Source organism: Lutra lutra, chromosome 10, assembly GCF_902655055.1.
Source record: "Lutra lutra chromosome 10, mLutLut1.2, whole genome shotgun sequence".
In the NCBI taxonomy this organism is placed as follows: domain Eukaryota; kingdom Metazoa; phylum Chordata; class Mammalia; order Carnivora; family Mustelidae; genus Lutra; species Lutra lutra.
The window spans coordinates 77,464,566-77,608,744 of NC_062287.1; the positions used below are offsets into that span (position 1 = coordinate 77,464,566).

General features: G+C 36.0%; 1 long non-coding RNA gene across 2 annotated transcripts; it reads left to right on the top strand.

The window, feature by feature from the left end:
• The first annotated feature begins 22,675 nt into the window (after positions 1 to 22,675).
• On the top strand, positions 22,676 to 98,813 carry LOC125078162 (uncharacterized). Of its 2 annotated transcripts, none has more exons than XR_007120809.1 (3): positions 22,676 to 22,741; positions 79,286 to 79,362; positions 98,479 to 98,813. It is a non-coding gene; the product is annotated as an uncharacterized LOC125078162 (long non-coding RNA). The 2 variants fall into 2 exon arrangements; XR_007120808.1 differs by lacking the exon at positions 22,676 to 22,741 and adding an exon at positions 54,625 to 54,734.
• The last annotated feature ends 45,366 nt before the right edge of the window (positions 98,814 to 144,179 follow it).

The following is a 144,179-nucleotide window of genomic DNA, read 5'->3' on the forward strand; positions in this document are numbered from 1 at the left end:
CATCTTGGATCACCACTGCCGGTACATCAGAGAGCTGTTTAAACAGGAAGAAATAGTATTGACTCATTTGTTGCCTGGCTAAAAACATTCACCAAGTGCCTATTCTGTCTTGCAGGGACAGGAGTATTGGGCAAGATCCTGAGAACAAAATGAGAAAAGCTAGCAGCAGTCTTGTAGGAGATGAGTAAACTGATGATTTCAGTAATTATAGTAAGGGATTATTATTCCCAGAGTTTTTAAGAACGTAGAGGAGGGATAGCAAGAAGTAAAGGAGAAACACAGTTATGCTGTCATTGACTTCTAGAGATGATGCTTGAGTGCCATATTTAAGTAGGCTTTGAAATCATTCAGATGAAGAAGGTATGTATGTGGGTAGGGTTGGGGAGAGGTGAGGATGGGTAGAGACTAGGAGTTGGAAGTACACATCTCTCATTTGTTGGTGAATGAAAAATAAGTTCTGCCACATTGTTCCTGAAAATGAGCTACATTACTTAAGGCCAATGAGTATATATTTTTGAAGATAACTCTCAGGCTGGTTGCTATTCATCTTTAGAAAAAGAGCTTTGCAAAAGTAAAACAAAAACAAAAACAAAAACAACCTAGTTGTGTCCATCTAAAATGATACTTGATGGGATATGGGAAGGCTGCAGCTGTTGATAACACAGTGGGATATTTTTGCCTCCAGAGAAACAATCCCAAAGATAGATTTGTTGCCAAAACAAAAGGGTCAGGAAGAAATAAGAATTTGGTGTAGGAATCATAGTGAAAACACTGATTCTGTACAAATGGTCAAATGATTGTTTTTCTGTTATCTAAGCCAGACTGTGGTTTTTGGAATTTTTCTCTTAAGTAGGCTGTTTAGAAATTTTATGAACAAAGATTTTTTTTTCTTGTTTAGTTTTATACTATCTGGGTTAATAACTAAGATTTATCAGCCTCCATCCAAGACAGAAAAAAAATTTTTTTTTAATCCATCAACAAAGCAATGAGAATATTAAGATAGTCATCCCTTTGTCTTTGAGACAGTCAGGTGGAAAGAAAGGCACTAACATGTAGACACCAAAGGAGTTAGCTTTACTAAAGTTGAACCAGGAAAAAAATACCACAGTTATAGATTCACATCTCATATTACTATTGTCACCCCAACTCTGAATTTATCAGTGAATCTCTACCAGGTCTTCACGGGCAGCAAGTCAGCTGACCTCTCCAGTTATTTCCCTCATAGGAGAAAGCCTGTTTCATCTCTAGGACACTTGAATTATTAGGAAATCCTTCTGAAGTTTGTTTGCAATTATCTATTGAACCTACCTTTAGTATATTGCCTATTGTCTAATTGTTCTGCCTGCTGACCCTTCCAATGCCCACATATAGCAAACATATTTCACAATGTTTTACTACCCAGGCTAACCAACAGCCCATTCCTCAAATGTTTCTCATGTGCAATCAAATGTGTTCTCCTCATCCTTCTCTTTTGGAATATGCTACATTCCTTTTACATCCTTCTCAAAAGGCAAGATCATTTGTGAATCTCACTAGTATGAGATCTGTGTCACAATTCCCTTAGAGTTTTAGAGACCTCGATGAATTTGGGAAGTAATGAAAAGATGAAGACTTCTTTTCTTTTATTTCACTTATATTGTTTTCCTGCAGTTGTAATCTGCAATAGGCCAAATCTTACACACTCAAGTGTGGTTTTCTATTTATAGACAGGGGAAGGGATATTCAAATTATAATACTCTCGCCTCTTTTTTCTTCAGAGTTTTAGGGTTCCCACATTAGGAAATGTTTCCCTGATGTTTGAGAATTGGTATAATGTAACAGAAAAGGCAGTCCTCAGAAAGATCTATGTGTAAATCCCTGTTCTGTCACATTTAGCTATTACTGTCTCTGATTCTCAATGTTTACATCCTTTACTTGAAGACCACATTCAAGAAGTTATGTTGGGGCACCTGGGTGGCTCAGTGGGTTAAAGCCTCTGGCTTCAGCTCAGGTCATGATCCCAGGGTCCTGGGATCAAGCCCCACATAGGGCTCTCTGCTCAGCAGGGAGCCTGCTTCCCCCCCCCATGCCTGCCTCTCTGCCTACTTGTGATCTCTCTCTCTGTCAAATAAATAAATAAAATCTTTTAAAAAATAAAAAATAAAAATTTAAAGAAGAAGTTAAGATTTAATGATAGTTTATTTGGAAAGTATTAAGAGTAGAGAGTGCCTTGTCAATGGGAAATGCTCTATGAATGTTAGCAATGTTGGGGGAAGGACATCTAATTCACCTCTAATTTAATAATAAAGCCATATTTTCTAGACATGACAAAGAATGAGACCTTCAAAACCAAAATGTTTTGCCCAAGTTTATAGATCTACTTAAAATAATACTAAAGACCCTAATCCTTCATGGTGTTTTCTTTCCATGATACCAGAACTATTGCAGATTATGACCTTGCTTCTGTTGTTATATATAAATGTAAATCTAAGGAAGTAGATATTGACTAAAAGAACAGATATTTTATCAGACTAACTTCAAAGTACCTCTGTGCAATAAAGATCTAAGGCACTATTATACTGAAAGTGAAAATGGTGTTTTAAAGATTAACATGGGCATAACACTAAACTACAACTGTATTAATATAGCAAATATCAGATGTAAAGATATCACTTCAGGGTTGTAATTTGTTTCCCTGTGTCTTAGCTGGATTTGTCAGTCCTTGATCATGACAGTAATGCTGAAATGTAAGATATGGATAAACATAAATAAACTCAGGTAAGTATGCATCTCTACAGTAGTAGAAAAAAAATTAAGATACTATGGGCCATTACTTATTGGAACATTCCAGAATTGTGATGATTATATTTTTAAAATATAATATATACACATTTTTTTTTAAAGATTTTATTTATTTATTTGACAGAGAGAAATCACAAGTAAGCAGAGAGGCAGGCAGAGAGAGAGGAGGAAGCAGGCTCCCTGCTGAGCAGAAAGCCCGACGTGGGGCTCAAACCCAGGACCTGGGATCATGACCTGAGCCGAAGGCAGCAGCTTAACCCACTGAGCCACCCAGGCGCCCCCGCTATATACACACATTTTTAAATGGACTTTATTAATGATTTTGTGGTCAAAGTTTGAGGGTGATAAATTAAATTTTCCCCAAGTTCCAAACTTGAAATCAATAAAAAAATATGGAGCAGGAAATAGACACTTAACCTCATTTTTCGTTTACGAAATAACCTGATCACAGGTTCTCTTTTCCCCAGATGCCATTTGGTTTCCCAGAGCCAAATAACAGACTTTCTCCTGTCATGACTAAAGAAGAAGTGTCCTTCTTAGGATTGGTCTAAGAGATAAATCCATCACTTATTTTTTTTTCTTTTCTTCAAATAAAAATTTTAGATGGTGGTCTAATATAATAACAACATGAATAATAAAAAATTTATTAGATAATTATTATGTAAACACTTTATATAGGTTAACTAGTTATTCCTACGTATTTTATTTCTAGTAGTAGTACTGTGGTGGCAAAAAAAAAAGAAAGAAAAAAGTGAATTAACCAGAACACCCTGTCATTCAGCCATACACATATAAACAAAAACAAAACAAGCAACTGAATCTCACAGAAAGTATTGTTTCCCTAAATGTTGCATTGAAAGTTCCTTTTTTACCTGACACATTGACATTAGTTCTCATAAGGCATAATCTTTTTTCTTTCTTCCTGATGCTAGAACTGAAACCATGTGTAGACTGATAAAAGGAGATGCTTAAGCACCAGTCCAGTATACTTGGGGAAAACCCTTGAGAAGGAGGGAGGGGCACAGATTTCAGTTCTCTCCTTGCCACTGACTTGCCATATGACACTAAATTGCTAAGTTGCAAAGATGGAGCTCTATCTCTCACTCTAAGTGTATCTCCTTCTGTGTAAAACATTGATAACACCCTCCCTGAACACTACATTAGATTATAAAAATGCTCAACTATAGTAGAAAGAAAATGGAGCTCTAGAGAACTTTAAGGTGACAGTTATGCCTATTAGGTGAATAAATACAAATTACTTAACTTGAGCTTCATTTTTTTCTTCTGCCAAATAAGTAGTTGAACTAAATCTCTAAGTAGCTCTTATGCCTAATGCAAAGTATATAACCCTCCCCTCAGCACACACAGATTTATTTCCATAGGCTCTGTCTAATAATGAGAGATATACTTGGGTTTTTCATAAAATTTATAGGTTAACATATGTTGTACTTTAGAAATATGCAGATAACAGATGCAGTGAAAAGAAGGGCCATATGAACCCAATGTTCACAGCAGCAATGTCCACAAAAGCCAAGCTGTGGAAGGAGCCAACACGTCCTTCAGCAGATGAATGGATAAAGAAGTGGTTCATATATTCCATTACAATGGAATATTCCTCAGCCATCAGAAAGGATGAATACCCACCTTTTGCATCAACATGGATGGAACTGGAGGTGATTATGCTAAGTGAAATAAATCAAGCCGAGAAAGACAATTATCATATGGTTTCATTCATATATGGACCATAAGAATAGCACGGAGGACCATAGGGAAAGGAAGGGAAAACTGAATGGGAAGAAATCAGAGAGGGAGACAAACCATGAGAGACCCTGGACTCCAGAAAACAGAGTTACAGGAGGGAGGGGGTGGGGGATGGGGTAGCCAGGTGATGGGTATTAAGGAGGGCACGTGTTGTGGCGAGTACTGGGTGTTACATGCAACTGATGAATCATCAAACAGTACATCAAAAGCTAATGACATACTATATGTTGGCTAACTAAACATACTAATAAAAAAGAAATAACACATATCAACATCAGTATTAGACCTTATTGCTTAGGAAAAAATGTGAACTCTTCCAAACTTCAATTATGGCTAAGTGTATGATATGGTACAAAGAACATGAGATATGGAATAAAGCCCAAATTTAAATACTGTTTCTGTATTCACTTAACCTCCTCAAGGGTTTTCTTCCTCTTAAAATGGGCCCAAATGTGTACTTGATGTTTTCAGGGGGATTTGATGGAGTCACATTTGCAACACCTTTCTCAGGTAAAAGTACTTGGCTATTTAAGGTAACAGCTAGCTAATCTTATTTAATGTTTGACATGGATGGATGCCAGAAACCTATTTCTTTTTTTTTTAAATTAATTAATTTATTTATTTATTTATTTATTTATTTATTTATTTATTTGACAGACGGAGATCACAAGTAGGCAGAGAGGCAGGCAGAGAGAGAGGAAGGAAAGCAGGATCCCCGCTGAGCAGAGAGCCCTATGCGGGGCCCGATCCAAGGACCCTGGGATCTGACCTGAGCCGAAAGCAGAGGCTTTAACCCACTGAGCCACCCAGGTGCCCCCAGAAACCTATTTCTTACCTCCCTTTTCCTAGAATGAAATCCAGAGGAGCCATGTGAACACAGAAGACTAGGAAATTCAAGCTGGATCAGGTTAAAACTTCTGAGACTGGGATAAGCCGGAGTGACTATAAGCAATCTCCCAGAGGGTAAAATACAGAAAAGTGGTAAACATTGTGCTCAAATTGCGTCATCTGTGAGGGCTGCTCACCCAATATATGGCTTTGTTTTTTGCTTTTCTGTCTTAGTGTTGTTTTAAAACTCTACAGGGACTTTTCCTCTCCATCTGGTGGGTGATGTGTGCTGTAACATTTTAACAGTGGTCTTCAATAAATCCAAAGCAGAGGGAATTTTAATGAGCTACGGGACAGATGCATTCACACAGAAGATGGTAACCACTTCCTTTTCTAAATTCAGGGTTGAATCTGGTGCTGTGATCAGCTCTGGTGAGCAGTAAGTGTATGTTAGGGGACTCTTCTATCTTGCCTGTGAAGATGGTTTCTCCAGTACTTTCTGTGTACCATGTTAAAGCTTGACAGGCAGGTAAACTGAGATCATTTAAGATGCTGTGACTGGCTCTCATGTATCCATTTTAGGAACATTGAATTCTTGAGAACCCACATTCTTTCTCAGCTGTGAGAGACTTCCCATGGACAAGTTAAGTACCACGAGTAAAGGAAAGCCCTCTCTGAAGCAGTGCTCTTATGCATTATCTGGAAACGGAAAACTGGGAAATGCAGGGTGAGTCCTGTAAGACTGCAGACAGTGACTTGAGTTTATTGAATGCTGTATTTTTACAGTGACAAGTTAGGTAAAGGCCATTGGTTAACCTATCGTGTTTGAAGGTCATTTTAAAATCTGTCCTGTTGCTCTCAATTCACTAAGAGGTTGTCAAAAACTTAACATACCAACGGCATCACTAAAGCATCTAACAGTCCATTTTCAGGAACTACAGGACATCTTAGAATGCTATTTGTGTAGCTTTCTGATGAAAATTCTGTACTTGGCTAAATGGAATTGGAAGGAAATATAAAATGGGGAAGCAACCAAAAGATAATAAAGGACAGATGGTAACGTACTTTCTATGAATATCTAGCTTTTTAATGTTTTGGTTTAAGAAATAGAAGTTAAAAAACAAAACAAAACAACACGACAAACAAAACCCCAAACAAAGAAACAGTTGTAGAAGTAAGAGCTACTCTTACTTAATGTTTCTCTTGCTATAGACTCAGATCTCCTTGTGAGGAAAGATCACGTTCAATTTTCATTAGCCAGAGTACCAATGTCTAGCACAGTGCTCTGCATGGAGTTGACTCACAATAAATATTTGTGTAGTGAAAGAATGCTGCTAGGCCTCCTTTTTTTTGGATGGAGACATTTTTTGGTGTTGTCAATAAAGATTATTCAGAAGGTCACAGAGGCGGTTACTGTTAATTTAGCATACTGAAATTCAGAGTCTTTACATATCTAGAATTTATAGTATTTTGAAGAACTACACCAGAAGATGAACTTATCATTGTGACATTGGACTGTGGACTAATGAACACTTTTTTGGGTACTATTTTGTATTGAGTCATGGTCTATGATTTAGAAGTATTACTTACCTAAACTACAACATCTCTAATGTTTCTAAATCCTGTTTTAGGGAGCTAAAAATGCAGTAAAAAGTCTTACTTTGTTTTAATTTAAATTTTGGTAATTTGGAACATTAATTCATAAGTTAACGAATGTTTTTTCTCCAGCTTGAAATATGGCTGCCATACAAAAATTGTATATTTCTAAGATGTACCAGATGATGTTTTGAATTATGTATTCATTGGGAGATGATTACCACAATCAAGCTAATTAACATACCCATCACCACACATAGTTGCATTTCGTGTGTATGCATGTGTGTGTGTGGAGAGAACACTTGGCACCTACTCTCTTAGAAACTAGCCAATTTCACATATAAGGTATATTAGTGGTTATGGGCACAATGCAGTTAGGTCTCCAGGACTTACTCATCTCACAATGGAGAGCCTGCACACTTTGGCCAACATCTCCCCATTTCATCTACCCTCAGGGCCTGGTAACTACACTCTACTCTGTTTCTCAGTTTGGCTTTTTTTTACATTCTATAGATGAGTGAAATCGTGTTTAGTAAGTGTCATATGTGGTGGATACAGGAGATGTGATAATAAATAAAACAGTCTCCTCTACAAGGAACCCAAAGGTTATAAAATTAAAAATATATATAGCAACCACAAATTAACACTTGGATCTTCCTCATGATGTGTCAGGCACTTCAGGAAGAACTTTACATAAATATATCACTTAGCAGTCATAAAATCTTATGATGTAGGAAGTATTATTCTGATTACTTTACAGAGACATAAATGTACTTATACCACATAAATATTATATGCAATAACATAGCAGTAAATACACACAGTATTCTAGGATATGCTCTATCACAGATACTTGTGAACTCAGGCAAGACTTGTTTTATAATGTGAGATGTTGCCTCTGTCAGGAAAGAGGATCAGAGTTTGCCAAGCCCAGAACTAGAGTGGAAAAGATGGTGTTTCTGTAAAAGAAAACACACATTACAAATAACTGATGTTTGCATCTGCATCAGCATCAGTACCATTATCATCATTGTACCAGAACTAATATTTATGGAGCTATTACTCTATTCCAGGTGAGTCCCTAAATTTTTAATTAACCCTTTTAAAAGCCGTTTACGATGTAAATACCGTGTTTATCTCTATTTTACAGATAAAGAATTGAAGATGCTAAACATCCAACATCACATAGCGATAGATGGCAAAGCAAAATTTAATCAAGATATCCTCTCCCTAGAGGTAAGCCCACACTCTCAACCATTAAATATGCCCATTTTCATAAGGAATGTGATATTGTTGCTAATTTAGCCCATTGTATTTAGAGCCTGCACATATCTAGAATTGTATAGTATTTTGAAGAACTACACCAGAAGATGAATTTATCATAGTGATTGGATTGTTGACTAATGAACACTTTTTGGGGTACTGTTTTGTATTAAGTCCTGGTCTATGATTTAGAAGTATTACTTATCTAAACCACAATGCCTCTATATATGAAATAGCAAATCATTAATATGGTTGTAATGCTTAGGTAATTATAGGAGATAAAGGATATAAAAGTCTTAGATAATACTATCTATGTAATGCCAATATATATAGATTTGTGGAAGTACTGAGTTACTGATAATTGCGTGAAAGGACTGGTTTTCAAATAATCAACTTTTGTAGATTTCACTCAGGTAATGAAGATATTTTGAGGAAGAGAAACCAACTTTCAGGAAAGTATGAGAGTCTAAGCCAAGCAGGATGAGAGTTTAAACCAAGGGAATGGGAATGAGAATAGAAAAAGAAGAAGTAATTCAAAACAATAAATTAAAGATAGAGTACGGCAAATGTGATCATCAGTTCGTGTCAAGGAGTTACGGAAACAAACATTGTGCTGAAACAAATATTCTAATGAGATGAGTATAACTTTTATCAACTAATCCATTTTTCTTCAGAAGTGTATTACAATGTTCAATTTCTTGTGTGTAAACAGCTTATTATGACAAACTCATTTTTAAATTTAAAGCTTATAATATAGTTGAAACATTCTTTTAAGGATGAAAATTGCATGTAGTGTTGCTCTAATTTCCTTCATTGGGTTTGATCCTCTTGTGTTTAATCTGTAGAGGTACTATGTGTGTGTATATATATATATATAATTTGTATTTATTTATTTGACAGAGAGAGAGAGAAAGCACATAAGCAGGGGGAGCTGCACGCAGAGGGAGAGGGAGAAGCAGGCTCCCCGCTTAGGAGGGAGTCCAGTGTAGGTCTTGATCCCAGGACCCTGAGATCATGACCTAAGCCGAAGGCAGACACTTAACTGACTGAGCCTCCCAGGTGCCCCAGAAATACTATACTAAATGATTCACTCTAAAGTTGTCTCTTTTCCCCATCTTTGGTATGTTAACATCAATCACATCATCAGTTTATTTTTGTTTCTGTTATCTTTGTAAATCTGAAAAGGGACTTATATTTACCATATAAGATTATTGTGTATTTTCCTTTCTTAGTTTGTCATATCCCTTTGTCTCTTCTGCCACAGTATGATTTTATTTGCATTGATAACCTTGATTCCTTTGAAGTATACTGATTAGTTACTTTGCACAATGTCTAACTATCTGGGTTAGTCTGATGTTTCCTTGTGCTTAAATTCAGGTAATGAATTTTGGGCTAAATTGCCATAGGGGTGATGCGATACCCTTTTTAATGCATAACATCAGGGGGTACATGATGTTGAAATTGCTTTTTTATGATGTTAACTTTGATCACTTATTGAAGCTGAGTAGTAAAAGTCAGGTTTCTCCACTATAAAGTGACAATTTCTCCTTTTATAGTTAACAAGTTTATTGGAGAAAAACTTTAAAGCTCTACACGTACATTTTTTTCTCATCGCGTTTGCTTACTAATTTTGGTATTCATTGATGAACTTGGTGTTTGCCACACAACTTCCTATGTTCCTTGGACATGTGTTAACTCCAATTGTAATGTAAATTATGCTGTCCTTTTAACCTCATTTATTAATTAAGTCATTTAATCACTACAGACTTATTTATTTTATTCAGTGGGTTTTAATCTATTACTGTACTTTTTTATTTTGATTATATTGCTCCAGACCTGACTGACCACTGGCTTTTGTTTAATCTCAACATAGCTCCATCATTTTTTAAGTACCTCTTTACTTTCCGGCACAGGATATTTAGACTCATATTGTACTTTTTGTCTGCCCAACTCTGGAATCTGTCCATCTTCCCAAGGAGTTCTCCCATCTTTTATGTAACAAACCAAACTGAGTGTGCTTTTTACCACTGGGATGCCATTGTTTCTACACCCTTCCAAAGGACATAGCTAGAAAATACATGTATTATCCATGTACAAATACACATATTTATGCTATTAGTACACATATATTTACTATTTCAATGCCTGTATCTAGATCTATGTTATTCTCACAATTCTGATTCTATTCCAACACCAAAAGTTTCATTCTAGTCTTTTCCCTTTCCCTATTTTTAAATTCTTTCTTGGAAATAGTAAGTTTTACACAATTTATGTTTTTGTCCAAACCTAAAATACACGTAGTTTCAGAATTGTTAACGCCTAGTCCTGTGAAAAACAAATTTACCAACTAGAGTACAGTGTTTGTGTATAGTTATTTTGCATTTCTGTCAAAATCTTGTTTCTAGAATTAACTTTATTCCACACCACCTAGTGAGGTTTTGCTAGACATGCAAATATATGCATCTGTAATAATTTAAGATTATTTATTGCCATTAGTATTCTAATTTATCTTCCACCCCCTCCCTGGTTGAATTTAAATTATTTATTTTAGGGGTATGCAAAGTTTTTCTATGGTTTGAAAAGTAAAAATATACAGAAATTTCTCATCACAGAAGCAGCACTCCTTCCATAGCGTGAAACCTGTTTCCCTTCCCCTGTTCCTTCTATCCCATTCTATCCTATGCCCTGTAATTAACATACCTCTTTAGTCTCTTAATTTTTGTACTTTTTCCTCATATATTTATTTTTCTTTCTTTCTTTTTTCCACACATGTATATTATCATACAGGTACTTCTTTCTGACTTGAAAGTAAACCTTATAGATGCACATTGATTTTTTTCATTTAACAATATATGCTAAAAATGACTCATGGGAGGTCATAATCTTTCTTCTTCATTTTTTAAAAAGATTTTACTTATTGATTTAGAGAGAGAGCACACACAAACAGGGGGAGGGGCAGAGGGAGAGGGAAAGAGAGAAATCTCAAGCAGACTCTGCACTGAGCATGGAGGCTGACACGGGACTAGATCCCATAACCCTGAGATCATGACCTGTGCCAAAATCAAGAGTCAACCAACTTAACAACCAACTGAGCCACCCAGGCATCTCCTTCATTTTTTTATAACTACACAATATTCCATCATGTAAATATAACATAGTTTACTCAATCACTTTCCTATGTATGACATTCAGGCTATTTCAAATGTTTTGCAATTACAGACTTTAGTACACTGTTAGAGGAAGTTAATGAGAGGGTGTGACTACTGGTTGATCCTGGAACTGCATCTGAGAATTAGATGCTCCTCATCCCCTCCCTTGTCCTTGTAATGTGCTTTCTACCCAACATATGCAAAGTAGGAGCTGTTTCAAGCCTTGAGAAGGTAACGTCTTGTTGAGACCACCTGGGGTGTGTATATGGCTAAACCCCATTAAGGTCTATATGTAAACTATTAAGATTCTGGCAGGTAGTTGCAGAGATTTACTCATTTTGAGACCACCAGAGGCAAGCCTAATATTTAAGTTCCCTTGCATATTAAATCTGCCACCTATCAGTCTGGAGTGGCCTGCCTCTCTCTTGGTCTTTTCTAGCCCTCTATGTACAGGAGCTGGTTTGCAAATCAACATGCGTATATATGAGCTTGTATCATTGAATCTTCAGGATTTGCTTCTAGAAGTGGGATTGCTGGGCCAAATGGCAAGCATCTGCATACAGTTTCCAAATTTTCCACCTGAAGGATTGCAAGAGGATGTATTCTACCAGCAATGTGTAAGAATGCCTGTTTCCCCATAGCATTCACCCGAATATGTGGTCACTTTTAATTTTTGCCCATCTGATATGTAAAAAAAAAAAAAATTGGTGTTTCAATAACTATCTGGTTTGCATTCTTTAACTGTGAGTTCGAATGATTTTTCATCAGCTTCAGGACCATTTTATTTCCTTTTTTATGTGAATTGTCTATTCATGAGTTTTCTCATGTTTTAATCATGCTTTTGTCCTTTATTCCCCATTTTGTTTTTGTGGAATATTTTGCAAGAATTTTCTCATTTTGCCAACTGTCTTTTGACTTAGTTTATAGCTATTTATCCGGCCATGGAATTTAAAAATTATATATTTATATGTATCAAAATTTTATTGCCTCTAGATTTTAAATCAAGTTTAGAAAGACTTTTTCTCCTCACATATTTTTCTAGGATTTTTATTATTTCAATTTCTAATATTGAATCTCTGACATATTTTAGTTTTATTCTTATATATGATATACTAAAGGCAACATTTCAGATTACAGGAACAAGTATTGAAATAAACAATGCCTAGACAATTGGGTAACTTTTTATAAAAAGATAAAATTAGATACATGCCACATACAATTGAAACTAGTTCATGGATCAGTACAACACTATTTTAATTATATAGATTCTTTGTGATATGTCTTAATACCTGGTTTATGTGTTTTAACATCCTCATTTTTATTTTTTGATCTTCAGTATTTTGTTGGCTATTTTTGCCCATGTGTTTACCTATATGAACTTTTGAACCACATAAAATCTTTATTTTAAAAAAATATTGGATTAAAATTATAAATCAACATAGGGAAAAGTGATATTGTCTTAATAAGATTCATTCAAACTAAAATGGAGGGATGTTTTACCACTTGTTAAGGTCTACTTTTGGTTCCATCAGGAATACCTTCAGATTTTTCACATTTAGGTTTTGCTTGTAATTCATCTACTTCATGGAACCAATCAATATTTCCTTTGTGACCAATTATACGACCATTTTCTGTAAGTGCTGCATGAATAGACAAGAAGAGGTTATGTTCTCTCTCACTGGGGCATAAAGTTTGACATTCCATAATATCTGTTCAACTTATATTTTTCAGGCTACTTACTACTTTATCTTATATCAAAATTGTTAGTGAAGAATGCTTTCATATTTTTTCCACTCATCTTGTCCATTTCTTAAATATTAACATTTCTAACTCACTTTGCTTTAGATTTATCTCTTAAGTACATAGTTTGACCTTGCTTTGTAAGTCAAATGGAAAAATATGTTTTTCAATGGTATATTATGCCCTTTCACATTTATTTGTGTGACTGATATGTTTCATCTCAACTCTACCATAATATTTTGCAATTTTGTGCACTGTGTTATATTTTCTCTGTTTCTCTAGCAAATGCATATTCCTTACTCTTTAGTTCACAGATATTTGGGGATATCTTTAGGGAGTTTAATATTTGTATTCTAGTGCCAACCTTTGTATTTATACCTTTTAAAAAAAATAATGTCCTTAGTTCCTTGCTATCTTATTGAATGTTATACAAGCTGCTTGGCCAATTTTTCATGTAGTCATTTAATTTTCACTTATTAACTAATCACTGAGTTTATTCTCCTTTCCCCTTCTTCTCTCCCCCTCCTTTTATTTTTCCTTTTATGACTTCTATTTTATCTCAACATATCATATATTTTACATACAACAAATTGTAGGCATGAACTCCTCCAAGGAAACTTGCCAAAGGTACTCTACTGGCAGGTGTACTTACTGTATCTGAAATTTCTTATCATTTTTTCACTTTAAAGATGTTTTTATCTAACTGAAATCCAATCTTTCCATAAAACCTTGTATTCTTTATATAATACTTCTTTATTTTTTTATTTTTATTTTTTTTTAAAGATTTTATTTATTTATTTGACAGAGAGAGATCACAAGCAGGCAGAGAGGCAGGTAGAGAGAGAGGAGGAAGCAGGCTCCCTGCCGAGCAGAGAGCCCGATGCGGGGCTCGATCCCAGGACCCCGAGATCATGACCTGAGCCGAAGGCAGTGGCTTAACCCACTGAGCCACCCAGGCGCCCCAATACTTCTTTATATATATCATAATAGACTGATACTACTGTTTGTACACAGGCCATATCATCTGTATCCTCAGATCACTTTAGTAATTGTTTCGTACAATCAATATTAGTAGTAGCTTTTACAGAGACTTTAAGAGTGTTCTGAAACACTTTTACTAAAAGTGAGGATAGTTTTACCCATCCTGTATGGTTGTTTTCATTTTTAATCCTTGTTGTTGCCTCTTATCCTACCAATAACATTTTGTGAATTCCAGTTTCAAGGTTTCACTAAATAAGACATATTTTAGTTACTGGTTCTAAAACCAAATTATAATTTTGTTAACTAACTCTTTATAAAAATGGCATTCTGGGGATGCCTGGGTGGCTCAGTTGGTTAAGCAGCTGCCTTCGGCTCAGGTCATGATCCCAGCGTCCTGGGATCGAGTCCCACATCGGGCTCCTTGCTTGGCAGGGAGCCTGCTTCTCCCTCTGCCTCTGCCTGCCACTCTGTCTGCCTGTGCTCACTCTCGCTTCTCTCTCTATGACAAATAAATAAATAAAATCTAAAAAAAAAAAAATGGCATTCTGAAAAGAAGCTTTTGAGATGAGAATCTGCTTCTAAAATTTATATGTTTTAGAGACTTTGGAGTAAAGTAATTTCTAGGCTTTTTTTTTTTAAACCATAAAGACTGAAATGAGAACACTTGTGATAGTTCTTTAATTTTACATTTTTACGCCCCTACATATTTCTTTGGATATTTCAGTCCACAGATTCGAAACTCATTTTCGCTGTCAAGATACATTTTATCTCTCTTGTCTCAAATTCCTCATTTACAAAGTAGAGATGATGGGAATACTTGCTCACTTTCGCTCCCAATGGTATTGCAGCAATGAAAGTTAACTTGAAGAATGTTTGTAAATTATTGAATAGCTGCTGCATATCCTTAGCCATATTGTTGTAAGAATTACATTTGATGATATGAAAGTACTTTGAAAATGGCAAGGTTCTATACAAATGAGATTGTCTGTGATTTGTAGGTCAATTTAGCCGGAAGATACTATATGTGGGGCCTGAATCATCAACTTAATACTACAAATTTAATTTAAAGTTGTAAGTAATGTGGTATTGTTGTTGTTGTTTGAAACCTGGATTATTTATTGATTACTAGACTGTATGTCCTGTGGAACTTACACACACACACACACACAAACACACACGCACACGGAATAGGAGCAGAATATTAAATTATAATAAAGTAAGTTCAAAGTAAAGATGAATTTAAGCTATGATTTAATTTGTCTTTTAACCTAAATCTAGACTGATGTTTAGCTGTTACAGAAAAGGATAAATGCTGAAATTTTTCCACAGTATTTTGAAATAGCTACGATGCTGAGCATGACACTGCCCTGACCCTCCCTAGAACTTTCCATGATCCAACTCCTAAGGGTTAATCCTTTATCCAACAGGGTCTTTCTGGGCTCTGCACCAGTGCTGGAGCAGCTAGTGTTCTCAATCATTGGAACCTTAATCTCCACTCTTTCCCAACCTTATGTGAAGTAAACTATGAACGGCTGAAGATTCTGGGTTGGTTCTCATCTTGATTAACTTGACCTTTGCTTTCTCCCCGGCCTCAGAATCTGTCATCTACCAGGATCTATTGTTAGAGGCTGGAAGTGGCATACTCCAGTATGCCCTGACTCCGGACCACCTTCAGTTCACCTAGTTTGAGGAAGCTTTCCTGCCTCCTCTTTCACCTGACTAAAGGCATCCTTCATCCAACTGAGATGCTGCCTCTTCTGGGAGTTTTTAACTCATTCTCCAGTCTGTCTGGGTGACATTCCTGGGTGTTATTCTAGCACCATGTACTTTTTCTATCACGCTACCCTGCAATGCCTAATATCTTGCATATCTGTACTTCTAAATTCACGTTCCTTGGGCCAGGATGTTTGCGGTCCAGTACTTAGTATATAGCATCACAAACAAATACAGCTAATATGTGGAAGCAAAGAATATATCATCAGACCCTCTTCTGATAGATTCCCTACACATTTTATCTTTTAAACTCATTCTTTTGAAAACCAGATAAAAACTCAGGGGGATTGGAGCGCCTGGGTGGCTCAGTGGGTTAAGCCGCTGCCTTCGGCTCAGGTCATGATCCCAGGTCCTGGGTTCGAGCCCCACATCGGGCTTTCTGCTCAGCAGGGAGCCTGCTTCCTCCTCTCTCTGCCTGCCTCTCTGCTTACTTGTGATTTCTCTCTGTCAAATAAATAAATAAAATCTTTAAAAAAAAAAAAACTCAGGGGGATAAACTAACTAACCTTTTCGAGTGTACAATACCTAGACTAGAACTGGAAGCTTTCGGACTCCAATGTCCTTGCCTTTTCAGGCACATCACACTGCAAATATGTCCTTTCCTATTTATCTCATAAAGTTACTGAGTATTTCTGTATGTCTCAATACCCGATTTGCTCTTCTCCATTGAAATCTGAAAACAAAACAAAACAAAACAAAAACCCACCTTTTTAAACCATTTCTAAAGGAGTTTATCCTAGATTTGTCACAGAACTTCAACCAGTCTCAAAAGTTAACTCAATTCAAGTTCACAGACTTGCTGACCTAAGTCCCTTGACCCACAGCAGGCAGACCATTGGCCTCTAGAGAAGGACAAAAATTTCCTGTGCCACAGAGGCCAGCAAGCCTGTTTGAGCTATCTCAGCTTTTAGATTAGTCTAGCAAATTTTTGGCAAAATCTTTTTCTTTTTTAGGTCACACAGATGATTTTATTAACCTCCCTTTGTGTATCTGTGGACCTTGTCCCTCTTTGTAGATAGAACAGAAGACTCCTCCACATTATGAACAGGGACGGGACCCCCTTGTCACCCCAAGAACCAAAATAATGTCTGTCGCTGGCATGATGGAGCCTGCCCATAATCAAGAAATGTTAGAGGTGTCTGGGTAGCTCAGTCAGTTAAGCATCTGACTTCAGCTCAGGTCATGATCTCAGAGGCCTGGGATCAAGCCCCATGTTGTGCTTTATGCTCAGCAGATAGGCTGCTTGTCCTTCTACCCCTCCCCACCCTTCATGCTCTCTCTCTCTTTCTCTCTCTCTCAAAAAAAAAAAAAAAAGAAAAGAAAAGAAAAGAAAGAAAAGAAGAGAAAAGAAAAGAAAAAGAAAGAAGGAAATATTACCGATCCCTGTACTCCCTTTACTGATTAACTATCCTAAACACCTTTAAAAACCCCTGGGTACAGGCAGAAGCCATGGCTGGGTTTTGGACAAGAGCCTGCCTTCTCTCAAAGTGGCTGGCCTTCTGAATAAAACTCAAATTCTTTTCCAGTCAAAATTTATCTCTTTAGTATTGGCCTTTTGAGCAATGAGCAGTGTAACTTGGGGTTTGGTAACACTGAATTCTTGAAACACACATGGCATACTGGATTTAGCAATCAAAACAATGACTAGCTTAAAATTCCCTCTGTCAAAAGTTAAAATTCTGAGACTCTTAATTTTAAAATCTTTGTGCTTCTATATTCTATTTTTTCTGGATTGATGGAATACTCTTCTTTAAACATTTAACTTTTTAAAAGAATTTTACAATTTCCATTGCTCACAAGGAAGAGAGTTACATAATAGAGTGGAATGCTGTCTCTGTACTCTCCACCTTAATAGAATACTGTCTTTATAATTTGTCTCTTTAACTTGTTTTAACCAACCTAAAATCTGGGAGAAGAAATAGTCAATTAACTCATAAGGTGACTTGTGATCTTGTTAATTATTTATTATTTATCCTGCTTTTTCTAAAGAAGGAGCATTTTGTGAACATAATAAAGCCTCACACATTAGGCAGGGAGGTGTGCCAGCTGGGGGAACAACTGGGTTCATTCCAAGAGCTACCAATTACATGTCAAATTTAGGCAAGTTATTTTAATATTGTTAATTCATTTTCCTCCTTATTAAGAAATATAAGAATAATGCATATATAAATATAAATATAGCAAATATATAAATATAAAATACATAGAAATTTTATATAAAAGTATAAAATTGGGGCACCTGGGTGGCTCAGTGGGTTAAAGCCTCTGCCTTTGGCTCAGGTCATGATCCCAGAGTCCTGGGATGAGCCCTCTATCGGGTTCTCTGCTCAGCAGGGTTCCTGCTTACTCCTCTCTCTGCCTGCCTCTCTGCCTACTGTGATCTCTGTCTGTCAAATAATTTAAAAAAAAAATCTTAAAAAAATAAATGTATAAAATATAATATCTATTCTTCCAAAACTATTCCAAAAAAATAGAAGGGAAAGAAAACTTACAAATTCATTCTATGAAGCCAACATTATTCTGATGCCAAAACCAGACAAAGACACTATGAAAAAAGAAGACCACAAGCCAATATCTCTGATGAAGATTGATGCAAAAATCCTCAGCAAAGTATCAGCACACTCAATCCAACAATACATTAAGAAAAAAAAATCGTTCACCATGATCAAGTGTGATTTAATCCAGTGATGCAGGGCTGGTTCAATAGTCTCAAATCAACCAATGTGAGACATCACATTAACAAGAGAAAGGATAAAAACTATATGATCAAATAAACAGATGCAGAAAAAACACCTGACAAAGTACAACATCAATTCATGATAAAAACTTTCAACAAAGTAGGTTTAGAGGGAACACACCTTGACAAAATAAAGCTCATATATAAAAAACCCACAGTGAATATCATACCAAGTGGGGAAAAAAATGAGAGCTTTCCCTCTAAAATCAGGAATAAGACAAGGATATGTCCAGTCTCACACTTCTAGTCAACAAAATATTGGAAGTCCTAGCCACAGCAATCAAACATGAACAAGAAAAAAAGAAGGCATCCAAATAGGTAAAGAAAAAGTAAAACATTCACTATTTGCTGATGACATGATACTATATATAGAAAACCCTAATGCCTCCACCAAAAACCTACTAGAACTGATAAATGATTTCAGTGAAGTCACAGGATATAAAATCAATATTCAGAAATCTGTTGCATTTCCATACACTAATAATGAAGTAGGTGAAAGACAAATTAAGAAAACAATCCCATTTACAGATGGACCAAAAATAATAAAATGCCTAGGGATAAATTTAACCAGAGGTGAAAGACTTGCACTCTGAAAACTCTAAGACACTGTAAGAAATTGTAGATGATGGGGCGCCTGGGTGGCTCAGTGGGTTAAAGCCTGTGCCTTCAGCTCAGGGCATGGTCTCAGGATCCTGGGATCGAGCCCATGTAGGGCTCTCAGCTCAACGGGGAGCCTGCTTCCTCTTCTCTCTCTGCCTGCCTCTCTGCCTACTTGTGATCTCTGTCTATGAAATAAATAAATAAATAAAAATCTTAAAAAAAAAAAAGAAATTGTAGATGACACAAGTGGGAAGACACTCCATGTTCATGGGTTGGAAAAACTAATATCGTTATAATTCTCGACTTACTTCTTCTGTTCTGCCTCCATTCTGAGGATTGAAAAAATAAATATTCACCCTTCCAGCCTCTAAAGCTGCATGAGTAGTCACATGAAATAAACCAGGTCAATACATTCAACCCAATATGACCAAAGTGGAAGTCTATAGGAAATTCCTAAAAAGATGTGATGCACAAAGCATATTGACACCATGAGGCAAAAGCAAAATAATGAGATGCAGCCCTTGATCTTGTTAAGTTGACAAACCAATGACAGCAACTGCTTACTTTCAGATTTTCTGTTATGTGGAAAACAAAAAACGCCAAAGCCCTCTATATGTTCCAGTCACTGATAGTTGTGTTTTCTGTTTCTTGCAGACAAAGCATAAATAATAAGTAACTACAGGCACATTGAATTAGTGCAGACGGAAAGGGGAAAAATATACAATTAATAGAAAAATAGGTTGATGGAGCAAGATACTGAGATGTTGAACTCCAGGATATAAGTAGGAAGAGATACATTTTCTACCAGAAAAGGAAGAATGCTGTGAATATAAGTACAGGTTCATGTAAGAGGATGACAAGTAAGGGGGGGCAGACTATTGAGAAATCTCTCACCTGAAACTTCAATTTTCTCCATGAGGTATGAGGTAAGATCATTTGCTTCGTGTGCATTCATGTGTACATGTTTACACATAGTTCTTTGCCAAGAGTTTTGAGGAGGCTAAGGAATAATAAAGTTTGAAGTGAGAGTTTAAATAAAGGAGACTAAGATTTGACTGGAATAATACAGAGAGATTAGACAATGTTGAGGACACAGCTGTAGTTTGAAAATGTGACTTGGTGGCATTGCTTTTCCACATCTCTTCTCCCCCTAAGTATCCTTTTTAGAGAATTCTTTTTCCTGACTGCCCTCCCTATACAATTTAATATTATGATATACTTTTCATGTACATATGCCTTTTGAAGGACAGAAAACCATTATAATACTTAATTTTTTTTTTCAATCCCCTCTCCAACTCAAGAACCAATTTTTATTGGAGTGAATAATGATTTAGAGGTTGCTCTGAGCAGGACAGATGAGAACCGATGTGACCAAAAAATATATAGTGAGAGATAATTAAAGGATTGTATCCTCGTTTTTCTAGCAGCATGGTGTAGTGGAAAAAAAAAAAAAAAAAACAAAAAACATGACCTTGGAATCACACAGAAAGGAATGTTTCCTTATCTTAATTACATCATTTATGTCCTGTGTGAATTTGGATGCTTTGCTTCAGCTCTATAATCCTCAGTTGTGAGAACATATAAAGTGCCTAACACATAGTTGTTTAAAAACAGATGGCATGAGTTATTTTTGATGCTGTTATCATTTTGCTCTATTGAGATAGTAATTGAAAAAAATAAAGGAGTTAAGAGATTGAGATAAAAATAAAAAAGTTAAGACATGAAAGAGTAATGATGAGGTAAAGAAAAAAAGCAGTTAAAGTAATAATGATGGAACCACTTGTGTTATCAGTGAAATGTTGACGTTTTAGTATTTCACACATCAAGTGTTTGGAGTTAATGACAACGTCTAGGCACATCCCTGGGTATAGTTTGCTGGACTGGATCTGCAGAGACTTGGAGAAGCTAACAATAGATGCTAGTATTAAGGTATAAAGTAGATTGTCAACAGGAACATTGAAATCATCCAAAGTCAGGGAAAAGGCTTAGTATAAATAATGGGATTAACCAGGAGTTTCAGAGATGATTCAATAATATAATGGAAGCATAGCAGGATGACATGAGATTAAAAAAACAACAACAACATTCTTATGCAGGAAGGTGGAGGTATAGTAAATAGGAAGTGGTAATAATGATCTGGAGAATCCTGAAGTTCCGTCCACTTGAAGGCATTATGCTATACGGGGAGAGAGAAACTCAGGGCTAAGAGCAAGTATTACAACTCAAGTGATCTGATGTGCTATGTTACAACATCAGACAACTAATCAAGTGTTTTGAGTCTCAGATTCTACAAAATTGGGGTAAAATGTCAAAAATTGGGAACTGTTGTTTGATAGAAAAGGCAATGTCTATGAAATGCTTAACAGAGGTCTGGACACTAGTAATCCCTCAACAAATGGCCGCTACCTCCATTCCTACCTTCCACTGGGGGGGAAATAAAGATGGACATGCATGTGGTCCAAGGGAAAGGCTGGTTCCAGTTAAGAGTAGAAGAAAAGAGTCTATATTCCTTCAATTGTGCCTGTGAGAAAGAAATTTGGGAACTGTCATTGGTGCAGCCTTGCAGTGATTACCTATGGTTTAAGACACTGGTTTATAAGCAGGAGAAAACAAATGAAATTACTTCTCAAGTGTGAAGTTTTAAAACAGATTCCCAAGTGGAATTTCAGACTAAATCACAATTGCATTTTCCCCCTTTAGACATCTCATCGATAGTTTATATCGTCATGCCTCCTGGTAGACTTCTCGTCAGTGAGAAGGCAAGTTTTAGCCAGCTATAGAATGAGTCAGGGAAGCGGCAATCAATGAAACTTATGGGTTCTGTAAATGACACAGCCAATTTCGTAATTTCTAACCTGCTGCTCTTCTCCCAATTATTTGAAAAGAAAAGACTACCGAGAAAAAGAAACTATTGTTATTAAAATAATGACAGTAGGAAATATTGTAATAGAGATAGAAAATATGGTTTTTATTAGGTCTTATAATCATTCAATGAAATAGAAGTTGTTATAATGTTGGGTAGGTTCTTCAATTTGTCATCCTAACACACTCAAGCCTTGATTCAATATCCATGTTGGTGTATGGCAAAACACCATGGGAAGTACTGATCACGTTATTTCATGAGTTATATGAAATGTTGTTATAAGACCTTAATTTTTACTGGTCTGTGAAGATAGTCATTTACTTTTATATCTGTGGTATTGTGGCTTATGGTAAGAAATACATATTTATTTTTTGTTCCCATTCCTTTAAATTTCCTAAATGGTAACAGTGTTAAAGATGTCCTGATACTTACAACAAACCCCATTCAACTACACCTGAGTTTATGTTAATGAGGTGTCTTTTGAAAGGCACCTAAAGTGTGAGGGTTTGTTGCCAAGGGAACCAATTATGTGATTCGAGATTTGGAACTTTTTTGTAATAAAGCAGTAATCTAGTAAGTAAACTGCTTTCCTGATTTTTGTGAGCTGCTCTAGCAGCTTAATCAAACCTAAGAAGGAAGTCATCAGAACCTCCAATCCATAACCCGGAGGTCAGAATCACCTAGATTTGTGATTGGTGTAGGGCGTGTGTGTGTGTGTGTGTGTGTGTGTGTGTGTGTGTAGTCTTGTAAGACTAAGCCCTTAATATGTGAGATCTGATGATATCTCCAGGTAGGTAATGTCAGAATAGAGATCAATCGTTAAGACTCTAAGCTGGTGTTAGACGAGTGCCTGGTGGTATGGAGGGAAAAAATACATTGGAACTGGGGTAAGAATCATAATATCCAAACTTAGGATGCATCAATTTCTATCACATGATTATTAAAATGACACATTATACACACTACATCTTATAAATATGAGTTTTGTTTTACCTCAGAGCCAAATAATCACTTTTTAGAAAAAATCAAATTTGTACTTATTAGTTTATATGCAGTTGATCAATTTTATTATTACATGTTGACACTAAAATTTCCCAAAGCAATCTGGTCTCTGAGAAGCAGAGAAGCACAGAAACTCATAGACTCGAATTAAATAGCAGTTAGAGACTTTGGAATATTTGTGTTGTTTAATAAACATAAAGGGAAAAAGAAGATAAATCACCTTTGTACACAAGAATGCCAAAGTAAGACAGCCGTTTTAAAACACCCTTAGTGCAAATTTTTAGTATACAGAAACTACAGACAAGTGTTTCAAAATAGAAGAAAAATGTGAAGTTTTATTATCGGGGAATATGATTTTTCAAAATTATATTTAATGCCTTAGAGCAGACATTAGCAAAGGCAAATGGCTGTTATGCTGGCAAGATGTGACCATGATCAGTTGATAAGATATTAGAGAAGCCTCTGTAGAAATAAAGGAAGTTTTAAGACAGGTAATAGTACAACAGGGAGCTTTTGTATAGCCAGAACTGGTAGTGTCCATTAAGGCACTCACCAACGGTGAAAGGGCTCAAAGGGTTCTTTTTCTTCCCTATTACTAGACCTTTCTACTCTGGCGGGATAGAATGCTTGGACTGACAGCTGGAGATATTACTCTATTTTTTTCTGATGCAATTAAATCCGTGTTTCTCAAAGTCAGTACTATTAGCATTTTGGGTCCAATACTTCTTTGTTATGAGAGGCAGCCCTGTGCATCAGAAGATGCATTCTTGGCCTCTACCCACTTATGACTATCCAAAAGTCTCCAGACATTGCTAAATGTCCGGGGGAGGGGGAGAAGGGGCAAAATGACCCTTACTTGAAACCACTGTAATTACATACTTGTTATAACTGCTGTGATAATCTACTATTTTTAAGATCAGCTTGTCAATTTCTATAAAGTAGCCATTATGAATTTCATAGGGTTTGCGATGAGTTTATACATCAAATTGGAAGAATTGCCATTCAATAATGAGTCTTAACAATCTATGAACATGGAGTATCTCACCATTTATTTAAATCTTGTTTAATTTTTCTCAGCAATGTTTTGTAATTTCTCAGATAAGATTCTTATACTTCATTTACTAAATTATCATTTATGCATATTTTATATATATTTATAGTTTAATATATAGTATACATGTATATATTGATTTTTATGTGTTTATACATTGTATTTTTTTCATGGAAGAGCCTTGCCCTTCCTTTGCTAAATTTATTCGTAAGAATTGCATTAGTTTTGTTGCTATTGCATCTTAATTTCATTTTTAGAATGCATTTTTCTAGTAAAATAGCAATATGAAGATTTTTTCATATTGATCTCTTATGCTGCACAATCACTAAACTCATGTATTAATATTTTTTTCAAAGATTTTATTTATTTATTTGGCAGACAGAGATCACATGTAGGCAGAGAGGCAGGCAGAGAGGAAGAAGCAGGCTCCCCACTGAGCAGAGAGCCTGATGCAGGGCTCGATCCCAGGACTCTGGGATCATGACCTGAGCCGAAGGCAGAGGCTTTAACCCACTGAGCCACCCAGGCGCCCCATGGATTAGTATTTTTGTAAATTCCTTGCGATTATTTGCTTATAAGATCATGTTTCCCTTGAGTAAAGACTATTTAACCTCTTCCTTTCTAATCTTTATGCCTTTTATTTTACTTGATGGCCTTATTTCGTTGGATAGAACATGCAGTACAAATATTGAACAGGAGTTGTGAAAGAAGAAATTTTTATCTTAGCTCTGAACTTAGAAAAGTTTTTCACTATAAAATATTATTTTGGCTGTAGCTTTTCTATAGATGTTTCTTTTGAGTTTAAAAAGTTCCTTTTTATTCCTGTTATGTGTATAGTATTTATCATAAAATAGATGTTGAGATTTTTCAAATTTCTTTCTGAGTCAATTGAGATTTTCATGTAGTTTATATCATATGTCCCATGAATACAGTAGATAATATCCTTGACATTCAAACATACTTTGCATTCCTAGGATATACTATACTTAGTCATAGTATATAATTCTTTTTATGTGTTGCTGGATTTAATCTGTTAATGTTCTATTAAGGATTTTTGTGCCTATTTCATGAAGTATATAGGTCATGTTTTGTGAAATTTTGTCATTTAATATAAACGAAGAAATGGTTCTTTCTGCATTTTCTGATACATTTTATGTAGTGTTGGTATCATTGCATCCATAAATATTTGTTAGAATTTACCAAAGACACAATTTGGGCTGGAACTTTTCTTTGTGGGAAGATAGTTAATTATAAATTCACTTTCTTTACATGTATTATTCAGGTTTTCTATTTCTTCTTGAGATAGCTTTTATGTTTTCGTTGGAATTTCTTCATTATATCTTAGTAGTGTCATATGTTGGGTTAAAGCTTTTCATAATATTCCCTTATAACCTTCTTAATTTTGATAAGAATTTTAGTAAGGCCCTCTCTTCATTACTCATTTTGTTGACTTGCATATTCTTCCTTCTTATCTTACTCATTCTAGCTAAAAGTTTATCACTGTAGTTTATGTTTTCAAAGAACTGGGCTTTAGTTTCATTGATTTTCTATATTACTCCTCTATTTTCTATAATTTTGATTTCTGCCCTGATACTTATTATTTTCCTACTTACTTCAGGTTTTATTTGCCTTTTTTTTTCCTTTCTGACAATTTCCCTTAAATTTTTGACAGTAAATATTTCTTGTTTTTTAATACAGGCATTTATAGCAATGAATTTCCCAGCTTCCTCTTTTACTTGATGTGTGATTAGAAACAAATTACTAAATACTTAACATGTCAGTTATCTTTTTTGTATGCTATAAGGATTACTTCAATTATTGAAGAGTTAAAAATGTTAACTGCTGTTTGGAGAGTGTCCTATATTTGTTGGTTTTTTAATATTACTGTTACTTGGATGGATCTTAGGTAACATGATAAACACAAATTGTTTGGTTGGCATGATAGAAGGGTTTCAAAACTAAAGTTACTGTTGACACACTAAAAATACTACAGATTTAAATCTTGAGAAAACACAGTATCTTCACTCAATCTTCTGAGTTCATTGATTAAAGCCAGATCTTACTTCTTACATTATCCAAATGACGTTCTTCAATTTAGTCAACATCTATAGCTGGGGACTTAATTCAATAATATGGGAGGCATTCCTAGAGCTCCTCAGCATGATATGCCACAGGAACCTAGAACAGATTACTTTAAACAAACTCAGTAAATGAAATTTTTCATTTTTTTTAAAATTCATTTATTTGACAGAGAGAGATCACAAGCAGGCAGAGAGGCAGGCAGAGAGAGAGAGGAGGAAGCAGGCTCCCCGCTGAGCAGAGAGCCCGATGCGGGGCTCGATCCCAGGACCCTGAGATCGTGACCTGAGCCAAAGGCAGAGGCTTAACCCACTGAGCCACCCAGGCGCCCCTGAAATTTTTCATTCTTTATGGAGAGATGTTTATTTTTGAAAAACAGCTAATTGTTTTAGTTGCTAAATATGTCCGGTAATGAAGTTCAGCAATGCAATTTATGGTTTTAAATGAAATGAGATAGAAACAAAAACAATTATCGGTTTTTCTTTTTTTTTTTTTTTTCGGTTTTTCTTTTTACATGACTGAATGACTATACATTATAAAATGGAGTTTTAAAAAAAGTCTTGGAGATGTGTAAAGTCTTGGGAGGTGACTAATTGATTTTATCTGGGTTTAGTGATTTGTTTAAACCAAAATCAAGAAAATAAACTAAAAATATCTAACACTACAGTGAAATTGCTAGATGTGAACATCATGGATTTATGGGCTAATCCTTTAGAAATACACATTATACTGTTTGCGTTCTGTTTGATTGAAATACCATTTGAATTCTATCCACAATCAGATATTATTGAGCTATTTTGTCCAGGCATCCTAAAGCTAACTAAAATCACGCTGGGTTTATTGAAGTCTGATCTAAAATAAAAAGAGCAATCTACACTATAGAGGTTGATGTTTTTTTCTGGGTCCAAGGCAATCAGAGGCATCTCAACAGTGGTAGCTATGTGGAGTTTCTGTTCAGGATTTGCCACATGTGGTAATAAGTAACTCTAAATCTGCTTCTTACTCTCTTTCCTGATCAATCCTCTTCATCTACTAGTCTACACATATGTTCTCTCTGTGTATCTTGATTCAATGTTTCTGCCACTTATCTTCGTTTTTTATTTTTCCCCCTTGTCTTTCTTTCTTATGCTCCTTCTGTTTCCATTCTTACTTGCTGCTAAATTTCATGATTTCTTTGGCATTTCTTAGTAAAAATATTTGAGAAATAGCATCTGATTAGATAAATCATGTTTTTATGCCAGGTTTGTAATCAATAGGTCGTTGGCTAACCTAAGGTTTGGCTATGACTGAGCTCTGTGTCCTCAGTTTACCTACTCTACTATGGCTAGAAGTGGAAGTGGGATGAAACCATGGCCCTTGGGAAGCTTTCTAACAGTGGAGATGGTGGGAGGTTCAGGCACTCTGACCAGAATCTGCTACATTAAGTAGGCTTGATACTATTTATCTAGCTGAATGCGAGGAGCCTTAGAACTTTTGTATGTGAGAAATCCCTAGCCTAGTGGGTCTACTGATTTCTTCAAGTGCTACCTATTGCCCCAAACAATGACAGAAACATTAGCTTATAAATGTTTTGACACCTCCTTCCCCATCCCCCAACCAGCTTTAGCACAGGACCATCTCTGACTTGGTTAAAATAAAGACTTCCTCTTGAGCCAGTTCAAGGCAGCCACCAGAAAGGCCAGATACATGGCAAAATAACTGCAATTTTTGACAACAGAGGTTGGTTCAGAATCCTCTAGTATTGGGAATGAGGGCCATTATCTTCATGGCTAGTGAAGTTGGTGAGTGGATGTGGGTGAGTGGAAGTGGGTTCTGGGGTGACTTATAATAATACAAAATTCGCTGTTCTTAGAGAAAAATCAGACTTTTTTTTTTGGTAAGTGCTCTTGGATTGCTATAAAATTGTTTAATTTCCAGAATTCCAAAAAAGTTGATTCTGATAGTTAATACAAGTTCTTTGTTGTTTTTATGGAGAAGAAGAATTTCTTACTCCTTCACCTTCGGTGACATTACCAGAATATTAGAACAATTATCAAACTATAAAATGAGTGTAAATAAATCTGATACCTTTCTGACATTTCTATCGTAGCCTACTATGCAGACACTAAAATAGTTTACCCAATCTCTGTTCGCTCTCATCTTTCCTATGAACAAAAGCTTTATTTTGTTGGTGGTAACTGTTAGGTCCCCCCAAAAATGAGTACCCCAATAATGGGTCCGTGATTAAAGGAGCGAGACTGATAGAAAGCAAAGGTCAAGCAAAGCTTTATTTCACTCCAAGCATCAAGAATCAGATTGACTGGTGACAGTTGGGGCCTCCCCTTACAGAGGATGACCCCTCCCTGCTTTTCAGACTAACTTTTATAGAGCAAAGTCCACATGGTTGGGCCTGGCCACACACAGGTGGCTAATTGAATTACAATTCATCCCACAGTAGCCATGGAAACTAGCCCATCACCTTGGTAGCTAGGGACAGTATGTGCCCCCACTGATAGGGTGTCCCCACCTGGCCTGACCCACCCTTGTATTTGAGCTTTGTTACCTGAGGCTGGTTTCTGGGACTTGTTTTTAAGTCCCTGGGGGAAGGGGAGCAGGGACTGTTTAAGGGTTAAACAACAAAGTTATTGTTTAACCTCAATGGAAGCCTCTGGCTAAAATAAAAATATAAAATAGGTCCTTACAGTAACCATTTGCCCAGCTAAACACTTGCTATCCTTTGCAGCTAGAGCTAATAGTTGGACTCAGATACAGACAATAAGATATAAGCAAAACTCTTCTGGAGATGTGGGAAATAATCTTTTCTGAAGAAAAGGAGCAGAATTAGTTGTTTCTCACATATGGCACACATCCTCACTTCTTCCTATATTGAATATGGATCTGGTGGGTCCAGCAGAAACAGTCATGGTACAAATATGAGACTAACGACAGGAGAACAAAGTTAAAGCCAAAAATAGCAAAACTTTACAATAGAAAATCTTGAGTCTCTGGTATTATCCCTGAGCAAATGAGCCACCAATGCTGGTAGTAACACACTTCACTGCCTCCCCTTGCCTGAGAAAATGAAACCCTTATAGGTAAAGACACTAGTGGTTGGGCTTTTTGTCATTTATAAATAAGCACTTTTTGTATTTGATACTTATTTGAAAGCCAAATGTAAACCATTCGGTTTCATTTTCTCTTCTTTGGCCTTTGGTGACCCTGTGCTCTCACTACACAACACTCACGCTGAATCCACTTAGTCTGAGCTTAATGGAGGTGAACAGGAAGGTGTTTGCAGTCACTGAGCTCCTACTGTGGGCCGAAGAACTGAAAGCCAGTTCTTATTCCTTATCGTAGGAACTTTATTAATACAGTGTTATTGTTGTTCACAGTTTATAGATAGAATCTGAGGTTCTAAATGATGAGATAGTTAGTCCAGGGTTATGCCCGTAATGAATGCAAAATGTAGATTTGAACTCAGGTTTGTCTTCCTCTTACTTTTATTAGTCACTGTGCAATATTGCTTCTAGAATTAATGATACATTTTATCATATAAGGTGAAAGGGACCCAAATGTAACTTAATGTGCAAGCCCCGATTTGCTCAGGATTGATGGAGAAAAGAAGAAAGTAGGAAAGAACCTTTCTAAAAGGACATCTAGGTTTATTGTATATAGTCAAGTTTATTGTAGATGCATACTTCTATAATATTCTTTAGAATTATTTCTTTATCCTCTCTCAAGAAATAGTTACAACCAAAGGGCCAAAAGGTGTCCTTAATGGAAGTGAATATGGCCAAGTAATGCATGTTTTAAATTTTTTGGAAGACTACCTCAGGGAAAATACTAGCAAGTGGTTAGGAGGCCAATTACTGGGCACTTTGCTAATTAGTTTTATGGAACATAGGGTGTTTCTGTTTGTTTTGAAAACTTATATTTGTGGAAACATTTGAACAGAGCTACTGCAGCAGTCAAATGTTCTTGGATTAGAGCTCTCAGTACCCATACCTTCCCCACCCGGAGGGCTGTGGCCTAATTTCAGGGTTTTGGGGACTACAGAATCCAAGGCCCATCTGCATTTCAAAGAAACATGAATGGCTGCAGTCCTGCCAGTTCCACTCTTACAATTATGCAAATGACAATTTGATAATAAGAGGCCTTTATAAAAACGAGTTAATTGGCTTTCAGTACATTCAAGTGAATGAATTCATATTTTTCATCTTTAATGAAAAGAGGAAATTCTTGAAAACCTCCCAATACTTGTCTGTGCTTCTCATCACCCCTCTCACCCCCACACACTCCTCCTCCTTTGAAAACATGTTTTCTTCTTTCCTTATGAAATTGGCCATAGGCAGGCAAATAGTGAGCCGGGTATCCACATCATTATTGTACACAACGAGCAGGCTTCAGAATGGCTTGTATTATACTCAGAGTAGAATGAAACATGAAAACACTTTTGTAAGCATTGTTACACCAATAGAACACTCAGGGAAGGGAAAGAAAGAGAAAAATAATTAGAATTCAGGGCATGAAAATGGATTTTTCTTAAATATTTATCACCCCTAAATCTCTCGCCCGCTAAAAATAGATATATGCTGAATTTTGTTTTTTGAGAACTGTTCTTGATTAGAAACTCTTTGACAACAGCTATAGTTTTTATTCCTGGAGGGAATCATACTCCTTAGTTCTGATAAGAATGAACGAAATGGGTCCTCACGTGTTATTACATTTGTCTTCAACTGCATGATATAGAGACACTCTACTTACACATGATTGTATATGAATATATTTTTAGAATAAGAGTCTATGAATATGAATATATTTTTAGAACAAGAGTATACATTTAAATGTTTTCTAAATATTATTCAACCAGAAAATTTTAACACCAGAATTCAACTTAGGTCCGACTGACCTCAGCACTGCTTCTCTTTCAACAAGGACAACACAGAATGTCCTACAATATATGAATATTGCAAGGTGCATTTTTATGAACATTAAGAAACAAGATAACCTACTAGAAATTGGATTATTTGCTCCTTGATCAGATAAATGTTGTTTGTTTGATCAGATATTCAAGAGGAAGACCTGTTTTCTATTACTTTTAACAAAGAAACAACAGCATAGATTAAAATTAAATAAACAAAACAAAACTGAAAATCAATTACTATTAGCATTAACTTGTTTGATGCTAACCAAAGATAGAGTAGGTATTAAAGACCCATAGTAAATTAAAATTGACCTCATAGTTGTATAGGAGTTAATCAACTAAGAAGGAAGCCATTATACCATGGTAGGGGATTCTTTTATTCAAGAGAGTAACTCCTAATTGTTTTTTAACAGTAGAAAATTTGACACTTTATTTTGAATACTTACTGTCTGTATGTATACTTAGAAATATGTGGAGAAATATATGTGCCATTAAATTGATGTGGGCTTTTACCTGCCAAAAAGTGGTTTGATGGTTGGTATTATAAACTTAAAGTCACAATAAAGTGTGCAAGTGGACAAAAACACAGGCTTAGGCTTTAAGTTAGATAAGACTCAACTCCCAGTTCTACCTAGGTTGATTTTCTAACTGTAATCAGATCACCGGTTACTTAGCCTCTATTTCCTTATCCATAAAACAATGGTAATGCTTCCTGTAAAATACTATTGGGAAATAAATTAGAGCACAAAAAATACATATTCAAGATAAAATGCTAACATTCTTTTATATAGTCAATGTACTAATATAGTGTTTGATACTTGTGCATATTCAATAAAGTCAACTATTCAATAATTTGTTTTTCCCCATTTAAGTGGGACTTTCCAAGAGACCAAATCAAAATACGTTTCTTGGGTATTGAGCAATCTTCTCAGTAATGACTTGAGATATTATGGAAAATATTCAAGGATTGATAGCTTTTAAGGCGTAAATGATATAGGAAAGTCCAAGTTTGCTTTCATGATTAGCATCGTCCTAGTGCTACTGGAATAAAAAAGAATTAAGAAGACATGTATGTGTTCACATAACCTGGCCAAGAATTGTACCTGTTTCCCTTTCTGAGTTGGTTTTGTAAGTTCTGGTGCTTGTTGGTTTGGCTACCTGGAAACCTAGCATGTGTGATAATGTTGCATATCCAACCCTGCTTGAGTGCCAGATTTACAAATAAATGTGTTAGTATTTCAGATATTTACGCTAGCTCTTCCCATATGGTTTGGGCTAGTTGTGCACAGGGAAGTTGCAAGCCAGGGAGGGTGGTACACTCTTTTGATGCAGTGCGCACCGGAGGAAGGTGGATGATGAGGCACTTAACTTCCATTGTGCAATTGTATACAGCATCTGAGTGAGATCTACTGAAGACGCTCCCAGGGAAAGCAAACTGTGAGTATCTCCCATCATGCTGTTCTTACATTCCTCATCTGCAATTTTCAACATAGTAGTGTGAAGCATGGCCAGCGACCAGCAAGTGACAGGACAGAAACACAAGGCAGAGCCAAGGAACATCTTCTACTCTAGCAGCACAGTGGGACTATAGGATGGAGGTCTGAATTTTTTTTGTAGCTAGGGGAGCTGCAGACACACTGTAATACATTCCAGAGACAAAAACCAGGGTTAGATTTATATTATCTGAGAAATCAGTGCAGGGACTTGGAATAATATTTAATCTCATCTACAGAACTAATTCTTAGTTCTGGATCATAAATGGAAAGACTGCCTGCATATTTGGAAGCAGTATTAAATCAAAGAAAAACCAGAATTTGTTCTGTGTGGCCTCAGATTGTAGGTAAATCCAGTATTGCTGGTTGAAAGGGAAGGCAATTCCAGTCTGAATCAAGAGAGGGCATTCTAATATTTAACATCATTCCAAATTAAAGTCTGTAGCCACAAGAAAGAGAGAGTTCTCCCTCACTGGAGATATTCAAGAGGTACCAACAAAGATGATACAGGGGATTTTTAGTCTTAGACTCTTAAAATGAGAGTTCGTACTTAGCCAATTAGTGATGAACTTAGGACAACGCACCCACTCCACCTGTTTCCACTTGCCTTGCCATAAATCCTCAGGGTTCGGGATCATGTGCAGGACATTGTTATTGACCAGTCCATACATATTCCTGGTTGAATGGCATGTTGCACAGGCTCATGTGTCGCCATGAGCTAGAGGATTTAAGGTGAGAACAAAATCTGCCCTGAGGTCAGCAAGCATATTGGCACCACTCTTGTACCGTTCATGTAAGACACACAACTGCTGTGTTGTTTGGTTACCAGTCTTGGTATTTATTATTATCATTTGTTATTATTACTGCAGGGCATATCTATTTTTGTTCCTCACTTTGAATCAACAAAAAAATCTTGATTTCATTCCCGAAAGAATTCTGAATCCATCTGGATCATTTCCTTCTTCTCCATCTCTATTACAGACCCTCATAATTTAGATTTCCATGACTTACACTCTGCAATTTTATACTAAAGTTGTGACCGTCCCCACTACTTTCTATTTATCACCTTGTTAGACTTTTCACTGGGCAGCCTTAAGGAGCTTTCTAAATTCAAATACAATCCTTCAAAAAAACTTTCAGTGGCTCCATATTTCCCATGAAAGTAACTTCGAAACTTTTTAGCTGAGGAATCATTTATTTCATATATAATCATGTGTGAGACTCCACTATTTAACTAAATCGTGGAATAGTTCTATGTTATTAAATGTTTCTGTGCCATGGAGTGTTAAAATTTGCTTATTATTAAACTAGTTACTAATTTATTATTAAATCATTCTGATTTTAATAATGTTTTAAAACTGGCTAGTCTACCTAAGAGTTACATTTATTTATTTACTTACTTACTTTAATTTGAATATATGCCATCTAGAAAACCTTGATTGCCAACCATTGTGAATCTATGAGATACTGAAATATGTTCCAATCATGAATCATTATGAATAGAATACCTACGTAACTTCTAAACCCACAATGCTCAGTTTGCTTGGGCTAGAAGTCTGAAAGTAAAAATAAAAGTCATTTTATTTTCAAAATTGATGCATAAAATACTAATTTTCTTGAATTAATACATCTTTTGTTTAGAGGGAGTTGAATAAATTCACAGCAGGATTAGTTTATTTTTTGTGTCGGGTGTATCCAAATATATAACAATATTACATTTCCAAGAACATAATTTAAACATTTTCAAATACTGTATTATTTATCCTTTAATTCACTCAGAATTGTAAAAGTCAAATTGTTCAAGAGTCCAAACTTCATTTGAATTTTCTCATTGAATTCTGAATCTTTCATCAAGATACTATCTTTGCAACACTAAATCATCAAACCAAATTTATTTAGCATGTTAAAAATAACAAAGCATGTGTGTTGGCATAATATTGTATCAGATAAGTATTTCAATAATGGATTTTCTTTGTCATGAAAGAAGGGTGATTTCTTGTCTCATTAGAAAAATTTGTATCAGCATCTTCCCTCAGTATAGCCAATGAACTTCAGTATAAAAATGAACATTCTGCAAACCACTTCCTGTTTCATTAAAAATATATTTGGTATGTCAGTAATTTAAACTTAACGAATTCACATTTATATGTCATTATTAGTATTTTTTTGTTAATGCTGATAAGCATCACCAGTCTTATCTAACATCTCATGACTGTCTGAACACATTTTTTTAAAAAAAGATTTTTATTTATTTATTTGAGACAGACAGAGTGTGCGCGCATGCACAAGTGTGATAAAGGGCAGAAGGAGAAGCAGACTCCCCGCTGACCAGGGAGCCCTATGCTGGACTTGATCCTCGGACTCCAGGATCATGACCTGAGCTGAAGGCAGAAGCTCAACCGACTGAGCCGTCCTCTGAACACATTTCAAAGCAGATTTATTGTGAGCTGGAACCCCTTTAATTTTCTGCCATTGTTTTCACACCATCAATACAACTGTCTTATAATTTTTTATTCCTTAGTTGATGGTGTATTAAAATATATCTAAATACACAGAAATATTTTTTCTGTGGCATAAATACTATAGCCTATGAAGAGATACAAAACATCTAAATTTTCATGAAAATAAACTAGAAATATTTTGCACAAACTAAATTCCCCAAACTATTTCATCAAATATATTAGATACACAAATCATTTCATTTAGGTCTCTTTAAAAAGCAACACACCCAGCTAACCAACTACATCTCTCAAATTTTTGACCTGCCTCAGTTTTCTTCATGAAAAATGTAATTATACTGCATATTTATGTCTACTTATATATTATCTATTTCCCACTGTAGTGTGTTAAGAATTAGTGTGTTTCGTTTTCTGGTGCATATTCTTAATCTAGGAAAGCACTTTACTTATAATAGGTGCTCAATAAATGTATTTTTGAAAGAATTAAGGAATCTATATGCCTGGTTCCTTCTTTTCACAAAATAATACTAATTGGATTTTAATAGCGGCTCCCTTATCTATAACACTTTGTAAGCAATCAATATCATAGATTCTAGTCAATGTTTCTTCCTGAAGATCTATGTCTCTTCATTACATATGTGCATTTATATTATAAGATTACATTTTCTTTGTGTCATTATTCTTATAGCACAGAGTAATTGAATTTAGGCTGGAAGCAACCAGAATTATTCTATGCTTATTATGTTTTGTTTCAATATAATGTAACTTGGCAAGGATCATATGATTTCTTTGCAAAATCAGTGTAAAAGTTCACCTTGTAGACTTGGGCAATGTATAGGAATAATAATTAAATGTATATAAAAATAATTTTCTTAACCTTTTCATATATTTTTTGTGATGCTTTGTAATCACAGCTACTACCAGGATGATATTTTTAAAATGACTATCCAGTTCTGGCTGCTTCTTATTAATTATTATTAAGCAGATGTTTTAATTTTCCAAGTTGATTTGGCAAATAATGCAAATTCCAACAATATCCTCCCATAGAAGTGGGATTTATAACTCCTATTTGATGGAGAACATTTAATAAGCCATTTACCAAAATCTCATAGAAGCAAACAAACAAACAAACAAACAAAAAACCTAGAACTACTCCCTTCAGTAAGGCATTCACAGAATTCCTGTTGACTTCTCCTTTTATCAGGTATATCTCCTTTTATATCCGGGTATAAAAATAAAAGGCACTTAGATTATAGTTCAGTGAGAAAGGCAAACAGACTTCAGCCTAAAGTAAAACTAGTAATGGAGGATTCCCACATGATATTGCAAAGAAAACAGACATTAAATCTCAGTGTGAAAGTAGACATTATCTAGGTGAAGAAAATTAAGAAAAATAAAAGGAGTAGTGTTTACATGCAGGAGAAAAATATCAAGACAAAAAATTAAATCCCCTAAGAAAAGTATAAAATTTCACAGACACATAAAAATTGCTATAAGGAAATTTGTTGACAAAATTAATCCAATATAGCAAGATCTCAAATATATGAAGATATGTTTGAAAATAACAAGTATATCTGTTACTTGAAAATAACAGAGATAAAAATGAAGATAGATTGCAGAACTAAAAAATAAATTAATGACCAAAATAAATCCATCAGACACTAACATATAACTTAGAACATAAGTGAATCAGGCAACTCACGATCGAAAATCAAGTTTCTTCTTTATTTTTTTTTAAGATTTTTTATTTATTTATCTGACAGAGATCACAAGCAGGCAGAAAGAGAGAGGGGGGAAGCAGGCTTCCTGCTGAGCAGAGAGCCTGATGCGGGGCTCAGTCCAAGGACCCTGAGATCATGACCTGAGTAGAAGGCAGAGGCTTAACCCACTGAGCCACCTAGGCACCCTGAAAATCAAGTTTCTTCCGTAGAAGAAAAAAATTTGTTTTAAATGAAGAAAAAATTTCACTTAGAGCAATGGTAAAAGGAATGAAAGATGAAGAGTCCAAAATATTCTCACAGACATATAATTAATAACAATGAATATTAACAATATAAAAAGATATTATTATTAAAAGCCGTTTCCTAAGACAAAAATAAGATCTTCATATTTAAAGGACCAGCCATGTTTTAGACAGAAAAAAATCATCCATAATGAAAAGATTAAGCCATACCTGTTATATTATTGAATGTCAAACAAAAAGGAAAAAAAACTGGGTGGAAAATCTAAAGACCAATGTATCTTAATATCTGAGAGAAAGTGTGGCCCCACACTCAGGCGTCGGGCTCTCTGCCTACTTGTGATCTCTCTTTCTGTTAAATAAATAAAAATAACTTCTTAAAAAAATATATAATACAGTCATGGGAAGCGTTTAGTTTGGATAAACTTGTTCGTAAAAATAGTGTGAGTGTTTACTCCATTTACATATATGACTGAGAAAAGCTATTGCGAGGAATTATGTTTAGAGAGGGAACTATAAATCGTCTAAATATAAATGGTCCAAATATAAATGGTCTCAATCTCCACAGTTTGTGGGACTAGAATAACTCAACTGGAGGCTAGGAGAAAGGACAAGAATAATACTCAATTTTTACAGCAAAGTATTAAAACACTCTAGTGTTATATCATGTAGTAAATGGTGACTTCTTTTAACTTTCTTCAGAATCTTTTTTTTTTTTTTAAAGATTTTTTTTTTAAATTTATTTGTCAGAGAGAGAGGGAGAGAGAGCGAGCACAGGCAGACAGGATGGCAGGCAGAGGCAGAGGGAGAAGCAGGCTCCCCGCCAAGCAAGGAGCCCGATGTGGGACTCGATCCCAGGACGCTGGGATCATGACCTGAGCCGAAGGCAGCTGCTTAACCAACTGAGCCACCCAGGCGTCCCACTTTCTTCAGAATCTTAAATTGTAGAATGATCATCTTGAAATAGCATACTCTATTGGAAATAAACAGTTATCTCAACCTGTAATGTCCAGTACAGTACCACATGTGGCCACTGAGAAGTTGAACTGTGGCTGGTGTGAAATGAGATGTTCTCTATGGGTAGAATCCATACTAGATTTCAAAGACTTATATGAAAAAAAAAATCTTATTAAATATTTTTTATATTGATATAGTATTGACATTATAGTATTTTGGATATACTGGATGATGTACAATACATATAAAAATTATTTCATCTTTTATTTTTTCTACTGTTAAATATGATTACTAGAAAATCAAAAACTACATGTATTCCTCCCATATATTTCTATTGGACAGCAATGACCTGACATTTGATTTACTTTATATATTTGATAACTGGTAGCACTGTACTTTTTAAAGAATTTTCATGGATATATCATAAATATAAATATATATGAGCCAAAAAGATCCAACATAAATACAAAATATAAATATTAAATATGTATAAATCCTAAACATAATATAAAATTAATATTAAATACAAATATTAAAATATATTAATATTTTATTTCTTTGTTTTCAAACTTAATATGCTTATAATACAATACTATGGCAAAATTTTATTTACTGAATATTACTTAGAATTTTATTGGTAAGAAACAAAATTAACAGCACTTTAAATATGTGGCTTATGTTATTATTTAACTTTTTGAAAATTTTCTTTTTTTTTTTTTTTTAAAGATTTTATTTATTTATTTGACAGAGAGAAATCACAAGTAAGCAGAGAGGCAGGCAGAGAGAGAGGAGGAAGCAGGCTCCCTGCTGAGCAGAAAGCCTGATGTGGGGCTCAAACCCAGGACCTGGGATCATGACCTGAGCCGAAGGCAGCAGCTTAACCCACTGAGCCACCCAGGCGCCCCTTGAAAATTTTCTTAATGAATTCAGAATAGTTATTGATTTGTTTCTTCATTTTATGTATTTTATTTCTAGGATAACAGCTCCTATCATTATTATCTCATTATTTCTGAGATACTGGCTGTATTAAAAGCTCATTACTGTTTATAGCCACTGTTTGAGCTTTTTCTCAGCCACATTCTCAAAGAAAAAGAAACTAAAAAAAAAAAGAAAAGAAAAAAACCCAATATTTTTATATCACATATCCCTTCCTTAGTTCTTCAAATGCTGTGAACCCCTTCACTTCCATCACTTTAATAATGCAAATTGCTTTCAGGGTGCTTACCAAACTCAATATCCTCATTTCCCTTGATGTTCATTAAGGTCTTATATTTTTAATCCTCTGTTTCTTACATTTTATGCCAACCTTTTTCCTCCTCCAAGAATCCATCCTTGACTATGCAATTGCCTCCACACAAATCTCATAGGTTCACTTGTTACCTCTACAATGATCACCTCGGAATCTCCACCCCAGTCCCAAACTCTTCCTGTGCTCTCAATCTACATTCACCCTGACTCAGGGACCTCTGTTTAAACATATTATCAACTCTGAATAGCATGCCCAAAGCTGAAGACAACATGCCTTCGCAAGCCTCTTACTTTCATATTTGTTTCAATGGCATTACCATTCCCTCCTTACCCAGGATGGAAAAACCCTGTAGTTTTTACACTTGCAACATTTTTATACACTCTGAAACCAAATTACTTCTTTGTGTATCTTATCCTGTCTAACTCTGTCAATGATACCATTCTCACCGCTTCTTATCTAGACAATTGAAATGGTAAAAATAATCACTTGGTCTCCCACTTTTTTCTCCCATCGGTATAATATATGAGAGAGCTGTTGCACAGGGCTATACTAGCTGGGAAGTTTACTTGATTCTTTTTAGCACTTTCCCCCCTTCTCACCACTAGCAACAATTTTCATATATTTACATGATCATTGTTCAATATGAATTATGTCAACATATGGCTTTAGACATTGCATTAGTTTTCTATTGCTACCATAATAGATTACTCCAGATTTAGCATCATGAAACAACACATTTATTATTTCACAGATCTGACTGGTCTGCTCCAAGTTTCACAAGGCCAAAAGCAAAGTGTGGGCCATCCGGGCTCTTATTGGGAAGCTCAGAAAATTCTGTTTCTAAGCCCATTCAAATTTTTGCTGAACCATATTCTTTGTGGTTGTAGGACTGAAGTCTCCATCTTCTTGCTAATTATCAGTCAGGAGTCATTCTCAGAGGGGCACTTGGGTGGCTCAGTATATTAAGCATCTGACTTTTGATTTCCACGAACGCCATGATCTCAGGGTCCTGTGATTAGGTCCATGTCAGGCTCTAGGAGCCTGGAACCTTCTTAAGGTTCTCTCTCTCCCTCTCCCTCTGCCTCTCCCTTCCACACAGCCACACAGGCTTTCTCTCTCTCAAATAAATAAATAAATAAATAAAAATAGAGGAGTCATTCTCAGCTTCTAGAGGCTTTCTGTATTCCCTGGCTGGTGGCCCCCTTCATCTACAAAGGTAGCATTGTGGGACAAGTTCTTTTCCTGCTTGGAATCTCTTTGATCTTCCCTTTGCTTCATCTCTCCTGCTTCCTCTTCCATCACATCTCTGTTGCTTGCAGCCAGGAAAGGTTCTCTAGCTCTAATGCTCCATCTAATTAGATTGGACCCTCTCAGATAATCTATATTTTAAGGTCCACACCCTTCTTTATATCTGCAAAATTCTGAGACTAAGAGCATCCTCTAAGTAACAACTGATGACTCTAACAGATCTGCTCTTTACTTTGCAAAAAATTTTTCCCTGAGTCAATGGAAGTCAAAACCTGTCTTCTTTTCAAATTAGGGGACAAAAGGGAATATGTAGAAAGTACAAATTTAATTTAATTTAATACTTTGCCATATCTTTTCCTAGTAAATCTTTAAATCCAGCAAAGAAAATGCATTTCCTAGCTTGGTGACTTAACTCCTCTCACGAAAGTTTGACATGAATTGATGGATAGAGTCAGATTCTTCAGAATAGTCATTTCCACAGAAATAGCTGTTTGCTGAGCAGGTATTTTTTCCAAGCTCTCTTCTTCATTCAGGCAATCTGAGTATTCCCTTGGAGATACAATTTCAACCGGAGGGTTATCCTTTATATAAACCCTAGCGCAATCACAGCTCATTTGCACTATTTTCACAGGTCTGGTTAGATCTCCCACAACCAGACAGGTAGCAGGGAATGATTTTGGCCTAAACACATCCATGTGAGGATTAAATTTCTAAATCTGAATGGCCTCTGGGCTGGTTCCCCAATCTCCAACCATATTTTCTTTTCTTTTCTTTTTTTAAAGCTTTTTCCACCCTTTTTATTTTATTTTATTTTTTATCATTATATTCAGTTAGCCAACATATACTATATTACCAGTTTTTGATGTTGTGTTCCATCATTCATTAGTTGCATATAACACCCAGTGCTCTTCACAACACATGCCCTCCTTAATACCCATCACCTGGGTAGCCATATCTTCTTATCCCTAAAGTTCCTGTCACTGAAGGATGATTTTTTCTAAAAGCACAAAATCCTTGAAGACTTGGCTCCTTAGGCTTTCCAAAAGTCATTTTCATATTTTGGCTATGAAACTTAAATTTCCACACTATTTTGGCAGTGGACTTCACCAGTATTTATGGGTACATTCTCCCAAGACAGGGGCATGTTGCATAGAAGTTCACTTTCATCATGAGAAAAGACCTCCCTCACAGCTTTTTTCAACGTATATCCCTAGTTTCTTGTGATATTTCCTGAGTTGCAAGAGGTCAGCCACTTGGACCATTGTATGCTCCTCTCTTTTCAGGAATAAGATAACCCATCTTTTAGGAATTCAAGACATTATAAAGATAGTTAAATTTCACCTACTATATCTTTTCTTTTATAGTTTGTTTCTGATGACTATCTTATACTTTTTGAGAGTTACTAAGGCTTTCTGAAGAACTATGTCTTTTTCCATCCCTTTTCCATTTTAATTTCAGTGGTTAATAATCATCTTCTATTTTATGATTACCTAGTGTTTTATTTAATTAATTTTTCATTTCGTTATTATAAACATTGTTACATTCAGTGGCATTGTAAGTATATCCTCAAGATAAACAATTTATTTATTGAGATAAATTCCTGGAAATCATAGAGTGAAAGAATACACTCAATTTTGCAATTTTTAATTTGTGTTCCCAAATGTTTCTCCAGAAATATTATACCAAGCTTCATTCTCACCAACCAGATAACAAGGTTCCAATTTCCATGAACCTTTTTTTTTTTTTTTTTAAGATTCATTTATTTGGGGCGCCTAGGTGGCTCAGTGGGTTGAGCCGCTGCCTTCGGCTCAGGTCATGATCCCAGGTCCTGGGTTCGAGCCCCACATCGGGCTCTCTGCTCAGCGGGGAGCCTGCTTCCTCCTCTCTCTCTGCCTGCCTCTCTGCTTACTTGTGATTTCTCTCTGTCAAATAAATAAATAAAAAAATAAATAAAAAAATAAATTAAAGATTCATTTATTTGAGAGAGAGAGCTCTAGCACAAGTTGGGGGAAGAGCAGAGGGGCCAGGAGAGAGAATCTCCAGGAGACTCCCTGCTGAGCACGGAGCCTGCTGGGAGGATGGGGTGGGGGCTTGATCCCAGGATCCTGAAATCCTGAGATCCTGAGATCATGACCTGAGCTGAAACCAAGAGTTGGATGCTGACCGACTAAGCCACCCACCCAGTTGCCCCTTCATGAACTCTTCAACACAATGCTTAGAATTAAAAAGCTGCATTGTATTTTGTTTTCACCTAATTTTATGTCATTATTATGTTTTTAATATTATGAGCAGTGGGAACTTGATGAATATTGTTATTCTTTTTCAGAGGAAAAAAAAGAGATGCAACTAAATTTCAGCAGACTCTGACATCAGCTTTAATATATTCCTTTTTTATATGTACTGCAATAAAACAATCAAGTAAGGAATCCCATATGCTCTAATTGTATATAAATGTTAAAAGCTAATTTACCACAGTAAATAAATAAATAAATAAATAAATAATCAATCTATGGTATGCAATTCATTTGGACTTGCTTCATAGTAAGAGCAATAGCAATAAACCACAGAAGAAATATTTTTTGTTTTGCTTTGTATTTTAAATTTTTGCTATCTTTGTTTCAGTTTGCACATTGCTATAATTAAGCCCTTGAATTCAGTTATTATCAACAGGGGGCACCAATCATAAAATAAAAAATGATGTTTTGGTTAATTCTTTGCAGGTAGAAATCTACTTATGCTTGGTTACAGTTACCTGAAGCACCTGGAAGAGGGACTTGGGAAGTGGCAGTTTGTGCAGGTTTGGAAATAATAATATTGATATTATAGCTTTTTTCTTTTATAGTTTTCTGAATAATTAGAGACTATTCTGGATGATGATCTGGAAATGAATTGGGTGATAGATTGCAAGGTAACGTTGAACGTTCAGGGTCTGAAGATCGCAGTCTCCTGAGACTGGAGGTACTTAAGAGGGTATTATAAATAGTAATAGCACAAAAACTGTAGAGTAAGAGGTAAAATATTAGACTTTCAAAGATTGGTGATCTCTTGCCAGGTTTGTCTGTCATGTGGGAAATCCTAAGAGGAAACATGCATAGCCTGCAGTGTCAAAAAGAAAGATTCAGTGTTTAAAATTTAGTGTTGCCTCTTCTAAATGATTTCTTTTTTTGCTTTATAACTTTAAAAACGTTTTATTTCTTCCTTAGAACTCTCCGAGGAAAATTTCTGAACCAAATTTTTTGCCTATTTCCTAGTCGTCAGGCACTCTCTAGTTTAGCTTTTTGTCTGATGTAACCATCAGGTAGAAATTACACCCAGTCTGGAGCACTGAATGCTCACAATATCAGAGGAGTAGAGCTGAGATCTGAGCAAAGGTTTACTGAATTTCAAAACCACCCTCATTTTGTTAAGTCATAGAGGCAAATACCCAAAGGGCCTGTTCTATTTTTTTTTTTTTAAGTTTCTATTTCACACTTTAAAAGGCTCATGTCAAAATGAGAATGATAAACCTATCAATACCAGAAACATATTACTAAAAAATATCCTACTCTTGAAGGACAACCACATGTCATAGGTACTTGTGATGAGGTAGGAGCATATACCCAAACAAATTCTTCAACTGTCATCAAAATTAAGTCTAAGCATGATTTTTAACCTGCTTTCTTCTGTCACTACCTACCTCCTACTGTAGTTCCATTCATGCTGTAAACCAGCCATGATCTCACAGATATTTTCTCTTCCTAGGGCTAAAACACTCACCTCTCTGACCGCCAGACATATTCTACCCACTCTTAGTGTGGCTGCCTTCTACTTATCTTTTTGTTTCTTCCTGAGATAGTCACCCCCTTCCTATGGTAACATTCCTTACACACCCTTATTGTACCATAACTATACTATACCATACTACATTGTATTTGAATTTTCTGTCCACTTCTCTGCCTTTCACAATAGAATTTGCATGGCTGAAGGGCAGGAGATTCCCTTAATCACAATTATAATCTACACTGATTATGGCCAGATATCACACGCACACACGTACGTTGATTTAATGAATTATTCCTAAGTGAGCAGGTCAAACCCATTTTCCTAAAAGAAAAAAAGATACCCTCTCTATTAATGTTTCCACTGTGTTTTATACTATATGTCTTTCAAGTCTAATCACTCACAGTGACCTTTAATTCATTCATCTCCTTCATTCTCCTTAAACAACAGTGTTCTGTTAAAATTCTGTTGTTGTTGCTTGTTACCCTGGTCTCCAGACCTGCCTCATTTCATCAGAGAATGTTTAGGTTACACAATAAGTTTTATTGATAGCTTTTCCCACTTCAGGCTTTTTCCTTTATTATCAATCTTAAAGAGTTAAGCCAAAGAGTACTTTCTTGGATTAGAGGTGGGATAGCTGAGGGAGGCTTCAAAGATTGAGCTAGACTTGTTCATAAACATGTTGGACCACATTATTCTGGCAGGGAAAGCCTCGATGGAGCAAACTGACTTTGAGTTGGGCATACCCCCTCCCCAAAAGCCCTAGGAACACACATGAACTAGAAGGAAGCTTCACATTGTTTCCATCTCTGAAATTGGATGAAGATGATCTTGCATTGAAAATGTTAATAGGGGCGCCTGGGTGGTTCAGTGGGTTAAGCCGCTGCCTTCGGCTCAGGTCATGATCCCAGGGTCCTGGGATCGCGCCTCACATCGGACTCTCTGCTCAGCAGGGAGCCTGCTTCCTCCTCTCTCTCTCTGCCTGCCTCTCTGCCTGCTTGTGATCTCTCTCTGTCAAATAAATGAATAAAAATCTTTAAAAAAAAAGAAAAGAAAATGTTAATAGAAGCAGACATAAATTCTACCTAGAGAACAATTATATCACCTTAGGTCTCAAAGTTCTACAAACACTTATTACAAATATAATAGCTTGATGAAGTAAAACATATTCATGCAGATGAGAAGCTAATACTGTCTGAAACATGAAAAAAAAAAAAAAAGGAAGATTTGACCCCTACGGGTTACTGATAGTAGAATTATCAGTTACAGGATTGTACATGTTGATCAGTGCCTGCTTGAAATAATAGTTCTATTGGACCACGGCTGAATTGATGAGATGTTATTTTAGTTATGAAGGGTGACTTCTGATTACCCGAATGAAGTGAGTAAGCCAAGTAAGTATCTGTAAGGAGAACATTCGAAATCCTAGAATTTAGATATGTAAGGCCCTTATGTGGAAAACAAAAGGGGTGGGGATCTCTTAAAAGCAGGCTAGTGCAGCTGTATCAGAGTGAATGAGGAGGACACTTTACAGACATAGTCAGGGGCCAAGTCATGAAAGGCTTTGTAGAATCCAGTAAGGAGTACTAGGTTTCTTCTCAATGTGATGAGAATCTTACGAAGGCATGGAATCAGATTTGTCTTGTGTTTTTTTTTGTTTTTGTTTTTGTTTTTTTTTTAAAGAATATTATATGTAGAGAAAGACTGTAGAGCCAGGATTCCTCAACCTGAGAACCACTGACATTTTAGGCCAGGTACATTTTTGTTGTCTTTGTCCTTTATACACTGTCTGGTGTTTAGCAGCATCCCTGGCCTTTTCCCAGTAGATACTGGCAAGACCCTTTAAACTGTGACAACCGAAAGTGTCCACAAACTTTGCGCAATTTTCTTGGGAAGAAGGAGGGTGCAGTCACTCCCAGCTGAGATACCCTGCTGTAAAGATCAAGAATGGAGGCAAGAAGATGTTTGAGAAGGCTATTACAGTTGTGCCAGTAAGACGTTGGCCTGATCTAGGAGAGTAGTGGCAAACATAATGAAAATGGTTGGACTGAGATGTATTCTGAAGTTAGAGAGGACAGGTCAAGATGCTACTGAATGTGGAAGAGGAGACTTACACTTTTATTCTGCTATGGACCACTTTGTCAGTTTGATGAAGTCCATAGACCTTTCTCAGAATATTATTCGGTAAATATATATCATTTAAAACAAAATCAAATATACTAACATGAAGTTGCAGTATTGTGATTTATAAGAAATATATATTTCATTCAGATGACCAAAATATATTTCTTGTGTAAGTTTGACCTCCCTAGTGGTTCCTGGTTCACAGCTCCTAAACCCTTGAAATTTCCTAAGTGATAAAAGCAATGGGGACATCTTTTGTTACAATATTTGATCCTGAGCTTAGTTCTTGCATCTGATTCTAGGCCATAAATGTAAAATGGATGTCGTGTTATCTATAATAAAGCCCTGTCCACTGCAACTGGTGGGTTAACGTAAATGAGGTGACTTTTGGAAAGCATCTAAGGATGGGGGCTAGTTGCCAGAGGACAGTGAGACTTTTCGTCCTGCTCCCTGATCTCCTGGGAGGGGAGAGGGGCTGGAGGTTAAATCAATCACCAGTGGCCAATTATTCAATAAACCATACTTATGCAATGAAGCCCATAAAAACCCAAAACGACTGGATTCAGAGAGCTTCCAGATTGGCAAACATGTGAACATTAAGTGAGAGTGGCTTGAAGAGAGGATGGAAGCTCTGTACCCTTTCCTCATACCTTGCCTAATGCATCTCTTCATTTTCACTGTTTGCATTATGTCCTTTTACAATAAATATGTAAGTAATTAAGTAAGTAAGTAAACTAGTAAGTAAGATGTTTCTCTGTGTTTCCACTCCAGCAAATTAATTGCACCCAAGGTGCAGAGGTACAGGTACTGATAACAAAAACCAGGACTTGCCACTGGTATTCTGAGTTGAAGGGCCCTCCTCTTGGCAGCTGGTTGGTCAGAAGCATAGGTAACAAACATGTGACTGGCATGTGTGGTCGTGGTGAGGGAGGAGTCTCATGAAACTAAAACTTAATTGAATTTTCAGACACCCTGCCTATTTACTGACAACTTCTTGTTATTGGCCTGGGGAACACCCCTCTTCCTACACAGTAGAATTAGGTCCAAGAGCCTAACATACCAGGAGAACATGAATAGAAATTTTACCAGAAATTAAACTATGTTCCTATAATTTCTATACTCTTTTATGTTATAGAAGCAAGTTCTCTCTTGATCATAAAAACTATTTTATAGACTTTACTGTCATTGATTTTTTTCATAGCTTATTTTTTATAATCACCTATTTTTAACCAAAGCATTGAATTCATAGACCCTCAATTGAGAAAATACAAATCTCTGAGACACCACAGATTTTAATCACTAAGTCATTATTATTTGCTATGAAACAGTAAAAATAGACTTCATTCTTTTCAGACTTTTAAATGACAACCAGAAAGAACTTGAGGCTGTGATATACTAAAAAATTCAATATTCTTTGCTACCTCAAGCTTTCAGCAATTCTCACCAATCTGTAGGCAATATCGAATATTGAATTCCAGGAAAATTTCAACTTAAGCTACTCTGCTTCATTGTCAAGTGATTGCTTATTAGGAGAAAAATCTTGCAGACCTTGGCATATGAATTTAAATGAAACTTCCTGGTGATTGTTGGAACTTAGAAGCAGCACCTGTTGCCCTTTTCAAATAATCTGCATCCTTTCTTGGGTTTCTGTCGGCCCTGTTCAATGAGCTAGAGACAGATGCTTCTATCAGCCCCAAAGCTCCTTCTCTATTTCCTCATTTGACTGTCTCCTTGAACTAAGACCAAACTTGATTCTTGTGTTGGGGCTAAGATTTGAAAAAAAAAAAATTTTTTTAAGATTTTATTTTATTTATTTGACAGACAGAGATCACAAGTAGACAGAAAGGCAGGCAGAGAGAGAGGAAGGGAAGCAGGCTCCCTGCTTCACAGAGAGCCCGATGTGAGGCTCGATCCCAGGACCCTGGGATCATGACCTGAGCCAAAGGCAGAGGCTTTAACCTGCTGAGCCACCCAGGCGCCCCTAAGATTTGAAAAATTTATCGGTGAATTTAGAGTGGATACTCTGGATTGGCAAACGCATCAGATAGAGCCGTGTCTTAGAATCATAAGTCCTGCTCTTTCACTTCTACAATTTTCTCTGTTTTAGATGAATCCAATAATCCTCTCTGATAAAATTAAATAGTCAAATGATTTATAAGCAATTTAGTGCTAAGCAAATAATAAATATGATTATTGCTTGAAAGGAGAGCTTGATCACAGATAATCATTTTGTCTGGGCAATAGGAAAGGCTTACAAAAACAGAATCTGAATTAAAACTGTCCTGGTTTTGGGTCCTCCAGATGATCTTGAGTAAACTATCTTGCCCATTAAAATTAATTATTTTGTGTTTGGAATATGGATAACTCCATCATATGGTGGATGAAGGTAAAAATAATCTAAAAACAGCAGAATGTGGAAAATCCTATCACTAATCTCATTATTAATTAACTTAATAAAAGTTACTTCTCCAATCTTGTTAAAACTTAAAATACTGTATTAGAATTTAATATTAAATTTTGAATTCACTTATATTTTCTTAATTCATGAGTGTTCTCTTAAAAAGGTTGTTAAGCCACTTAAACACTAAATTCCTCTTTGTCTTTCTGGACCAAATTAGTCTTCCATCCAAGATCCCTTTCTCAAAGGAAATTCAGACAAGGAAACTTAATTGACCTCTGTGAATGCTATCTTCACCCTAGGTAAAATTTCAATCAGTACATTAGAGAGGTAGTTTTACGTTTGTTGATGTTTGTTTTGTACAGATCAATCACAGAAAAACTCATTTCCTGAATATTAGATTCACCTTGTTAAAAATCTGTTTGCAAATCTTTGACAGCATTAAAGGTCATTAACTTTACTAATTGGAAGTCATCACAGGAATGGATATAATCAAGAGGAATGATGTTTCAAATTGGCTTTCAGAAAAATAGAAGATAGGAGCTCTTGTCCCCACTTTAGTAAGCTGGGACAGACACGCACACGCAAGTACACACACTCACATATACATTTAGATCAATATGTACAGTGTTTATTCACAGACAGACAAAACATGCTGTAAAGGAATGGGTTCTTCAGCAGAATATAGCGTGGCACACTTGCATTTATCATTGAAAGATGTCTCTCATGGTGTGTCATGTAGCAAATGTTGTGCAATTTGGTTTGGGGAAAGTACTGAACTCACTCATGCACTCATGGAATGCTAGGAAGAAATTATATTATTATATTTTCTGAACTATACAATGAACCCAATGTATTCTTCACTGAAACAAAACTTCCAGTGAAGTCTTAAGTCAGTTGGAGAGTTACTACAGATTTACCAGCAAGGGTATGTGGGCAAAGGAGGCTTCTCAAGCAAAATGCAGTAATAATTATGACCATTAAGTTTAAATCATAACTTACCCTATTTTTATGAATTGAGTGGTTATTATTTTATGAAAAAAAATGGAAAATGGAATAAATTTACTAATGTATCTCTTAAAGGCAAAGAATTAACATGTATTCTACAACTACCATGTGCATATAGCATAGACATTTTCTTTTAATCTTCCAAATAGAAAGGTATTGCTAGGTGGAGCTCCCTGAATGAGTGAGTTGTTCACGATCAAATAATGAGCAATTTATAGAATCATGGCTTATATATTTATTCATTTTTCTAGCTTTACTGCAGTATAATTGACAAATAAAATTGTATATACCTGAAGTATACAATGTGATGATCTGGTATATGTACACATTGTGAAATGATTACCAAAATCAAGTTAATTAACATGTCTACCACTCATATAGTTCTATATCTCCCTCACTTCGGTGAGAATGTTAAAGATCTACTCTCTTAGCAAATTTCAGGTATAAAACACAGTATTACTGGGGTTTCTGGCTGGTTCAGGTGGTACAGCGTGTAACTCTTGATGTTGGGGTTGTGAGTTTGAGCCTCACTTGGGTATAGAGATTACTTAAAAATAAGTCTTTTTAAAAATATAGTAGTATTTGGGCACCTGGGTGGCTCAGTGGGTTAAAGCCTCTGCCTTCAGCTCAGGTCATGATCCCAGGGTTCTGGGATCGAGCCCTACATCGGGCTTTCTGCTCAGCAGGGAGCCTGCTTCCTCCTCTCTCCCTCTGCCTGCTTCTCTGCCTACTTGTGGTCTCCATCTGTCAAATAAATAAATAAAGTCTTTAAAAAATATATAGTATTATTTACTACTATGAGGTATTAAAACCTCAGAACTTATTTATCCTATAACTAGAAGTTATACCCTTTGACTAACATCTCCTCAATTCCCCTACCTCTAAACCACTGACAATAACCGTTCTGTGTTTATGAGTTTATTTAGGTTATTTCTGTAACTTGGTTATTGTGAATAATGCTGCAGTGAACATTAATGTGCAAATATCTATCCAACATATTACCCAGAGACCCAGAGGTGGGGTTGCTGGATTTCTTGGTAGTTCTATTTTTGATTTCTCAAGGAATACTCTTTTCTATAATGGTTGTACCAATTTACACTCCTGGCAACAAAGAGTAAGGGTTCTCTTTTCTCAAAATCCTCACCAACATTTGTTATCTACTCTTTTTGATAATAGCCATCTTAAGAGGTATTAGGTAGTTTTGATTTGCAATTCCCTGATGATTATTAATGTTGAGAACCCTTTCATATACTTCTTGGAAGAAAAGTCTATTCATTTCATTTACTGATGTTTAAATTGTATTATCCTTTTTTTACTATTGAGTTGTGAGTTTCTTCTATATTTTAGATATTAATCCTTATCAGATATGTGGTTTATGAATATTTTTTCCAAGTATTTATTGATTTTCTGTCTGGATGATATATCTTATTGAGAGTAGGGTATTGAAGTTTCTTACTACTATCGCATTGCTATCTCTTTCTTCTTCACTTCTGTCCAGATTTGCTTAATAAATGCTGTGCCACAATGTTGGGTGCATATATATTTATAATTATTGTATCATCTTAATGAATTGACTCTTTTATCATTATACAAAGACTTTCTTTGTCTCTTCCTAAAATTATTGAGTTATAGTATATATCCTTTAAATATATCTTCCCATTTGCCCAGATTAAAGCACTGCAAAGGGATGTACAATCACCAACTATTTCTCTTTTTGATGTTCCCACAGAGAAGTGTCCAGGTCTTTTTGGTTTTATCAGTTTCTCTATAAATAACAAGGAGACAACAATAGTCTACATAACATCAAAACCAGCAGCAATAATAGTAACTATAAACAGGTGAGATAAGATAGTTTTCTAAATTCTTAAAGCAGTGTAGTTGATTTTTTCCTCAGATCAGGAAACTAAGTTTCCTTTTCTTCTGGATGCGCTTGTACTGTAGATTGTATGAAGGCAACTGTCATTTTTTCATGCAAGCTGTCACTTAAAAATATTTTTGTCTCCAAGAAAGAGATCCTGCCATTTGTAACAGCATGGGTGGGATTGGAGGACATTATGCTAACTAAAATAAACTAGGAGCAGAGATGGGTAGACGCCCAAAGGGTACAGAGATGCAGCTATGTAGAATGAAAAAAAGTACAGAGATCTAAGCTATGGTCTATAATAATAATAACTACGGTCAATAATACTGTATTGAATACCGGGAATTTTCTAAGAGAATAGCTTTCAGATGCTCTTACCACACATACACACAAAAATCACTATGTGAGAAAATGAATATGTTAATTAGCTTGATGTAGAAATCCTTTCACTATGTATATGTATATCAAATCATAATGTTTAAATACATATAATTAAAAACAAACTTTGTCTCTGGATTAACCCATTTCACCAGGCAATATAGTCTATCCAGTTTGCTCTCCTACAGATATTGTTTCTCTTCATGTACAATCTTGGTGCATCTGATTCTTCATTCAAAGATACAATTTGACATGGCTCTGTAGTGCATTGGACTTCTAGTTCAAAGATACAACTTGAGGACAAGTAGGAAATGATGGCAGAAGACAAAGTTAACTTGTTAATAATTTAGGACATGTAAGATGGCATTTACATGTCCTCTAGTGCTTTTATTTTATTTTATTTTGTTTTATTTTAGTGAACAAAAGTTCTTGTGTGTGTATATGTGTCAATGGATGCAAATTTGTATTTTTGCACACTGGTTTTAAATTATTCGTGAGTAATCCCTATCCAAAGGTTATTTTCCAAACCTGATTTTGATTATTTTCATCATTAAGTTCTATGTCCTTTGGGCAAGCTCAAAACTAAATCTTCATAGCTTGACTCAAAATAGTACCCTCCTTCTCCTGCATTTCTTTTCCTTCTTCTGCTCCCCTTTCCTCATCTCTTTCCTCTTTCCCATCCCTCCAACCAGCTCCAGGCCAGTTTTGCTGGCCTGGAAAACTCCAGGGAGTTTTGCTAATGTAACTGTTTCACAGATAAAATGAAGTTACAGGGAAATTCAGAAATTTTGGGTAATGGGCATTCTAATATGAAAATCTGAATACATTTTTATGTAAAAATACAATTTATTTATCTGATATGTAATGACAAATTTGATTTTTTTAGGCTGGTCTAGGAAGCTAGCCATCTCTTCTGTGGTTGCTCCTATGGCAAAACAGCTCCCAATTATAAGTTCCCAATAACTATTAACCTTTGAGACTTTCTCCTGTGAATCAGCACATAGTTTCTTTATATGGAATTCTAAACTTCCCACTCCTAGCAACACCAGCTTCCTCTCATTTTTCAAGACTCTTCAATACCACTTTTACTTTGTTGACTTGATTCTTGCTTATATATATTCTTGCAAATATATATTTGTTGGCTTTAAAATATATCCAAGCAGAACAAAGTTGGCTTCAATGTACGGCTTTCAGTCTCTCTAGAAAGCATAGCACTTTTACTCAATTTGTTAACTTAGGAAAAACAACTGAGAGGTGAATTTATTTGTGAAAGAGTTCATATATTTATGAAGATACATTCGTTCTTGAAAGGTTATTTTCTGCAAAGTAAGATATAGTGTTACTTCTTGTGTTCAGCCCTTGATGCAAAAGAGCTCTTTCCAGTTTTAGGACTAAGTGCTATGTCATATAGCTAGGAAAGGTATGAGATTTTTTTTTTTTTCATTTCTAACTTCTGATCTCTTAAGCATTGTTCTTAGGCAATGATAATAACCTTCACATTTACAGGGTACTAAAATAACATATAGGTAAAACTAAGTTACTTCTTTCTGTGAAAGAATTCTGGTTTAGCAGAAAGGCAGTGGGTCTCCAAATCAGTCATTGGTTTATAGGCCAGTTCTGATGTACCCTGGATATGAGAGGTTCGGCAACTATTTAACTTCCTGAGGACTTGGTGTCCCATATGTAATGTTGGTCCTTCCTCATACACTTGTGTTAGGATATAACAAATTATTTAAAACTTATATAATAAGCATTTAAGAATGTTGTCTATAATTACTGTATATAAAGAACCATAGAATACTAGCATTCTATAAAGAATAGGCGTAAGTAGGGCGCCTGGGTGGCTCAGTGGGTTAAGCCTCTGCCTTCGGCTCGGGTCATGATCCCAGAGTTGTGGGATTGAGCCCCACATCGGGCTCTCTGCTCGGCAGGGAGCCTGCTTCCCCCGCCCTCTCTCTGCCTGCCTCTCTGCCTGCTTGTGATCTCTCTCTCTCTCTCTAAAAAAAAAAAAAAAAAAAAAAAGAAAGGCGTAAGTAACAACAATGATAAGTGTGTAATCTACACACTTCTACTTCATGGGATGAGACATAAATAGGAACATTTCAATATATTTTATTCATTAATTCTCTTTCTTTAATGTAAAATATTACGTTAACCTACTATGTGCCAAGGTCTAAGTGTACCAATTGTGATTCCCAACCTCGTACGGCTTACACTCCTGACTTCATATTTCTTCAGTTTTCAAGTTTCCTTAACTGTTCCGTTAAAAGATATGCTTTGTTTCTCAACTAAAAATCATATTTTTCATTTTTATTTATCTTAGACTGCTCAAAGTAGGATGACTTTGGACCTGTCCTATGCAAATCATGGGCTACTGATGTGGTAGATAACTGTCTCTTCAATATGCTCCTACAGTTCTATGTAATTCTTCATTATAGTGTAATTACACTAGTTTGCAATGACTAGCCGTGCCTGAATATAAGCTTCTTTTATGCAGGGACTATATTTTATATTTGCTCATTATTAGTACCTGCCATAGTACACATAACAGGCACTCAATGGATGCTGAAAGAGTAAATTAATCAATCCCTCCAAGAATGGCCTCATTATTTCCATTATGGGCTGAATATTCACACTTCATCTTGAAACACTCATGTAAGAGGAAAAGAAGAACTTCTGCAAATTCAGGGATCAACACTGATGACATTCTAAATTTACTTGGACCAAATCTGAGTAAGGAAATGTAAGAAATTAAAGAGTAATAGGTATTAGTGTTGAGTCAGTTGTCATATTATCTAGGGATTTTAGAAAATCAATAGTCTCAATTAACTGAGCCCTTACTATCAGAAAAGGTGACCCTGAGTACAACCTGCTATTGTGTGACAGAGATGAAGTGATGAATTTGACTCCCAAATAATCCTCTAAACACATTATAGCTCTTCAATTGTTTTCCTAAGAATTATTGGACACCTACTAAGGAAGATGGTGAAACAAAGTAATATGAGCCTCATCTCTCATCCTTGCTTACCCTTCTTACAGTCTTTATGTATATAAATAAAAAAGAGACAGGACCAAAAGGAGAGAAACCAGAGTGCTTAGGAAACTTTCATGATGTATAGCATCTACTAAAGAGTTGGAAATAGAGCATAGTTTTGGCTTTTCTGTATTTTTGTCATTTATAGGCACAGCATGTACTGATAATTTTGGATACATTATATTAAAATATGCCATAAACTATTAAATATTAATTTGTTCTCTCTCTTCTTAACATACAATGTATTATTTATGGAGTCCTCATAGTAGTCCCAGTACAGTCTATTGAATGTGGAATATTTTGCAAACAAGTTCTATTGTCATTATTTTAGTACTGACTTTGTCTTCTAGAATTCTTAAAATATCAAGCAGATAAGGAAAAATCCAAGAAAAGAAATTTTAATGGTGTAGAATCAAGACTTTCAACTAAGATGTTTGCAAATGTTTCCATTTACATTTGGAGGATGTGCATTTTAAGAAAAAATGCCTATTAGCATGGTGTGATGTTTTCATTTGAAACATACAGTCTATTCCAGGGAAAATACACGTCAAATCACATTAACTGCACTTTACTAGACATAGCAAACTAAAGTAAATAGTACAGTACATAATGCAAATAAATTGAAATAGGTTAGAGATTATTGGTGGTGGGAAAATGAAAATTAATGTTATTATTAATATTAATATATTAACATAAAATATATTTATGTTTTAAGAAATATATAGTTCTTATTGTAGAGAATATGTTTTACCCCTCTACAGTCAAGGAGTTAAAAAAAAAAAAAGAAAGAAGAATAACATAGTACAGCCATATAGGACTATATTATTGTAACAATAAGCTAGTGGGTCTAACAAATCACCCCAAAACTTAGTAGCTTAGTTTACTCAAAATTCTGTTGTTCTGCTTGGCAGTGTGCTTGTGTCAGTAATGTGGTTGTAGAATCTAACAATTTGGTTGGCTAGATGAAGAAAAATGGTCACTTTCACATGTTGGTGCTAGCTGTAGGCTGGGCCATTCGTCTCCAACAATTTTGTCCTAGCCTGGCTTTTTCTTATGTTGGCAGCATTCTCAGGGGTGTATGCCCCAAGGTGCAAATGCTCTTCAAACTTCTGCTTATGTCATGTTTGCTGGCATCCCATTAGCTGCAGGAAGTCATCTGACTAAGCCCAGGACCAGTGTGGCTGGGGAACTACACAAGAGCATGGATCAAGAGAAGAGTGAGTCATTGGTGCCATTACTGCAACACTTCAACATGATAATTTATCAGTATGTACGTGTAATATGTTCCTACTATCATCTATGCATGTGCATAGGTAGTATGGGTAAGGATATAGTAAATAAAAGCCATAGGGGTCATAACAAAGTGAAAATTTTCTACCTTTAACCTCCAAGAAACTCAGGGAAATAATTAATCATCACACTTCCTTTCAAATTGCATACTCATTGGACATCGGAGTCTTCTTTCAGAGAAAATCTAAATCTCTAAGCCACTATATTAGTAAATGCTTGAGAAGGCTTGTAAGGTAAGAAAACCTTAGACACATGGTCTTTTTGAAAAGCAACACAGTCACCAATTTATATAGTGTTCACGAAGTTCAGTCCCAGCATGAAGAATGGCCAGTGCCTCACCACTCAGGTGTGGGAAGAGTATAAACTTCAGAGTTAGGTTCAAACTGAAATTAGTCTCCAAGATCTTCTTTTGTTTGTTTACATCAAGAATAGGTTAATTCAATTGAAAACAATATGTCCTATTCCACATGCACTTTGTAAATATTTTTTTAAAAGATTGTATTTATTTATTGGACAGACAGAGATCACAAGCAGGCAGAGAGGCAGGCAGAGAGAGAGGAAGGGAAGCAGGCTCCCTGCAGAGCAGAGGCCGATGCAGGCCTCCATCCCAGGACCCTGGTATCATGACCTGAGCCGAAGGCAGAGGCTTTAACTCACTGAGCCACCCAGGTGCCCCGCACTTTGTAAATATTATATATTATTTTTATGGCCCAGAGTCCTTATTGCCTTGATCAGAGAGGTTTGTGATCAGTGGCCTCACAGCGAGATATTTTCAGTTCATCATTCCAGAGCACAGCTGAAAATCCTAACCTTAGGAATCATGTAGGCAGAAAGTAGGAAGGGGGGGCTAAAGATTGTTTCAACCACTGGCTCACTCTCTGTGCAGCCTTGAGGTACGACCTTTGCTTCATTGACCATTTGTTTCTTCTTGTGTGAAATGAAGGGGAAAGGCGGGCGGGAAAAGTTTGGGTGGAATTCAAGCTGAATCATACTAAGGAAGCATATTCAAGACATTATTAATCTTGCCATGTGAAGGGAGGCCCTAGGGTGATATATATAAAGATATTTCTTTTTTTCTTTTTTTAATATTTTATTTATTTATTTGTCAGAGAGAAGAGATAGAGAGTGAGCACAGGCAGACAGAGTGGCAGGCAGAAGCAGAGGGAGAAGCAGGCTCCTTGCCGAGCAAAGAGCCTGATGTGGGACTCGATCCCAGGACGCTGGGATCATGACCGGAGCCGAAGGCAGCCTCTTAACCAACTGAGCCACCCAGGCATCCCTATATAAAGATATTTCTTAAGATTTAAAAACTACCTGACATGTTTGCCTTTTAAACAAGTTTAGTACTCCAACACAAGAAGCACAGGGAAGCTGGGAAGAGCTTTAAAAATGTGGAAATACTGAGCCTTGCTCCTTTTCTGCCATAAGGGCATCAGGGAATCTTTAACTCATGTTGTGCCTAGAAAGGAGAATGTTAGCTTTTCTGTCTTCTCTTCTTTCCTTACCCCTCCCCTTATTTTTCTTTCCCCTTCTTCCTCTACTTCAAGTCAGTCATTATGTAATAGTTATCAATTCCTAGTAAAATTCAATGATGCCAATCTGTACAAGTCATGAAATGTGAATTTCTACGGAGAAGTATATTTCTTTGGAATCGGGCTTCATCACTCAGCATTGCATAACATGTTCTGTTGGCTCTAATTAGGAAGAGATTGGTTGGTCTTTTCTTACTTACATCTTATGCATTCTCCTCCGTTGGGATCTACTTTCCCAGACACAGACCCTACTCTTCCCGCAGTGCCACATTGGTTCACCATTCTCCGTTTGATGAACTATCTCATCTCTTTCAATAGGTCTAATATGCCCCACCTTAACCTGTCTAAAATTTGATCATCGTTGGCGTGTGTGTTCATTTTCTGGATTTCCAACTGGCATTTGAAAATCAATTCATCCAAAAGAGGACTTTTTTTCAAAAAAATCAGGTCCTCACCACATCAAAATCAGTATCCTAAATTCTTGATTTCAACCTTCCATCACCTGTTCCTCCAACAGATAAACTTCAAGTGCTGGAAATTCTTTCTCTATATTTCTCCTATCTTTTCTTCTCCTTAAACTGATTTTTCTCTTAAAAATTTGTCGAAACTTTTCTCTGTGATTCTTGTAATTGCCTCCTAACTCTCTGCCCATTCTCTAAATGTTCCCTTCAATCCATCCTACACGTGATAGTCAAACTCATTGTTCTGAAGCTTAGTTTTGTTCACATCCTTTAACTTGCTCTCTGTTGCCTATACCAAGCAAGCAAGCAAGCAAGCAGGCAAACAAACAAAACAATCAAAACAAAATGTTCCACAATCTCATACCTGAATCCCAACCACTATCTCCCATTAATATTTCCAAAGTTCTTAAGCTCCTATTTTCTTGGTTACTCTTGCTCTGCTGTCACATACTTTTACCTAAGCTACTCTGTTTTTTCAGCCCAGGTTCACCCTAATCAGACAGAGTCACTTTCTCTTAACCACCTTTACCTTCCATCAAGCATTATGCTACTGAAGTTTGCTAAGGATTACTGATGAAAGAAATAATGGTACAGTGACCAACATAATGTATTGCTATGGTTTGAATATTTGTGTTCCCCCAAAATCCATGTGTTAAAATCCTAATTCCTAGGTGATATTATTAGGATGTAGGGCCATTGGGAGATACATAGGTCTGGAAGGTAGAGGCTTCATGAATGTGATTAGTGTTCTTCTAAGAGAGAACCCAAGCCTTCCTAGTCCCCTTCCATTACGTGAGGACACAATGTGAAGACCTTGGCTGTGAACCAGGACTAGAGCTCTCACCAGAATATGACCTTTCTAGCACCTTGATCTTAGAGTTCCAGAACTGTCAGAATTAAATTTTCATTGTTTAGGAGCTATGCAGCCACTGGCATTTTGTGATAGCAGCCTGAATAAACTAAGACACATATCAAATTATATTAGGTTTTGCTGGATGCCAGGAATGACTTATTGGACACCTTTGTTCCTAGTAGCTTGGCCTTCAGCTGCCTTTCTGAGACCTTTATCTAAATTAGTCTTATAACTCTGTTCTCTAAGCCTTACCGACCCTTTCAAAAATAATATCCCTCATATTTTCTTCCAAGTATAAATTTAGCTTTCTGAGACTGATGCTCAGATGGGACCAATGGCATGGGAAGCAGGCACCCATTATCCTCAGAAGAGAATTCAAGTAACTCCTTAGTCCTTCATGATCCAGCATCTACCTACTAATCCACTCTTTTCTTACAACCCCACTCATATGTTCTTCCCCCAGTGAATACTGAAATGGCTGGGGTGTTTTTTGTTTGTTTTGTTTTCTGAAAGTACCATTCTTTCTTTTCTCCAAGGCTTTGCACTTTTGTGCCTCCTACCTGTAACAGAATATGCAAATTTCCCTGTCCCATACTGTGCCCAGCCAAGACATTATTTCCTAAAAGACTTTCCTGATTACATCCATTCTGACCTGGCTTATGATCCCCCTTCTCTCTATCTGTAGTTGTCTGGTCATGCATTGATCCTAATCAATGTCCTCCTGCATATTTCTGTTAAATAATGTACAATGCGATTGTCCCTGAGAGCTGAAACTATGCTTTGTTTTTAATTGTGTGACTCCACAGTCCCTACTCAGCATAGAATAGACAATCAATAAATGTTTTTGAATGAATTAATTAATTATCATCTGAGTTTTGATTTGCCTGTAAGACGGGACCACCTAATGCACTTATGACCTGTTTCCAAATATTTTTGTAAGTGGATTAAAGCATGTCTAATACTACACTACTTTATATTTAAACTGGTTGTAAGGACTTACTGTCTCATGTTTCATTGACACTATCAGATATGTACTATTCATTCCTCACATAGTTTTAAAAGTTATGCATCACAGTATTGAAATAGCAGGTAAACTGATAACACTAATAGTTACTGAGGTTGGCAAACATCATCTTGTGCCTTTGTTTTCACTGTAAAATAAGGAAGGATGAGAAGTTGTCCTATACAATATTGGCAGGCAAGATTTTAGCAACATTTGGAAAGGAAAGAAAACATGGTTTACAAAATGACAGTTCACTGAGTTAATGTCTTTGTCACTGGAATAGCGTATGGTTGCAGCTTTTCACTTTCCTTTGCTAAGTTACATTCTCTGCTTAACTGTGGTATCATTTAGTGCTTGGAACTATTGCTCCCTAGACATTTGTCTCTCAACATAAACAATTCAAGGCAACTCTGGAATGTTCCCAAGCTAGTTATAGGATATACTAGAAAAGGAGCGCTATTATGTCCTGTGTCCCTATCCCCTTTGTAAAGTTAAACGACTCAGCAATTATGCTTTAAAAAGTCATTCTCCTACTCAGAGATCTAAGTGTATCTCTCTAAAATACATTTGCATTCTTCTCTTATTGAATATGTTCTATGAGGCTCATCTAAAGAGTCTCTCATATGGGGAGGAGGAGTCAAGATGGCGGAGAAGTAACAGGCTGAGACTACTTCGGGTAGCAGGAGATCAGCTAAATAGCTTATATAAAGATTGCAAACACCTACAAATCGAATGGGAGATTGAAGAAAAGAAGAACAGCAATTCTAGAAACAGAAAATCAACCACTTTCTGAAAGGTAGGACTGGCGGTGAAGTGAATCCAAAGCGATGGGAAGATAGACCGCGGTGGGAGGGGCCGGCTCCCGGCGAGCGGCGGAGCAACGGAGCAACGGAGCAAAATCAGGACTTTTAAAAGTCTGTTCCGCTGAGGGACATCGCTCCAGAGGCTTAACTGGGGTGAAGCCCAAGCGGGGTCAGCGCAGCCTCAGGTCCCGCAGGGTCGCAGAAGGATCGGGGGTGTCTGAGTGTCGCAGAGCTTACCGGTATTAGAACGGGGAGGCCGGCTACAGAGACAGAGCCGAGGAGTGACTCTCAGCTCGGGGTTGCCTTGAACCGGTCGCAGGCTCGGTCAGCTCAGAGCGCGGCCGGAGGCCAGGGTGACAGGAGTCATTGGGCACTGTTCTCTGAGGGCGCACTGAGGAGTGGGGCCCCGGGCTCTCGGCTCCTCCGGGCCGGAGACTGGGAGGCCACCATCTTCATTCCCATCCTCCGGAACTCTACAGAAAGCGCTCAGGGAACAAAAGCTCCCGAAAGCAAACCCGAGCGGATTACTCAGCGTGGCCCCGGGTAAGGGCGGTGCAACTCCGCCTGGGACAAAGACGCTTGAGAATCGCGACAACAGGCCCCTCCCCCAGAAGATCAACGGGAAACCCAGCCAGGACCAAGTTCACCTACCAAGGAGTGCAGTTTCAATACCAAGGAGAGCGGCGGAATTCCAGAGGAGAAGAAAGCAAAGCACGGAACTCATGGCTTTCTCCCCATGATATTTAGCCTTGCAGTTAATTTAATTTTTTTTCTTTTACAATTTTTTTTTCTTTTTCTCTTCTTCTGCTAAATTTTTTTAACTTTTACCGTTTTCTTTTTTAACGTTTTTTAAATAGTTTATCTAATATATATATATATATTTTTCCTCTTTTTATATTTTTTCTTTATCGGCTTTCTTTTTTTTAATAGTTTCTTTTTTTTTCTTTCTTTCTGAACCCCTTTTTATCCCCTTTCTCCCCCCTCACAATTCGGGATCTCTTCTGATTTGGTTAAAGCATATTTTCCTGGGGTTGTTGCCACCCTTTTAGTATTTTACTTGCTCCTTCATAAACTCTTATCTGGACAAAATGACAAGGTGGAAAAATTCACAACAAAAAAAAGAACAAGAGGCAGTACCAAAGGCTAGGGACCTAATCAATAGAGACATTGGTAATATGTCAGATATAGAGTTCAGAATGACGATTCTCAAGGTTCTAGCCGGGCTTGAAAAAGGCATGGAAGATATTAAAGCAACCCTCTTGGGAGATATAAAAGCCCTTTCTGGAGAAATAAAAGAACTAAAATCCAACCAAGTTGAAATAAAAAAAGCTATTAATGAGGTGCAATCAAAAATAGAGGCTCTCACTGCTAGGATAAATGAGGCAGAAGAAAGAATTAGCGATATAGAAGACCAAATGACAGAGAATAAAGAAGCTGAGAAAAAGAGGGACAAACAGCTACTGGACCACGAGGGGAGAATTCGAGAGATAAGTGACACCATAAGATGAAACAACATTAGAATAATTGGGATTCCAGAAGAAGAGGAAACAGCGAGGGGAGCAGAAGGTATATTGGAGAGAATTATTGGAGAGAATTTCCCCAATATGGCAAAGGGAACAAGCATCAAAATTCAGGAGGTTCAGAGAAACCTCAATAAGAATAGGTCCACACCCCGTCACCTAATAGTAAAATTTACAAGTGTTAGTGACAAAGAAAAGATCCTGAAAGCAGCCCGGGAAAAGAAGTCTGTAACGTACAATGGTAAAAATATTAGATTGGCAGCAGACTTATCCACAGAGATCTGGCAGGCCAGAAAGAGCTGGCATGATATATTCAGAGTACTAAATGAGAAAAACATGCAGCCAAGAATACTATATCCAGCTAGGCTATCATTGAAAATAGAAGGAGAGGGGCGCCTGGGTGGCTCAGTGGGTTAAGCCGCTGCCTTCGGCTCAGGTCATGATCTCAGGGTCCTGGGATTGAGCCCCGCATCGGGCTCTCTGCTCAGCAGGGAAAATGCTTCCTCCTCTCTCTCTGCCTGCCTCTCTGCCTGCTTGTGATCTCTCTCTGTCAAATAAATAAATAAAATCTTAAAAAAAAAAAAAGAAAATAGAAGGAGAGATTAAAAGCTTCCAGGACAAACAAAAACTGAAAGAATTTGCAAATACCAAACCAGCTCTACAGGAAATACTGAAAGGGGTCCTCTAAGCAAAGAGAGACCCTAAAAGTAGTAGATCAGAAAGAAACAGAGACAATATACAATAACAGTCACCTTACAGGCAATACAATGGCACTAAATTCATATCTCTCAATACTTACCCTGAATGTTAATGGGCTAAATGCCCCAATCAAAAGACACCGGGTATCAGAATGGATAAAAAAACAAAACCCATCTATATGTTGCCTACAAGAAACTCATCTTAAACCCGAAGACACCTCCAGGTTTAAAGTGGGTGGAAAAGAATTTACCATGCTAATGGACATCAGAAGAAAGCAGGAGTGGCAATCCTTATAGCAGATCCATTAGATTTTAAGCCAAAGACTATAATAAGAGATGAGGAAGGACACTATATCATATTCAAAGGAACTGTCCAACAAGAAGATCTAACAATTTTAAATATCTATGCCCCTAACGTGGGAGCAGCCAACTATATAAACCAATTAATAACAAAATCAAAGAAACACATCGACAAGAATACAATAATAGTAGGGGATTTTAACACTCCCCTCACTGAAATGGACAGATCATCCAAGCAAAAGATCAACAAGGAAATCAAGGCCTTAAATGACACACTGGACCAGATGGACATCACAGATATATTCAGAACATTTCATCCCAAAGCAACAGAATACACATTCTTCTCTAGTGCACATGGAACGTTCTCCAGAATAGATCACATTCTTGGTCCTAAATCAAGTCTCAACCGGTATCAAAAGATTGGGATCATTCTCTGCATATTTTCAGACCACAATGCTCTAAAGCTAGAACTCAATAACAAGAGGAAATTTGGAAAGAACCCAAATACATGGAGACTAAACAGCATCCTTCTAAAGAATGAATGGGTCAACCAGGAAATTAAAGAAGAATTGAAAAAATTTATGGAAACAAATGATAATGAAAACACAATGGTTCAGAATCTGTGGGAGACAACAAAGGCAGTCCTGAGACGAAAATATATAGTGGTACAAGACTTTCTCAAGAAACAAGAAAGGTCTCAGGTACACAACCTAACCCTACACCTAAAGGAGCTGGAGAAAGAACAAGAAAGAAACCCTAAACCCAGCAGGAGAAGAGAAATCATAAAGATCAGAGCAGAAATCAATGAAATAGAAACCAAAAAAACAATAGAACAAATCAACGAAACTAGGAGCTGGTTCTTTGAAAGAATTAATAAGATTGATAAACCCCTGGCCAGACTTATCAAAAAGAAAAGAGAAAGGACCCAAATCAATAAAATCATGAATGAAAGAGGAGAGATCACAACGAACACCAAAGAAATACAGACAATTATAAGAACATACTATGAGCAACTCTACGCCAACAAATTTGACAATCTGGAAGAAATGGATGCTTTCCTAGAGACATATAAACTACCACAACTGAATCAGGAAGAAATGGAAAGCCTGAACAGACCCATAACCAGTAAGGAGATTGAAACAGTCATCAAAAATCTCCAAACAAACAAAAGCCCAGGGCCAGATGGCTTCCCGGGGGAATTCTACCAAACATTTAAAGAAGAACTAATTCCTATTCTCCTGAAACTGTTCCAAAAAATAGCAATAGAAGGAAAACTTCCAAACTCATTTTATGAGGCCAGCATCACCTTGATCCCAAAACCAGACAAGGATCCCAACAAAAAAGAGAACTACAGACCAATATCCTTGATGAACACAGATGCAAAAATTCTCACCAAAATACTAGCCAATAGGATTCAACAGTACATTAAAAGGATTATTCACCACGACCAAGTGGGATTTATTCCAGGGCTGCAAGGTTGGTTCAACATCCGCAAATCAATCAATGTGATACAACACATTAATAAAAGAAAGAACAAGAACCATATGATACTCTCCATAGATGCTGAAAAAGCATTTGACAAAGTACAGCATCCCTTCCTGATCAAAACTCTTCAAAGTGTAGGGATAGACGGCACATACCTCAATATTATCAAAGCCATCTATGAAAAACCCACCGCAAATATCCTTCTCAATGGAGAAAAACTGAAAGTTTTTCCGCTAAGGTCAGGAACACGGCAGGGATGTCCCTTATCACCACTGCTATTCAACATAGTACTAGAAGTCCTAGCCTCAGCAATCAGACAACAAAAGGAAATTAAAGGCATCCAAATCGGCAAAGAAGTCAAACTATCACTCTTTGCAGATGATATGATACTATATGTGGAAAACCCAAAAGACTCCACTCCAAAACTGCTAGAACTTGTAGAGGAATTCAGTAAAGTGTCAGGATATAAAATCAATGCACAGAAACCAGTTGCATTTCTCTACACCAACAACAAGACAGAAGAAAGAGAAATTAAGGAGTCCATCCCATTTACAATTGCACCCAAAACTATAAGATACCTAGGAATAAACCTAACCAAAGAGACTAAGAATCTATACTCAGAAAACTATAAAGTACTCATGAAAGAAATTGAGGAAGACACAAAGAAATGGAAAAATGTTCCATGCTCCTGGATTGGAAGAATAAATATTGTGAAAATGTCTATGCTACCTAAAGCAATCTACACATTTAATGCAATTCCTATCAAAGTACCATCCATTTTTTTCAAAGAAATGGAACAAATAATCCTAAAATTTATATGGAACCAGAAAAGACCTCGAATAGCCAAAGGAATATTGAAAAAGAAAGCCAAAGTTGGTGGCATCACAATTCCGGACTTCAAGCTCTATTACAAAGCTGTCATCATCAAGACAGCATGGTACTGGCACAAAAACAGACACATAGATCAATGGAACAGAATAGAGAGCCCAGAAATGGACCCTCAACTCTATGGTCAACTCATCTTCGACAAAGCAGGAAAGAATGTCCAATGGAACAAAGACAGCCTCTTCAATAAATGGTGTTGGGAAAATTGGACAGCCACATGCAGAAAAATGAAATTGGATCATTTCCTTACACCACACACGAAAATAGACTCAAAATGGATGAAGGATCTCAATGTGAGAAAGGAATCCATCAAAATCCTCGAGGAGAACACAGGCAGCAACCTCTTCGATGTCAGCCGCAGCAACATCTTCCTAGGAACATCACCAAAGGCAAGGGAAGCAAGGGCAAAAATGAACTTTTGGGATTTTATCAAGATCAAAAGCTTTTGCACAGCAAAGGAAACAGTGAACAAAACCAAAAGACAACTGACAGAATGGGAGAAGATATTTGCAAATGACATATCAGATAAAGGGCTAGTGTCCAAAATCTATGAAGAACTTAGCAAACTCAACACCCAAAGAACAAATAATCCAATCAAGAAATGGGCAGAGGACATGAACAGACATTTCTGCAAAGAAGACATCCAGATGGCCAACAGACACATGAAAAAGTGCTCCATATCACTCGGCATCAGGGAAATACAAATCAAAACCACAATGTGATATCACCTCACACCGGTCAGAATGGCTAAAATGAACAAGTCAGGATATGACAGATGCTGGCGAGGATGCGGAGAAAGGGGAACCCTCCTACACTGTTGGTGGGAATGCAAGCTGGTGCAACCACTCTGGAAAACAGCATGGAGGTTCCTCAAAATGTTGAAAATAGAACTACCCTATGACCCTGCAATTGCGCTGCTGGGTATTTACCCTAAAGATACAAACGTAGTGATCCGAAGGGGCACGTGCACCCGAATGTTTATAGCAGCAATGTCTACAATAGCCAAACTATGGAAAGAACCTAGATGTCCATCTACAGACGAATGGATAAAGAAGATGTGGTATATATACACAATGGAATACTATGCAGCCATCAAAAGAAATGAAATCTTGCCATTTGCGACGACGTGGATGGAACTAGAGGGTATCATGCTTAGCGAAATAAGTCAATCGGAGAAAGACAACTATCATATGATCTCCCTGATATGAGGGAGAGGAGATGCAACATGGGGGGTTAAGGGTGTGGGAGAGGAATAAATGAAACAAGATGGGATTGGGAGGGAGACAAACCATAAGTGACTCTTAATCTCACAAAACAAACTGAGGGTTGATGGGGGGAGGGGGTTGGGAGAGGGGGTTGGGGTTATGGATATTGGGGAGGGTATGTGCTATGGTGAGTGCTGTGAAGTGTGTAAACCTGGCGATTCACAGACCTGTACCCCTGGGGATAAAAATATATGTTTATAAAGCTGTAAAAAAAAAAAAAAAAAAAAGGATGAATACCCAAGTTTTGTAGCAACATGGACGGGACTGGAAGAGATTATGCTGAGTGAAATAAGTCAAGCAGAGAGAGTCAATTATCATATGGTTTCACTTATTTGTGGAGCATAACAAATAGCATGGAGGACAAGGGGAGATGGAGAGGAGAAGCGAGTTGAGGGAAATTGGAAGGGGAGGTGAACCATGAGAGACTATGGACTCTGAAAAACGATCTGAGAATTTTGAAGGGGTGGGGGGTGGGAGGTTGGGGGCACCAGGTGGTGGGTATTGTAGAGGGCACGGATTGCATGGAGCACTGGGTGTGGTGCAAAAATAATGAATACTGTTATGCTGAAAAAATAAAAAAATTAAAAAAAAAAAGAGTCTCTCATATGGTATCTATAGGAAACAATCCAATTCTTCTTAGGAATTTGGCTTCCCAAATGCTGACTTCTAGTCTTTTTCGGCAGTAATACGGTCCAGTGTTTATGAGCACAGTGACATCCAAAATTACACCACATTTAGATGGACACTTTTTAACTCTTCCTAATATACTGGGGCCTCAAATTTCTTACCTCACAACTGGATCTTTTGAAGTTTTTATGAGGAAGGTGTGACCTGGCTCCTGTTGCTTTTTCTGTCCTCCAAGATACCAAGGAACTTGACATGGTGTTCCAAATGTGGAATTTCATAGAAGAAGCTTTATTTCTACATGTATGGCCAAGAGATCTGCTGGGCTATGCCTCATAAAGTGCTCTACAATGAAGGTGTCACATGTCTGAGAAAAAGAAAAACAATGTACCTCAGAGTTTTCCATTCAGCTGATTTGATTCATTTAGTAGATAGTCTTTCATTTTGAGATACTGTCTTTTCCTAAGTTCTTTGTGTTACAGTATCGTTTGTCCTATGAAATGATAATGACAGTAGATGGAAGTTAATTCCTTTAAAATGTCCTTACTTGGAAAAATCAAAATCTTAAAACTTATTTTTCTTCCTCCAAGCATATTTTGGAGATACTTATTTGCCTGTGAAAGTCAAAAGATTAGGAGTCATTATAAAAAAGCAGCAGTAAATTTGGTAAGGAAGTTCACATTTATTATACTTTGGGCACTCTCAAGCACTCCGTACATATTCCCTCTTCTAATCTCCAAAACATCCCTGTAAAATACAATTTTTAAGTCTATTTTATAGATGAGGAAATGGAGGCTCAGAGGGACAATAAGTAATAAAGTCACAGGGACAATAAACGCTAGAGGCAGGGTGTGGACTGATGTGGATTATGCCAAGTGCCTCTAAACTTCTATACTAACCTGCGACACTTTCTCCCGCACTTCCCTTAGCTACTGGCTTATCAGCTGATTCTCTTAGCTGCTCCCTGACCCTGGAACTCCTTGATGTCATAGGATCTCTTGATCCATGTACCACATATATTCCTCCTTTATAAGCAAGCTCTGCAAACTCTCTGAGGTTTGGTTTCCTATAAAATACATGAACCAGAAATGTGAATTGCCAATGCCCCAAGGTGGCATGAAAGAGTAAATGTATTTGAAGCTATTAGGACAGTTTTTAAAGCACAGAATTTCTATCGGTGGGTCTATGTGAGCTCTTGGTTTCAATCTTTCCACTTCATGTCCTCTACCGAACTCACCTGCAGCTGGAGATGGGTTCTTGCCTAGGTACTGTTCCTCCCTACGGTCTCTATTCCTTTCTCTTTACCAATCAGTGTCTTCATCCTCAGGAGCTGTCCACATACAAAGTATAGCCCCCTCTCCTATATACATTTTTACCAAAATACTAAGAGAACAGCAGCAATGACAATAATACTATTAGCAATAATGATGGATAACATTTGTAGAGCATGTGAACCACATATTTCTGTGAAGTATCTTATGTACTCATGTAATCTCACCTAATCCTCATAACCAATTCACCCCCACGATCTGCAGTTTCATGATGAGGAAAGCTGGCTTAGGGGAGTTAGTACCTTACCCCATGTCATCCAGTTAATGAACTACACACTGTGAATTTAAAGTCAGGCTGCCAGACTTCATAATCAATATGTTCAATAAGAATGTCTAAAATGTCACTGGTTGGTTTGTGTCTTTCTTATAGTTTAAAAAATAGGAGTCTTGAGACTCAGTCTCTGGATCATACTTAGCTATATGGTACTGGGGTTCATTTGCATTTTGCATTCATTCTTCCAAAGACTGGAACCTTATAATCTTCAGTTTGTCTTCTGACAGATTTTTCCAATGCTGACTACAACATCAATCATTATACCAAACCTGGCTCTGGCTTCTGTGTGCTCATGTTCTGACTGTTCATCAAAACTCCCTAGATACAAATGGAATCTCTCAATGCTAGTAATTCTACTGGGCTTTTGTCTATGTCTGCTATCAGATCTTCTGGATACCATGCTTTGTTTGTTGACCTTTGTTGACCTTGGTTCTCTTCCTAGTATGAAAAGTAATCTTGCCATTCAATTCTCTATTCTTACTGTCAGATCTAGTTAGAGATCCAGGCCTTCTCACCTGCCTTATTCCACTGCTATAAAATCAGTTTCCCCTTGAAACTGCTAACTTTACCTTTTTCATCTTACATCTTTAGATATCCTTTATCTTTGGGTCATCACAAATGATCCCATGCCTCCATCCCAACTTTTGTTCAGGTGTGTATATACATTCCCTTTTTCTGATGCACCCCCTTCTTACCTGTTTTCTTTCGCTCTGTACCACTATATCTAATTTAGCCAAAGATTTGCTTCCTGGTCCCCTAATAATCTTTCTCTTCCCTTTTTTTTTTTTTTTTTTTTTTAAGAAACTTTAGTACTTGAGGATTGATGTTAAAGAAGAGTTAGTCTAGGCTTTTCATCTTAAACGTAAATAATGGAAGACACAGGGAAACTACAGGTCTGGTCTGGGGTGAGAAATGGAGATGGGACTAGAACTCCACTGTCCACCATGTCAACTGATTTCATGTCATGACCCAAAGGCATAGGTTTAAAGGTCTGGTTGAGATATGAGTATATGCTCTGAATACAGGAAATACGAAATTAGAAAGAGAAATAGTGTTTGAAATGGACAGAGAGAAAAGCTGGTACATGAAAAATTCCATAATCATCCAGAGTGTACACTTTCTTTTATTTTTTTAAAAGGTTTTATCTGTTTATTAGAGAGAGAGAGAGAGAGAGCATGAGTTGGGGGGGTGGGGAGGAGCAGAGAGAGAGGAAGAGGCAGACTCCTCACTGACATGGGGTTTGCTCCCAGGACCCAGGATCATGAAAGGATATATAATTATAAACATACTATATTTTTGTTTTGATGGAAATATAATGAAATCAAATTTATCAGAAATCCTGTATTTCCTGCAACGTGCAACACATTCCTGTGTATGTGAAGCTGTGTTCATATATCCTAGTGAGTTGAATCACATCTTAAAGTCTTTGACACAACTTATTCTGGTGAAGTCTAGTGATTCCAGACAAAAAGCTGGCAAAATTACCATGGAATGAAATGGCCTCTAGTAAAGTAAAGTGTTCCTGGAAAACATTCCTATGTATATGCATCAACAAATCAATGTGAATAGTATGAGATTTAGCAGGTAACTTCTTGGTAAAGTATTATTTATGTTTTCCTAGATATTGTAATAGTTTTGTCAGTTCTCATATTTTTAAAATTAGGTCATTTGTTTTTATTCTTTTCATTTTGCATAATTATTTGTATATTATTTTTTATTCACAGTATTGTATTCCTTTTCTGAAAAAGACAATAAGAAGTTGTAAAACTTCAGGTCTATAAACCTAGATCTGCTCCTAAAAGCAAAAGAGAAAGATGAAGTATATCAATTCCTCTCCTTGCTGATGAGCACAGGCAAAAAATGTGCCTTGTCATTATAGGAACATTGGAGAACAAAATAAATTCTCTTAGGTAAAAGGGGACAATTTTTCATTATCTAGGAGGACTAATTGGAAACAGTGGATAGAGACAGGGAAATATAATTTTGGAGTTTATAAACATTGGAAAAATCTCTCTGTATTGGGCTGAGAATGTTGTGTAAATTTTTATCAAAGGCATGAGGTTTACCCTAGACCAATAAAGTCCAGTGAATGTCCGGCAGCCAGACTGAACTTTCTTTTGATTATGATGGGTATGCCATGTGTACTACTAGTAAGAAGAATTGAGAATTCAAAGGTTGATTATAGAAGGAAATTCTCCTATCACCCTAATTATAAGATGATTATATAGGGATAAAATAATACAGTGCACCTTCTGAAATTTTCAGAAAAATTATTTTAACCAGATCATTTAAAAACAATTTAGAGTCATACATACTTATCTCAGAAGCCATTTCCCATTGTGCCTGTATCTACTTAACTCCAACTACTTATTCAACAGTTTCTTTTCGAACTATGGAATCTCATAACCAATCCAACAGTTTTTTTTTTTTTTAATTTTAGTAGTGGTGCTATAATTTTTATTCTACACTGTACAAGCTATCAAAATTACCCCCATCTCATTTAGGCTCTGAGAGCAGAAGCACAAAGCACTATAAATTGGCTTTAAGAGTTTTATTGTCTTATACAAGGAATTTGAGAGGCAGGGTGGGGGTGTGGGGGGTAGGGAAGGAAAAAATGAAACAAGATGGGATCGGGAGGCAGACAAACCATAAGAGACTCTTAATCTCACAAAACAAACTGAGGGTTGCTGGGGGGAGTTGGGTGTGGAGAAGATGGTTGGGTTATGGATATTGGGGAGGGTATGAGATATGGTGAGTGCTGTGAAAAATATGTAAGCCTGATGATTCACACACCTATACCCTGGGGCTAATAGTACATTATATGTTAATAAAAATAATTAAAAAAAAGAGTTTTATTGTCTTAATACCATATGATTTCACTCATGTGTGGAATCTAAAAAAAAAAAAAACTGAATAAATAAATAAAAATCAGACCTATAACTACAGAAAGCAAACTGAGGGATGCCAGAGAGAAGGGGTGAGGGAATGGAAAGATGGGTGAAGGGGAGTGGGAGGTATAGCTCTCTACATGGTCAATAATATTATAATAGTTTTGTATGGTGACAGATGGTACCTACATATTTGGTGAGCATCGTACAATATATAGAGAGGTTGAATCACTATGTTCTATACCTAAAACTAATACTGTGTGTTAACTATACTTAAATTTAAGATTAAAAAAAGAGTTATATTCTTTTGATTGCTCCTTGATGTTTTGTGTTGGCCTTGACCGTGAAAATGAAACAAAACAACACAAGCAGAAATTTTACTTTTCTATTCACTGTACCATTCTTTATACAACAACAACAATAAAATGGACATCTTAATGTCAGAGCCTTATTGTCTATATTTGATGCACAGTATGACATTATCTTATGTTTAACCTTAAATAAAACACATAATCATTGCTCTGAAAAAATATAGAGAGATGGAAATCATAAATAATATGCATATGAGAGTCAAATAATAATGCTTACTATAAAATTTAGAGGTGATTTTGAAATAAATTAATAACAGAACTTCAATTTATTTGCTTTTTTATAAAATGCATTTTTTTTCTTTTTTAAAAATTTATGGGGAGGGTATCTGCTATGGCGAGTGCTGCGAATTGTGGAAGACTGATGATGCACAGGCCTGTACCCCTGAAATAAATAATACATTATATGTTAATAAAATTTTTTTAAAATATTAAATTTTTTATTTTAATTCCAGTATAGTTAACATACAGTTTTATATTAGTTTCTGGTATACAATACAGTGCTTCAGTAATTCTATACATTACTCAGTGCTCACCATGTTAAGTGTACTCCTTTTTTTTTTTTTTAAGATTTTATTTATTTATTTGACAGAGAGATATCACAAGTAGGCAGAGAGGCAGGCAGAGAGACGGGGAAGCAGGCTCCCTTCTGAGCAGAGAGCTGGATGTGGGGCTCGATCCCAGGACACTGTGATCATGACCTGAGCTGAAGGCAGAGTTTTTAATCCACTGAGCCACCCAGGCACCCCCAAGTGTACTCCTTTTTAATCCCCATCACCTATTTCATCCCCCTGCCCACCTCCCCTCTGTTAAACATCAGTTTGTTCTCTACAGTTAAGAATCTGTTTCTCGGTTTCTCTCTTTTTTATTCCTTTGTTAATTTGTTTTGTTTCTTAAATTCCACATGACTGAAATCATATGGTGTTTTTCTCTGACTGTCTTATTTCATTAGCATTATACTCTCTAGATCCATCCATGTTGTTATAAATAGCAAGAATTAATTCTTTTTTATGGCTGAATTATAGATATATATATAGATAGATAGATCGATCTCCCACATCTTCTTTATCTATTCATCTACTGATGGGCACTTGGGCTGCTTTCATAATTTGGCTAATGTAAATAATACTTCAGTAAACAGAGGGGCTAATATATACTTTCAAATTCATGTTTTTGTACTCTTTGGGTAAATATCCAGTAGTAAATGCATATTTTTCATACACTATATTAATAAGATAATTTGACTCCTTAATGCAACAAAACAGAAACAAACTTTTCAATGAAATTTTAGTGAGAACACCAGGTACGTACACATAAATATAAAATAGATGATTCAAGTGAAAAAATAAATACAAATGGCAATATATATATGAAAAATACACTCATTAATTATTATAAATATAAAATGAATAATCAGTTATATATATATACACACACACACACACACACACACACACACACACACACACACATTTATTATTAATCAGATATGCCATGTTTAAGAGAATGGGTAGCTTGCTGTGGTTAGGAGGGGAAATAAGTCCTGGTAAACGCTATTGGTTTACTGGTAACATAACAAAATTTAGAGAAGATGTTTGGGAAGTATATACAAGTTTTATTTTATTTATTTATTTTATTTTATTAAGATTCTATTAATTTATTTGACAGACAGAGATCACAGGTAGGCAGAGAGGCAGGCAGAGAGAGGAAGGGAAGCAGGCTCCCTGCTGAGCAGAGAGCCCGATGTGGGGCTCCATCCCAGAATCCTGGGATCATGACCTGAGCCAAAGGCAGAGGCTTTAACCCACTGAGCCACCCAGGTGTCCCTGTATGCAAGTTTTAAATGGGCACACCTCTACCACCATAATTCCACTTGTAGCTGATTATTCTGACATAGCAGCCACAGTGATGGGTTTATTTGAACTAAAAATCTTGCAACTTATCACTGTGTATTCAGAAAGTCAGGTTATTTCCTCTTTCTGTCAAGGAAAAAGGAAAGTCAAGTTAGTATCAAACCACCAATCTGAGCTTTAATTTTCAGAGCAATGACTATTTTAAAACTTCCTTAAACATATTTTCTTCTTTCTAAACTTTTGTAAAGTAGGTTGTACCTACTCATAGTGTATAATAAAAGAGAGGAGATGATGGAAGCAAAGATAAGGAGAAAACAATTCTTAACAGCATTTGTAGATGGGGATTACAGTCATGTTTTACTTTCCCTAATAGTTCTTCAAATCAATAATTTATAGCTAAAATTTCATTATTTGCCAGAAAGCAAACCCAATCTGGATTTGAAGACTAATGGGCCAGTTCACAAAATTTAGAAAATCCAGAACTAGGTAGAGTGTTGTCTGAAGATATGAAGCTAAATGATTGTGAAGCTGTTGGTTTCAGTATCTACTGAAAACAAATCCTCCACATACATTCCTTGTGATTGGTAATAAGAAATAGCTGTGCCTGTTGGAAACTGTTGGAAAGTAGCAACCTGGTAACAGCAAGATAACATGTGAATCGTTCATTTTTAAAACAATAAGTTGGGAACTGATACTAAGCAATTTTAACGAACATTTTGCAGATGGCCTTCCCTGATTGGAATAATGTCAACTGGCACTACTGGTCACCTTGATTAATAGTTGTTTACTATGCCACCTGGGGCTTTAAAAAAAGACATTTTATGCTTTTAATGTGACTATTAATGTAATCAGTGTGAATGTATACTCAGTAACTAATAACATCGATGCAGAATCTCAAATAAATTTCTTCTTTACATTCCAAAATCCCTTTACAATGAAATGCGTACTAACAGTGCTAAAAAATAAGTAAGTGGAAAATTTGGGTCCCAAAGCTGTTGACTGCCTTTTTAGAAAGTGTGGAGTGAGAACTAAACCAAAGCATTGTAACCATCAGGGTGAGACTACCTCCTAAAACAAAGGGGGATTTTTCCTTTTGAGTTGTGTAGTGAATTATCCTTGACACACGTTCTCCAGATGGGTGAAGAAAGAGACATATTTTGAGGCCCCAGAAGCTGGACCATATGGCCTATGTCTCTGTTATGTATAATGTTTTCATTAAGATGATATGATGGTAACAAAATGATTTTGATAGTCCTTTAGAAATGATCACATATCTGACTATATTAAGAAGGTTAAATAAAAGGAGGTGAAATAACATTTACTGAATGCTACAAGGTTGTCACATATATGATCTCTTTTAAGAGAAATATCACTGGCTTGAAAATATCTCCAAGAGTTCCACTTTTCTTTTTTTTTTTTACATTTATTTTAAAAAGTGTCTCAATCCCTAATCCTGTGCCATATGCAGATGGAAACCAGTATCTTTTCCTGCACCCTTAAGAATTTTCCAGGACCTTCTTTCTCTCTGAAGAAACTCTTGATAAAATTTCTTACTTCTACTCATGTTTGGTTGCTCTTCTTTGTTATTTTCTTTATTTTCTAATCTATATATATACCTTAGAGACCCCAAGTAGATCCCAAAAGTGCTCCCTCTCTTTTAATGGCTCCTGACATCCACCAGACATAAGACAATTACTGAACATGTTGGATAATCAGGAAGCAGCATAGTCCAGAAACTGATATAAAACTGAATAGCTAGAGGCTCCTGGGTGGCTCAGTGGATGAAGCCTCTGCCTTCAGCTCAGGTCATGATTGCAGGGTCCTGGAATCAAGCCCTGCATAGGGCTCTCTGCTCAGCAGGGAACCTGCTTCCTCTTCTCTCTCCACCTGCCTCTCTGCCTACTTGTGATCTCTTCCACTCTGTCAAGTAAATAAATAAGTAAATAAAATCTTAAAAAAAAGAAAGAAAGAAAGAAAGAAAAGAAAGAAAAAACTCACCTTGCTGTGTCTACCACTTCTAAATTATTATGTTATGGACTTTGTCCAGGGCTTATCAAACCTCTCATCCCACCTTCATACTAAAAGATCTACCTATACCATATTCCAAAGCAATCATATAACCCAACTTTTCTTCTCCCTCTGAGGTGCTTTAAGACCTTCTTAACAGTGGTCCCCTTTAGCACTTATTGTAATGGGCACTGGGTGTTATACATAAGTGATGAGTCACTAAATTCTACTCCTGAAACTAATATTATACTATATGCTAACTAACTAAATAAAAACTTGAAACATTAGGAAAAATAGTGGTCCCCTTTAAAGTGGTAAAATATCAAATCAGTTTTGCTCTATGGTCAGGTAATTATGTTGATATTTTGCAGGATTCAATATTTGACCTGAAAAAATCTTTTAGGTGCCAAGAATTACTCTAGATACTGGAAATTCCATGATATATAAAATATTCTTTCTTGTATTCCCAAATTAATTACATAGCCAATGTATAATAGAGATATAATAAGGGTATCTATCTTTGTAGGATGCTTACTTATTTTTCTATGCCCAGAATCTATCATAGTACCAGAAAATGGGAGACACTGGAATGCAAGCAAACAAAAGGACAAAGATAAGGAGTATTTCCTAAAGGAACAAACAAATGTATTTTATTTAATTTTTTTAAAGATTTTTATTTATTCATTTGAGAAAAAGAGAGAGAGAGAGAAGGAGGGAAAATACAGAGGGAAAAGCAGACTCCCTGGTGAGCAGAAAGCCTGACTTGGGGCTCGATTCCAGAACCCTGAGATCATGACCTGAGCCAAAGGCAGATGTTTAACCAACTGAGCCACACATGGGCTCCCAAACAAATGTATTTTAAAACACTAAACTACTGGGGCACCTGGGTGGCTCAGTGGGTTAAGCATCTGCCTTCAGCTCCGGTCATGATCTCAGCGTCCTGGGATCGAGCCCTACATCGGGATCTCTGTTAAGCAGGGAGCCTGCTTCCCCCTCTCTCTCTGCCTGCCTCTCTGCCTACTTGTGATCACTCTCTCTCTGTCTGTCAAATAAATAAATAAAACCTTAAAAAAAAAAACAAAACAGACAAAAAAACCCACTAAACTACTAAACAAACCTCAAACTTTTACCAGTAATAGTTAGTTGGCCTCTCTCACTCATGCTGGATGGTCCCATTCATTGAGGTGAAGAGTGTGCTTTGTTAGTGATGAGAGAAAAATTTTAAAGCCATCTGAATATAGCTAAGCCAAAAATCCTAGAGACTGTGGGAAATATGATATCTTAAAACTCTCCTTATGATTACTTATTTAGTTATGTTTATTTAAAATATTTTAAAAAAATAAATAATTTTTAAAAGAATGCTATGGAAAAAAAAATGAAGAAGCTTGAAGATGACTTGACGTAGCAAAAACATTTTGAAGAAGCTAGCGGCAGCACAGAATGTGAGACTAACTACAGAAAAAATGACCTTGTCAATACCTGATCAATGCGTTGCTTTCTGATGAACTGTGTGTATCCATGAAAACACACATTTCACTAGTAGAGAAGGTACCCATGACTGATTTATGATATAAAGCTTCTGCAGCGTATTATCTGATGGTGGAACCATCCCATAGCCCCCCTTATCTGAGGTTTTGCTTTCTGTGATTTCAGATGCCCACAGTCAACTACAGTCTGGAACCAAATAAGCCTTCTTCTGATATATGGTTAGAAGGTCAATAGTAGCTTAACGCTATGTCACATGCCTAACTCATTCAGCGCCCTTCATCTCATCATGCAGGTATTTTATTATCTTACATCATCATCATAAGAAGAAGGGTAAATAGAGTGCAATATTTTGAAAGAGAGAGACCACATTCACATAAGTTTTATTATAGCGTTAAAATTGTTCTATTTTATTGTTAGTTATTGTTAATGACTTACTGTGCCTAATATATCAGATTTATCATGGATACGTACATGTAGGAAGAGATATATATGTATACATATATATACATGTGCGTATGTATGTATATATAGGTGTGTGTGTATACACACACACACACACACACACACACACATGGTTTAGGGTTTGATACTATCCGTGATTTCAGGCATCCACTGGGGGTCTTGGAAGCATCCCCCATGGATAAGAGGGGGGCTACCATATTCATCTGGCAATCCTGGTGCACTGCGTGGTTTTCAAATCTGTCATGTGCACATTATACCCAGTAAGGAAACGTCTCTACACTGAGAAAATGAAAAGCCATAGGTCTGCATGATTCATCTGCTTGTACAAGTGGAGATCTCCAAAGGCACCTTTATAGTAATGAAATCATCACCTTTCATTTATATAAATCCTTTCATTTCAGGAGCTTGGTGTGGTTCAGAAATGCCATCCCACTGATCCTCACAGTTTCTCTTGAAGACATAGACAGTGGCTTATGAAAATGTTAAGTGGATCTGGTCCTAGCAAATGCTCATCATAGTCAACTTGGGGCAAAGATAATGCTCTTGCCAGAGGAATGAATTTGTATTACTTCCCAAAGTGGGAACATTTAGCTAGAGCTCAGACTCTGCCCCATGATCACCGTAATGCCTCATCATCTGAGGATTTGATTAAAGCAGCAGCTGAGAGAGGCAGACATCACAGCAGCTTTTTAATGCACAAGCTGCTCTAGGAAGCTCAATTTGTTGCCGAACAGACTTCTGAATTGAGTATTTTCGCCATTCTCTTTTTCACTTCTTGGTCTGTGTTTGAAGCAAACAGATACATACACAGCACACAGATGTAAATAAAAGCTATACATATACCTTCTCTTTTAATACAGACATCAGATGAATCACATTATCTACTTTGTGGGACCCATTTAGAAAGACTCCAAATATCCAAATGACACCAGCTAAGGTAGGTTTTGTTGTTCTTGTTTGTTGTTTGTTTTTAAGAAAGAGTCTGTGCCTTGCTGGGGGTACCTACATTACTTACAGTGTATCCACAGAAAGTGGACTCCAAACTTCAGAGAGTCTGGAATCTGTGACTTTTTGTTCTGTTTTGTTTTGTTTTGTTTTGTAAAATTTCAGAATGTATGAGTGCATTTTTCTTCATTCTCAGTAGAATGTTTATGATCTTTACTAGATTCTCAAAGAAGCTTGTAAGTCTCAAAGTTTAAGAACCACTGCTCTTCAGCCATCATAGAGAGAAGTCAATTAGTAAGGTTCTTTGGAGAAATGTAGTTGTCTGCTTGGGTTACCATAATAAAAATATCACAGGCTTGTGGTTTAAACAACAAAAGTTTAGTTTCTCACAGTCCTTCAGGAGACAGAGCCAATCTGAAAGAACTCTCAATAGTCAACATTGGGGCAATTTGAGTAACAACAACAAAAAAAGTAATAATAATGATAACTTGGGTTATAACCAAAGAACAAAATAAGTAGGAATCTTACTTACATAAATAAACAGTTGAGGGTACAAGGGATGGAGAAGGGGTAAATCTTCCTTATAGAAGCTTCTCAAAGCATAAATGCAGATAGACACCTAATTAGGGGGTAGAACCCAATTTCCCTATTCCTGAGTGTGGACTGGACTTACCAACTCATGAGATAGAGTATAAGAGAAGAATAGTAGCTTTACATTGGAGAAACCTGGCTGGCATGATTTTAACAAATAATCAGTAAATAATCAAGGTCATCAGTGGTAAGTCTTATATCCTCTCACATGGTGTAAATGAAGTATTACTTCATATCTGTAGTACTCTCCCCCAAAATCCCACAGCCACAGTCTGATTTTGAGAAAACACCAGGCAAACCCAAGTTAAGAGACACTATTCAAAATGCCTGGCTGGTATGCTTCAAAACTGTCAAGGTTATAAAAAAAATATGAATAATCTGAGAAAATATCACAGACTGGAGGACACTAAAGAGGGGTAAAAACCAAATGCTGTGAGGCTCATAAACTCCTCAGAAATAGTGGTTATATCTTTATCAGGTGGCTACTGTGAGTTTAGTGGTTTTCAAAGGCTTATTGTGAAATGGAATATTTGTTATAATCTTGCTTTACTTTTAGCCATTTTAGAAGTAAAACAAATAAGAAAACACCATTGTCAATTAATCCATAAGGTTTTACTAAAAATGCAAGGGCTAATTCTTATGAAAATGGCTGTTTGTGACAGGTAATGTTTTGGGTTTAAAAAAAAAAAAAAGCCAAGGGCAAGCAAATATCATGCAATATATCACCTTCATAATAATATTTCTCTTTTTTTGAGCAGTTACTATTGTCCTAGAAGTTTGCCATGAATTAATTCATTTAATTATAATGCCAGATTGAGAAGGTATATACTATTATAATTTTCCACCATGTTACTGGTAAGAAAACAAGCTTAAACTGGGTAAGTCACTTGTTGAATGACAGAGCTAACAAGCAGGAAATTGAACCATGGCAGTCACCATCTTCTACCACTGTCCTCATTCTCCTTAACTCTTAGCATTCACGTGGCAGTGGTGGTGATGGTACCAATATTCTTAATTTATTAATTATCTGCAAGACCTTGTGTTAGATATTTCACTAATATAATTACATGTAATCGTCACAGAAGGGCTATTACTGTTATCCTCCTGTTAGGGGTGGAAACACTGAGGCCCAAAAAGGTTTGGTGATTTTGCCAATGACACAGAATGAGTTGATTTCAGAGACAGGATTTAAAACTCAAAGCCTGTGCCTTTGAAACAGATTTAGGGAGAGTATAAAGAAGAGAGAATTGGGGAAAAAAATGTCATTCACTGTTCAGAGAGACACAGAGCCATGAAATCTACATGGCAGAGAGGGACTAGAGTGTCTGGACCATGAGTGTATCTATAACCCAGTTTGGATGAAAAGGAGGTACCTAGAAGTTTCCTTAGGTAGCACATTAGGCAGCAGCTTGATATTGAGTAAGATTTTACCAGTTGAATAAGGTTGGAGAAGATGAATCCAGCATGTGTACATCACAAAATCGTGAGAAACCGTGCATTTAGAGCACTGCAAGTACATTTTGGAATTCTGCAAACCTGTGTAACCAGGAGTGATTCTGAAGGTGAAGCTGGAAACACTCCTGGCACTAGGTTTCTCTATGCTTGGTCAGAAGCCTTGGGCAAGATGCCTCACCACAAAGCTAGAAAGGCACTTGGTAAATGTATCCTTAAGGGCTAACGAAATAAATTATAAAAATCAAAGTTTATAACATGTCGACTAAATGTCAAACAATGAGCAAGAGCAAAAAAGTAAGCATGATTACACACAGTTATATCTGAGGAAGCAAAGGTTGATATAACTATCATTTAACTAACACAATGCCCACTAAGTGCTATGGGATGCCACCACCTCCAGGTGCTGTAGATACAATGTTGATCAAGATATGTAAATTTCCTCCCCTCAGGAAGTTTACTTTAAAAATACTATTTATAGTGATCTATGGACTCATTCAAATCTGGGTTGAAAATCTGTGCCCTCATATTTGTTGTATAACTTTGGGCAATTCACCTAACCAGTCCAAGTCTTACTTCCTCAGTTATAAAATATGTGTAATAACATTTACTTTGTATTGATCTTGACCAAGATTTTGTTAAGATAAAATATTTATTTTATTTTATTTATTTTATTTATTTATTTATTTTTAAAGATTTTATTTATTTATTTGACAGAGAGATCACAAGTAGATGGAGAGGCAGAGAGAGAGAGAGAGAGAGAGAGAGGGAAGCAGGCTCCCTGCTGAGCAGAGAGCCTGATGCGGGACTCGATCCCAGGACCCTGAGATCACGACCTGAGCCAAAGGCAGCGGCCTAACCCACTGAGCCACCCAGGCGCCCAAAATATTTATTTTAAAATGTATCTTGATCATCATAGTATCCACAGCACCTGGAGGAGGTAAGCAGTCCATGGCACTCAAAGCCATTATGTTAATAAAATACAGTTAGAACAACATTTGATTGTATCTTAGTTTCTTTTTAGAGTGCTTAGAGTATAGCAGATGACTGATAATGTAATAAATATGTGTGTAATAAACATACTGACAAGTATTTAGACATCCCTCATCTCCTTGAGCCTTCCTTATACCTCTCTGAGTCATCAAAATCACCTTTTTTTTTCAAATATGTGGAAATTAAAGAACATATTTTTGACTGCCCAAGACCAGATGATTTCTATACATTTTCATTCTCTAAGTCCATGTTTGATAACTTGTTTTCTCACTTCTTGCTTTCTCTATGTTATAATACCAAATTATCATTTCCAAATTGCCCAAACTCTTTTCATTGACACTTTCTTGATTATAAACTTTGAACTCTTCAGTCATTCATCTTAGGGAGAGGTTCATTGTGTATCACTGTTGTAACACATCACACTCTACCATAATTGTCTATATTCACTGTTAGATTGAAAGATTCATGATGGCAGGGGCTATGTTTTTGGAGTTCTTTATACTTTTTGGAAAGTTATTATTCTTTAGTAAGTATTTGTTAATGAGTGTGTGTTTTCTTTCTGTTGTCCCTACCTGTTGCAGCTCCTCTAACTAAAAACATACCATACTGTATGTTAACTGGAATTGAAATAAAAACTTGAAGAAGAAAAAAAAAATCTACCGCTAATGTAATAGAAATGAGATTACCTTGAAAGTTACAATAATTATAATGTTCAACTAGGGAACCTCTTAGGGATGCTTAATAAGACATTGTATTTGTGAATACCCCCAAAATGTAGTAACTTAAAACATTTATGATCTCACAGTTTCTCAGGGTCAGGAATGTGGGGGCAGTTTAGCTGGATGAAAATTACTCACAAAGATGCAGCTGAAGTGTCAGCCTGAGCTACTGTAGTCCTAAAGTGTGACTATGGGAAGATTCACCTCCAAGCTTTCTCATTTTTCTATTGTCAGTCATTAGGTTCCTACAGGTTACTAACGAGAAATATGTTTCACAGAAGATATGAGTCTTTCCATAGAGTAGCTAACAATGTGTTAGCCTACTATCCCCAGAGTGGGGATTTCCAGAGAGAAAATGAGAGAGAGAGAGTAAACAAAAGAGACAGATGTATATACAAGAAGTCAGTTTTATGGTGACTTAATCTCAAAAGTGACATCCCATTACTTGTGCTGTATCCTATTGGTTGGTTAGAAGTCACTAGGTCCTGTCTGCATGTAATGAGAAGGGATTATACACCCAAGGGAATGGGCACTAAGAGACAGGAATCATTGGTAATCATTTTAGAGGCTGCCTATCAGAAAAAGATCAGTGATTTTTTTATGCTTAAGTCATTGTCTGCTAAAGTTGGCTTTTTCAGAATAAACAAACACTGGTTGAGTGTTATATTATTTTAACAGTTTTTCTTAATACCCTATCTTTACAGAATTAAAAAAAAACATGGATTCTATATTTTTCTAGATTTAGTGTATTGATCATAAATAATAAATAGAAAGGACAGAATGGCTCCTTATCTATGACTTCTTTGATCATGAACTGTGTGATGCTTGGATTTATGGAGGGCACCATTTATTTCCGCTTGTATTTGTAGAAACTAAGCTAGACCTGGTATGATCATACCTGCAGAGAACACAGTAAAACTTCAAAGAGCAGAGATACTATTTTTATATTCTTTTATAAAAAGATACTTAAATTATTTGTAGAACAATTTCTCCCCCTATTGAATTTATAAAGGCCAAGGCTCTGGTCATTCAGTTTGACTCATGGGGCACTGAAATGACCCAGTAGGTATCACAAATTCCTATATGTGGTCCTAGAGCTGTGTTCACTTGCATGGGTTTTTGTTGTTGTTGTTATTTTGTTTTGTTTTATATTATTGTTTCTGGGAATAAGTGTGCATGTATCATGTCCATTGAGGTAAAAATAATATAACCTCCATTTTTCACCAAAAACCCCCTCTAGCCCCAACTCTCTTTTTAAACAGTCTTTGGAAAACCACAAGGAAACAACCACAAGTAATGTTCAGAAACTTCTAAAATCTAGAATTAGGAAAACATTTTCCTTCTCTTCTGTTTTTATTCTCCCTCCCAACTCCCATCTTGCCATAGTGACTACTGTGAAGTTATAAATTTTTATTTTTCCAAGATAAACTCTGAAATGTACCACAGTTTTAGAGATAAGAAATCAAGGGCAACAATTAAAATTAAAAAGAGAATAATAGTTCATGTTGTTTGAGACACATGTAAATAATTTGTTGATGCTTTTTAGTGTTTAATAAGAACCTGAGAGGCAGGAATATTGCTAGTATATAAGTGTATGATAAACAATTTCTAATAAAATTATTGAATATAGTTTGGCTTCCTGGTTCTCTATTATACTTCTCTCTATATACCTTAGTCAGAAAGACCCTGGTAAGTTTCAGCCTATCCATAGGTAGAAAAGATTTTGTTGAGTGAAATGAAATAATAGTACCAAAGCTTGACCAATGGCAATTAGGCATCTAATAATTGTGGGGCTGAATTAACCCTCACCTAGAAAAAATATTATGAAGCTTTGACAAAATGTTATTTAAAAAAATAGAACTGCAGATGTACCAACATTAGGCAGAAGCTAGAAGAAAGTCAAATTTGAAAATGAGAATGACACTGGGTGAGATTTAAGTATCTGTGGCTTTTTCTCTGAGAGTAGGATATTGAAAGCTTGATATTTACAGGCTAGATATGTTAGCAGACAATTTTCAGTAAGAAAATCATAAAAGAGAGTCCTAGTATTTTGTGTAAAATTTGGTATGGAATAGTCATTAGAGCTATCTGACACCAAGCTGACAACAGTCAGGGCTGGGTGTTTTACTTGTTTTTTTTTGGTCTTGTTCTCCTTTTCAGTAGAATTATGGTGCCTAAAAAGTGTCGTAAAATAGTGATAAGTTTTTTTTTTAAGGGATTATTTGTGAAGCAATCCATTATAAATGGCAATTTTGTGGAGCAAAAAGATATTTGGTGGCTTTTTTTTTCTATTTTCAACAAGTGAAGCAGAGTCCAGGCTTATTAATATGATTATTAGCCAAAATAGAAAAGTGTCCCTGGCATAGGCTTTCTTCATGTCTCCAGTCAAAGAGATCACTCCAAAGTTCAAATTGAGAACTTTTTTCCCCCTTATTTTCACAGAAAGACTTGGGTCTTTATATCATAAAGTATTTTTGGTATGACATAGGTCTGAATAAACAAGAATTACTCAATTAGAAGTAGCAGAGGGGAATGCAATTTACTCTATTAGCAAGGCTTGAGTAACTTTTTTTCTTGCTGGTAAATTAACATCCTGGTATGCTTGCTATCAATGGAAATAGCTTTCCAGCATTATTATATTACTTGCAGTTTTTTTTTTTCTTTCCTATTAAACTGCAGAAGCAATTAGATTTTTATAGGTCATTCAAAGTCAACTCAAAGAGATTGATAAGGTAATATATGTTTTTAAAGACAAGAAGCAGCAAAAATAATTTACCAGTAGTATCCCTTATGTTTAACAAATACTGAGGAAAATTCTTAAAGATGATGAAAATGAATATATAAGAAAGTAGGGAATTATAGGAAGAATAATCATTACTGAAAACATAAAAAGTGTGTGAGGAAATATAAGAATATCCAAACTAAAAGACTGTTGGTTGTTTAAACAACAAAAGGGGAAATTTGTTGCAGAATTTGTAAAATATCTAATTTAAGATTTAACTATAGTACTGTAGTGAAATTGATAAAGTCCCAACAAGAATGATCAAGAAAAAAGAGAATAGTATTAATTTCCCACATTAAGAACAAACCAAGGTTATAGTGGAGATAAGAGAAGATCATAGAAATTTTTATAATAGTATATATGACATACAAAATTAACAAGTTCTTTGAAAAGCACAACTTATTAAAGCAGAGAAAAGATAACAGAAAATTAATTAAATAATTGAATCTATAACAGAATATCTTTCAAAAAGATAACTCCATTCTCAAATAACTTCACTGGTGAATTCCATCAAATACGCTCAAGAGAAATGTTATCAATTTTAAACAAAATGTTTTAGATAATGAAAAATGTGGAATCACTTCTCAAATCAATTTTTTTGAGGCCAACATAATCCTAATACAAAACATGACATGAGAAGAGAATTACTGTCTAATACTGCTCATGAATATAAATACAGGAAGTCTAAACAAGTATTAGAAAATCAAACCAGCAACATATCAAAAGGGTAATACATGATGGCCATGAATAACCAAAGTGAAAAGTTTCACAACTGAAAATGAATTTATCACATTAGGAAATAAAGGAGGAAACATTCATTTATTTATTTATTTGTTTGTTTGTTTGTTTGAGAGAGAGAGAGCAGAGGGAGGAAAAGAGGGCAGAGACAAGCAAACTACAGAGCAGGTTACCCCAGACAGTGAAGCCTGATGTAGAGCTTGAACCCACGACTCCAAGATTATGACCTGATATGAAATTGAGTCAGTGGCTTACTAACTGAGCCACTCAGGCACCTCATGGAGGAAAACTTTAATGATCACCTCAATAGATTAAGGAAAAGCTCTTAATACAATTTAATATTCATTTATGTAAAAATTTTCAATAAACTAGAAATACAGTGGAACCCCTCAATCTGGTAAAGATTATGCACAGAAAATTTTTTTAAAAAGCTGACATATTTAATGGTAAAATATTAAGCTTATGACTTCCTTCTGTCTGAATAAGACAAAGATATACACTATGATCTCATCTATTCAACATTGTGTTAGATGTACCAGACAATGCTGTACAGAAAGAGAAATAAAGGATATAAATATGAAAAAGAAAACAAAATGTTTTCATTCACATATGACATACTTTGTTTAGAAAATCCTAAGGAATCTACAACAATAATTATAATTAGTGAATTGATGAAGTAAGGTCACTATACACAAAGTATTGCAAAAATTTATTATAATTCTATACACTACTGAAGACAAATTTGAAAATAGATCAAAATGAGTTATAGTGGTATTAAAAACATCAAACACCTAGAAATGAATTAACAAAAGTGTGTAAGAGTGCTAATAAAACACTACATAAATTTTCTGAAAGAAATTTTTAAAAAATTTAAAATAAATAATAGAAATAAAATCTAAAATAATTTTTATTTAGATAAATGGAAGGATATAAGATGTTTCTGAATTGGTAGATTCTTTATTATCAAGATAAAAATTTGTTCCATTTTGATGTATAGGTCCAGCACAATCTTTTTTTTTTTTAAGATTTTATTTATTTATTTGAGAGAGAGAGAGAGAGAGCACACCAGAAGGAAGGAGGAGCAGAAGGAGAGGGAAAAGAAAACTCCCTGCTGAGCTGCTCCCCACCTGGGGCTCCATCCCAGGATCCTTGGATCATCACCTGAGTCAAAGGCAGAGGCTTAACTAACTGAGGCATGCAGATGCCCCAGTCCAGCACAATCTTAATCAATATCCCAATAGGTTTTTTCAAGGTAGCAACAATATGGTTCTACTAAAGATATAGAGATATAATGAAGTAAAGAAAAACTTGGAGGACTTAAAATGCCATATTTTAAGGCATACCAAAAAGCTGTAATTATTAATACAGTGAGGGATTAATGTGAAGCATAGACAAAGGGTTTGACAGGACAGGAGAGAATATAAGAGTAAATGTGTGTGTACATGTGTCTGTAGTCATCTATTTAATTGTTTATCTTCAAACAAATTTAGTTTGTTATGAAAACAAGACCTACTTAATTAACCATGCTGAAGCAAATGGCTATCCATGCAGAAAGAAGTCAACCCTTAACTCACACTATACCAAAAAATTAATTTAAAATGGAATATAGGTCTAAATATGAAAGTCAAAAATGTTTAGATTCTAGAAGAAAATATTGGCGGATGTCTTTATTACTTAGTATAAGAAAAATTTCTTAAACAACACACAAATTAATAGTCTATAAATATGTGTGTATGTACACATATATAACATGTATATGTGTGACATATATGTATATGTCTATATACATGGTAAATTATAATTATAGTGTTTATATATATGTATGTATGTGTGTATATGTGTATACACATATCTATAAATTTAAAACTTGTACTCATCAAATGATACCATTAAATAAATGAAAGCCACAATCATAAGAAATATTTTCAATACATATATCTGAGAAAAGCGTATATTTTTCAAATACAAATATTTTGACAGGACAATAAGAAAAAGTCAAACAGCCCAATACAATGATAAGCAAAAAACTTCAACAGACACTTCATAAATATATCCAGATGGCCACGAAGCATATAATAATATGCCAAGCTCCTCTCATCATAAAGAAAATGCAAACTAAAATCACAGGAAAATACTGTTACACATCTCCCAGAATGGCTAACGTTTAAAGAGTTACAAATCTTTCAGCATCTGCATCCCCATGGTTAGAAAGAGTGAGGTGATTCTCAACGCAGTCATAAGAAGGCCCTGATTTCAACTTCTGCTTAAGGTTAGAATTTCAAGTGAATTTTTATTTTTAATTATCTGATTTTATTATAAACAAGCATCACACATGCTTTTGGAATGAGGATTCCTTACGGCTTTTAAGTTTTAGATAAGAGCTATCTAATCCTTAATGTGCCACAGGCTTTTAATACTGCTCTCTGAAAAATAATCTTTCCTAGGGATATGTGCACCCCTATATTTATAGCAGCTTTATTTATACTAGCCAAATTATGGAAGCAGCCTAAGCATCTATTGATAGATAAATGGATAAAAAAGATTCAGTATATAACTACAAGGGAATATTATTCAGTCATGAAAAGAATGAAATCCTGCCATTTGTCACAACATGGATGGAGTCAGAGAGTATTATGCTAAGCGAAATAAGTCAAAGACAAATACCATATGATTTCACTCATATGTGGAATTTAAAAAACAAAACAAATGAGCAAATGGGAAAAAAAAAAATAGAGAGGGAGACAAGACAAGAAACAGGCTCTTAACTATTGAGAACAAACTCATGGTTACCAGAGGGGAGGTTTGTGTATGTGGCAGGGGCGGGATGGGGGGATGGATGAGATTAAGGAAGGTATTTGTTGTGATAAGCACTGGGTGATGCATGGAAGTACTGAATCACTATCTTGTACATTTGAAACTAATATTACACTGTATTTTAACTAACAAATTAAAATAAATTCTAAGAAAATAGCCTTCCTGGGACGCCTGGGTGGCTCAGTTGGTTAAGCAGCTGCCTTCGGCTCAGGTCATGAACCCAGCGTCCTGGGATCGAGTCCCGCATCGGGCTCCTTGCTCATCAGGGAGCCTGCTTCTCCCTCTGCCTCTGCCTGCCATTCTGTCTGCCTGTGCTCGCTCTCTCTCCCTAGCTCTCTCTGACAAATAAATAAATAAAATCTTAAAAAAAAAAAGAAAAGAAAATAGCCTTCCTATTAAAAGTTAAAAGTTTCTCTCTTTTAACCTAGAAAGAAAGAAAGGAAGTTAATTAATTAACTTATTAATTATTTAATTAATCGCAGGGATGGCTAGGTAGCTAGGTCAGTTAAATGTCTGTCTTCAGCTCAGGTCATGATTCCAGAGTTTTGAAATCAAGCCCCACATTGGGCTTCCTGCTCAGCATGGAGTCTGCTTCTCCCTTCCCTGTCTGTTGTGCCTCTCACTTGTGCTCTCTCTCTCTCTCTCTGCAATAAATAAAATCTCTAAAAAATTAAAAAAATATAAAGCATTACAAATCCAGGTGTTGATGAAGATGTGGAGTAACTGAGACTTTTACACATTGCAGGTGGGAGTGTAAAATGGTGCACACACTTTAGAAAATTATTTTTCCTTTGTAATAAAATTAAATATACATGTATCCAATAACTAAGTGATACTACTCCTAGGTAATATTCAAGAGAATGAGTGCTTTTGTACATGAATATTAATGTTTACAACTTTTTCTTAAGTATAACAAAGTGAAAACAATGCAAATGTCCATCAGGAGGGAAATGAATAAGCGACCTTGGCATAGTCCTACAACAGAAGCTATGCAAGAGGAAAACAAAACAAAACAAATGATGACGCGTACAACATGAAAATGAGAAGAAAATAGAAATTACCTGTGATTCTAGCACCTTAACATGCTAACAACAGTTTTTAAAAAAGGTAATTTCTCTCACAGCAAAATATTTTCCAACTATGTAAGAAAGTGGATTGTGTATAATTAGCATGCACACCACGTACACGTTAATATTAACGTAGCACTTCTTTTCTATATTGCATAATGATTAATTTTCCAATTAAAATAGAACATTTCTTATTTCTTTAGTGGCTATAAGATATTTAATTATCTTGTTTGATAATCTGAATATTTCAGAACACTTCAAATCTCTTTCTGAAAAAGTTATTAAAATACTTCCTATATTATGTCTTAAATTTATCATTATCATTATTTGATCATTATGTCTTTTGTCCACTGAAAGAAAAAAGGTATATATTATTTATGCAAAAAAAGTTTGAATACTCACAGTATTTAGTAAATTCATAGATAAATATTATTAAACATAAAGATAGTGTTAGATGCGATACCAAAATACAGTAAAGGACAGATTTTTAAAGGCAGAAAATTTGTTTTGATCTAATTTTATTCATAAGCACTTTTTTCCCGCATAGATCTTCACTTTTTCCTCCTTGTTAGCAAAGCAGCAAATCTATCAAAACCTCTCTTAATAGAAAACCTGTACAGACTTTCAAAGCAAATGTGCTCTCACATGTGGCATTGTATGCATTTTACTACCTTGGGTGATTTTTATGGCTTAGCTTGTTCCAAATGAAATGTAATTTGTCTAAAAGAGTCAGTTTTAACCTCTGACTTTTATTAAGAATAAAGAATTACTATGTTTCCCCATTCTTTATCGAAAATGAAAATTGTCTTCTGAGAATTAAAACTGTTTTCTAAGAGTACTAATTTTTTCAATGGAGTTAAAACCTCCTGGAATTCTAACTAGGCCAACATTTTCAAAATGCTAATGCTTTTGAAATGATCTCGATTTATTTATTTATTTATTTATTTATTTAAAAGTTCTGATTGTTTGAATATTGTATTCTCATAGAAACAGTACTACCATTTCATTTTAATATGGAGTGAGCACAATTTTGACATTGCAGTGTATTTTCATTAAACTTTTCACTAAAATTAATTATTAAATAGGAATAATTGATATTGAACGAGAACAATGTATCAGAATTCAGGAGAAATAATTTGCACCAGTGAATAAACAGATCAATATAAGCTGTTAGCTTACAATTTTTAAAAGGTAAAATCATGGCTCTCATTCAAATATAAAATGGTTTTAGTTATTTAATAAATGAGAGCCATTAAGATGTTAAGCCAGTCTAAAAGCCCCCTAAGAATTTAGCCATATATAGAAAATTAAAAAAAAAATAGGGTAAGAATGCTGAGTTAGATTTAACAAATAAAAATAAAGGATACCCAGTTATATCTGAATTTCAAATAAACAATTTTTTTTTTTTTAAATATAAGCATGTTCCAAAGCATAGGGCATAGTCATTACTAATGAAACATGTCCTGTACTTGATCTGGTGACCCAAAATAAGACAGCAATACCCGGTAACTATCTTATTAAACACTAGGCAATTGGAAAGATTTGATTAAAATATATCTCCAGTGGTATGTCAAGGAGGTTTGAAGAGCAGACAAGAGTTGGCATGGGGAGAAAAATAGTCACAGTGTGGGGAACCAGTATTTTCACAGCAACTGTTGATAAAATGCCAACCCTGACAAAATCCCTTCTTTCTGTAAGAAGGAAGACAAAAGAGGGGATGGTTATATAAAGTGAGACAAAGGAAAGAAAAGGAAGTCCTGATGCTTCTGGAGCAGAACTATGGACGCTAAAAACATGGGATTCCTGCCCTGCCTCACTTTCCATGCATCTAGCATTGTTTAGCTCATTTGCTAAATTAATTAAGCACCGCAATTAAAAGTCACCTTGAGTAGCAATCAATCAATCAATCCTCCAGTTTGTCCTGGTGCCTAAACTTGTCTCTCCAGGGAACATTAAACTTTCATTAACTTCTGGGCACACACACACAAATGTCTACAGAAATTTTATTTTGGTCTTAATTCCCTTTGCCATAAACTGTGCCTACAAATGACTATGAAATAGGTACTATTGTCTGCATCATTCTAAGGATGAGCAAACATGCTTGCAATATCTTTGATACTTTACTAGACCCACAAAGCTAGAAAGTGACAGACTTAATATTTGAAACCACTTCTGCTTTTTTAATTAATTAATTAATTATTTGTTTATTTATTTTAAGATTTTTATTTATTTGACAGATCACAGGTAGGCAGAGAGGCAGGCAGAGAGAGAGGAGGAGGAGGCAGGCTCCCTGCTGAGCAGAGAGCCCGATGTGAGGCTTGATCCCAGGACCCTGGGATCATGACCTGAGCCGAAGGCAGAGGCTTTAGCCACTGAGCCACCCAGGCGCCCCAACTTCTGCTTTTTTTAATCAGCTTCTAAATCACTTACCAAAATTCCGGGAATAATACTTAGAAAGGACAATTTTATTTTATGTAATTATAAAAGCTGACTTTTTTTTAAAAGTTAAAGAAAGCATTTCTTTTTTTTTTTTTAAAGAAAGCATTTCTTATGGGCAATGAAAATGTGAGTCATTGTTGTTCTTAGTCTTTTTTATATTAAAAGCATATTAATAAATGTTATCTAAAAAAAAAAAAAAGAGCTCAACTGCTTCTGAAGGCAATATAGTATGGAGATTAAGAGATGAACTTTGGCATCCTACATGCTTCATTTAGAAACTTGGTTCTGCCCCTAAATAGCTAAATGACTTTGGGAAGAATTAAACTCCCCAGAGTCCATTTGTTCATCTGCGAAGTGGACTAACAGTATCATGGATTCTTTGAAGACTTAATGAAATCACGATATATATATATATATATATATATATATATATATGTGTGTGTGTGTGTATTCATGTGTGTGTATAGATATATGTGTGTGTATGTATATATACATACACATAGTATATGTATGCATATATATACTGTGTATACACAGTATATATGTATATACATATGTATGTATATACATATATGTATACACAGTATATATGTATATACATATGTACATACATATGTATATACTTATGTACATACATATGTACATACACATGTACGTACATACATATGTATATACATATGTATGTACACACAGTATATATGTATACACATATACATACACACACAGTAGTACCATAGAGCACATGATAGGCTCTTACTAAGTGGCATTGATGAGTTCCTTTCCTCCATTTCTTGAAGGTGAATTGCAAGGACATAAAGAAAATAAGAACTTCTTATATTCAAACCCCGAAAGTGTAGACAAGGAAGAAAAGGGCATTAAAACATTGCGTCTGCATCGCTGGAGATAAGTGTCCCCGGAGAGTCGGAGGCCTCTCGAGGTAGTGGAGGAACAGCCAGGACACAGCCCGCATGTGCATTAAGTCTCCTAAAGGATAGGAATGTTAAAAGTGGGGTCTTTTGAATTCATGTTTTTTCCTTTGCAAAGACTGATGGTATTGCCCTCTGAAGAAATTAATCTATTCAGGAAACATATATTAAATGACTCATAGAAGCTAGGTACTGAAGGCTTGTGTCCTGAAACTGTCAGAAATAATCTCTTAATGCATTTGGGTCATTGAAGAGTGGAGCTAGAAATTGCCATTGAGATACTGTAGCCCACTCATTTCCAAGTATGTATCTTTACTACTGTTCACCCTTTACTCCAAGTAGACACAGAGTAGAAATAGCTTATTGGGAGGTAAAGCAAACATTAGAAAAGAAGAAGTAAGGAATTCCAGTTGAAAGGGTACATTATAGTGACAGATTCTACTGAGGGGACCTTAGTCATTGGAACAACTCGGGAAGCCAGTCACATACATACCTCAAGAGTGTGAGGGAACCAGAGTGTACTAGCACATCAACTCCTTCAGAGGGATGCTGGGAATTAATTCCTCAGCACCTCAGATCCTCTTCTGTGCAGATGAAACACAGGGTTAGGACCAAGAAAGGCCTCAGGCAAGAGGAAGCAGGTATCAGCAGATTGTGGAATTAGGCAAATTTGCACTGAAATAGGAAGAGGAAGGGCATCTGGGTGGAGCTAATGGCTTCCTGAACTTAGATCTTATTTTGATGAGAGCTAGGTTAGGCAAACATAAACAAATTGTTTTTATTTTGTTTTTGTTTTTGTTTTTTTTCACTGCAGGTTTTCTTAGTTTTTGGTTTTTTTTTTTTTTAAGATTTATTTATTTGTTTATTTATTTGTTTGTTTGAGGCAGGGGAGGGGCAAAATGAGAGGAGAGTGAGAATCTTCAAGCCAACTGCTTGCTAAGCACAGAGCCAGGGGTGGGGGTACTCCATCCCAAGACCCTGGGATCCTGACCTTAGTTGAAATCGAGTGGGGAACTGAAGCAACTCGGCCACCCAAGTGACTCCAGGTGTTCTCAGTTGTATTTGTATGTGAATGTAAATATATATTGTGTAGCTTCCGGATAGGGGCATATTATAAGTGTTTCCCAAAAGATTTAACAAATACTCCTTTCATCTCCCAAACATCTTGTAAGACTAGACTTTTTTAGTAATATTTCATTGTTTTACGATCTAGTCCCATTGCCTGTATTTTATCAATGAGAAAAATTAGGTCTATCTAAGTAGTAACATGTTCATAAGAACCCAAGAACTCAAAGTGCAGAAATGTAGGAAGAGGACATAGATTTGTCTGGCAAAAGTTAAGGCAGTGGGAATCAAAACTTGTGACAGCGATTTCCTGTTAAGTACATCCTTATCATTCCCTTCTGTGGAGGTCCCTTTCAGGCAAAAGGCCTGAGAAAAGGAAACTTGAGCAATATGAAAGGGTCCACAGTGACCACCAAACTGAATGCAAACAGGGTCATTAAGAGACCCACCTCAGCAGCTCAGCCATTTAAAGGTCTGCCTTAAGCATCAGTGTCGTGGGATCAAGTCCCACATCTGGCTCCCGGCTCAGCCTGCTTCTTCCTCTGCCTGCCACCCCCGCCCCTGCTTGTGCTCTCTCTTTCTCTCAAACAAACAAACAAACAAACAAACAAACAAATAAACAAATAAAATCTTGGGGCGGGGGAGACCCAGGTATCCATTTGGTTTGCAGATTTTATACTTGGAGAATTATATTTGTAAACCTCAGGAAATCATAGGTGAAAACGATAATCATTTAGGAAAAAAACCGAACAATTTAACTCATAGTATATTCATCTAGATTGCTGTGCCTTTTTTCCCCCAATTTCATTTTACACTTAGGTTGAGCCATGTGAAATTAGTGTTTTCATAGCTCAAAATGAGTCAATTATTAGTAATTTTATATGGTTCCATTTAATAGATAAAATAGACACGAGACTTCTGATAGGTTTGTAACAGATAGCAGATACTTTTCATGATAAGCTGGCTGAAATTATGATCAATGTGTACTGTAAAATTTTAGGCTATTCTAGTAATCATAAAATCAGTTTTTCTTCATTCATTTAGTGAATATTTATTGAGTCATGACCATATGCTATGCTATGCATGGGGCATAGTACAGAAGAGACGATTTCTTTACCCTCATAAAATCTACATTTCAGTGAGGAAATGGAAAATAAATAATATAAATAAATAAGAGGTATGCACAGTGTAAAAAAGAAATGGAGGCACTGAGCACACACAGAAGAGAGTGTGTGAGAGTGAACACTTGGCACAGAATGACCAGACAAGTATTCAAAGAAAAATCAAGTGACTGAGGAATTCTGAAAACCAGATTAAAAAAAAAAAAAAAAATATATATATATATATATATATATATATGTATATATAATTTCAGGAAGAGAAAGTGACCATTTGTTCTCTTTCCCCAAAATGAAGGACTGTGGGGCTACAGTTTTGCATCCAAGATTTTACCAAGGTATAATAAAAGGCATAATGAAAAAATACAGGATGAGAACCAGTTCTTACAATGTTTTTGAATAGCAGAAGAATCTGGATTATAGAAAATGAGTAGATATTATATATCATTGGCACTACTCCATCCTCATATAATGATGACTAGTAGCAGTATGGATGATACATAATATAAAAGTACTTTAAACACAGTGAACATTTTCCTCCGTGTTCTGTGGATAGTACATTGATACTAAAAATCCCTTATGATTCTTGTTTACAGAATCTTTGGGTCAGAGGAAACCTGACACGGAAATAGAAAAACGTATCTATCTTCAAAAACAACCTTCAATTCCTCTTCCATTTCTGAGCTCTTTATTTACCAGTAAATGATGACTCTGACAACTCGAGTCTTGTGAAATATCAAAACCTTTAACTCACACCCATTTATGAAGTCATTTGGCAGTCCCTCGTACACACAGAGCTGGTCCTGGAGACTGAGCTATTTCCAGCTCCCCAGATGAGTCATTTAACCTCTCTTTACCCTTTAAAGATAGGAATAAATTGTTCCTTGGCCTACCTCACCCGGATGAAATGGCTATTGGTGAGATAATGTCTATGAAACAATTTGAATGTCTTAGAAAAAAAAAAGGGTGGGGGGCAAATGTTTCAAAGCAGCTTGCTGGAATTTGTGACCCAGAGGATGAAAAGGAAATCCATGAAACTGGATTCTTTCAGTGACTTTATGAGTACTGGGGATGGAGGAAGAGAGATCATTTCTTGCCTGAACATGGGACACCATTGCTCTATAGTTACATGAAGGCTGAAGGAGAGAGGCTTACCTGCCTTGAATAAATTTCTGATGAACAATTACTGCTTTCACAATGGTTCACCAGGCATAGGCATAGCTAAAAGATGCGCATGAAACTGTCAAAGATAGCAGACTGAAGGATTCTAATTTCTGAGTAAGCAACTCTTGCCTGGTTTCTGACTTATGGCATTAGCAACTACCAACTTGGCCTTGGTTGTAAATCAGAAAGTCATTCTAGTGTTGTTCTTCATTCACCACATCCAACGAACTTCCAAACTCTGACCCCCCTCTCTGACTGCTCTCTTACTCAGCACTACCTGCCTCTCTATACTTACAATTTGCTTAAATCAGTCTGCTGGCATGCTAATACCTTGATTACTGTGGTCTTCTCCCACTGATTACCTGACCTACTGTCTTACATTTCTCCATTTCATCCTTTGCATTCATGCCTTTTGTCTGCTTCCTGATGCTTCCATTGGTCCCTCTATCCAACCACTCCCAGATACAACCTTCGTTCCAGCCATGCTGAGTTATTTCTGCTTCTCCAAAAACACAGTGCTATTTCAGCTCTGGCTTTTGTACATATGACTTCTGCCGAGGATACTCTTCCTTCTATAGGAGCAACGGTATAGTACAGTGGTTAAGCAAGGGCTTTGGCCAAGATCAAATGCCCCTCCCCTATCGAACTAGCTGTCTTTGGGCAAAGTTCTGAACTTCTCTGTTGCTCAGTGCCCCCTCCTCAAAATAGAGATAATAATAATGCCTATATCATAGATTGTGATGTGATCAGATGTGATCATTGATACAGCCACTGTCATGTGGCAGGTCAGCTAGTCACCATCTCATCTATCCCTCTGCAGGGACCATAGGGTTCTGCCCTCACTCCCTCCCTTTGCAGAGGGAGCTGTGGATTCCAACATTCTCTCACTCATACTTTTTAAAAATTTTAAACTAGTTTTGCTACTTTTGGTACTTTTTTTTTTTTTTTTACAAAAGCAGCCAAAGCCATTTGCATTAATACACATAGACTATGTACAGATGCCATTAAATGACCTTCATTGACAGCCTATCAATTGGCCAAATATTACATCCTTTTATGCCGTAAGTCACAATGAAATATAAGTGAACTATAACTTATTTAATCATACTTACTGTTGAACTATAACTTATTTAATCATACTTACTGTTGTTTGTTTATATTATTTTGAAACTTTTCGCCATGTTATAATAAATATCTTTACTTGTACTTTTGTATAAGTCCTTTATTTTTTCTCCTTCAGGATACAAAAGAGAATTATAAAGAGGAAGATACTGCAGATTGGCTCGTTACATACGGACTCTGACTCCCTTCTAGATTCCCTTCTGCACTATGGTACTTGAAAAACTGCATTTACTAGGCTCCAGGGTTCAAGGCCACGGCAAGGAGTTTTGTCCTCCTTCAGGCACAGAGGTAGTAGTGCTTAGTTCTTCTGGAGCTTTTGCAGCAGAGATGTTGGTTATAGGTCCCCAGAATCCTGGTTCTTATGTGATATGCAGTCCCAGCAGTAGTTTTTCATGTGATGTTGAGTACGTTTTCCAGCTTGGTGGTATTAAGATTTATGGTATGTAAACTCCATTCCTCAATCCTTCAAAGATTCTGTAAATGCATACTCTCTAATGAATCTTCTTTGGCTCAAATTAGCTAGAGTGGATATTGTTGTCATCTAATGGGAATCCAAATGATGTAGGTGATGCTTCCAAATTTTTAGCTTTTTGAATACTTATTACTTAATTTATCTTCAAAATATTTGTACCATATACCTTCCTACAAGCAGTGCACAAGTTTCTGTTTTCCTGAAACTTCATCACCAGTAGATACTATTGTTAAAAAAAAATTTTTTTTAAATTAAAAAGACACTGATCAACCCTATCCCAATCTGCTCATGCCTTCTTCCAGAGTTGTGGAGTGAATAAATAGATACATTTATTTTCTCCATAACATATTTTATTTCATTTTATTTTATATTTAAGTTTTTTTTATCTTTTTAAAATTTAATTTAATTTTTTTCATCACGGTAAGTGTACTCTAATCCCCATCCTCCCTACTTCTCCCATTCTCCTCACTTACTTCCCTTCTGATAACCATCAGTTTATTTTCTAGAATTAAGAGTATGTTTCTTTGTTTGTCTCCTTTTTTCCTTTTGCTTGTTTATTCTGTTTCTTAAATTCCACATATGAGTGAGATCATATGGTATTTGTCTTTCTCTCATTGACTGATTTCACTTAGCATTATAGTCTCAATAGCGTATTTTAATTTTGTCACTACTTTTATTTAAGATTCCTTAATGTTACAAATTGAATATCTCCCATGTGCACATATTATATATACCTTATCTTATTAAATCCCACAAAGCCTAATGACTTGGGATTTTAGCCATTAACCCCTTCTACAAACAAGGATCGACAAGACTTTAAAAGTATACTTACAGCAAGTAACTGAAAGTATGAGAATCCAAATCCATGTAATCTGACCCATTTGCTCCTGCTAATTCCAGCTCATCACTTAGCTTACGGAATCATCTGTTAACCTTCACACTCCTCCTCTTGAGATGTGTAAGTTATAAGTTACATATTAATTATTAGTATTTATTGTGGGCAAAAGAAACAATCTGTAAATAAATATCTTTTTAAATTTAATTTTTAGAAGATTTTATTTATTTATTTGACAGACAGAGAGAGAAAGAGCGCAAATAGGGAGAGCAGTAAACAGAGGAAAAAGGAGAAGCAGACTCCTCACTGAGCTGGGAGCCTGACATGGGACTCTATCTCAGGACCCTGGGATCATGACCTGAGTGGAAGGCAGATGCCTAACCAACTTAGCCACCCAGGTGCCCCTAAACTTAAACTTTTAATCATTGTTGATCAGTGCACCAGGCTAATTTACTAAAATGTAGTGAGTTGTTTATGAAAGTCGTTTCACTTAAAGATAAACCAGAGCTGTTTAGCCCACCTATTCTCTGATAGCTGCCTGGCATTTACCCACCTACACCATAAATAGTATGAAATTGTAAATATGTTGATGAAAACATGATTTGCACACAAGTGATATGTCTAAGTACTGATAGGAATGATGCACTGTTATGCCAATAAAACATAAGCTGTTCTTAAATGGTCCAGGACCCTAAAAAGCAAAAAATGCCTAGTTCGAACACCGAATATCTGAGGACAACACTAGTGTCTCTTTTTTTCGCCCCATCTCTTCAGAGAGTACTGAGCAGGACGTGTACTGTTTCAGAAATGGCATAAAGTGACTCCCATCACCTTAAACTGTTTCGTTAAAGAACATACCCAAACAAAGGCTCACTTTCAAGTAATATTTAGGAGTAAACAGCAGGCAAAGTAGTAAAGTGACTAATGTCCTGGAACAAGGTAGGGTATAACTTCTCTTCTGTTGGCTCACAGCCATTCCATCGTTAAACTGACTGGCTGTGTGATTGGCTTGTTAACTGAGAATTATGTGAGACAGTAAATGGTACATAGTTTCCACATTGCCTCTTCTGATTAATATCTTGAAACCAAGTCTTCCCTAACCCAAGCCAGCCAAAATTCTGAATTCAAAGTCAGCATTCAAATAACATAACCGACATTTGTCTCCAACAAGACATTTATCTTCCAGGCAAAGTCAATAGATCACTGCTTCCTGCTTCCTGAGCATCTATGTTTACCTCATGCATTAGTACATTGAGTACATTGAGTACATTGAGTGTGTGCATTTTTCTTTACGATCATGCTGATTTTACTCCCTAGATTTTTTTTGTCACTTGAGATTTTTTTACACATTGTAGCACTCAGTTCAATCCATGATATTGCAAAATGAGGATGAAATCTATGGTTGCAAAAATAAACCCTTTTCCGGTGCTTAGAAGTGTGCTCTAGGATCCTCAGGTATAACACAGAGGAAGGAAAAAGATGTCAAAAAGAAATGCCAGTGACTTAACATTTCCTAGGTTGTGTTTATTTGAAAAGAAGTATACGAATAGTTCAAACCGGGTATAATTAATGCTGCAATCTCATCTGATTGGTTAGAGGAACAATAGGAAACGATTATTGTAGTTGAGCACAAGCACTGAAAAATTTCTTCTCCACTAGAAGGTGATTTCTCCAGAACAAAAGAATACTATATTGACATGTCAGAAACAATATTGGAGTACTGATGCCCTCTAAGCTGCAATTTTCTAATTGTTAAAGAGAAGATAATGGCATTTGACCCATTTATCTCCTACAGTTGATAGAAGAAATGAAAAAAAAATGTGAAAGTCTTAATGGATAATTGATTAAAGATCACTGCTTTATTTTCTGTTTTGCCACTTATTGATCTAGCATATACTATTTAAATTCCCTGACTCTGTCCATTTATGGAAAGAAATAAGGATAATTATTTTCTGTGGTTGCTATAAGCCCAAGGCCTCCACTCTACCCAGCAGGATTTCCTCACTTATTGACATCAGTTTCGAGAGTTCCAACAGGAATAAGATTAACTGATAATGAATAAGGCTGATGGAATAGATGGTCTTAAGGACACTAGTTGATTTCTTTTTTTTTCTAAAATCATAAGCTGGCTGATGATTGCAAAGTAACTGAGCTATTGATGATACTTCTAAAAAATCAAGTGTTTTTTTAACCCAAAATACACAACAAAACTGAATATTCAAGAAAATTCAATAATCCATTAAAAAAAAGCTTAATGATTCATTAGGATGATACTCCCATTTAAAACAATCCAAAGGAAAAATTACTTGGAAATAGGTCTATTCCAAAAGTTAAAATCCTTGCTAGACAAAAAGAAATTAGCAACATAGTCATTGATCTTAAGAAATTCAATACCCAGTAGGAAAAATAAGATAATGTTTTACAAATAACATTGACTAAATCAAAATATAACTTGCTACATATCAAAAGTGAGGTACAAAGCTCATGATGGAGGCTCTTGGAATTGCATGGTTACTAAAACCAGAGCATTTATCACACTGAGCCCTCATTTCCTGAAAATTTATAGGTACAAAATATCTTTAAATTTGGATTATGGATGAATGGGAATTAACAAATATATTTGATCTTTCTGTATTGGATTTAGCATTTCCCAAGCAGGCTATGTTGTATATTTATTTGTTGTCGACTTTGGTCTCTCAATAACAATGATCATATAATTACCTTGTATATTCATATTCATACCTCAATAAATGACATCACCATGAACATGTCTATATCACCCAAGCAGGAAATTTGAGACTGGTAGATAACATTTCCCTATATCCAACTAGTCACAAAGTCCTGCTAATTTTACATCTTTAATATTTCTTGCATTTCCTCTATACCCATCATCCTTACTAACATGGCCCAAGTTTAGGACCTTAATTGTCTATTACTTAAACTACTCTGAGCCCTTTTTGACTCTCTGCCGCTAAGGGATGACATATTTAAAAGGAAAGTCTGACCACATCATTCCCTAGTTTATACCACTTCCCTGATCTCTCATCATCTTTTGGGCAAAGATAAATTCTATAGCACAGCTTACAGGGACTGCGTGTGGCCCTGCTTCTTTTTCTCTTTATCACCACCTACTTTTCACAAAGAACACTCCAGTAACAAAAAAATTATTGCAATTCCTAAAAAACACCATACTATTTCAAAGTTCTGAGATTTTACTAAATCCTTTGCCTGTGTCTATGAATTTCTATTTTTATTGTAAGCAGCCTATACTCTTTATAACTGAATATATTCTTATGATAAATAATAATAATAATAAATAATAATAAAATAAATAAGCAGCCTATACTCAATATAATTGAAACTCAGTTATGTTCTTCCTTAATATATTCTAGAGAGTCCAACCTCAAAGATGATGTGTTAGTGGACTGCTTGCATTAGTAGACTGCTCATCCCTCTAGCCTAGCACTCTGGTCTGGTGGCTAAAACTGGCGCTTTGGAGATACATGCATAGGACTCAAATCCTGTCTCTTCCACTTTTGAAAACTACCTTAATCTTTCTAAGAAACTGTCTTCTTATCTCCAAAATGAAGTTTAAAATGATAATTAACTCATTAGAATGTGAAGATTGCATGATACTATGCAAAAAAGGTCTTTTGCAAAGGACCTAAAAACACAGGAGAGGCTCAATAAATTTTAGGTATTGCACCAGTCCTTATTACATTGAAGGGAAATTATGTCTTATTGTTTTCCTTACTAGACTAGTAAGATTTTTGAGAGTAGTGAGCCTGATGCACTCATCTGCGGATCTCCAGAGGTGGATCCAGTGCCTGACAATTGGTGACGACTTTAAGGCTCTTTGTTGAACCAAAAGCAGCTTAGGGACCTTGCTTTACCATTTATCAACACTATCAGGAATATTGTAATAGTGTAGGAAAATGAACTCCCTCACTATCTATCCAGTTCCTGTATCCATTTTGTAGATCAGGAAATTGAGGCATGAAGGGATTAAGGTAATCATTGAAAGTCAAGAGCTAACAAGCAGCAGATAAGCTGTGGCAGTCAATTTTCCGAGTATAAAGCCTTTGTTATATCTACTCTAGCACAGCAGAGTCTCAGCACGGAAACGCTGCTTCTTCTGACAGGACTCCTCATTACCTACAAGAATGAGATATGGTTTCTATGCTTGTCATCATCTTGCCTTAACGTAACAGGGAATTTAGGTTTTGCACCAAACAAAAGCCATTTTAGGTGTGATTCTGCTGGCAACATAAGGCGTCCGGTGCACAACTCTATGTTGACGCTTGAGCACACCTTATTTCCTGGAAATTGCAGTGGACAATTTGATTGGAATGAAGTATCAGACTATAATGAGAATTTCCTTATAAAATACATGTCCTAGTAAGAAAGAGATTATTCATGAGGAAGAGAATCACACTGACTTTCTACTGTCCTCAAAATACCCAGAGACTTGATCACAAGTAGGCTGTAATGAATGTAAGTAATTAAAGCAGCTACCAGTAAGTACCAAGTCATTTCCTCCCTTAAAATCTGAATATGTTAGCTGAAGAGAAAGGGTAGATTTTTGTCTCTGTCACAGAGAACACCTGGCAGGCTGTATTTGGCTCAATCTAAACAGGCTTGCTGTGGTTAGAGCTTTATTCTGACCCCTACACCTTCCTCCCCAACGTGTCTATCTAGAACTTACTAATTCTTCACAGAGAAGAGTATACCCTTTCTCTAACTCACAGTTTTCTCAAAACACAGGTCTCCTAGGCTATGTCATATATCAGGTGGAAGCATAAATAATAACAATATTCAGTACTTCTGACCACAAAAAATAGAAGATTCCTATCTTTCAATCAAATCTATGTACTATGAATTCACCATCGACTGTCTATTTCTCACTCACTTTGTTTGGAAAGTTGTTAAATAACCATACACGAAAGCCCTAAAGTATAATAAAAAAGTAAAAAACAAAAACCTTGTATGTCTGTGCATCCGTGTGGGCACATACACTGTGTATGTGGATACGTACGTACAATCTGTGAACTCGTGAATAAATGAGAAGGGGAAGAAAGTCAACAGTTTTTACTGCCTTCCAGATGCTCCCCTGCATGTCATGGGATCTTTTATATTCTTTTATTTCAGGAGAGTTGGCCATCACTGTACCCATGACATAAACAAACAAAATAACAAAAACAAAACAGACCTCCGAAAAACCAAGTCACTTGAAGTTCTGTCGATTTAGCCAGATTTATTTCCTAGTCCAGGTATCTCAAAAAATATTCCCCTCTCTTCTGCATGATGCCATAATGTATTCTATAATTTTATTTTTTATTATAATTTACACACATACGAGTTCTTGCAAGTCAAATGAGGACCAGGATATTACTGGACACTTCTGTGAACGCCTCAGGAGTTGAGAGCTTTGTGTCAGTGCCATCCAACACCCCTGACACCAACAGCAAGCCAGAGCAATCAGTACATAGACTATGGAACATAAACACAATTCTGTTTTCTCTATGGCAGTAGAAAGTCTGCTATATTTGACCCCGCCCCCCCCCCAAAAAAACTAACTAAAAGTATCGGTGTCATTTTGTGAAGACATCTAAAATTCCTGTGTGGCATATATCCTTCCAGTCACAGTGCCTCTGCCTACAGGCTATAGTGTGTGTGTTTGTCTGTGTGTGTGTGTGTGTGAAAAGTTTTATATTATCTGGGTAGGAGAGGGGATATTGAGATATGCACTTTTTCCTTTAATATATAAAGATATCTGTATATGTATGTTTCCTATATTTCTTACATGGCATCTGCTCAATAAATATTTACAGATTTATTGATTCTCACCTTTAAATCATCCATCTTTCAGAGTTGTTACTTTTTTTTTTCCCCCACCTGGGCAAACACATCGACACAAAGACTTTAGGTATTGAAACGATCTGAGATACTGACCGCTTAGCCTGTTGTACAAATTGGTAAGCTACAGCCCAGAAATGAAAGGTTTCTTGATACACATTCCTATCACTGAAACTGGGGCCCCATGATTAGGTTTATGAGAGTAATTAGAGTTATACATCAAGTAGAGAAAGTATGCCAGGTGTTATAAGAGCCTTTGGTGCCCTGAGAAAGCTGCTGCATTAATATTCTACTCCAGTGTTTAAAAGGTTTGGTTTTAATCATGTGTGTGTATATGCATGTGTATGTTGTTTGTTTCATTTACAAAAGTGATAACTAATTATTCTTGACTTCATTCATGACATAGAAACATCAACAATAGTGACAAGATGCTCAACATCACTAATTATCAGGGAAATGCAAATAAAAACCACAATGAGCTATCACCTCACATCTGTTGCATGGCAAAATCAAGAAGACAAGAGATACACACTGGCATGGATGTGGAGAAAAATAAACCCTAGTGTACTATTGGTGGGAATGTAAGTTGGTTCAGCCACTACGGAAGACAGTTTAGAGATCCCTCAGAAGGTCAGAAATAGAACTACCATATGAACCCACCCTTCCACTCCTGGGTATATATCCAAAGGAATAGAAAATAAGATATTGAAAAGCTATCTGCACTTCCATGTTTATTGCAGCATTATCCACATAGCTAAGGTAGGTTTGCAAACGACCTAAGTGATCATAAAATGATAAATGGATAGATATCTATATCTATCTATCTATACATATTATATACATATATACTGTAGATGTATGTGTATATATACATCTATATATCTACATATGTATCTGTGTATCTACATATATATCTATATATAGAGAGATGTGTGTGTGTGTGTGTGTGTGTGTGTGTATCAATAGATAAAAATATATAATGGACTATATTTTTTCAACTATGACAAAGAAGGAAATCCTGCCATTTGTGACAATATGGATGGACCTTGAAGGCATCATGCTAAGTGAGATAAGTCAGACAGATTAAGACAAATACTATAAGATATCATTTATATGTAGAATCTAAAAAAAAACTTAACCTATAGAAACAGACAGCAGGAATGTGGTTACCATGATCTGGGGAGTAGGGAACATGGGAAGATATTGGTCAAGATGTCAAACTTGTAGTTAAAATATGAATACAATTTGGAGATTTAATGTACTGCATAGTAATTACAGTCAACAGTATGATATTTTATACTTCAAAGTTGGTAAAGCAATAGATCTGAAACGTTCTCATCATTAAAAAAGATAATTATGTGACGTGCTAGAGGGTTAGCTAACATTAGGGTGGTAATCATCTTGGAATACATATATGTATCAAATTAATGGTTCGTACATCTTAAATTTACACAATGCTTTGTGTCAATTATTTCTTAATTAAAGATCAGTGACAAAATATGTATTATTTATTGAACCCTTACTTTGTAGGTTATGTGTTTTATCTCCCTGTCTCACTACAACAATGTGAACACAGTACCATTATTATCCAATTTTACAAACAACAAAACTATGCAGAGATATAACTAGCACAGTTACCAAGTTAACGGATAGTAGACCCAGGATTTTATCAAGAGCCATTTTATACTGATTTATACTGATTTTATACTGATCTCAGTATCTGGGCAACAGTGATCTATTAAAGTGTTTGAGAAATCACCACCACACTGATTATAACTTCACTAACACGATTTTAATATCATTCAAACTTACTCATTATAATAGCACTTAACACTATAGAAAAATAAGGAGTAATGAAAAGAGACAAAATAAAAAGGGATCCTAAATTCCATACATCCAGAGACAGCCACTGCTAACAACGTTGTCTAATTCTTTCCACTAAGTCTTCTGTCAGTCTGGATTCATGCCGGGAGGACACGCGCCCCCACTGATAAACTAGATGTGATCTACATGCATATTTGAGTCACCCTTGATCCGGCATCATTCTTCCTGCTTACTCTCAGGGCTATATACACCAGCTTTCTGATGTCCATCAGACTTCTCTTCTTCTTTAGAGGAAACCCGGTATCAGAAGTAAAAATTGGGTTATTCTCAGCAGGCGGGCACTCACTCTTACCACATTCACTTCAGTCCACATGCTGATACGTGGGCCTTTGGATTTCACTAATTAAGACATCCCCCAGTATGAATATTTTATTTAATGAGGGACTGCAAATCATCATTCATTAATCACACAAGTTACTGTAAAGCATGCTGCTATTCTATAATTAAACCAATTAGGACTAGAAAGTTGGGTGTACTTTAAAATTAGGCAGAGGCCACATTCATTTCCCTGGTATGGTTGTGGGTAATGCACATGGGGAGTGGGAGGGAAGAGAAAGAAAAAAACCTTAAGTTAGGAACTTTGTAATTTTATAAGTATTCCGATTTTAATGTCTATTTTTTAAAATGTTACTACTGGATGATCCAGAATGAAGTATAACGGGGATGCTCTTAGCTGCAAGCAACACAAAATTCTAACTCACTTGGTTTAAACAGAAAAGAAGATTTATCATCTTATAGAAGTGGCTTCAGGGTTAGTTAAATCGGTGGCCTAACACTGTTACAAGGATCCAGGATTTTTCATCTTTCTTCTCTGACATCTTCAGTGTGTTAATCTAATCTGACCCACAGTTACAAGATGACTGGCAAATTTCCAGGCATTTCAGAAAGACTTTCATCAGAAAAAGAAGACCTTTCTTCTGCTGTGGATGATAATTTTATGTGTCAATTTGACTAGGCTACATAGTATACAATTTTTCAATCAAACACTCATCTATGTGTTTATTTTTGTAAAGGTATTATGTTAATGTGATTAACATCTATAGTCAGTTAATTTTAAGTAAAGGAGATTATTCTGGATATTCTGAGTGGGACTCATCAAATCCACTGAAACCTGAAGATTCCCTAAGGCAGAAATTCCACCTGTGGACTGTAATATCAGCTACTGCCTGAGAGGTTCCAACCTACCTTCCTGACAGCCTGCCCTGTGGATTTTGGACTCGCGTAGGTAGTCCTCAAAATGTGCATATTAATGTGTTGCAATCAAATTTCATAGACCTTTCTTACTGCTCTGTTTCTCTGATGGAATCCTGATTGATACACCATATTTCTCTTTTTATCAGGGATAAAAGATTTACCAAAAAGCCACTCCCAGAGGTCTTCCTGTCACATCACATTGGGAAGAACTGTATCAGATGTTTCTTCTGAAAATAATTGCTACAAAGGTAAAAGAATTTATAGTTGTCAGGAGTTATCTCCAGTCCAAGAGTTACCTCTTGGAGTTAGCTACAGTTACCTCCTATAACAACAGTAAGGGTGGCACAGAGGGGAAAAAAAAAGTGCAGGTTTTGTTAATAAAGAAATGGCTAGTTATTTGTTTTTTTTAATTTTCTTTATTTGTCAGAGAGAGAGAGAGAGAGAAAGCATGAGCAGGGGCAGCGGCAGGCAGAAGGAGAGGCAGATCCCCCCCGAGCAAAGGTCTAGATGAGGCACTCCATCCCAGCATCCTGGGATCATGACCTGGCCCAAAGGCAGGTGCTTAACCAACTGAGCCACGCAGGCATCCCAAGAAGTGGCTAGTTATTAATGAAAGTTTTAAGGAAAGGATTCAGCATCCTTTCTTCACATTCTGAGGAATAATAAGCAACAGAAAGAGGATTAATCCACAAGTACTTCTTGTCCCAATCTGGCTCTATTTCAAAGTCTTTATGAAAACGTGGCTATGTCCCATAGCCTCTCTGGTCTCTAGTTTCATCATTATTAAAATGGAGAAGCAGAACTAAGTGAATTCCAAGCTTTCTCCTGGCTTGTTCTGGGATAGAGCTACTACTCTGTTCTTTATAAACTTGTTGAAATTAAACACCCACTCATGACCCAATTCAGATTCTTCCTCCTGCATTAATTCCTCTGTTACTGTTCTAGAAAGAGTAAATCTTCCCCATAGCATCTTAGCAAATCCATATCATCATACATATATTACTACCATATGTGTTTAAATAATGTACATTTTTTGTGTTATCCCCCATTAGATACTAAGTTTCTTTAAAGAAATAACACCATCTTAGTCATGGCAATATCTACAATGCCTCAATTACCATCTGAACTACAGTACATGAGCAAACATCTGAATTAAATTGCTGAAAATGAAATTGGTAGACTGCTCTCTTTTTTGGAAAGATTTGATTTATTTATTTAAGAGAGAGAGGGGGAGAGAGCGAGCGCTCAAACACATGGTGCAGAGGGTAAGGAGGGAAAAGAAGAGGGAAAGAATCCCAGGCAGACTCTGTGGTGAGCGGGGAGCCCAAGTGGATTCCATGAGGGGCTCAATTTCACAGCCCCAAGATCACAACCTGAGCAGAAACCAAGTGCTGGAAGCTTAACCCACTGAGTCATCCATGTGCCCCTAAAAGATTACTCTTTTAAAAATAAATTCTGTTACTAGGCTAGGGTTTATGCCAGTGCATTTGTGGTAAATGCCTGAGAGAGTACTATCCTCTGCACTTTAGAAATGATGGTTGTATCATGGAATAGTAACCCTTAAGAACTGACCTAATGTTAAAATAGGCGGACTCTTTACTACAACCTTTGCACATTTCTGGAGAGTATGATACATCCACTGGATCTACATGATATTGACATGAATTTAAAATTGCTTGTTCTTGGGGCGCCTGGGTGTCTCAGTGGGTTAAGCCTCTGCCTTCGGCTCAGGTCATGATCTCAGGGTCCTGGGATCAAGCCCTGCATCGGGCTCTCTGCTCGGCAGGGAGCCTGCCTCCTCCTCTCTCTCTGCCTGATTCTCTGCTTACTTGTGATCTCTGTCTGTCAAATAAATATTAAAAAAAAAAAAAATAAAATTGCTTGTTCATGTCTTTGAGTAGGGAATGAATCCAGGGTTGAAATAGAAAGTTCATTCAGTGAGTAAGGTTTCACTCATGTAGAAGAATAAGTTTTGGAGATCTACTGCAGAACCTAGTGTCTATAAGTTAACAATACAAAACAATGTTGTGTATGTAAAAATGTATTAAGAGAGTAGAACTCATTTTAAGTGTTCTTAAAACAAAACTTAAGAAAAAAAGGACACAAGGAAACTTTTCAAGCTGACACAGATGTCTATTACCTTGTTTGTGGTGATAATTTCATAGGGGAATGTATATGTTCCAACTCATCAAATTGCGTACTTTCAATATGGACGGTGCTTTGTGTATCAATATACCTCAATACAGTTGCTTTCAAAAAGTAAAGTACATCTTTACTATTGATCACACAGATCTTGTAGGTGTGATAGGTAGATACATAAGGAATTTCTCAAAGGAAACAAAAGTTAATCTAAAAGAATTCAGAAACCTAAGGAGACTAAAACATGATTTCTAATTTATCAGCCCTTTATTTGTGGCCATTTCCTTCAAGACTCAGGCTGGACTTCATCTCCTGCTCTCTGCTGCTACGGCACACACTTCCTCCTTGCTAGACTTGCAGTTTTGTGGGCAAAAGCCATTTCATGTTCATATTTTTATTCATAGCGTTTAACAGTTCTTGGAACATGATTAGCATGATTCCTAGAATATAATTTTTGTTATATGGAAAGTTGATAAGAAAGGACAACAATACTGCTGTTTCATTTTTATGATTTTTTTTTCTTGTTACTGGACACATTTTTAAATAATAGGATGAATTCAGATCTGACATTAGGTTATAGCACAGGGAAATACAGAATCCAAGAACCAAATAAAATTGGACAAAGAAGTCAATCTCCCACTTTCTCACACTAAAAACGAGCTATATTACTTAGGCATGTGTGCCAGACACTTTTTTTTTTAAGATTTTATTTATTTATTTGACAGAGGGAGAGAGATCACAAGTAGGCAGACCAGCAGGCAGAGAGAGAGGGGGAAGCAGGCTCCCCGCTGAGTTGAGAGCCCCATGTGGGGCTTGATCCCAGGACTCTGAGATCATGACCTGGGCCAAAGGCAGAGGCTTAAGCCACTGACCCACCTAGGTGCCCCTATGCCAGACACTTTAAACAGTAAGATCAGTTTCTCTGTGCTTGACCACACATACCATAGTATGAATAATACATTGAATAACTCCTTATTACCTGCATAGTTTCAAAAGTTATTGGCGCTGGGGTGCCTGGGTGACTCAGTGGGTTAAAGCCTCTGCCTTTGGCTCAGGTCATGATCCCAGGGTCCTGGGATCGAGCCCCGCATCGGGCTCTCTGCTCAGCGGGGAGCCTGCTTCCTCCTCTCCCTCTCTCTGCCTGCCTCTGCCTACTTGTGATCTCTGTCTGTCAGATAAATAAATAAAATCTTTAAAAAAAAAAGCTATCGGCACAAAAATGTTGAAAATCTGCATGCCATCAAAATCTATCTTCAAAGTAAAGCATTTTATCAGCTGTCAAACCATGGCAGCTCTTTTTATGTGAAAATTCAGGACAAAGACAGCAATAATGAGTTTCTAGAGCTGTGCCACTATTTGGTATTAAAACTATGTTCTTTCCAATTTGATGAGAAAGGATACTGCCTGGCTGAGAAAAGCAGTTCTTTTTCCATGACAGAAAAGTTTGGGAGGGGCCATAATCTGACATAAAATAGACAGGCAGTAGAAATGTGTTGGATAATCATTTTACTGGAAAGAACTCTAAAATTGGAAATTCTACCATTAATTAGTTAGATGACCCTTGGAAAATCACTTAATCTCTCTGAAATTAATTATCTTTGCACATAGAAAAGGAGATTGGAATTGAAGAACTTCAATGTCCCTTTAAAGTTCTTATATTCAAGGGTTTACTCAACAATTTCTAAAATAAAACCAAAAGACTGCCAAAAGCGGGTTTTTTTTTTTTGTGTTATATCAAAGCTATAAGATCTGTATGGTTCTAATTCAAGGGCTGAGAGCTTTGTCCTTGGTCCAAAGCTGAAATTATGGAATTCTAAGTATTCTTAGTTTTTCCATGAAGGCTGCAGAATGATTTTATGTGAGGCTTTTTTTGTGGGTTTTTTTTTTTTTTAACATTTTATTTATTTGTTTGACAGAGAGAGACACAGCAAGAGAAGGAACACAAGCAGGGGGAGTGGGAGAGGGAGATGCAGGCTTCCCGCTAAGCAGGGAGCCAGATGTGGGGCTTGATCCCAGACCCTGGGATAATGACCTGAGCTTAACGACTGAGGCTCTGTGTCATAAAGCTACTCAATTCAATACACTTTTTTTTCCCCAAATACTTGGAAAGCTCAAGCATTCTGGTATTTTAGAGAGCACAAAAAGCCTAAAATTTGTGTCTGGATTTAGAGCACAATCCCAGCTTTTCAATTCAACTAATTTTCTTCATCTCAAGACGTGAACTAATTGAAGAGAGGGTTTGTGCTACATCAATGGTCCTTAATGAATCATCTGGTTATAATCTGCTTCTTTGTTTAGTCTTCTCCAACCATTGACTCTGGGTTAGGGCAGATGGGACCTTAGCAAAAGGAATGAAAGCAGAGGGCTGACAATCTCTTGGACAGAAGGGAGATCCAGGGGCCATAGCAAAAATGGACAAGGAAATTCATGTAACTGAGAATAATGAGGGTTTAATTATAAAGGCCCTCTGCCCACAGTAAAGAGTTGCACAGTCTTTGCTGGGCTTTATGGCTATGAGCCTGTGAATGTTGTGTGTTTTCTGTTCTCTCTCTCTTTTTTTTTTTTTTTAAAGATTTTTTATTTATTTATTTGACAGAGAGAGAGAGATCACAAGTAGGCAGAGAGAGAGGCAGAGAGAGAGAGGAAGGGAAGCAGGCTCCCTGCCTAGCAGAGAGCCTGATGTGGGGCTCGATCCCAGGACCCTGGGATCATGACCTGAGCCGAAGGCAGAGGCTTTAACCCACTGAGTCACCCAGGTACCCCTCTGTTCTATTTTTTTGAAGGGAGGAACTATTGCTCTTTCTCATGGTGTAGCTATCATCTCCATCCACCACCACCTGTGGGGTGTATATGTAGGTACAGAAGATAAATGAGTTTACTTTTTATTTCCTAGGTTTCCAGACAATATGGAGCTACAAACAGATTTAATTGGGGAAGACTGCATCATACAGAAATCTTGGATTTTTTAGTTCAAAGCAGTTGTCTGGTTTGTTCCCTATGGAAAAAGGTGATTATGGAATTTTTATTCACTGAAAGAAAGTAATGTTTGGTGATCCACAAGATGTAATGTGTCAGAGATTATGTCTTCACCAAAATGTACTTTCTCTTTTCTCTGGAAACATAACAAAGCTGCAATTCCCAGCCTCTTTTACATTTAAGGTGGTCAGGTGACTGACTATAAGCTAGGCAAAAGTGATGTTTGTTATTTCCAGGTCTGTCCCATTAAAATGTCCCATATTTGCTCCAAAAATGTATTATGCAGATAAATAAAAGATATGGAATATAGTAGAGTTCTCATCAAAGACTCTTCTTTTATTTTTAAAGATTTATTTACTTATTTCAGAGAGAGAACATGAGTGGGGGAAGGACAAAGAGAGAAGGAGAGAGACAATCTTCAAGCAGATGCTGCACTGAGCACAGAGTCTGATGCAGGGCTCCATCCCAGGACCCTGAGATCATGAACTGATCCGCCATCAAGAGTTGGACACTAAACTGACAGAGCCACGCAGGTGCCCCATCTCTCTCTTTCATTTTGTTAATAAGAAAAAAAAAATGGCACAACTATCCACTGCCAACAAGAAACCCACTTTAAATATAACATTATTATGTTGAAAGCAAAAGGATGTAAAGATATACCATGCTTGCACCAAGCAAAAAAAACACACACAAAAAAAAACAAAACAAAAAACCTGCAATGACTATATTTATATCAGGCAAAGTATATTTCAGTGCAACAAATATTACTAGGGATAAAGAAGATCATTTTATAATGATTATGTTTTTAAATAATTAAGAAAATTTAATAGTCTCAAATGGTTCTGGACCTAATAATGGATCTTCAGGATACATTAAATAAAAACTGATAAAAATCACACACAGGATACAAAAACCATAATTACAGTCAGAAATTTTCACACTCGTGCTTCAGTAATGGCAGAATGCATACAGAAAATCAGTAAGAACAAAGGAAACTTGAACTCTATGAAGTAACTTCACATAATACTGGATGTAGAGACCTGAATGTGGAGGCCACTCCACTTATGAATAGCAGAATACACACTTTCTTAAAGTATACACAGAAAATTTATGAAAATAGACCCTTTTCTTCACCCTAAAGCAAGTATTGATACATTTTAAATGATCCAAGTCATACAACATAGGTATTTTTTTCCCTAGAAAATGGAATTTAGAAATTTAAAATAGGAGAAAGGTGTCTGGGAAAATTCCTAAATATCTGGAAACTAAACAGAAACATCTAAATACCTCATGAGTCAGGGGCACCTGATTGGCTCCATCAAAAAAGCATATGGCTCTTGATCTCTGGGTTATGAGTTCAAGCCCCACATGGGGTATAGAGATTACCTGAATAAATAAACTTAAAAAAACTTTTAAATAAATAAAGAGTCAAAAGGCAAAACAGAAAATAGACGTATGTGTATTCAATGTCAAGTGACAGGCCAACATAACAAAATATGTGAGATGCAGCTAAAGAAGTATTTGAGGAAGATTTATAGTAGTAAATATATATGATAAAAGAAGAATGTTTTCAAATCAGTGAACACAACTTCCATTTTAAGAATTAAGTAAAAAGAGAAATGACACCAAAAATATGCTGAAATAAGAAGAGATAATAAAGATTAAAGCAGAACCCAGTGAAATAGAAAAAGAAAAACAATAAAACCAAAAACTGATTATTTAGATTGATCAAATTAATAAACTTCTAGGTCTCAACCTTCTGCTCATTTTTGCCCTGAAGTGGAATTTTCCCCCATAATTGCCTAATTTCCTCTACTGAAATTTTAATACAGATATAGTGTATACCTACTTCTGTACTATATATCTATATATATCTCTATCTGTCTATCTATATATCTGTGATTTTTACATAAAAAGAGTAAGATTTTTTTTTTCAACTCTTCTCATCCCCTTGCCAGAGCCACTTTCATGACCTTCATAGCAATATTGCATGTGAATGAGAATGAATGATCTAAGCATTGGAATGTGTCTATGGGGGAGAATATCTAAATTACCAATATATGAAATGAAACAAGGAATATCACTAGTGATTCTAGACATATATTAGATTGTCAAGGAGTATTATGAACAGATTTATACCAATAGACTGAACAATATAAATAAAATGGAGAGATTATTTAAAAGATGCAAAACACTCTTCAAATAAAGGTAGATAATCTGAATAACTCTGTATCTATTAAAGACATTTATTTCTTGTTAAAAGCCTTCCAAAAAATACAATTTTAGATGTAGATGAAATCACTGAAAATTCTATCAAACACTTAATGAAGAAATAATAATCACTTTATATAAAGTCTTCCAAAAAATGGAAGAGGAGTAAACATATTTCCATTTAACTATGAAGCAAGAAGTACTCTAATCTAAAAGCCAGACAAAGATAATTGAAAGGAAAGGAACTGCAGACCAATATCCTTTATTAATATGGATGAAAAATTCTGAAAGAAAATTTAACCAATTAAATCCAGTAGTATAAAAAAAGATAATATATCATGATCAAGTAGCATTTATCTGAGGATGCAAGAGCAAAGGCAATTCAAGGGAGAAAGTCTCAAAAAATGATGGTGTAACAACTGGATACTCGCATGGGAAAAAACAACAAAAACAAAACAAAACACAGCAAAACAGTGATTCATACATACTCATCCCATATATAGAAATTAACAGAAAGTGTACCACAGATTTAAAAGTATATAAAGCATGAGAAAAGATCTTTCTGTCTTTGTGTTAGGCAAATATTTCTTAGATACAACACCAAAATATTTCTTAGATCCATAAAAGAAAAAAATGATATATCTGACTTCATCAAAATTAAAATATTTTGTTTTTTGAAAGACACTGCTAAAAGAATGAAAACAGTAGATCCAGACTTGGAGAAAATATTTGCAAACCATACATCTGATAAATGACTTTTATCCAGATTATGTAGATAACTCTCAAATCTCAATAATAATAAAACATCAACAACAAATCAGTCCTGTAAAAAATAGGCAAAACATCTGGATAGACACTTAACCAAGGAAGCTATACGAATGGTAATCAAACATGTTAGAAAGATGTTTGAAACCATTAGTCATTAGGGTAATGCAAACTAAAACCACAATGAGAGATTTCTACACATTTATAAATATAGATAAAATTTAAAAGACTTACCGTATCTAGTTTTGGTAAGGATGTGGAAAAACTAGAGCTCCCATGCACCAATGGGTGAATACATAAAATGATACTGATACTAGCACTTGGCAAACAGTGTGGCAGTTTTTTAAAAGTTAAATACTCATAAGTCAATCGGAGAAAGACAACTATTGTATGATCTCCCTGATATGAAGAAGTGGAGATGCAATGTGGGGGGTTTGGGGGGTAGGAAAAGAAAAAATGAAAGAAGGTGGGATTGGGAGGAAGACAAACCATAAAAGACTCAAATCTCAAAAAACAGACTAAGGGTTGCTGGGGGGAGGGGGGACGGGAGAGGGTGGTGGGGATATGGACATTGGGGAGGGTTTGTGCTATGATGAGTGCTGTGAAATGTGTGAACCTGGCGATTCACAGACCTGTACCCCTGGGGATAAAAATACATTATATGTTTATTAAAAAAAATAAATAAATTTAATAATAAAAAAAGTTAAATACTCTCCTACCAATCTACTCCTAAGTATTTACCCCCCAAAATGAAAGATGTCCACACACATATATTTACATGAATGTTCATAACGTCTTCATTTGTAATAGCCAAAACTTAGAAACATCCTAAACGTGCATTAACAGGTGAATGGTTAAAAAATTTTGATCTAGCCATACAGTTCTGCTATGCAATGAAAAGGAATGACTATATAAGCAATAACAGATGAATCTAAAAATAATTAAGCTGAGTGAAATATGCCAGTTAAAAAAGTGCTACATTCTGTATGATTCCATTTATAGAAAATTCTTGAAAATGCAAGGTTCTCTGGACTAAGAAAAAGCAGATAAGTATTGCATGAAAATGGGGCCAGGGCAAGAGAGAGAAATTACAAAGGAACACATGTAAAATGTTCAGTATCATCTGTATGTGTGTAACTCCATTTCTCACGTGCACTTAGGCATATACAAATGTCCAACTTACCTAATGGTATTTCTGATGTGCATAAAATTTATTTTAAGTCATTTGTTTAAAAAGTTGTATGTGAATGCTTTGCACAGCGTGTTGAAACTACTGAGTTCACCTCCCTGCATTCGAGTACTCAACAACAAAAATGGATAAATTATAAGCAATAATAATGCATTTCATACCAAAAGCATTTTGCTAAGTAAAGAAGCTAGACTTAGAAGCTACCTACCACATTATTTCATTTATACAACACCCTGGGAAAGGCAGACATGTTGGAAAGAAAACAGATTAATGGTTTCCAGGGATGGAGGGAGAAGGGTAGATTGGTTGTAAACAGCAGAAGGGAACTCATTGAGGTGTTGGAAAAAATTCTGTATCTTTTCTGTGGTAGTGTTTATATGGCTGTATACATTGGGCAAAGTTCATAGAGCTATGTTCCTAGGAGAGTAGCTACATTTTATCTATGTAAATTATACCTCAATAAACCTGCCTTAAAGACATATTCTAAGCATGCACTAACAACAGCCTTTCTTATCCCTTCAACTGATTACATTTATGTAATCAACAATCTTTCTCTGTGCTAAGTGCAAAGTGCATGGTGTCCAGGTTTAATACCTAAGAATTTTAAAGACACATTCATGCCTTTTCTTCCATCTTCATGCCGGTCTTTTACATAAAAACATTTTATCTTGCTGCACTTGTCATAGAGACTCGGGAACACTGCTGTATTTAAATTGATGTATTATAAGTTTTCCTAATACACTGAAGAGTTAAAAGATGAAAATGTAATCAAATAGGGAAGATTTCCATCAAATGATCTATTTGTCTATTTAATTGATTAAGCATGAACATTCTCTAAAGAGGTGTTTCCCAATCATTTTTAACCCCTAATTCTCAATTCACAAAAATTTCTGTGAGTTGTATATTTTATGATTTGTTTTGTGAGAACAAAGATACCTTCCTTTGTTCCCTGAGATAAAATATTATAATGTTACATGGGACTTTTCAAATGCATATATTTCTCTACCCTATATTCTCCCAGAATTCTTTTTTTCACTTCCTGTCCTCTTTAAGAACATCTGCTGTAACACCAGGAAACAGCTACCCTGTGCTCATGGCTTCTCCCACATCTCAGGGCCACAACTTAGCCTTGGTTCACCTTGGCTCTCCACACCTGGCCTATCTGTGATGAATTTTTTGGACATTTTGCCAATATGAATAATGGATAGATTTTTATAATTTCATTCTGTCTTCTGATTGGCAGCCTTTGAAATAGGGTGAAATGAAAAAGAAAAACAAAACTCACACACACACAAAAAAGCATTCAGACCCCACTATTGGGGTTTTGCTATTCTTTCCCCAAGGAAATTAGCAATGTGCCTGCTGAGGCCTGTTCGTTCTAATCAGATCCTAGTGAACCTTGGTACCATATGTTTTCAAGAGGCTGCATAGAAAAAAAAATAGCAAAGGAAACTCAATTGCCTTGTTTGCTTTGCAGAAAATAGCTTTCACAGACCTTAATTTTGCAAGTCCTGTCTTGTGCAAATAAGTGTTAACCACCATGGTAGGCTGAATAATGGTACCCAAATATATCCACATCTCCCAGAATCTGTGACTATGTTACTTATATGGAAAAATTGACCTTGCATATGTGATTAAGTTTCAAAAATTCTACTATAAAACCATATAACTAATGAAGAATAATCTGGCATTACAACTGTCTTCCTGTTACTAAATTAATCTTTAATATTTTAAATTAGCTGTCTTGATGTTTCTTGAACCTGCCAGTTGTGTCTTCCACTTAGGACCTGAATGATCTATTGCTGCACAACAAATTACCCTAAAACTCAGTGGGTTACAACAACCAATTTACATAACCTCAGAGTTTGTAGTCAGGATTTTGAGAGTGGCTCAAATGGGTAGCTCTCGTCAGAGTTTCTGATGATTTGCAGTCAAGATGTTGGCCAGAGCTATAGGCATCTGAAAGACTGACTAGGCTTTGAGGATCTACTTCAAGATGATGCATTCACATGGCTATAGGCAGGTGGCCTGAGTTCTTTACCAAAGGGTTTCTTCCTATGGCTGTTTGGTATTTCCTCACAATATGGCAGTTGGCTTCATTCAGAAAGAGTGATCCAAGAAGAGACCAAGACAGCAAAGTTGATTGTTACCTAGTTTCAGATATCATATGCCATCGCTTTTGTTTCATTTGATTCATTGAAAGCAAATTACAAAGCCCAGTCCATGCTAAAAAGAAAGGAAATTCAGATCTAATTTCTGAAGGGAGTACCAATGAATTTGTGGACTTATTTAAAAATCATGATTGGCCTTTGCTTAGAGCTCTGTATTTGTTGAAATGCTCCCCTCATTGACTTCTGCTTGGCTAACTGTATCAACTTTCAAGTCTTTGTGAAAATCTACCTTGCCAAAGAAACCTACGACTGGTGTAGCAGACACTGTTATTCAAGTCTCGTTAATATTAATTTTTCCATTACCTTTTGTCATTTCCCTAGCTTTCCTTCTAATAGCAGCACCTATGACACTGTGGAAGATTGTTCTCGTGCTACTAGAGCTGCTTTGCCATTTGCAGAGACTGCAAAGTGCCTCGGAGCTTACATCCCACTTTACTTCACCAGAGTAGCTCTTGGCCTGTTGTGGAAATATAATAGTCCAGCTCTCTTATCTCTTGTTGAGACAGAAACTGATTTACACTCCAGAGCTCCTCTGCAGTATCAGGCTTAGGTCAATAATTTGCTTTAAATTGAATATTTGTTTTCTTTCTCACCATTATCCTGCTTACCCCAATCTATTATGATCTTCTTTTGGTAGCACTTGTAATGAGTCATTTGCACATTAAATTTGACCTCTGGATCAGTTGCTTGAGAACATGATATAACTACCCAATTTAAAGCTGCCAAATTTCTACCACCTACCAATACATGTCTAATATCTCTTATTTCTGTATTATTCAGTAGCACTTATCACCTTATACTATACAATATACTTAACATTTGCCATTTACTGCCTGTCTCCCATAACTAATAAGTAAATTCAACTAGCACACAATCATTATCTGCTTTGTTTTCTATGGCTCTAAGTAGGTTTTGTGCCTTCCATTATTTGGGGAATGTTAGAAATTTCCCTGAAAGGATGATGCTTAATGACCAAGTGGGCATCACAGTCCAAAAAGCAGATAGTTGCATAGATGAAGACTAAGTTTTGAAAGTTTTTTTTTTTATAATTTTGACACAAATAGAATCTTTAGGAGAAATTAGTATGGACAAGCATCAGCTTAAGGCAATCAATGGTGCAGAACAGAAAACTGGTTGCCAAAAGTCTGTCCCAGCATCATATTGATGATTAAAATTGTAGACCTACAGCCTCTGTTATTATTCTTTGTGGAGTGAGATCTGATTATAAATAAGCAAAAATAGAAAGTGAAGGTATCCTAATTATCTTAACCATCTTACTTCAGAGTACAGAAATTCTAATTTAAGAATTTGAAGCAAGGTGTGTGTGTGTGCGTGTGTATGTGTGAGAAAGAGAAAGAGAGAAAGACGAATGTGGATGTTATATACTGCATCTTTTTTTCTTTTTCCAGAAATGTTCTTTTGTCATTTCTATATTTTTTTTAAGATTTTATTTATTTGACACAGAGAGAGGGATTACAAGGAGGCAGAGAGGCAGGCAGTTGGTGGGGGCGGGGAGCAGGCTCCCCATTGAGCAGAGAGCCTGATGAGGGGCTCTATCCCAGGACCCTGAGATCATGACCTGAGACAAAGGCAGAGGATTAACCCACTGAGCCACCCAGGTGCCCCTTTATATTTTTTGTTTGCTGATTTCTTACTGTTGACAGAGGATATCAAAATGGCTGCATACCTCACTCATAGGGTTCTCTGGCATATACCGGACTCTATCAGAGATCCAGCATGTAATGAATAGCAACGCCACCATGTTTATTGCAGACCTAGCTCATGGAATCTCTTATACCAATTTCCCACCTGTAGGTAGCAAAATATTTTTGATATCTTTGATCTTCTCTTCCTTTTCCCCTTCTCCGTGGCTATTAAAGATGATGGAGTATAGTGTGAAAGAATGTGAATGTGAAGAATAAAATTTATAGCTTGCTATTCTTGATTTTTACTCTTCCAGCTAAATCATAAACATTCGCTAAGTGCCATGTTGATTTTATCTATTACTTGGCAGAATATAAATAAATGTCTCATTCACTGTACTAATGTCAAGGAGCCCTACATTTAAAATGTCTAAGCCATCAACTTCTGTTGAACTGCAACTTTCTAATATTTTTCGTGACAGATGATTTTATAATTCATTCATTTATTAAATAGTAATTAACTGAATTCCTGCTCTACATCAGACATTATTCTAAGAACTGAAGATATAGCAAGGAACAAAATAGATAATAATCTTTATCTTTGTCTAGCTTTCTGGGTTTCAGAGACTGTGCATATAGTTTTGCCAACAATAGCATTCCTAAGGACTATAACATATATATTATGCAATGTGGCACTTTAGCACATAGACACACACTAAACAATATGAAGACATAAAACAGTTTATTTACTTAGTATATTTTATTGACTACTTCCATGTACTACTTCCTTCTCTGTTCTAGATACTTGGAATGCCTTGAAGAATAATAGAAACAAAAATTCCAAATTCCATGAACATTTTGTATTTTATTCAAAGGAGGCATACATTAAAAAAAAAGTTAAAAACAACAAAAACAATGAAAAAATATAAAATTATAAAAATAAATTATAGTCGTGGCTAAAAGATGATACGTCATGTAAAAAATAAACAAACAGATTACATAGTGAGGGGCACCTGAGAAGGTTTGTATTGCTGAATAGACATATTTTGCAGCAAGAAATGGGGTGGTCAGGGTAGATATTACTTGAAGAAGGTGAGAAATTTTGCCAAATATCTTATGTTAGAGTACTCCAAGTAGTTGGAGCAGCTAGACCAAAACTGCTAAGATGTTAAGAAAGATCATGGGAAATATAATAATGTAAGGTTTGTGGGCCATTGCAAGGGAGTTGGTTTATAATCTGAGTAAAACTGACAAAACCTGAGGTTTCTGAGCAGTGAATAAAACAGTCTGATTCATGTCTGAAAACCACCACTCTGGCTGCTCTCTTTGACAACAGAAGCAATGAAACCAAAGAGAAGTCATAGCATAATCCAGATGAGAGATGATGGTGGCTTGAGGTGATGGTAAGATTGAATGTGCTAAGTGATGAATTTATGAACGTATTTTAGATAATGAGTCAATAGAATTTCTGGTCTACTGGACCTGGGGTCCAGTAGAAGGAGATAAGATTGATTTTGAGATTTTTGACCTGAGCAATTGAGGAAATATAAGTATGGGATTGCCACCAACTGAAGGGGTGAATCCAGTTTGGGTGTTCATCTTGGGACATGCTGAGTTAAAATGTCTACTAGACATCCACATGGAGAAGTAAAGTAGGTAGATGTACAAGTCTGGAATTAGAGTTCTGGGCTGGAGATAAATATTTTGAAGTAAGTTGGACAGTGACAACTACAACTGGAGACCCATACCTCAGAAAAGTTTAATTCTAATGGGAGATATCCTCCCTGAGAGGATAGCATTCGCATGACACCTGAAATACAAGGGAATCATTAAGATGTAAATGGGGAAAATATTCCAGCCCATAGTAAGAGAACATACAAAATCCCCAACTGATGGAATTGGGAGAAGATTGGGCCTGCTGTTTTGAAGAACAGCAAGGAGGGCAGCATGGGTATTGCAGAGTGAGCAGAAGAGAGGAGAAGAAAGAGAGGTCAGAAGAGGAGCCTGGAGTTGGATCCTGGAGGGACTTCCACGTCCTTTAATGTGAATAAATGAGGGGGCATAATGAAGAAAGATCATGATCAAAAAAGTGACATGATTTGAAAAGTTCGTAGAATACATTCTAGCTAGTGAACTAAGGACATTTTGTAGGAGCTGCAAAGATGAAAGCAAGAAGAAAATTACAGAAATTATTTTAAAAATCCAGACAAGGGATAATGGTGGTTTGGGCAAGTACAGCAAAGGAGGTAGAGCTTTTATTTGTGCTTCATTCCTAGATGCAGATTTTGAGGTAAGCCTCTCAAGTCAAGTAGACAGGAGACACAGTAGGGAACTGAAACAGACAAGTAAAACAGAAAGTCAATACAGAATACATCATCTAACAAGTTACTTTGTCTGCAGGCACCTGGTGCCCAATTCCTTTGGAAACTTCCTGGAGAAAGTATAGATCATATTTCACAGTTATTCCAGCCAAGGGGTCAGTTAACTGGGAAAGATTTCTGTCCAATTTCTGTTAATCAGTGGTTGAAGACTACTTCAAGGGACCTTTCTGGTTTCCCCTCTTCTGGTCAAAAATGCTCCTACTGCAAGTCAAAAGCCCTTAGGCAGAGATTCACGGTTTGCATAATAAACAGCCTGCAGCACAATGAAGTTCTGAGAAGAAATTAAAGGGACTAGTGAAAGCAGTTGAGAAGTGTTTGGATTTGGGATGTATGAGGCTAAAGCCTGAATCTAGAAGTGTGATACACACATACACACCTTTATTTCTATAAAAGACGTTTATGATGAATACGAAAACCTCAAGTTTCTAATTTCATTTTTTAAACCAATATTTACTGAGCATCTACACCATGCCATGCACTTTTGAGGAACTCCAAGACAAACCAAGTGGACAGAAGCTTGAACATTGACCTCGAGGACTCAAATTTAAGTAGAAAATTTAATTTTTTTCATTAATTACAATATGCACTAATTCTTTAAGAAGAAGAATATTAAAAAATAGCAATAAAATAATACAGTACTTATCTTGGGAAAATAGTGATAAGGGCCTATATTAATGAAGTTATCCTGGAAATGGAGACTAGAAGCATTGCTTATTGTATTCCTGGGTCCAAACCACAGCCTGACACATAGAACATGTTCAATATACGTAGTCACATGGCTGTCTCACAATGTGGAGCTTCCTTCTTCAAATGCAGCAAGGGGTTCTCTCCGTTTCAAGCAAAGGCCCAATTCCTCTTAGAAGTTTTTCACCCGATTAGGCCAGGCTCACCCAGGGCAATGTCCTTTTTAATTAACTCAAGAGTAACTGATTTTAGCCATTAATTACATTCAAAGAATTCTTCACTATTGCCATGTAATGTAACATAATCACATGCATGTCAAACTCACAGGTCCTGCCCACACTCAAAAGAAGGGATTAAGCAGGGTATATATAGCTGACAGCAGGAATCTTAGGGGTCACTTTAGATTTTTGCCTACCATATCCCTGAATGTGCAAAACTCAATATTTTATTTGCCACTGCTTCATTCTACTTAGTTGCTCCTCTTCATTACCTAACTTATGTAATGTTACTATGATCTAGCTAGTTGCTCTTACTAGAAATAGAATCATTTTAGTAAATTTCTCTTTTTCCTTCTCATACTGTCTCTTTATATGGAATCTACATTATCAGTAACTATGTATTAGGTACACCCTGTGCCAGGTTCTGAGCTGGGAGAAGTTTGGAGAAGCTTGGAGAAGTCCAGGTGAAATAAAATAGGTAAGGCTTCCACCTTCCACATATAAGATCCTTGCACATATAAGATCCTCTTCTATTTTGGTTGCAAATGAAGGAATCTTAATTCAAATTAGCTTCTGCAAAATAGGCCTTTCCTTCCTTCCTTTCTTTCTTTCTTTCTTTCTTTCTTTCTTTCTTTCTTTCTTTCATCTTTCTTTTTTCTTTCTTTCTTTTTTTTAATGCTTTACAAACCAAGAAATTCAGGAGCATTTCTAGCTCTAAATTAGGCTCTGGCTTCAGGGTCTCTTCTTTTAACCATCACAGCAATCTTTCTGAGCTGTCTTCTTAGTGAACCAACATGAGTCATATCCATTCTTAAGTAATCATCATTGTCAGGAGAAGGAAAAAACACCGTATACAATCTATCAGGCCTCAGTTAGAGTCTAATTACTAGACTCATCTTTAGTAAAACAATATTGATTGAATACACAAGGGAATTAGATCTTTCAAAGAAATGATATTATTTTATGAAAAACAGGAGGGAGGAGTCAGACAGTGGGAAAAAAAGTGTCTATAAAGAAGCCTATCTTAAAAATTAGCATGGGCCATCATATCTGTGTTTCTTAGGTTGATATACAAGTCTTATTACTACATTGTCTCTATCCAAGTTATTAGCTTCTCTATGACACTTCTGTTGGATAACCTTATGTCCCAACATCACAGTATTATCTACCCTCTAAATTCACTCTTCATATCCAGCTCTTTCCCTCTGCCCTTCCCCTCTTTAAGAGTGGGGAAAATCTCTTAGTCAACAAAGCTAGTTTGTTTGTGAAATTGTCCAGGTTTCTCAAGCAGAATTAAGTGACACTTATTCTCTGTTCTCAGTGATATCTGAAAAACTCTATATTGGATTTAATTTGTGACTGGTAAATTTCTATTTAGAGTTCTGCCTCTTTTGCTATAGACTGAACTTGAAGTAAAAAAGCCTACCTTATTCAACCTTGTATTTCTAGTGTCTTGTATGATGTCTATGTATATTAGATCTCAATCAGAGTTTGTTGAATTTATAACATTAAAGAAAAGGAAGGGATACAATATTTAAACTTCATCTTGCCAGCCAAAGTAGTGGGACACTCTCTCAGGTATTTTGTGGAAATAGATTAGACTAAATATTTGGGGAGGGGAAGGAAACTACTACTGGCAGTCTCTTGTCAAAAATTATTTTTATCTATGACTTCCCATGTTTTTATCTCTTATTCCCAATGATTTAATATATGTTCCTGTTTTTGTGAAAGGTTAACTAACGGTGATGATGAGGGCCTAGTTTTAAACAGTTTCCCAAAAAGGAGGAATACATTTTTTTATTTTTTTTTTAATTTTATTTTTTATAAACCTATATTTTTATCCCCAGGGGTACAGGTCTGTGAATCGCCAGGTTTACACACTTCACAGCACTCACCATAGCACATACCCTCCCCAATATCCATAACCCCATCCCCCCTCTCCCAACCCCCCTCCCCCCATCAACCCTCAGTTTGTTTTCTGAGATTAAGAGTCACTTATGGTTTGTCTACCTCCCAATCCCATCTTGTTACATTTACTCTTCTCCTACCCCCTTAACCCCCCATGTTGCATCTCCTTTCCCTCATATCAGGGAGATCATATGATAGTTGTCTTTCTCCGATTGACTTATTTCGCTAAGCATGATACCCTCTAGTTCCATCCACGTCGTCGCAAATGGCAAGATTTCATTTCTTTTGATGGCTGCATAGTATTCCATTGTGTATATATACCACATCTTCTTTATCCATTCGTCTGTTGATGGACATCTAGGTTCTTTCCATAGTTTGGCTATTGTAGACATTGCTGCTATAAACATTCGGGTGCACGTGCCCCTTCGGATCACTACGTTTGTATCTTTAGGGTAAATACCCAGCAGTGCAATTGCTGGGTCATAGGGTAGTTCTATTTTCAACATTTTGAGGAACCTCCATGCTGTTTTCCAGAGTGGTTGCACCAGCTTGCATTCCCACCAACAGTGTAGGAGGGTTCCCCTTTCTCCGCATCCTCGCCAGCATCTGTCATTTCCCGACTTGTTAATTTTAGCCATGCTGACTGGTGTGAGGTGATATCTCATGGTGGTTTTGATTTGTATTTCCCTGATGCCGAGTGATATGGAGCACTTTTTCATGTGTCTGTTGGCCATCTGGATGTCTTCTTTGCAGAAATGTCTGTTCATGTCCTCTGCCCATTTCTTGACTGGATTATTTGTTCTTTGGGTGTTGAGTTTGCTAAATTCTTTATAGATTTTGGACACTAGCCCTTTATCTGATATGTCATTTGCAAATATCTTCTCCCATTCTGTCAGTTGTCTTTTGGTTTTGTTCACTGTTTCCTTTGCTGTGCAAAAGCTTTTGATCTTGATAAAATCCCAATAGTTCATTTTTGCTCTTGCTTCCCTTGCCTTTGGTGATGTTCCTAGGAAGATGTTGCTGCGGCTGAGGTCGAAGAGGCTGCTGCCTGTGTTCTCCTCGAGGATTTTAATGGATTCCTTTCTCACATTGAGATCCTTCATCCATTTTGAGTCTATTTTCGTGTGTGGTGTAAGGAAATGATCCAATTTCATTTTTCTGCATGTGGCTGTCCAATTTTCCCAACACCATTTATTGAAGAGGCTGTCTTTTTTCCATTGGACATTCTTTCCTGCTTTGTCGAAGATGAGTTGACCATAGAGACGAGGGTCTATTTCTGGGCTCTCTATTCTGTTCCATTGATCTATGTGTCTGTTTTTGTGCCAGTACCATGCTGTCTTGATGATGACAGCTTTGTAATAGAGCTTGAAGTCCGGAATTGTGATGCCACCAACTTTGGCTTTCTTTTTCAATATTCCTTTGGCTATTCGAGGTCTTTTCTGGTTCCATATAAATTTTAGGATTATTTGTTCCATTTCTTTGAAAAAAAATGGATGGTACTTTGATAGGAATTGCATTAAATGTGTAGATTGCTTTAGGTAGCATAGACATTTTCACAATATTTATTCTTCCAATCCAGGAGCATGGAACATTTTTCCATTTCTATGTGTCTTCCTCAATTTCTTTCATGAGTACTTTATAGTTTTCTGTGTATAGATTCTTAGTCTCTTTGGTTAGGTTTATTCCTAGGTATCTTATAGTTTTGGGTGCAATTGTAAATGGGATGGACTCCTTAATTTCTCTTTCTTCTGTCTTGTTGTTGGTGTAGAGAAATGCAACTGATTTCTGTGCATTGATTTTATATCCTGACACTTTACTGAATTCCTGTACAAGTTCTAGCAGTTTTGGAGTGGAGTCTTTTGGGTTTTCCACATAGAGTATCATATCATCTGCGAAGAGTGATAGTTTGACTTCTTCTTTGCCGATTTGGATGCCTTTAATTTCCTTTTGTTGTCTGATTGCTGAGGCTAGGACTTCTAGTACTATGTTGAATAGCAGTGGTGATAACGGACATCCCTGCCGTGTTCCTGACCTTAGCGGAAAAGCTTTCAGTTTTTCTCCATTGAGAATGATATTTGCGGTGGGTTTTTCATAGATGGCTTTGATAATATTGAGGTATGTGCCGTCTATCCCTACACTTTGAAGAGTTTTGATCAGGAAGGGATGCTGTACTTTGTCAAATGCTTTTTCAGCATCTATGGAGAGTATCATATGGTTCTTGTTCTTTCTTTTATTAATGTGTTGTATCACATTGATTGATTTGCGGATGTTGAACCAACCTTGCAGCCCTGGAATAAATCCCACTTGGTCGTGGTGAATAATCCTTTTAATGTACTGTTGAATCCTATTGGCTAGTATTTTGGCGAGAATTTTGCATCTGTGTTCATCAAGGATATGGGTCTGTAGTTCTCTTTTTTGTTGGGATCCTTGTCTGGTTTTGGGATCAAGGTGATGCTGGCCTCATAAAATGAGTTTGGAAGTTTTCCTTCTATTTCTATTTTTTGGAACAGTTTCAGGAGAATAGGAATTAGTTCTTCTTTAAATGTTTGGTAGAATTCCCCCGGGAAGCCATCTGGCCCTGGGCTTTTGTTTGTTTGGAGATTTTTGATGACTGTTTCAATCTCCTTACTGGTTATGGGTCTGTTCAGGCTTTCCATTTCTTCCTGATTCAGTTGTGGTAGTTTATATGTCTCTAGGAATGCATCCATTTCTTCCAGATTGTCAAATTTGTTGGCGTAGAGTTGCTCATAGTATGTTCTTATAATTGTCTGTATTTCTTTGGTGTTCGTTGTGATCTCTCCTCTTTCATTCATGATTTTATTGATTTGGGTCCTTTCTCTTTTCTTTTTGATAAGTCTGGCCAGGGGTTTATCAATCTTATTAATTCTTTCAAAGAACCAGCTCCTCGTTTCGTTGATTTGTTCTATTGTTTTTTTGGTTTCTATTTCATTGATTTCTGCTCTGATCTCTATGATTTCTCTTCTTCTGCTGGGTTTAGGGTTTCTTTCTTGTTCTTTCTCTAGCTTCTTTAGGTGTAGGGTTAGGTTGTGTACCTGAGACCTTTCTTGTTTCTTGAGAAAGGCTTGTACCGCTACATATTTTCCTCTCAGGACTGCCTTTGTTGTGTCCCACAGATTCTGAACCGATGTGTTTTCATTATCATTTGTTTCCATAAATTTTTCAATTCTTCTTTAATTTCCTGATTGACCCATTCATTCTTTAGAAGGATGCTGTTTAGTCAAATGAGGAATACATTTTTTAAAGGTCTTTGAGTACAGTCTGAAGACATGTACTTTTATTTGGCAAGGTAGGCCATTACAGTCGACATCCTCAATGATCTGAACAGTGATTAAAAAAATATGCAAAGACTAACACATACCACAAGTTTCATGAAGACTCCTAACCCTGGTCATCATGTAGAATGGAGTCTGCACCACCTTTGTTTCTCCTTGAAGGTGGGAGGGTGGAGGTAGAGTGTGGAGGGAGCAACAGAATTCAGGAATAAGATGTGGGTGATGGGCTATGAGAAGAAGAGCCTCTGGGTTGCCATAAATCTATGAAAAGTTCTTATTTATCATTTTATAAAAGATTACAGACTGTCAGAGTGGGAGGAAATAATAGAGATCATTTCTTTCATTATTCTGAATAAACGTCACAGCACAGAGACATTAAACACAAACCTAATGTCACACAGCAAATATGTGGTAAAACTGACATAAAATCTCTGACTACCAGCCTAGTCTATGTATTTTTTTTTTTCATAACTTATATTCAGGATACCTCCTGAAAGGCTTTTCAAGTGGCACCCAATATAATTCACTTGAAAATTAAGATGAATAAAATAGAAATGGGGGGATGTCATTTGTGGTGTCACATGGAGAAAATTTTTCCATCTATTACTCACTAGCTAGTTGATCCCAACGTCCTCCTCTTAGGGGCTTCTCAAGCAACTGGCAATATGTTACAGGCTCATCCTCCAATGAGCTGGAAAGCTTGGAGGAAATGGGAGATAGCTAAGGGCTCCTGTGAGGGTTATGCCATTCCCACCTTTATCCATTTTATATTTTGCCATATAACCAAAATACCTAGTTAAGACAAGTTGATGAGATCAATTTTCTATAGGTGACATGCCCCCTCTACTCTTTCCTTAAAAGGATACACAAACACATGTGCATACACATTAAAATGAAACCAAGTACAAGTGAATTCTGGTTATCAATAAAGGTCAGGTGGGATAATGGCAAGACAATGGGAATACATGAGTTTGTGAACTTGGCCAAGTTCCTGGACGTTAGCTTCTCCACCTGAAAACAAAAAGTCTTGACTAGATTCCTCCTCTTCCAGAAATGAAATCCTGTGAGCTTGGAGTCAGCACACAGTGTGCATATAAGCTAGGCTCTGCCCAGGTCCTGGTGTTTCTTGGCCTTACCAGTCTCTTTGATCACTGATGCTGGTGGGATCTGTATTTCAAGCATGTCTTTCACTTACTCTTGAAAAATACAATCTGTATTTTTTTTCTTCTTTTCACTCTTCTGCTTTCCTTAGTAGTTTGAAGAGGAAAAAAAAAAGTTAAATTCATATTTTGCCACTGCTGGTTCTAATGTCAGTGAACTGTATTTGCCAACTTTGATGATAATCTTCTTTAAAAACTCATGAATGAGCCTAAGCTTCTTGGGCTCTCTTTTCATCATTTCATATTTTTCTACTTCCTGAATTCCTAAGTCACTTAATTTCTCTTAGTGCTGCCTTCAGTCAGCCTCATTCCTTCCTGCTCACTTTCTTCCTCCTTTTCGTCCTCCATGCTCCATCTCCATACAGTATGTTTTAACTTCAGCCAAGAATTAAAAGTCTACAATGTATAAAGAAAGTGGTCATAAATGACTACCTGAGGTATACTTAAAATTTCTAAAAAGCGCACCTTCCTAATAAATAAATGCCCTTGAAAGGAAAAATAGCAAAGTCGGAAAGAACACCATATATAAGTTGTTGCTAGTCGCCCAAGTGGAGGAGTCATTTATCATAGGATTGGAAGAAAAATATTCCTAGATATGTTGTCTACAAATTCCACCTACAACTGAAGGGATGGTCATAGATTTGGAGCCAGCAAGTTCTCAATTCAGGGTCAGCTTTGCCATTTACTTGCTAGGACTCAAGCAAATTATTTATTATTTCTAAGCCCTAATATTCTTCACTGTTAATTGTGGCTAAGATTATCTATCTCACAGTGTTTCGTAGGCATAAAGGAACTTCAAGTTTTGTGACATCCTGGTTTTACTGGGTGGTTATAAAAGCGGGGGGGAAAGATAAATAATAATCCTGGCAAACTCTTGGGCATTTTGTCCCTTCTTTTGAAAACTAACTCTCAAATGTATTCGTTGGTTTACTTTAAATTTGTATTTCTAATATGAGACATTTTTTTTTTCCCAGCCTAAAACTAACCTCTTTTTCCACAGGTTCTTTCTGAATATATTAATAGTAGTATAGGAACTAGTAGAAATGGATCTCTAGGTTTTCCGCTATTTATGATGTGGCAGATCATTTAGTTACACTTATTCTTTTAGAAGAGTTTAACAGTTAAACAACATCAGATGAATTTCTGATAGCCAATCACTTTCTGATCATTACGAGAGTTAAGCATTTTTATTCATTCAATAATTTGACTATCTCTTTGGCCGCAGAGTCATAAACACCATAGAATAGCCAAAAGCACTAAAAAGTCCCTGTCCTCATAGATTTTATGCTCACATCCTTATCTCATTTAAGGAACAAGACACTGGTTAGTATCGGTGTAGATTTATCTCGTAAGCATTATAGGTTTATAGTAAACCTAAAGAAGTGTAATTTCAGAAGGCATCAAAAATTTTACTTTATTTATTTTTTTTAAGATTTTATTTATTTGTTTGACAGACAGAGATCACAAGTAGGCAGAGAGGCAGGCAGAGAGAGAGGGGGAAGCAGGCTCCCTGCAGAGCAGAGTTAGATGCGAGCTTGATCCCAGGACCCTGAGATCATGTCCTGAGCCGAAGGCAGAGGCTTAACCCACTGAGCCACCCAGGTGCTCCGGCATCAAAAGTTTTAATAGAACTTTTCCAATGCCATGGGGAATCACTGAAAATGTATCCACATGATTATAATTTCTTTGCAGCTTTACTGAGGTATGACTGATATACAATAAATCGTATGTATTCAAGTGTGTAGATACATTAACACCCATGAAACAATCTTCATCTTAAAGACAAACAACATATCCATCACCAGCAAAAATGTTTTCATGAGCCTTTGTTTTAAAGTATTCCACACTCTCTTAATTACTACAGACTTATAATAATCTTAGATCCTCCATCTTTGCTCTTCTTTTCAAAGTTTATTTAGATATTCTAGTTTCTTTATATTTTTATGTCAATTTTAGAATCAGTTTGCCAATTTCTAAACTTGTGTTTGCATTTAACTCATAGATTGATTTTGGAGGTATTGCTATCTTAAGAATATTTATTGTTGCATCAATGTCCATGATAAATTTCACCATTTACTTTAGGTCATTTATAATTTCCATCAATAATGTTTAATGTTCAGGTACAGGTCTGGTATACATTTTGTCAGGTTTATCTCTAAAAATCATATTTTTATATTATTATAAACTATATTTTTAACATGCCAATTTCTGTTTCTTTCTTCGCTACTATGTAGAAATACAATTTGGAGATATTGATTTTTGTATCCTACCACCATGATAAATGCGTTTATTAGTTATGTTATCACTTTTGTAGATTATATAGAATATTCTAAATAGTTGATAATTTTGTCTGTGAATTTAAAAAAAAGTTTTTATTTCTTCTTTTCCAACCTGGATGCAGGTTTTTCTTATTATCTTATTTCTTTTTCTTATTATACTACCTAGACCCATAAAGGTCTAGGTTAAAGATGGCAAGAGAGGTTAAAGGTTAAAAATGGCAAGAGAAGTCATCTTTACCTTATTCTTGATTTTAGGAGAAAAGCAGCCAATCACTCATCATTAAGTATGATGTAAGCTAATGTTTTTTGAAAGATAAATTTTATTAAGATGAAAAAATTTCCTTTTATTTCTAGTTTACTAAGGATTTTGATCAGGAAATGTTGGCCCAGGTCAAATGATTTTTCTGTGGATGTTGAGATGATCATTTGAATTTCTTTTTTGTCTGCTAATGTGGCAAATTACACTGATTAATTTTCAAATGTTAAGCCAAACCTGCTTTTCTGGGATGAGACGTGCTTGGAATTGATGGATTATCCATTTTACATATTGTTATATGTGATTTTCCTAAAAATGTGTTACACTTTGCATTGGTATTTGACATTGGTTTGTAATTTTAACTGGTTTGTAATATTTTTGCTTATATTGGTATCAAAATAATGCCAACCTTTTAGAATGAGTTGGTAAATATTTCTGTCTCTTTAATTTTCTGAATGAATTTGTATAAAATCGGTACTATTTCTTCCCATGTGCTTAGTAGGATTTATCAGAAAACCATGGGAATGGAAGATTCCTGGTAGGAAGATTTATAACTAAAATTCAGTTTTATTAGCCGATATTGAGTTATTCAGGTTTTCTATTTTTTTCCTAAGTGAATGTGATGGCTAAGTTTATGTGTCAGCTTGACTGGGCCACAGGATGCCCAGATATCTGATCAAACATTATTCTGGGTGTTTCTCTTCAGGTATTTTGGGATGAGATTAATAATTACATTGCTAGAGTGAGTAAAGAAGATTGTGCTTCCTAATGTGGGTGGACCTCATCCAATTAGTTGAAGGCCTGAATACAGCAAAAATGCTGACCCTCTTTAAAAGAGAATTATTTTGTTTGAAGATGGGACATTGGCCTTTTCCTGCTTTCAGACTCAAATTGAAAGTTTAGCTCTTACTGGATCTCCAGTCTGCTAGACATTGGCCAGGAGAGAGCTTGGTGACTACCTCTAAGATGTTGAAATCTGCCAGCTTTCATAATAATGGAAGCCATTCCTTACAACAAAGACCTCCCTCCTTCGTCTCCCTCTCCATATATATACTGGTTCTGTTTCTCTGGAGAACTCTAATGCAGTGAACTTTGGTAATTTGTCTTTTAAGGCATGTGTCCATTTCATATAAGCTGTCAGGCTAACTTGCATAACATTTTTAAAAATATTTCCTTATTATCTTTTTATGTCTATACAATCTGTGGTGATACTGCTTCTCTCATTTCTGATATAGGTATTTTGTTTCTTCTCTCAATAGTTTGAGTTTCATTCTAGAACTCTCAGACCTATTACTTGGAAAAATAATGCTTTCTGACATATGGTTGTGATTGGTTTGGAGAGACAAAATGTTTCTAGCTATAGAAGATCTTTTATAACTTTTTTTCCTCACCAGAAGTTTCTCAAGTGGCTCCTACGGCCAATTTTCTGGAAACTGTATATTCTACTAAGTGTACCTTAAATGTGAAATCTTCAGTGAAATCGTTTAGATTCTTTTTTGAGTCATTAATCTTACCTCTACAGTCTTACAGCACTTTGCACTGGCATCAAAACACAACATACTGATTTGAATCCTAAATATTTACATGTTTTCATGCTCTTCATTGAGCAGGAATTTCTTTTAGAATGGAAGTTCTTGCTCCGTTCGACTCTGTATTCAGGGCTGTAAGAGCATAGAATGTACTCAATACAAATTTTTCAATTGAATTGCTAAAAAGATGACTACATTTGTCCATCTTGGGACCATTAGTAATACTGAGGATGGTCATTTCTCAAAAGGGAGTGGCTGGAAACAGATAAAAAATGGTTAAAGAGTGAGGGGGCGTGAGAGAGTGAAAACAGCAAGTTATACTCACACATTTTACACTGTGTGGAGCTGTAATTTTGAAGTGAAAAGTTTCCATGACCACTGCTGTGATAATTGGTATTAGCACTATATATTCTTGGCATTTTAAATGAAAATTACTGCCTTGGTTCATACTCCCACTGGTGTACTAAAAAGCTCAGCTACCACATGACTTAGAGCTGTTAGTCCCAAGAAATACACTTAGATCATTTGGTTGAACTAGTTCTTTTGATTTTCCAATTTTCATCTCAAATTTTCCCTTCACGCTTGCCTTTTCAAGTACTCTTTAGAATATAAGAGAGACCTCTGAATTTTCAGAGTGTCCACTTTTGGTAACATATAAGGGAAGCAACTTATAAGAGTTATCTCGTTGCCTTAAGGCTGTCACTAAGAATTCCTGCAAGGTAGGAGGAATTGTGTTACCTGCTTACAAACACCAGATTTACATAATTTAAACATATTTGTCAAATTGGCAGTAAGTGCTTAGGATAGTTTGACTTAAAATATAAACTATATATTGTGTTGAAATATGTATGTATTTATGGGAGGGCACTTAGGGAATTCTTTAAAATGGGTGTATATCTACATCTCTTTTTAAAAGTATATAGAGATATTAAGAATTTGATATACTTTAAATATATATATTTTTCAATTATATACATACATTTTCAATATATGTTATATATCATTATCAGATAGATAAATTTGAGAGCGCCGAATCCTAACCACTAGACCACCAGGGACAGATAGATAAATTTGAGAGGATATAGAACTAGGTTAGGAATGCACTTTCTCAAAAACAAAAACAAAAAACTTTAAGGAAAGTATAGTCACCTAGAAAAGACACTAATTTCCAGAGAAATTAGGCCTGACATAAAATGAAGACTCTTGGACTGCTGATTAGATATAACAGGCCTAGTATTAGGAGATAAAAAATAAAGTCCAGAGTGATCAATGTCCAGGAAATAATTGGAAGAGACAGGCCAACACTATCAGGATGTCTTGAATGCAAGAAGCTCAGATAATTTCAAGTAATATTTTAAGTATGTTATATTAAGGAACTGGTCAAGTAGTTCACTACTTAAAATTTTCTACTAATGTAAATTTTGACACAGAAAGATGAACTCAGGCTATAATGTAGAGATCACTGGTAAGATCATGTTTGAGCCAATTCTGGTGACCCACTGATAATCTTTATTAATGGAGAAATTTTGTGAATCCAGACATGAGAGAGGAAAAAAATGAATATGATGTTCAAGTCTACAATATATTAATAAGTATTTTTTTAAAAAGAATTAGTTATCTATTACCCAGGTATCACTCAGTTCCTCAAAACTGAAAGTCATTTAAAAATGTCTTTAGATTATAATGAGCTTCACCAAAGAAGATCTATATTGTAGGTTTTGGTTTTTATCTGGCTGCTTCTTATATGGAAAATTTTAGTTTGTGCCCCACAGAAAGCAGCAGAGTAAATGTATTCATATGGGCTCTGGATAACCTAAATTATAGAATATTAGATTTTGTCACAAAATTACCATTATTACAGTTTTTTACTAATTGTTATAATTATAGCAAACCATTACAAGTCTATTCTCTATTAAACTATTTAATAGTGATTAATGATTCACCCAAATACTTAAAAATATACCTAACAATAAAAAATACACCTAGCAATAACATACTTTTTAATACTTCCTTTTATAATACTTCTATTTAATGAGTGCCTAACATATGTCAAATATTTTACATATCGCTAATCCTAACACACCTCACAAAATATTTTTATAATTCCGATTTTACAAATATGAAAACTGAGGATAACATAATTTAAACAACTAGCCCAAGGTCACATAAACAAATAATTTCCGTTATACTAATGATTAGGTACTTGATAATTATTTATTTAATGGGTATCTCTTCTGTTAAACTTTGAACATTGAAAGTAGAGACTCTGTCATGTTTGCTATTTAGACACTTTTCCTGGCACAAGAAAAAAAATAAATGTTTTGTTGGGTTAGATTTTCAAATGTTTGAGATTTTTCAGAAGCAATTTGATAAGCAGGTTTTTGCTGCTTTTGTGTGAATTTCCCAGTGCACATATATTCCTGAACTTAAATATCCATATGAGTAACATCACTTTGTAAAGTACTTTTGGTATTTCCCTCTGTATTTGTTTTGGAAATGAACTGAGTTTTGTTCATAAGAATTTTCTGGGTTGTGTTACATACGTGTCATTTGTGGGTACATTTGGTTTTAGCGAAACATCATTCAAAATTAACACTAGAGGGCGCCTGGGTGGCTCAGTGGGTTAAGCCGCTGCCTTCAGCTCAGGTCATGATCTCAGGGTCCTGGGATCGAGGCCCGCATCGGGCTCTCTGCTCAGCAGGGAGCCTGCTTCCCTCTCTCTCTCTCTCTGCCTGCCTCTCCATCTACTTGTGATCTCTCTCTGTCAAATAAATAAATAAAATCTTAAAAAAAAAATTTAAAAAAAAATTAACACTAGAGCCTATGATGGGTGATTAAAATGGAAATGCATTAAAAATAAAGTGTGAAATGAAATAAGGAGAAAAAAACTTCACTAGGTATGCATAACATTGTGCTTAAAGTACCTTCAGGGCACGTACCTGTCTCAGTGGTGGAGCATGGGACTCTTATTCCCAGGGTTGTGAGTTTGAGACCCACATTTGGTGTAGAGATGATAAATTAATTAATTAATTAATTAACTAATAAATAAGTAAAATCAATCTTTCAAGTAAATTCAAATATACTAAAAAAGATGTGCATTCATGACCTTCAGAGTGGATTACTTGAATGTAGTCGGCATTCATTTAGGTATTTTTTTTAATGGAATCTTGATTTAAAAATCAAACCAAGTGATCATTAACCATAATCTGAATATGTGTGATCTTCACAGATTTAGAATGTAGCTGTGAATGTTCAATATTTTTAATTCCTTTCGTTGACTGGAATATTTTTATTTTATTTCACTTTATTTTTTATTTGCATATAGTTGATACACAATGTTACATTAGTTTCAGGTGTATAACATAGTGATTTAACAAGTTTATACTTTATACTATGTTCACCAGAAGTGTAGCTACAATTTCTCTCCATACAACACTGTTACAGTATCACTATCTGCCCATGCCTTTTAGCTCTGTGATTTTGATGGAATATTTTTTGAAAGAAGGGAAGTAAACATAATTAATGCCAAAAGTAATAAAAGAGAGCATTTGTGTGTTTTTGTGAGTAATCTAATAGCAAATCCTTTCATAAAAGAACAGAATGCAATACACTATTCTAAGAACTTTGTATTTATTAAATTATTTGCATACCCTCTTTTGAAATTATTATTATTGTTATTGTTATTCCCATTTAAGAAGGGATGACACAGTGGCACAGAGAGGTTATAAAACTTAGCGGTAGGGGCACCTGGGTGGCTCAATGGGTTAAGCTGCTGCCTTCGGCTCAGGTCATGATCTCAGGGTCCTGGGATCGAGTCCCGCATCGGGCTCTCTGCTCGGCAGGGAGTCTGCTTCCCTCTCTCTCTCTCTCTCTCTCTGCCTGCCTCTCTGTCTACTTGTGATCTCTCTCTGTCAAATAAATAAATAAAATCTTAAAAAAAAAAAAAAAACTTAGCTGTAGACTCTGAACCTGGGTAGTGGAAACAGAGACATTTCTCCCAGTAGACGTTTGGTCTATATCCACCACACCATGAAGGAACATAGGCTAACCTGTGTGTCTCTGTGTGTGTGTGTGTGTGTGTGTGTGTGTGTGTGTGTGTGTGTATCTATATATACACACATTGAGGATGAATTTTGCTCACTTTGTAATTTGTTTTTAGGCTCTATTAAAATCAATGTATGAGAAAAAGAACACTCAAGTTCCTTTAAGAAGTATTCTATCTGAAAATTTGGAAGCCAGCATACACTGTAAATAGAACATGCATTACTGTCTGAAAAGTGGCTCACAAGGGACAGTCAGGAAAGAATTCATTCCCAAGCAATTCACTACCATTTCTGTGTATTCAAAAGAAAGGATAGAAAGGAATATACTGGAGACACTTTTAGCATCATTGGTGATGTGCTCACCTCTCCTGGGTCAAAGAAAGTAAATGAAATTCAAAGAGCTCTGGGTAAACAGTACATCTGAGTGTCATTGCAATGAACTTAAGCCCATATTATATTAGCTTTGTGTTTTGGATAGATTTAGGGAAAGAAGATTGTGTGGCTGAGTTTGGTCAGAGGAGATATTTGATGGTGAATTCGTTTTTCTGTGCTGCTTTAGATTATGTTAAGATTGCTGTGTTAAAAAATAATAGATATGAGAAATTTAGGTGTCTACTATTAACAACTAAATCCTTAAGAGTTCTGATAGAGCCAGAAATTCAAAAAAACTCATGTCAAGCACAGATATATTCATAAAACTAGGTACATTCAATTTTAAATGGACCCCAAGCATTTATGAGAGTCTTCTTTTATCATTTTATTATTTCATAGTATAGAGCAAATTTAATGTTGAAATACTGAGTTTCTTTAAATAAAATTTATTATTATTTTAAAGCAGGAAAGGTGGGGGTAAACTTACAGGGACAAAGAAGGTAATAGGATAGGAAAAATATATTTAGTTACCTCTCTTAAATGTTTATTAAGGGTAATGTCAATTAAATGGATTTTTTGTGATAGTAGGTATACATAAATAAAATAAATGTTATCATACACATAAAAATTAACTGGAATAATTTGGGGGTGTTAACTGACAAGTGCTCAAGCATAAAAGAAAAAGCCTCTGAAATTTCTGTTGCAATAGTTTCCAGATCTCTTGGGCTTTCTAGAAACCCTGAATCCTACAGGTTCTTATATCCTCATGTTATGGCTAGCCATAAAAGTCATGATATCTTTTTAAAAGGTAATGATACTGAATTTTTTCAGATTTCTATCTATATCAAATATTTTTTTTTCTAATTGCTAAGTTTCATTGGATTTCCTTCTATTGTTTCTCTTTATCCACCTCATTTCAGTGAAAACCAGCTATCAACAAGTACTAAGTAACCTTAAGTTTTGGAGATACCCCAACAGAAGGTAGCAAAGATGAAGAACAAAAATGTTCACTGTGTGCGTGTGTGTGTGTGTATTTTAAATAAGTCAAGAGCCCTTCTGATTTTACTTTCTTATCAACAAAATGGGCCTTATGCTATGCCTGCCTCCTGCAATGGTTTCATATTTTGATTAAGCATTAAAGATTTTGGGAAGTTTGCTTTAAGACACGAAGGTTACATGGTAGATAAGACAAACAAAATCCTACCCTCATAAGCATATTTTCTAGTTCAGTCAGCTCTAAAAGACTGACAGGACACTGCGTAACAGCTCAGAATATAGGCCCTAGAAAATTGTAAGCAAACCAAAAATTGGCTCAATGGCTTATTGGAAGTGTCATTATCTATCTTCCAAAACATTTCAGAGAGATCACAAATTAAGGCAAACTCCCTTGACCATACCAGAAAGCAGGTATGCAAAGAGTAATAGGAAAAAAAAAAAAAAAAAAAGTCTTGTCCCACATAGGAGCCTGATGGCTGGTAGTGACAAGTGGGGATAGTTTATTGGGAAGGAAAAAGTGTGTCTGTGGGCTCTGCTAGAAATATTTGCCTCAGGTGTTAGTGAGGAGAGTGGACCTGCCAACGTGTTATTTCCTGTCAGTGCTCCAAAAAATCTCTTTATGCCTATATTGTCTCTCAAGTAGAAAAACCTGAGCTTTCTAACGCCAATCCATATATTAAACACATATTGTTCACTATGATAAAAACTAAAACAACTCTATAACTCATAAGCATCATGATTTTTTCCCTCTGGAAAGACGACTTCTATCCCAACTCTCCATAGAATAGATTAAGGAAAGCCTTTTTTTAATGACAGGAATAGATAATGTCAGCATCTTGGTGGGATAAAACAGTACCCTTGCCAATTGTGAAAATTGTGAAACAACTTCGTTAATGTATCTGTTGTAATCGTATGTTTGCTTCCCTCTCTGAGCACTGGACTGGGCTCCTTGACAGATAAGGATATGTCCTTCGGTATCCCCGGTGGCCAGAATGACATCATAGGCAATCAACAAATATATGATGTATGAGCAAATCAGGAAATGTTGTCATAACACTTACCCAGCTGAATATGATGGTGGCGATGGGAAGACTAGGGGGTTTTAGTCATTTATCTTAACAACGATAGCTTCTACAAGAAGATCAGTCCAAGAATGTGATTTGACAGACAAGTCCAGGGGAGAAGACTGTGTTTTGATCTTCTCATTTTCAGACAGTCTGTTTATAGCTCACAGGTTGTGAGATTCAATAGGCATGGCAATTACTGTGCATCCAAGCAGTTTCAAAAAGCATCCCACCATCAGCATGCTCTCTTGTCCAGTCCAGGAATTCCCTGCCTATTTTGGGTAGTTTGTCTAGATTCCTAGATCCATATGCTCAAGGAAGTGTCAAAATGAACACAAACTGGCCAGATGCAAAGGTGAAATGTGGTCCCTCTAAATGCAAAACACTTTGCCCTTAATAGCAATTAAGTGATTTAATACATTTGTTCCTGTTCTCGTGATACATGAAGTGAATGTTGTGCTTCTTTTTTTAAAAAAAATCCTCTGTTCGTGCTTTAGCTCTCATACTTTCATTTGTGCATGCGAATTACCATTAAATGAATCACTCTAGAGTGACTCAATTTCTTTATAATGTGAATCTGCTATCACCTATTTCTATCAGTTTAGGTTTTTTGTTGTTGTTGCTTTTGTTTTGGTTAAGAAATTAAAATGTCAGCACTCCATTCTTTCTTCCTGCTTTACTTTGGGGAGTCTTAGCTGGTCGCTTACATGTGCCCACTGTCTTATGTTAAGTATATCTTAGGCTGGTAAAGGAGCCCCCATCTGTCACAAGCCTGTCCTAGGTATGGGGCCTTCCGCTCCAAATGGCTGCTGTGCACTTTCTCCATAGGCCTAGACCCTTTTTACTGGAATTCACAGGATTTTCTTCTAAAGACACTCTTCTTCCCTTAGGTTGCTACTGTTTTCCTCTTTACTACTTTGCCCCAAGTGTGGTCACAGAGCTTTGCTTTAGCTACCCGCAGTAACTAACAGCTAACACCAGATCGTAAATTGTGATGAGTTATTAGTAACAAAGTTAGATATAAGGAAAGAAGTATAGAACAAAAGAGGATTAATTTCCAATTTCTAATGAGCCCACCTATGTAGCACCACTGCCATGGTGATTCTGTTGAAAGCAGAGCTGTCTCTTCACAAACTAATTCAACTTTTGTCCCATCTCCAGGGTCCATGCCAGTGTTAATGCTTTACAGATTTACGGGCAAGTGTCTCCCTCACCGTTTTTCCTTCAGTTCTTTTGTCTTGGCACCTGATCTATTCCTAGATACCGTGATTAACAATAGAAGTATCCACTTTTTCAGCAGAACCCCATCAAACGTGTACAAGGATGTCATCTTATCTAATGATCCTGAAGAGATCAATTACTCTCAAATACTATAGGCCAGCAGTAGTATCTTCTAGAATTTCTAGCCATATACCATTTAGTGCACAATATATCAAGAAATCTAATGATCTAATCCTGTCTAAGACTGATGAGGCCAGTTTATTTTTGTATGTTTTTCCCTTTGTCTTTTGCACACGTCTGTATATCTTTCTGCACTGTTCTCTCAGCTCCTCATGGCCTAAGAGGTCATGTACCTCTACCTTCCCATATACATACACAAAAAATGCAGGAAAAACCCATTTGGGAACAAGTAACAAGGAAACAGTGCCATTTAAACTTCTCCTTAGGAAAAATGTCACTTCCTTTAAATGTTTAAGAAAGAATAGAAGATGTTCCAGAAATACATTCTCTTACCATTCAAATTCAACTTTGTATTAGGAGAATTAGCTAGTGAAATGAGAGAAGAAAGAAAATTGGAAGCACACGGATTAGAAAGGAATAAATAAAACAGTCTTCTTTGGTAGATATCATGATTGTCTACACAGAACATCCCAAGGAATCTATTAAAAATCTCTTAGAACTAATAACTGTTATGTGAGATCACAAGATGAAAGATCATATACTCAAGTTGATTTTACTTCTAGATACTAACTCATTGTTAGTATTTGAATTACATTTCAACTGGAAATTAAAAAAAAAAACTATTAATAATAGTACCAAAAACCCCACAAATCACTGGGTCGAAATCTAACAAAATATCTAGAGGATTTTCATGGTTAAAAACTAAAAGACACTTACAGAGGAATTAAGATGTTAAAAATGAGAGATAACCCATGCAAGGCAAGTATAAATCTTAAGACATCAAATCTTCCCAAACTGACCTATACATTCACTGTAAAATTCTATCAGTATTTTTCATAAATCAACAAGTTAATTTAAAAATTCACCATAAGAGAAAGGAACTAGAAGGGTCAAAATAAC